This window comes from Natator depressus, chromosome 7, assembly GCF_965152275.1.
Source record: "Natator depressus isolate rNatDep1 chromosome 7, rNatDep2.hap1, whole genome shotgun sequence".
In the NCBI taxonomy this organism is placed as follows: Eukaryota; Metazoa; Chordata; order Testudines; family Cheloniidae; genus Natator; species Natator depressus.
In genome coordinates, this window is record NC_134240.1 from 17,235,889 (window position 1) to 17,380,067 (window position 144,179).

Here is a 144,179-nt window from a genome sequence, read left to right on the forward strand (position 1 = left end):
AATCCAGATTTAGTTGCTGCAAAACATTTCCATGCTGAGCTTTATAGGAAGCTGAATTGTTCTTCTGTGGTGCTTACTGGACATTACTCATTTGGCATAACTTCTACACTACTATTTTATGCATTAAATTAAGAAAACCTTAAGAGGGCAGATTGAGACGTGTAGACAATCACAAGAGTGATTGCTTGAGTAGTGATGCTTTTTCAAACTATTTATTATCTCAAGTGCTTTCAATACCTTACAAACAGAACTAGTCTCATAAAGAAACCATTATCCTTCAGCTTCTCATCACGTGTTTCAAATGTATTATTGCCTACTGTGTTTTCATTTGGGTTCTTTATAGACATCTTCATTGGATTTTCTCTTATTTGGCTTTGAAGTTATACCACAGCAGAGTATCACAGCAGAGGTAATCAGCCCATAATGCTTGAACTTCAAGAAAGCAGTCCCAACTTGCTGAACCAGCAAAGTATTATTAGTAAAGGTATACTGAAGTGGTTGCTTCAAAGGTAAATTGGTAAATACTATCCTAGGCACATTAGCATAAGAGGTTAGTATCTGATTTGGTTGTACTTCAGAAATTTCACCCTGACAGGAAGCTCCTATTTATATTGAGTTTTACTAGCTTCACATGCCTAATTTGAGTAGGTGAAAATTTTTAAAGTAAGTGAAAACAGGACAATTTTCTTATGTTTCTTTGTTTTTTTTAAAAAGGTACTCGAAATTACAAGCTGCGTGGAGAGCCACGAGTATCCAGTGTCCATGATAACTGATAGGCAGGGCGAGCCATGCCAAGGTCAAGAAGTCAAAGGTGGGATTGTTATGAAGGAATAGCAATGAGGCAACTCTTTTTAAACAAAAGAGCAAGTAGATTTAGGGTCTCTTGTTTCTATCACCTCAGAATGTTCCCCACTTCAACACAAGGCCTTCTCATGCAATGCTTGGGTTGGGAGATAAATGGCATTCAAGGAGTCCTAGTTTCAAGTCTAATATTGTTCATCATACAGGGTTCTGAGGATATAAAGACATGTTCCATATAGTTTGTTTTCAGGGAGACAGGCAGCTAAAATTTCTGAAATTGAGAATGTAGTTCCTGAATACAGACCTGTAAATATCAGGTAGCGACAGTGATTAAACTTCAACTGTCTTTTCTTTTTTCTTTTTCTTTCTTAACGCCCCCCCCCCCCCCCGAAAAAGCCCCCACTACCTTTTGCTAACTATAGTTAATAAAGAAGTAGCTATAGCAGCATCACATGAGAGTTCACCTATCTTACTTCATACTGCAGTCCTTTTGTGCAATTATTTTGACCTCTACTATCATTAATCATCACTTAGACAGCAAGATGATAGCTACCTTACAAATACTGTACTGAAAATTAGACAGACAGTAAATGCTCAACAGTTATTACCCTTTTCAGAGTAGCAGCCGTGTTAGTCTGTATTCGCAAAAAGAAAAGGAGTATTTGTGGCACCTTAGAGTCTAACAAATTTAAGTTATTACCCTGTGACATTTACCATGGTATTTCCAGTACTAAAGATGGAGTGCTGTCTACTAAGTATGTTGAATTTACTTAGTAATGAATAAATACCAAGTAATATATTACCTGGTAAATACTATAATTACCTTCTTTTAAATAAGGCACTGGAGAGAAAAAGCAAAGTAAAATCACTGCCATTGTTTTTCTGCTCTTTGAAAGCAACAGGCACTGCAGTAGATGAAAACTGAATAATTTCTTTCTGCTGCACATAGATGAGATCACCAAATGCAACATTTCACTCCTCTGGGGGAGGATAAGACTATCTAGGTACAGATACAGAGAAAGGTATTTAACATGGAACTCAAATACATAATAGAATAACAAATGAAGTACCCAAGAAAGATCAAAGAAAATGAATATATTACCCAGACTAAATGGGCTTGTCCAAGCATTGTTTCATAATATAAATTGCAATACAAGCTGTGTTATGTCCCTCTGGAGTTTAACCTGGTTATTCTGATCACAGTGAAAGTCCCTGACTCATTGAAAATAAACAGAAAATCCAATATCCAGGTACTTATTATTTTAAAATCCTTTTGGAATGACCTTAGTAGTAAAGCTAGTTGAACCCTTCCAAGTTCAGTTCAAAATATGTTCATGGTTTCTTGTGTGTGTCAGTTTGTGTATGTTTTCAGGTGTTAATATTTTTAAATGTTCGGGTTTGATCATGCCTGTTTCTACCCTGGTCAAGCACTAAATGCAAACTTATGCTCAAGATCTCAGGCTTGACTAAATCCTATTTTACTGCTGATCAACACTTTGGGCCAGATCCTGTTTTCCCTACACCTTCCTCAAGTCTCCTGTTGGTTAGCCTTCCTCTGACATCCTCTCTTACTATCTTCTTCCTTCAGAGTTAACTTATAATATATATTGGAAATATCCTATTTAAATAACTAGGAATCTGATCCAACTTTCATTGAAATCAACAGGGGATTGCTACAGATCTCACCGTGAGCAGGAACGGATTGGAATTGTCTATGTACCAAACCACAGCTTAATGATTAACTATTTGTATTACCGTAGCACCTAGGAGCCATGGACCATGACCCCATTGTACAAGGCATTGTGCAAACAGAATAAAAAGATGATCCCTGCCCCAAAGAGCTTACAATCGAGCTTACAATCTAAGTGTGAGACAAAAGATAGTAGATGGATACATACAGATGGAGAGTCTAAGGAAAAAGTGAGTCAGCGTGATCGGCTGCAGTCTTGGCACACCAGAAGCCTAACCAACATCAAGTTTTTGGTAGGCGTCAATGTGAAGAAGAGTTTTGAGAAGGGTTTTAAAGATGGAAAATAAAGTAGCTTTGTGGATGTTTACAAGGAGCTCCTCACAAGCATGAGGGGGCAGCATGGGCAAAAGCACAAAGGTGCTTGTTGGAAAATTTACATTTGGGGCATGGAGACTAGCATCATGGGCTAATTGCAGGGAAGAGTTAACATCCCAGTAGCAAAGGAGAGGTGATAGGAAGGACAGACAATGACCATAAAGGGCATTGAAAGTAAAGACAAGTAGTTTACGTTTGAGGCATTAGAGAAGGGGGAGCCGTAGAAGGATGCAAAGAGGGGGGTGATATGGGCACAGCAATGTGCTAGGGAAATGATCTTTGCAGAAGCATTCTGAATGGACATGAGTGGGGCAAGATTGTATTTGTCAAGGCCAAAAGGAAGGATATTGCAGTATCTCCTCTCACCCTACCTTCTCTTATCCTTGGTTGTGCTATGGCTAAATTAGGCTGTGATCTCCGTTCCCACATTTTCACTCGTCTTTAAAGCATTCTGTAAATTACTGGCACAATGTTACTACTTCTACTAGCAATAATAATAATAAACAGCAGTTCCATTGAGCTCTTTTGAATCCAAGGGAGACTCCTTGCATAAATAAGTAAGTACATTTGGAAGTACATTTGGCCCAAAGAATGTGCTTTGCATGGAATAAATGGATTTAGTTCTGCTAAATCAAGCATTAGTATGGCTTGCGCAGCTCTGACTCTCGTGCAGATAGAGATTTCCAGAGCAGTTGATCAAATGACTAGGGGGAAATCTTTTGTGCTTTGCATTTTGATCTGAAGACACAGTGCAGCTCATGATTTTATTCTGTCATTTTGGATGTTGGATCAGATCCATCGAAAGGATAGCTGATAGGTGGTTACTCTCCCTGCATCCCCCTGACCTCCCCACCACCAGCCAACCTGTAAATCTCTGGTGACTGATATGGAACTTCACATTTAAAAGCAGAAACTTAGGAAATTAAGATGTTCAATAGTCTTAACCTAAAACTGATTAAAAGACTAGCACTAATAGCCCATTAAACATATCTCCCACGGGTGCAAAATATAAATATTGCCAAACATCTGTTTTTACCTTTACCTACCGGTTAAAATAACACTGCTCATAAATAGCTCTTTAGGGAATATAGGTTCAACTGCAGGACTTGAATCCTTGCTGATGTACACACATTAATTAAACCTTATTTTTATTGAATTTTAGAATATGATATTTTAAAAAATACTGGAGGTAAAACCTCTGTTAAGAAAGAGTTATAGATGCAGCTGCTAGAACATATGATTACAAAATTATGCATGCTGCTTTTTAGGCTACTTTAAACTGTACCATGGTTTTCAAAGGCAAAAGAAAAAGCTGCAAAATTCAAGGTGACAAAAGTAATATAATTTAAATGATGAACTGCAGTCTAGTCATCCTTTGTTATTGTGGTTTTTAGAATCTTCTAGCCTTCTTCCTCACTCTTGAGTTTTAGCAGTATTTCCCATTACATCCTATTTACTAGGGACCAGATTCTGATGTCAAATTACACCAAAGTAAATCCACAGTGACTCCATGGGAATTATATTGGATTAAAATCAGCATGACTGGAATCACAGAATCTGGCCCTAGATTGCTTACCTCTTTTTATTTTTTTTAACATCTTCTACCCTTGTTCTGTTGTGATTATGAACCCACCTCTATGTCCCACTGAAATTTGTGATCACTGATACCAGGCTTCACTATTGTCACATTCACAATCTGTTCTTCCCTTCCATTGAGAAATAGATCAAGGACAGCTTCTTCCCTGCCCAGCCTGTGTTCTGGACTGTAAAATTGCCTCCCAGATAACATAAGAACCCCACTGATGATGCTTGGATTTCAAGTACCAGTCACAGAAAATTTGGGCAAGAATTTCTCCTCCTGTCCTGGCACCGGATAACCCCTGTAAGAGAGAGACTGGCCCTTGTGACAGAGGCAGGTCCAGCTCTCCTGTGCCAAAATGGGTACTCCCAGTTTGGTCAGTTGAGACAGCACCTTGGTTATAAAGAATTAGGGAGAATCTGAGAGTGAAAAGCCCAGTGAGTCAGGACTGCCTAAGTCAACTGGGAAATGGGCATGTTAGAGGTAATGAATAAAGCTGTAGATGGATCCTGGGGGAAGGCCGAAGGCAGAAAAACAGCAAGAGGGATTTGCTGGCTGACAACCCCAACCCACAGAGCTATGCCAGAGGGCTGGTCATCAGAGAGCAGCAGAGGGAGTTGCCTGCTGCTGTTAAACTGGATAGCCAAAGCAGAGGCCCAAACAGGGTTGAAGGCAGAGGGGTTTACCCGCTGACATATCTACACCAGAGAGCTGGACCAAAAGGAACAGTGAGAGGGCTGGGGGAGAGAGGGATGCTCCTCTGGTGAGGATGATCTCCCAGCAGAGAGGCTCTAGGGGTTCCTGCTGGGAAGAAAGTGGCTGCACGCCAGCTGGAAGGGCTTGGGTGGTTGTCCTGGCAGAGGGATAGAAGGAGACCAACAGAGTGTCTAGGTGTAGTGGAAGACACCAGAATGTGGTATAGAAGGACTTCCAGCAGAGAGAATGAGAGAGGATGGGGACCCCACTGAGAAGAGCAGGGTTTTAAGGACTACATAGGCTGGGTATGGGAAACTGACTATGTTTGAGATTTTTATTATGAAGTATTTGGACCATGTTATTATAAACCAGCCCCAAGGAGGGGTGGAATTGAAACAAGAAAGCCTGAGTGGAGCTCCTGGGGGACTCCCAAGAAGGGAAGCTGAGGCTGATGCACTTGCTGTGTTGCAACCTGCTGCAAGAGGGTGCTCCAGGCAGGGTTGTCCTATGACATCTCCACTATAACTTATTTTGTTTTTCCATTCCTTGTATTCTCACCTGTAGAATTTGACTGCCCCATTCACAAGTGTAGCTCCCGTAAGTACAGATCCTTCCTATACAGTGGTCACACCTCCACTCCTAAGGGCTGGTTGAAAAATCTTCCATCAAAACTGTTTTTCAGTGGAAAATTGGGTTTGCAACTAAATTACATTTTTCACACAAAGTATCTGTTCTCTGCTGAAAATTTCAATTTTGCCCAGATGCCCCAAAACAGAAAAAGTGCCAGCCCAGTGCCTCATGCTCCATCCTCTTCTATGTGCCAGACTCCTCAGCTGGACTTCATCTCCCATGATACATGGCCATATGACTGCCATGATACACCACCTCCCTCAGCAAAGGGGGACCATGGTGTGTCATGGGAGATGTAGTCCAACCAGGGAGTCCAGCCTACAGAGAATGCTAACAAGAGGCACCTGTCCTATAACTGCCGTGCGGCACTGAAGGGGCACTTCTGAATCAAAGTATTTTTGTTTTCAGCCAAAATATTTGGAATTTTTGATATTTCTCTGAAAACTTGACATATTCTTCAGCAAGAAAAGTCCCTTTTTCCAACTTGTTCTACCAATTCTATTAGACATCCATAGCAGGACAGTGTCCTTTTACGATATAAAACATGTGCTATAATATATACTTGAGTTCCAGTACCTAGTGTATTGGACGAGTTAGCAGTCGGGTGCTGTAGAAGTTGAGACAGCCAAAATGAAACTTAAAACACATCCAGACTAAAGGCCAGGATGGGTGAGGATGCCACAGAGTTCATAGAAAGACTAAGGGCAAAAAAAGTGATGCAACCTTCTCTTTCTGCCTCATTTGGCACATGGAACATAAATGGGAAAGCAGGTAAAATATGGTGCAGATTCTAAGTGGACGAATAGATGAAGTAGAAACCCATAAACACCTGCACGTAAACTGGTCAGGTTTACATCTCTTTAGATAAGGGGTTCCCAAACCTTTTTTGCTGTGCCTCCCTTTCTCCATGGGAGTCATATAACAGCCCCCCTAACCAACTCCTGACCATCTGGGACAGAAAACGACTCACCAAGGGGAGTGGGCTGCAGAAGAACCCAGCTAGCTCCATCTCAGAAGGAACCCACGTCAGCACAGTGCAGAGTGGACGAGGGATCCTCACCCTCCCTTCCCAGGGCCTCTTGCTCCCACAGGCTCCAGAGGGTTTAAAATATGCAGGGCTGTATTTGGCTGGGGGTGTCTGGGCCAGGGCAGGACAGCGGCAGGCAAAGCGTGTAGGGAGTTCTCAGCTGTCTGGGAGGGGAAGAGGGATAGGATAGAGGAGCAGATGGCTGCACCTCCCCCGCAATCGCTGTGGATACCTCAGATGCTTTCCCCATTTCTGCCCTGTCCTGGATTCCCAGTCAGCTACAATCCCATGCCCAACCTCACACCTTGTCAGACAGGAGGGCGCGCCCCACAGCTTGAAACCAACACTTTAGATGACACAGAATTAATTGGTCGTTATACACATTTGGTGACCCCAGACCACTGAAGTGAAATACTAGCTGTAAAAAGAAAGGAAGCTTGAAGGGGCCCAAAAGCTGAGTGGAAATGCTGACCTGTGCAAAGAAGGGAGATGTCCTGTCCAGTGACCAAGTAGCAACATCAGTAAAACAGGGACAAAGGAGTTGGGTCTGCCACAAAGTCCAAGTCCATCCTTATTGCTAAAGCAAACATGAATCATTAAACTGTTTACAAGTTTCATTGGCCATCTATCTATATATATATGCAATATCCTCAGCGGGTGCAAATCAGCCTACCTCCATGGAATGCAACAGATCTGGGCCAACATCTCTGTACTAATTCTGACACTAATTCTTACACTGAAGTACCAGCACGTGTCTAGATGTCAGCTTTGTCAAGATATTTAGGTAGACCAGAAAGGACCATGAATATGTATCTTCTAGCCCATATCAAGTTAATATTGGCATTCAAAGTACCATTTAAACTTTCTGGGGGAAATAATGGACTGGAGAGCTGTTTTAAGTGCTTCACTTTGATTTTATCTATAGATAATCTCAGGATTAAGATCTGTGGATTACAGAATGTGCCAGAGCAAATGGGAATTTCATTGGCTGAAAAATATACAGGAAGGGCCTAAGGACACATTACCTTGCATGGATGTTCAGGAAAGAGAGTGAAGTTAGCTCTGTATTTCCCTGAACTCCTTCCCCAGAGAAGTCCTAACTGGAGGAATGGGGGGGGCAGCTAACCCTACTTAATGGACTAGAAAAGATATGCCTAAGAGGTGGGAGAGTAGAGGTTTGGCTCCATTGCCTGCCAACCTATAAGCACCACCAGGGAATACACCACAGGTTCCCCTTTCTTACAGTGTAGTCAGATCCACTGTTCTTGTGCTTTCCTTGAATGGCTTCCAAAAATTACAAGGTCTCTTCATTACTGCTGCTGCATAATATCTTATCTTTCACAGCACATAAAACCACAGTTTAGCCAAGAATCTGATGATTTTCTATTCATTGCATTAAGCCTTCTGAACAAAATAGATCAGGGTGCCCAAGCAATATTAATACTTGATTTAGCAGAACTAAATCCATTTATTCAATTTGTCAAATGCTTTAGAAAAAAATATTAATTTCCTCCCCACACTTCCCATTTAGTAAAAGAGTTTTTCTCCATCAGGGAAACCTCAGAGCAATGGGTGTTCTAAATCACCCTGATGGAAATAGCTCTAGTAGCTTGAGTGGTATGTACAGCAGCTTATTCACATGAGACCACTCTAAAAGTAGGATAGCTTACATCAGGACTATCAAAATAGAGCAAGTATGAAGTGGAGTAAGACCACAAACATTCTGTAGCTGGGCCATTAGATTTTCTTAGGGGAAGTTTTGGTTACAGATCTGTATTCAGGCTACCCAGCTCAGTCTATAAGAGACTGAACCATAACTGGACGTCACTGTGGGGAAATTTTGGATTAGGATCTTTACTTGGAGAGCCATCGCAAAAAATGCAAGCATATTCGTAAAACCTTTGAGTTATCACTCTAGGAATGGGTGAAATGGTACAGACCAAATAAAAACAATCTGAACTGCTTTCCCCTAAAGTTTAAACCAAATGAGAACCTTTTCAGATATTCTAAACACTTAAATATATTTCAGATCTGTGAATGTAGTTCTGCCAAAAGTTGGCTGATTGATAGCCCTGAAGAATGGAGTCCTCTATTTATCTATAGAACAAATCTCTTATGGCTATGCAAAATTCTTCATGCTGTGCCCCATAAGTCAGTTAGCCCTCTCAATACACTCTTTTTAAATGGACCTGTCTGCTTTTGCATTTCCTGCTGTGGGCCAGGACCAGAGGCACAAATAGAGCAAGAATGGTTTCTAGATTAATAGATTCCAAAGACACAAGAGAATGCTCTGATCATCTAGTCCAGTAGTGGGCAACCTGCAGCCTGCGGGCCACACACAGTCCATCAGGCTAATCCACTGGCAGACCACCAGACAGTTTGTTTAAATTCGCATGGCCGCTCACAGCTCCCAGTAGCTGCAGTTCGCCGTTCCCGGCCAATGGGAGCTGAGGGAAGCAGCGACCAGCACATCCCATTGGCCGGGAATGGCGAACCACAGCCACTGGGAGCTGCGGGTGGCTGTGCCTCTGGATGGTCAATGTAAACAAACTTCTCATGGCCCGGCAGCAGATTATGCTGACGGGCTGTGTGCAGCCCGCTGGCTGCAGGTTGCCCACCACTGATCTAGTCTGATCTCCTGTATAACACAGACCATAGAACTTCCCCTAAATAATTCCTAGAGCAGATCTTTTAGGAAAAAAATATCCAATTTTTATTTTAAAATTGCCAGTGATGGAGAATCCACCACAACCCTTAGTAAATTGTTCCAATCGCTAATTACTATCACTGTTAAAAATGTATCCCTTTATTTCCAGTCCGAATTTGTCTAGCTTCAACCTTCCAGCCATTGGATCATCTTATACCTTTTCTCTGCTAGAGTGAAGAGCCCATCAATAAATATTTGTTTCCCATGCAGATACTTATAGACAGTAATCACGTCACACCTTAACCTTCTTTGTTAAGCTAAATACACTGAGTTCTTGGAGTCTATCACTCTAAGTCATTTTTTCTAATCCTTTTATTCATTCTTGTGGCTCTTCTCTGGTGGGCACTAGAACTGGAGCCAGTATTCCACCAGCGGTCACACCAGTGCCAAGTAAAATAACCTCTCTGCCCTTACTGGAAATTTTCTTGCCTAGGCATCCCAGAATGGCCTCTTTTGGCCACAGCTGCTATATCTACATAGCCATTAAACATCTGCAGCTGGCCCAGATCAGCTGATTTGGACCTTCAGGACTTGTGCTGCTGGACTGAAAAATTGCATTGCAGACATTCAGGTGAGGGGGGAGGTTCCCACAGCTCCAGCCTGAGCCTGAACATCTACACAACAATTAAACAGCCCCTCAGCCCAAGTCCCGCGAGTGCAATTCAACTGACCTGGGCTAACCACAGATGTTTAGCTGCTGTGTAGACATACCCTTAGTGCCCCATCAAAGTGGAGGCTGGGAGTAAGCAAAATGCCCCCAGGGATGCTATGCAGAGCACATTCACCATTACCCCTTGTATCCACCAACACAGCCCTCCAGATGCTGCATTGTACTCAAGGTATGAAGGGACATGCCCCACCCCTTCTCAGGTTGCCACTATTTCCCATAATGTTATTCACCGTCTCCTCCCTTCCAAAGGGACTGAACGGGGCAAATTATAACTGACTTTCACAGTGGAGTGAGAGAGGTAGGAGGTTCTGTGTGCTCCAATATCCCTTGCAAACAAATTTACATTACGGTAGCCTTAATTTAATTTAACCAGAATAATTTAATAACCCAGATCAGCAACAAGATATGTCAGAGGACTTAAAGTAAATATACATTTGATATTCGCTTTGTTATCTACTTCCTGTTCTCCTTGAAGTCAGTGGGGATTTTCCCACTGACTTCAAGGGGTGCAAATTAGACAAGTATTTATTTGCCAAGTCCTGAGTTTACCATTGTGTTTCCCCCTACAGTAGCTAATGCAGACTGTCTGCAACAACTATTAAGCACCAGGCTAGGCTTCCAAGGGTGGTGGCAGAATCCTTGTCATTAAAGGTTTTTAAGAACAGGCCAAACACTTCTCAGGGATGGTCTAGACATGCTTGGTCTTGCCTCAGCAGCCACATGAAAGGACGTGCTCTTTAGTCTGCTGAGGCAGGACCAAGTACATCTAGACCATTTAGTTGTTTCTTACAATCAATTATCACTATTTGCAAGGAAAACCCAATTGGAACCTCAGGGACTGGGATGTAAATGAATCAGAATTGTTCCTGCTAGACTTTCTATAATAGAAATGCTTGTGTACTTTTTATCCTATATATCTTGACAACATTTGGTTAATGACTTGTCTTCTTAATAATTTGATTTTTTTTAAAAAAAGGTTAGTTTCCCTTTAAAAGCTGCCCCACATACACACCAAAAAGCAAAAGCGAAACCATATTTTTCTATATGAAATGGCTCTCATTCTTTCTTTTAGTGTAACATGTTAGTCGAGAGCCAAGAAGTTGTCAAGTTTTTTTAATATTTAAGATAATCTCCTACAGCATCCAATTTCTACTGCTTTTTCCCCTTCCCGCTGTCACTCACATTCTAGAATGTCACAAAAGAAAGTGTCTGAATACATTAATTACAACTTGTTAGCCTTCCATGTAGTTATAATGTTATTGAGGAAATCAAATCACTTGGAAAATAACTAAAGAGGAACAGTGCTGGTAATGCAGAATTTTTATGCACTGCACATCAAAGTCATAGCTTTGCAAGACAACAGAAAGTGATTATTATATAGAATGAGAGAGTAAAACACTACTTGATCCTTTGCCCTTTGAATCTTTTCTTAATGCAATACAATACATTTTTTTTATTCTGAAAAGAGCAGTTAAACTCTTTTCAGACATCGCCTTCTTATATGGTATAATTACAAATCAGTTCTCAAATGATAGGCTAGATAAAACCACAGTCCTGAGTCCTTACCAATGCAAATATTCCAACTGACTTTGATTGATTTGAGTAAGGAGAACTAGTGTGAGTGAGATTTTGCAAGGTAGAGTCCTGAGGCCCCATATCTAGCAAAGCACTAGGTTCATACCCAGCATTAAACATGTGAATATTCTCATTGATTTCCTGGACTAATCATGTACTTAGGGTAAAGCACACACACAACTGCTTTCCTATATAAGTGTTTCAATTTGTAATAATATGCCCTAAAAACCTAGCAACGAGTCAATAATTAGGCATGAAATCATCCATCAGCACAAGATACTTATAAAATACTGACTGCCCATCAAGGTATGCAATGTTGTTGTAGCCATGTCGATCCGAGGATATTAAAGAGACAAGGTGGGTAAGGTAATATCTTTTCTTGGACCAACTTCTGTTGGTGAGAGAGAGCCATTAACACCCCTCCATAGGGAGGAAAGGAAGGGGGCGGGGAAGCAAAGTTATGAATTTAATCCTGATGAGCCTGGGAGCTTAAATTCATAACTTTGCTAGACACTAAAAATCATAGACTAAATAGAGACACTGGATGTATGGCTTATTACAACAATCTATACCCCACTAACAATCCCCCCAGCTGCTTTTTCACCTCCTCCCCTTCCTTTCCTCCCTATGACTGGCCACTTCACCTTGAATGGTCCTTTGAAATGTGTTAACTACTTACGCTAAACAATCTGTTCCATCTTGTATTTAGCTGTGACACTCTGAGTAAGTTTCCCAGACCTGAAGAAGAGCTCCGTGTAAGCTTGAAATGTGTCCATCAATGTGTGATGTTGGTTGAAAACTGACTAGACATCAGTGATTTTGATACTTGCTTCACTTCTAAAATGGTAACTATACAAGGAAGTCCTTTGAAAACCCATGTCATTAATAAAATATGATTCACTTGAACAAAGAAAACACTGGCAAAGTTACGTAGAATTCAAGCTCTGTTATCTCTCTACCTTAAGGACATTTTCTTCATTCTGAATTATGAATGAAGTGTAACTCTTCCCACAACAAAACACAGTAATGGAAGACACGGGAATTGTTCAATTTGATGAAAACTATTTGGGAATTTTGTAAGGGAGTTGACTTGATCATCAGAGCTAAGAGAAATTTTAGGGCAGACCCAGGACCTCTTCCCTGAGGTGATTACAGTTTGGTCAGTAATGTTACAGTGGAGGATATGGTGACAGCTGCCAAGACTGCACAAGTTGACAAAGCCAGAAGGTGCTTGAATCAGGAGGTGGCTAAATTTGTATGTGAATCGGGAGGATCAGTAATTACTCTTACGGAAATATTGTATTGGGTACCTGAGTTTAGGGAGAATAGGGTGCACCCCTGGAAGTGGGGAGTTGATATATTTTTGGCTGATATTAGGGAGGAAGTTGTTTGTTATTCGGGAATCTGGCTGTGGGTCAGGAGGAGACAGAAGAGCTCATTCTGGCTCCTTCTTCTGGAAAATGTCCAGTGCAGGTCTCCATTCCATAGGGGTCCGGTTCCCTGAAAAGCTATAGTTGGAAGTGGACTTAGGGGAAGGTATCCCCTATAGAAGCTAAGGAAAGAGTCCTAATGTCTGATACAGTAAGGAGAACAACCCTCTGCCCCCTTTCCTCAGCCTCCCTTAATCCTTAGAGGAGAGGGTCAAAGCAATAGGCAGGGACAGGGAGGGTTGACAACATCCCTCCCAAATAGGTGGGAATAACTGAGCACAGAATGATGACAATCTGCACGGTATTATGTATTTCTGGGTGTTTCCCAGATGAGTTAATAAAGCTGCGGCCTAATGAAACCACACCCCTCTGCATCTTGTGTTTCTTCCTGAGTGGCTGGTATGATGGAATCTTTACAGGTATGAGAGAATTGTTTCAACAAGCTAGGTAAAAGTAGGTCTGCAATCTCAATTGCTTCACACATTTTGGTCTTGCCTAAGACAAGCCTTTGATAATCTACCCTATTGGAAAACATGAAGTTAAGAAACTAGAAAAAAATGATAGAGTTTGTCTTGCATAGTAGATGGGACCAAACTTTATTTTACTGTACTTTAACTCAGCTAGAGATGTTCAAAAATATGAAAATTTTGTTTCCTTTTTTTATTTCATAATCTAAAATTTTAAGAAAGTTCATTTGAATTCTGAAATTTTGAGACTAGCTAATCTCTACCAAATACAAAGCTTTGGCACAATCCACGATTAAGGTTAAAACATACTTTGCTTCACCTACACTGCAAGATCAAACCATGCTGGGTTTTAAGATGCACAGATGGGTCTCCCAAGGTGGTAGATCTTCAAAGTATAGATGGAACTACAGGATTAGTTGTATGAACAAGGAGAGATGGAGCATTAGGACTACAGCTGTGCAAAACTCAGTAATTTATTTTGCATGGGTTTGGTGAACCTTTCACCCATTGACTCGCACCTATTAGCAGTATTTTGAGTTTCAGATTGAAACAAACATGTTAAAAATTCAAACTTAATCTCTGCTGATGCATGGTTTCCATTCAATGGTTGTCTAAAATTCAATCCAATCTTGTCCAAGTCTTACTCTAGGTTTGCTCCCAAAATTTGGAAAGGTTGGGCAAACCTGAGCCAATTTTTGTGTTTGAAGCAAAACTTTCATACAGCTATATTCAGGAGTGGAGAATATACACAAGACAAATCAAAAAAGCTATTTTGTATTCCTGTGTAATAGTGACCCTAGGGGAAGGAGGGAGAAAGGCCATGGAAGTGAACAGGTTTAATATGAAGTTTGCACAGAAGTATTTGAAAAGTCTGACAAAGAAATTCAATAATAACTCTTTATCTTAGCTTGTTATCTCTTAAGGACAATGTGGTATCCTATTGCAAAAACAAAGAAACAGCCATCCTTAAAATAGGAATCCCCAGGACCAGTTATAAAGTGACAAAGAAGCAGATGATTCGTTTTTCACCTTTGATAAAAAAGTAAGTTAAAAAAGTAAGTTTCATAAGTGTATCTGACTAAGTACCTGAGTAGGCAGTATCATATTGTTTTGTTGGAGGCCTACATTTTTTAACATTACTAGTGATTTGGAGGGGCCTCAGTTTCTTGGTGCTTAAATTTGACACTCCTTGAAGGGGGCTGATTTGGAGGGGCCTCAGTTTCTTGGTGCTTAAATTTGACACTCCTTGAAGGGGGCTGATTTTTAGGAAACCGCCCTCTACCCATTGAGGGCCTGATGTGCAGAGGTGCTGAACATCTGCAGCTCCTGTTCACTTCAGCCAGCACCTCTGAAAAAAGTCTTTGCACTGAAATGCCCCTCAAATGGCAGCCCCCAGCAAAGCATTATCATCTTCAAGGGTGTTGAGTTTGCCCCTTCCGGCTCCCACTGGGATGTAGTAGCCCATTCCAAAAGTCAAGGAAACTAAATCAGAATAAAGTAAATGGACCTTCAGCCCTATTTATATTGACATCTACTGCCATTCCTCTAACAGCGCAGCTCTTGCAAATGAAGATCCATACAGGGCAGAATACTTTAGAATACTCATTCAAGCAGGGGAGCAGATCGCGTGCAAGATAGTATCTCTTCGTAGTTTGTGACCTCTCCAGTGGGTCTCCCTGTGTTATAATCCAACAGAGTAGTCAAGAGGTACAACATCAATCAAATGTTGACCCTGCAGGCCCTTCCCACCTGTCACCATATGTCCTTCCCCCTGAGGTATTACTTTGAGGGCAAAGAGTGACATGTGACTGGAAACAGAGGGTGGCATATAACCCCTCTAAAACTCTCCCCACCACACTCTACCAATCAGAGTGGATTTCATCCTCATAGGATGTCCCCAAGAGTGGGTTTGACCAATTAGGGCAAGTTCTGGGGTATGGAGACCTGTCCAAAAAAGGGTCATATGACCCCTGCATGAACTCCTCCATTACACTCCACCAATAACAGTGGGTTTCACCCCGGAGGCCCTCCCTGAAGGGAAATGTGCTAAACTTATTTTGATTGGTACACAAGGGTCTAGGCAGGAACTCCCAGTGTCTGGTGTTCAAGAATTTGCCATTGGCAGTACCACCCCCAGAAGCCCGACTGCTGTGTGGAAGATGGAATCTTGTTTCAAGAGCATGTTTTTCAGAAATTGTGGAAACGCTGAAAGGAAACATGGTCTCCTTCACCACCCCCAGGAGAACTACAAGATTCCTTGTAGCTCTGATGATGCTTGGTCACCTTAGAAGAAAGCGCTACATCAGTGACAGTTCTGAGAAGGAGAAGGAGGGAGAAGATGGATGCTTTGGAGAGGTGAACACTTTTTTCCAAGCAGCCAAGAAGCATATTAAAACTTTGAACAGAAGATAGTTAATAGCTTGGCTTTCAAGATATATACCTTTTACACAAACCAGCTCAAATAAGTTTTAAAAGAAACAAGACCATCCTTTCAGATGTGGATGCCTAATGGCAGGCAAATTTGGTAGATACACAGCAGTTCTCCAAACACTACCGCAGTTTAAATACATCTCAGCAGCAATACATATTTTATCTAACTATTCCTGCACCTTAGGTGGGCAAGACTAGAGAGGTTGTGAAGTATCCAAGGTATTTTCAGCAAAGGTTGTGTACTCAAAAAATTACAAACCCAACAGGGAAAAGAATTTTTAAACAAACCTTTAAGCAAACTGTTAAAGTGACATGATGTTCACTATTTTGTTACTAATAATGAAGTCACAGCCCCAGCTTTAACAGAACTTTAAAATTTAAGGTGTGGAAATATTTTACATCCCACCACACTTTTCACTACATTGACATGTTACCTGAGTTTATGAAGAGTTACAACCAATGTTTTCACACAGCTATACATACCAGACCCATTGACGTTAGCCACTCAAATTCTCTGAAGGTATGGATAATGGTTTATGGAAACAGTTTTAAAATAAAACCATTGTTGCCTCTTTTAGAAAAGGTGATCCCATGAGTGTATCTAAAACCTTTGAGCATTTGAAAAAGGTTGTGAGCAAACATTTACCATTGAGATATACACAGTGGATGATGCCTTACCTGGGTAATTTTTTAATCGATATACAAGTTAAGAGATTTACTGGATCTTTTTACCCCAAAATATTACAAAAAGTTAACCCCAAACAAGATAGGATTTACAGATCTGAAAATATTCCAGCTCAGAAAGGAAAGAGGAAAAAAAATCCGCTACTGGTGAAATGGTTGAGGTGGCTTGACAAGTTTAACAACTGGGTGGAAGCTTCTCAACTCTGACATTTAGACGTGAAAAAAAAAACAATTACTATAAAAATGAGAGATGATGGTTTTTATATCACTTTGCCCTGCAATTTCCAGCTCTGGGATTTTTCCCCAAAACACCAGCCCCAATTTTACAATACAGCTAGCTAAGTCCTGAGATCTCCCGGGGTACTGGGATTCACGGTAAGTAAAAATACAGTACCTGCACAGCTGGAACAAATTACTGAATCATATGAACAACATTGTGGTTAGTCATCCAGGACCACCTGTGGTGATCATGAAATACAACCTTGTGGATAGAAAAGCTAGATTTAAATCCTTTGATGTTGCTTATGCATTTTCTACGAAAGGCGAGCTTGCTAATATTTTGGGTTGGGGCCCCAATAGCAGTGTCAAAAAATTCTCTTCTCAGCACACATCAGTTTGTGAAGGACTTTTCTATACCCTGTTATGCTGCATCTCCATCTGAAGAAGGAACAGGTCTGTCACCATCACATACGAAAAACTGTATTAACCCCCTGTTAGTAAACACTACAATTGATACCATCACCACTGCAATAAGGACAGATCAGAACAGACACCACCTGCACTCCCAGAGAGAGCAGGGTTTTTAAAAAGCAACATGCTATGATGACCCCCCAAAAATTACGGGGACCCTCCTGTCTTCAGAAACTACTACAAAGCCTAGGCTGGATGTGCCTCTTCTGGACATCATAGAGCCTCCATGATATATGGGGCTGGCATTGACAGAATATTCCACAGCCTCTTTTGAAAAGCTATATCACTTTTGAGGAAGGGGCTAGAAATTATTAAACCCCAGATAAAAACATCTGCTTAAAACATATCCAGAGACGTGGTTGGCCATGTCTCCCAAGCTGGAGAAGGTGGGCAACCTGGCTACACATGAGGAATCAAGGCTGATATATATTAAACATAGGAAGCTTAAGAAAAAGAAATGCATCATACCTGCAATGCACATGTCCTGCCCTCCCCCCGCCCCAAATCCCTTAAAAACCAGGCCTTGACACACAGGGCCAGCCATAAGTGAAAGACCAAGAGGAAGTCTGAGACAAACAGGAGACACTCACCACCTGGTGAAAGACATTTCAATCAATATGGCTGTTATTCACTGCAGATCTGAAGAATGCACCGAGTCTAAATTAGGCTTGTTCCAAATAGCCCCTACCCAGACCAGCATCAAGAAAAGCATCTACATCGAGATAGTGCCTCAATTAGCCATTATGGAGGATGACCGCCTTGATATTTTATAGCAGGGAATGGCATAGATTATGTGGATTTAAACAACACACTGCTGTACATTTGTTGCAAGATTGTAAAAGAAGATGGAACGGCCTTCAACAGGGGGACTAGATGGGTCTGGTGAATTATCCCGTGACCTCTATTTTCAGTCATTAGGACGTCACATTGGGAGACTGCCTCATAAGCCAAAGCAACAACTGTTACCCTTACAGGGCCTTTATGGAACTGGTGCCCAGTTTCAGCAATACCACCCTTGCCACACAATTTTCCATCCGCCTGTTTTATAAAGACACTTCTGGACAACACAAAGCAATGGATCTGGATGGGCTTGTGAGGTGGGCAAACCTGATGACCCAGAGCAGGGAGATAGAGCTGTTGGGTCATCTACACAGCAACCTATTTTTTCAAGAAAATGGTGTGGATGTGAAAATTAAACTGACATGCAGTAAAGATACTTTCTGCTTAATGGGTGATGCAACCAAAGGTTTTAAGCTACCAGTTATATCAATGTTTTCTTTTTGAAAAGGAAGTATGGCTGGTATGCGGAGGCCTTAGAATCATAGAATATCAGGGTTGGAAGGGACCTCAGGAGGTCATCTACTCCAACCCCCTGCTCAAAGCAGGACCAATCCCAAACTAAATCATCCCAGCCAGGGCTTTGTCAAGCCTGACCTTAAAAACTTCTAAGGAAGGAGAGTCCACCACCTCCCTAGGTAACGCATTCCAGTGTTTCACCACCCTCCTAGTGAAAAAGTTTTTCCTAATATCCAACCTAAACCTCCCCCACTGCAACTTGAGACCATTACTCCTCGTTCTGTCACCTGCTACCACTGAGAACAGTCTAGATCCATCCTCTTTGGAACCCCCTTTCAGGTAGTTGAAAGCAGCTATCAAATCCCCCCTCATTCTTCTCTTTTGCAGACTAAACAATCCCAGTTCCCTCAGCCTTGCCTCATAAGTCATGTGTTCCAGTCCCCTAATCATTTTTGTTGCCCTCCGCTGGACATTTTCCAATTTTTCCACATCCTTCTTGTAGTGTGGGGCCCAAAACTGGACACAGTACTCCAGATGAGGCCTCACCAATGTCGAATAGAGGGGAACAATCACGTCCCTCGATCTGCTGGCAATGCCCCTACTTATACAGCCCAAAATGCCATTGGCCTTCTTGGCAACAACGGCACATTGTTGACTCATATCCAGCTTCTCGTCCATTGTAACCCCTCGGTCCTTTTCTGCAGAACTGCTGCAGAGCCATTCGGTCCCTAGTCTGTAGTGGTGCATGGGATTCTTCCGTCCTAAGTGCAGGACTCTGCACTTGTCCTTGTTGAACCACATCAGATTTCTTTTGGCCCAATCCTCTAATTTGTCTAGGTCCCTCTGTATCCTATCCCTACCCTCCAGCGTATCTACCTCTCCTCCCAATTTAGTGTCATCTGCAAACTTGCTGAGGGTGCAATCCACGCCATCCTCCAGATCATTAATGCTTACTGCTAATGCTATATACCCCTGTGAACCGTGTGGAAATGAAAGTGTTTAGCATTTCCGCAGAGAACCTATTCTTGGGGCAACTCCCCAAAATGCTTGTCCTTGAGTTTGGGGATAATATTGCCTTTAGTGGAAATTACACTGTAAACCCCTTTCACTTTAAACATTACAATATTAATTTTGTGGCCTTATATGTGGATGATGAACAGATACCAGCTAATTCTCTGCAATCAGACGTTGAGGCCAGAAACTGCATGTGAGAGTGTATGAATTTGGTGCAGATGGCTGGTAAAGGCATGAAAGATTGTTCTCCGTTGATCATTTGTGATCATTTACACCTTGTTTGCCTTTGACGTGTCTCCCGACCAGTATGCGCAGATCACTATTCCCTGATTAAAACAGGGAACCTGAGAGCAGAAATATCTTTTGCAAAGGCTTTGAAAGACACCATCAATATGTTTGTGTATGGGGTTTTTGACAATATCAGAAATAAATCACAGGGAAAATGTTCCATTTGACTACATGGGAATATGGACACTGTACAGCTAGCATGTGTTTTTATCAGTGGACCCTTTCACAAAAGAGAATTTCTTAGATGTGAACCCTTGAGATTGATTCCCAGGCGGCAGGCTGTCTCAAAGACCCCTAGGTTTGATGGTCAACATGCACCCATGGAACCAGCCAGAGGAATACTGGCTTGCCTTGTGCCTGACAAAGCATGACCACGGCATTTTCTGACTCATATGGACACCCACCAAACAGTGTGTTTTTTTCTAGAAGCATTATTAATTTTTAAAACAAAAATGCCACTGACATAGTGTTTCACACTAGACAATGATAAGACTCCCCCACTCTGTCAGCTGCAGCTATCACTGCATGTTTTTCTTACATCACCATAGCAAGGTGCTATCTTTTGACCAGATCTTAAAACTGCATTCTAACAGCTTAGTGCAAAAGGAGCAGATGGCTATGAGTTTTGTAAAAAATAAAAAACAAAATCTCAGGCACATCTAGGCTTGCTGAAAACACACACAAAAAACACATTTTGCACAGAGTACCCCCCCCCAGTGTTTTAAACACCCAAAACCAAATAGTTTGCAACAAAATAATTTTAAAAAGCACACATTTATGTACCCTCCTCATAAGACACACATACATTTTCCCATAGGAAAGAAATAGGAGACATGGCATATGCTCCTAAATCACACACACACACACAAAATTAGCATCAAAACGTGTATAGTGGGGATGCTGAGAGCCATTGAACAAAACTGTAAACACTGTATATGATGGAAACCACTTCAAGCCAGGGAGTGAGGCAGCATCCCTAGTTCCAGCACCTATGCACAGGGGTGCTGGATTATGATTATTCTTTTTTTCCCCCAACAAGTATTTGGGCCTTCTGGCTAAAGAACAAGCAAAATGTTAGTTAGTATTATTCCACAAATGCACAACACTCTCCCCCGCCCCCATACAATCTATTTAATAGCAGAGTTTTAAAAAACAGTATTAAACACAACTATAGTTAAAATGGGGTTTTATCTTGTCCTGGTGAAATACAGCTTGAAGTTCCTGTTTCCATACTAAAAAAGACCACACTTCAATAAAGACGTGTACCCCTATTAGTACAATGAGTAAAAATGTAGAACTCACTCTCCTGCTGGTAATAGCTTATCCAAAGTGACCACTCTCCCTACAATGTGCATGATAATCAAGGTGGGCCATTTCCAGCACAAATCCAGGTTTTCTCACTCCCCCACCCCCATACACACACAAACTCACTCTCCTGCTGCAGGGAGAGTGGTCACTTTGGATAAGCTATTACCAGCAGGAGAGTGAGTTTGTGTGTGTGGTTTTTGGAGGGGGGTGGAGGGGTGAGAAAACCTGGATTTGTGCTGGAAATGGCCCACCTTGATTATCATACACATTGTAAAGAGAGTGGTCACTTTGGATGGGCTATTACCAGCAGGAGAGTGAGTTTGTGTGGGGGGGGCGGAGGGTGAGAAAACCTGGATTTGTGCTGGAAATGGCCCAACTTGATGATCACTTTAGATAAGCTATTACCAGCAGGAGAGTGGGGTGGGAGGAGGTATTGTTTCATGGTCTCTGTGTATATAATGTCTTCTGCAGTTTCCACAGTATGCATCCGATGAAGTGAGCTGTAGCTCACGAAAGCTCATGCTCAAATAAATTGGTTAGTCTCTAAGGTGCCACAAGTACTCCGTTTCTTTTTGTGAATACAGACTAACACGGCTATTACTCTGAAATGAAGGTCTTAGTTGTTTTCATTTTAAACACGTTCCTTCTGTGCTTAAAGTTTTGTGTTGTTTTTAAATAAAAGTGGACTTCGTTTCACCATAGTAAACAGCTCACAAATACCCATAGCTTTTAAATGTTTGATTGTTCTTACAACATATTATTTTATAAATAAGGTGAAGGTTTGTGAACCCTTGCAATGTTTCAGTTTTGGGTTAGACCATTTTTTTATTTTTGAAAATATATTTTTAAACTTTTAATGACTGAGTTTCTAGAAAGGCTGACCCACAGCATTCTACAAACTCCTGAGGTTTCATTTAATTTATTATTAATTATAGCTCACCACCCGCCTTTCTGTTGGTGAACCATCAAACCTAATTCTTGATAATTTTTCCAACCTCAAGAAGGCCTAAAATCTCGAACTTTGATGGAACATTAAGAAAACATTGGTGTGTGATTACATGTGAAGGCAATTGTTCCACACAACACCATTTTTGAAACAGGTATGTTTAAACCAATCTAGTTCACTGGGGTTGAGTCAGCTGTATTGTACTCAAACATGTCTCAAACATCCATGGTTTATACAGAATATAGGCCTTTTTTTGCTTTATTTTAAACAATGTTTTTGTTTTATTTCCCCTGGATATTACTACAACAGTGGTGGGGCAACCTGTGGCCCACACGCGGCCCATCAGGGTAATCCGCTGGCGGGTTGCAAGACAGTTTGTTTACACTGACCGTCCGCAGGCACAGCCGCCCACAGCTATTAGTGGCCGCGGTTCGCTGCTGCCCATCACTGTATTACATGCATTCGCTTTTTGCTGTAAATAGGTCTCTTTTCTTAAAGACACAATAGCACAAAACTATTTTTATTTAAAAGTCTTACATCTCCTTGAATAAAAAAAAATTATCTTATTTAAGAGTCACATAGACTTTGTAACAGAAACAAAGATCTTTTCAACAGATATTTGGATTTACAGATACTAAGTTTTATTATATTTTATATCAAATTTGGCCCCCCTTCATTCTCTAACTTAATCCTTTTAGATTTCTTACAAATAGTTTTTTCCTAAGCAGGGTCCTGTAACTTTTGTGTGGATCAGATAGTCAATATAATGCGTTAAATGGGTATCCTTCGGTTTAGTAATTTTGTTTAAAACACTGTTAGGGTCTTTAGTGCTTTGCACAGCATTTACCAAGGTCTCCCCCCTTGTTTTAAGTTTTCTTGGGATAAGCACAGACATTGAATTGCATAGCCTATGGTAATAACAATGTTTAATAAGCTTTCCAAAGGCAGGTTAGCACACAGGGCCCACAGCTGGCAGTTTATATCTTCTGAAGTCCAATTGACAAAGTCATGATGCCAGTGGCCTGGTGCGTGTATAACATAGCCCTCACAATTTTCAAAAATCTACTCCCAAAGACAATGATTAAGGATAGGATACACAGAAATGCATGCAATAGACCACATAACTCTTTTATGCTCATGACATGGCACAGGCTTAGTTAGTTCTATGCCAAGGCCCATTCTTAAATCCATATAGCTATGACACTCTGCACACTTGGTGTCCTCTTGAACAGTTTGTCTAGGTGTTGAACAAAAACAAGTTGAGCCCAAGTCATTTTGCTCTTTGATGCGAAGTTCTAGAAGACCCAGAGGCCCTGGACAAAGGCATCCAGCTGTTGAGAGATTTTCAGATTTATTCAAAATCAGATCAGTTCCTATCCCATTACACCCATCCTTGACCACTACTTCTTCTCGTTCGTTTACTCAAGCAATGTCTTCTCTGTTCACCTTGTCCGCTGGTGACTCCGAAGAGCTGTAGTCACCTTCCTCTGTGGGGGCAAACGCCAGGTGGCCATCATGCTAATCAGTTTGCCTCACGAGTGCTTGGGTCTTGGGGTCAGGTTATGGCATATCCATTAACAGCTGGCTGAAGGGGCTCCCTTCAGCAGCTCCTTCCTCCTCCCCAAAACTGTCGCTTTCCTTGCAGGTGACCAATCAACCTTGCCGCTACAACACATTTTGTGGTTCTCAAGTGGATAGAGAAGGAGGCCATGTTTCCTCTCAGCATTTCCACAATTTCTGAAAAATACATTTGTGAAACAAGATGGCCTCTGCCACACAGTGATGAGGCTTTTGGGTGGTGGTGCTGACTGGTCAACCATTAAACTCCAGAGATCGGGATTCTGGCCTAGACTCTTGTGCTATATCTATGTTGATTGTTACACATTTTTTTTCCAGGAGGGCCTATGGTGCTGAAACCCACTCCAATTAGTATAGGGCAGTGGGGGAGGTGGGCGGGTTCTTAGAGGGGGTCACATTCCACTCCTTGCTGCTGGTCACCGGTCACTGTCAGTCCCAGAAGTAATACCCAGAGGAGGGACTTAGGGTGACAGGCCTTAGGGGTCTGGATGGGGTCAACATTTGATTGACATTGTACCTCTACACTACTCAGAAATCACCAGACTCTAACAAAGTAGTAGTGTGTGTGTGTGTGTGTGTGTGTGTGTGTGTGTGTGTATTTGGTTTCCTCATATTCTTAATGTTGTGTAAAAATCAAAGTCACAGGGTACAAGACAGCATGTTTTCATTGAACACCCTAGGAGTCAAAGCAGAGTAAGGATGGCACCGAGTGCTGAACTGACTTGCCCACGGTCACACAGCAGGTCAATGGCAGAGCCACAATAGAACCCAGGTCACTGGCAAGAACAGAAGCACTTAATAAAAATGTATCTTCTCTTAGCATTAAAGGAGTTAGTTATATCCATGTCAAATTTGATCAGAAAACACAGGAAGCAGCACGAATAAGAATGAACTAAAGTAAACTCCATTATTGTTGTCCAGGCTTCACTCAGCTGTGATCAGAAGCACTACCCTTTGTGAAGTAGAAAAAAAAAAGATTGCTGAGTAAATTGATACCAAAAAGGATTGCTCAATTTCATTGAACAGATGTCAAATAGCCATTAGCATTACAATGATTAGTACTCTGAAATTATATGCTATGGGTTTAGTGCCTTAGATTGAGTGTTAACCTGTCTTAATTGAAATGCATCTAAGTAATTGATTTCACAGCACCGAACTGTAAATAACATCACAAATATGGATTTTAATTAAACAAAATAATGTAGGTGAAGGCCTCATGTGATTTACATCCTACATAGTCTGACCTCTATTTCTTGTGGTGGGTCAGCTTGATTTCAATACTTTTACTAATTAGAGGCAAAATCTTCTCTTTCTTAACTTTTAAGAAAATTTAACTATTGGTGCTGTCTTTTATTTTATGATTTATGAAAGCCATTGAACGACTTGGTTAGTTTCAGGGGTTGCAGCGCACTATAGCTGGTCTTTGCATTTCTCCCCACCCCCACCCCACAAAGACAGAAAACATAAGCAGAAGAGTAACCATTTCCCCCACATAAGTAGGGGGTCTCACAACCTCCCCCATACACATAGGCCTTGCACGGTCAAGTAGTCTCATTGACTTCTATGTGTACATGAATTAGGGTTTTCAGGATCACCTGCTTGACATATATGTAGAATGTGTCAGCAGTATGTAACCCTGCTTCAGCTATTTCATTTGAAACCACTATTTACAGGAACTTTTGAAGAAAGGCCTGGATTTTGACCTATGGGCACACAGCAAAAGAAAATAATGCCTCACTATAAACTAAGAATTAGTGAGACATTTGGCAATCTCATTATACTGATTGTTAAGCAGCACTTTCCATGGATTTTAACGGAGAATGCTGCTTAAAAGGGGGCATGAGATAGCCCTGGAAAAGATTATGGATGTCGTTGAAGGAATCTCCAGGGTTCATTTATAGAAGTTTAATCACCTAAGAATAAAAAATTTAGCAGAGCTGAATGTCTTGAACTTATGTTGGGTGAAGCAATGTATGGTTAATGAGCCTTCTATAGTAGGAACAAGTACTGCATGAGGGCCAGATCGACAGCAAACACATAGTAGTAATGCCTCCATAGGTGAGTTCTCTCATTTGAGGATTCCTCCTGTAAGTATTTGTATGATCCTGAACAAACTAGCCTGTTTAGTTTGTTGTATACACAGGACATGCTAGAATACAAAAATCGATGTTATGACTTGTTTTGTTCTCGGTCTTTGGAAGTTATTAGGAAAGCAAAGGTTTTTTTGGCATTAGCAAGTGTCTCACACGTAATTACATACTAAAGTTTGTGAACTGTTTTTCAGTGAGATCTCAGGCTATTTACAATGGCTCTGGAACTACTTAGCACGTCAAAGGATCAGGACCTTGTTGTGTTACATAACTATAAGGTCTAATATATAAAGGTCATTGACATACTTTGAAAGAAAGGTGCTATACGCACAAATGCAATTATTTATTTTAAAGGATCTTTTTTAGACTGGGCTCTTCAAAGGAGTCAATAGGAAACCAACTCCTATTCAGTGTGAAGCAACTGACATACTTGGATGGGTGCCTAACTCCCATAGGTCCTTTGGAAATGTCTAGCCTTAAATAGGAGGGGTGAAGGTTTTTCATAGAATGAGAAATTCTAAAGGCAGAAAGGACCTTTACCTTATCTACTCCAAACTCCTGTATAACATAGACCACAGAATTTCACCCAGTTACCCCCTCATTGAGTCGAATAACTTGTATTTGACTAAAGCATATCTTCCAGCATGGCACTATTTGGCTAAACAAAGAAGAGGAGGAGATATAAACCAACTATCTGACTGTTGGTAAAAGAAGATCACTGCTCTCAAGCAGCAATTCATGTTACTTTATTTACATAGCTGTTGCTGTCATTGGGGGTGTTAATTTGCAAAAGACTATTACGAAATACTGGCCAATGCAAGATGTCAAGTAACAGTAAGTGGCATTCGCTCCTGTGTAGATTACAAGTATAATGTCTTTGCATCACTTAAATTCCACTTTAAATCTCAGAATAAGGATTAAGATCAAATGAGAAGCTGGATGGGGAGACTGGGACTAGCAAATTAAGGAGCCTTGGAGGAGAGACTGTAACTTGGGACTGTGGTGCAGGGGATGACTGGGATGATAGTGTGACAAGACGAGATCCCGGGGTGCAGCCTGGAACTGTGGGACCGCTGTGCCCCCTTAACTCTCTCCAGCCTGGGCTGTCTCTCACAATGCCTTGCTAGTGACGAGCACCAAGCCCCTCTAGGCGCTGTTATCACTCAGCACAACTGCATGTGGAGAACCCAAACCCAGCTAGATTGCATGAATGCTCCCAGATCCACTCATGAATTACACAGAGAAAGGCACCAGAGCCAAATCCCCCCAGATCCCAGCACTGTACCTCAGGAATATACCATCTTGCACTTCTCAAGGTGAGCAATGCAGATTTATTAATTGGTTCACCACTTCATCAATGGAAAGTGGATATACACCAGCCTTTGCAAAACCTGAGGAGGTTTGCCACATACTTCATACAAACTCACTGGTAAAGATAAAGAGTAAAACAAATGTATTGACTATAAAAGGCAGATTGTAAGTGACTAAAAGTGTTAGGCAAAAAGTCAGGGTTAGTTACCAAAAAAAAATATATATATATAAGCACGCAGTATAACTTATTAGACTGGGAAACATCTAGATTAAGCAGTTTTTTCTCACCCCACTGGATATTTCAGTCCTTAGTATATAGGTTTGTTCCTTAAATCTGGGCCAGTCTCCTCAGTTGGAATCTTCATTCTTCTTCTTGGTGTCTTTGTTGCTTGCAGCATAGGTGGGGGCAGGAGAAAAGGCCTCTCATGTGGCCACTGTGTCTTGGGGAGCACAAGTCCAGGCACGTCTGAGGGCATTGCTGAGTCTCCAGGCAAGGCTGAGCAATTCCCCTGGTGTGGCCTCATGCAGGTGAGTCATTGCATTGTAGCTCCCTTACTGGACAATGGTTGTTCATGGGTTGATTGATACCCCACCCGGGTGTTAGTTACTTTCCTTGCTGTTGCCTCTGGGGAGTTAATATCTGGCTGATTCCCCAACTTACAGCATGTTTTAGTGACAACCATAGAACGCCATTCTCATAATTTCATATGCATTAATGATATACATATGTGGACAGAAATGACTTACAGCAGATCGAAAAGGAGTACTTGTGGCACCTTAGAGACTTTTCTTTTTGCGAATACAGACTAACATGGCTGTTACTCTGAAACCTTTCAGCAGATCATAGCCTTTCCCCTGATACATATAAAGCATGCCTTTTAAGGTAAGATCACGATTGGATAAAAATGAGGAATATGAGGATTACAGGGTGCTCCCACAAGGTACAGAATGTCACAGATAGGTTCAGAGTGGGAAGGATAGAACTGAAAAAATAGCGTGTGATCTGTTTAAAGACTATCATAATGTGCAAGGGGACAAATTAATGGTGCATGGGCAACCTTAGTTCTGGCATTTTGTTACATGAGTGCTTGACTTTGCAACATTAAAGTAGGTTTAACTAGAAGTACGTTATACATATAATTTACTGGATCACAACTTATATTTTTGAAACCAGCATTTCACAACCTAATTTTCAGCAACATATTTCATACTGAGCTACAATATAAAAGATGAAAATCCATTAAGTAGCTTTTAATGCTTTTATTTACAGCTTTTACCCACACTATAATTGCATAGGCTTCCATGCTGAGACATCCTCTGTCAATCTTTATTTTGTCCACTACAGATATTACAACTCCAGCTAGAAGCTGTGAGAGCAAGTAGTCTTCATTCCTAATTATCATAATCTAACTATCTAGAACAGACTGGATTTAGGTTGCTCTCATGTAGTTATTAACCCTCCATAATGTACAGTGTAAATTTCTGCAAAGGGCAGTTAGAAAACTAATGAACTGTATGTTAGTCAAATATATATATATATATATATATATATATATATTAAATTTTAAATAATGTTAGAAATTATTTATTATAAGATAAAGGAATTTTTGCTTTTTGGATGCATCTCTGCTGATGCAGCATTTCAGAATTTAGCTGTAACTGCTTCAGGGTTATGTAAGCCTTTTGTGTACCTTATCTGTAAAGCTCTCAGCCTATGCAAATGGGAAGGTGAAGTACAGTATCAAGAGACAATTGTTGGCACCATCTCTCTTCCCCCCTTCCCTAACAAGGCAAGCTAACAAGCCAAAAAAAAAAAACCCAAAAACACCCCGAGGCCACAAAAACAGACCAAAAAGAAGAACAAACAACGGGAAGAAACCAGCAGGGTTGACAGAAGTAGACAGAAAAAAAGAAGAAGTTTTATCAGGACAAGCAAAAATGTATTAATTTAGGTTAGTTGTAATATATGCATGAGAAAGTTTTAATTAGGGGATTAGCTATATAGGCACACAAATGAGGTAACTGGGTATACTGAGTCTGGATTATGGAATGAGAATATAAAAACATAAGAACGGCCATACTTGGTCAGACCAAAGGTCCATCTAGCCCAGTATTCTGTCTTCCAACAATGGCCAATGCCAGGTGTCCCAGAGGGAATGAATAGAAAAGGTAATCATCACTTGATCCATCCCCTCTTGCCCATTCCCAGCTTCAAACAGAGGCTAGGGACAACATCCTTGGGCATTTTGGCTAATAGACATTGATGGATTTATCCTCCATGAATTTATCAGGTTCTTTTTGAACCTGTTATAGTCTTGGCCTTCACAACATCCTCTGGCACAGGTTGACTGCGCGTTGTGTGAAGAAATACTTCCTTTTGTTTGTTTTAAACCTGCTGCCTATTAATTTCATTTAGTGACCCCTAGTTCTTGTGTTATGAGACAGAGTAAATGACACTTCCTTATTTACTTTCTCCACACCAGTCATGAATGTATAGATCTCAATCATATCTCCACTTAGTCATCTCTTTTCCAAGCTGAAAAGTCCCAGTTTTATTAATCTCTCCTCATGTGGAAGCTGTTCCATACCCCTAATCATTTTTGTTGCCCTTTTCTGTACCGTTTCTAATTCCAATATATCTTTTTTGAGATGGGGCAACCACATTTGTATGCAGTATTCAAGATGTGGGCGTACCATGGATTTATGTAGAGGCAATATGATATTTTCTGACTTATTATCTATCCCTTTCTTAATGATTCCCAACATTCTGTTCACCTTTTTGACTGCCACTGCACACTGAGTGGATGTTTTTAGGGGACTATCCACAATGACTACAAGGTCTCTTTCTTGAGTGGTAACAGCTAATTTAGACTCCATCCTTTTATATGTATGGCTGGGATTATGTTTTCCAATGTGCATTACTTTGCATTTATCAACATTGAATTTCTTCTGCCATTTTGTTGCCCAGTCACGCAGTTTTGTGAGATCCCTTTGTAACTCTTTGCAGTCTGCTTTGGACTTACCTATCCTGAGTAGTTTTGTATCATCTGCAAATTTTGCCACCTCACTGTTTACCTCTTTTTCCAGATCATTTATGAATATGTTAAATAGTACTGGTCCTTGGGGGACACTATTATTTTCCTTTCTCCATCCTGAAAATGGACCACAAGAGAGTGAAGAAGACACATGACAAATATAGCAGAAACCAGAGATTTGAACATAATCACCCCTTCCCCAGGAGAAGAAACTTAGTCACTTATCTTTCTTGCATGTATATGTAATTTATAAGCAATAATAGCATTGTATTAAAATGTACAAAATAAAGGCTGAAAAAAACTGTTTAAATTGAGGTGGGTCTCATTTTTCACTCAACAGGGCTGAGTGGATTTCACCTGGTGATTAAACCTAGGCACACCAAGTCGAAAAAAGAAAAGGAAGACTTGTGGCACCTTAGAGACTAACAAATTTATTTGAGCATAAGCTTTCGTGAGCTACAGCTCACTTCATCAGATGTAGCTCATGAAAGCTTATGCTCAAATAAATTTGTTAGTCTCTAAGGTGCCACAAGTACTCCTTTTCTTTTTGCGGATACAGACTAACATGGCTGCTACTCTGAAACAAGTCAAAAAAGCAGACAGTGCTCACCTTTGACTGTCAGCCTCCTGCAACATATCAGTTTATTATCTTTCAATGTTTCTTACCAGGAGCTACACCAATCTTCTCTTCCCTTAATATTTGTTACTCTGGTGGTGACTACAATTATCATGTTTTCTCAAATCAAATGCAGCCTGTATGGAAGTCCTTGGCATTGAAACCAGCCTCTTTACAACTAAGGTTAGCTTTTATACACCACCAAATTAAACATTGATATCAGATGCAGAACTAACAGCCACCAAGATGCTGACCGCATGCATATGTTTATTTTATGAAGTAATGCATTTGCAATTTGAACACCTCCCTAGGGGAGGATTATGCTCAAGACTCTGTACATACCATAAATGTTGTCATTCTATTCTGATTATCTAACAAGTAATAGAATCAGTTGCTTTAGAATACAGGCTTTGTATCTACAATGGTTGGTTGGTTGATTTCTTCTCAAACAGCAAATAAAACAGGCTGCTTTCACCATGGGCTACATCAAAAGATGCTTATTTTGATTGTTTACTGCTAGAAGCAATGCAAACTTTTTTATACTGAAAAGCATCTCTCCATAAAACTGCATTATTGGTCTTTTATGGCATGTTGCATGTCAGTTTGTTTTAGAGGGTAAATTGCACGTTCCTTCACAGCCTCTCTTTATGAGTGCAGTGTGGAGTATAGGTAACTATCTCCTATGGGTTGATATTCACCGGTTCAATTTTATCCTTACTTACTTGTACTTCAGTAGCACATAGCAGCCACAGACCTATTGTGCGGTGAACTGCACAATCACAACAAACACACAGTCCCTGTCTCAGAGACCTTACAATCTAAATACAGTATGTTATTTTTTCGTAAAATTCAAAAATAAGAGTCAAACTGGTTTGTCATTGTCCAGCATGAAACTCCCTTCTGAAGGCAATCTTATCTGTGAAACCCTGAAATGATGCATTGGCCCAGAAATTAGCAAGTGGCCAAAAAGCACTCTGCACCACTCGGCTGGGGATGGGGCACAAAGGCTGCTTTAATTCACCTTCGCATTTCCCTGTCATTGGGCTGATCAGTGCTAGGCTGGGTTAGGGTGATCATATTTCCCAAAGGGAAAACAGGACGCTGCATTCCCCAAGCCGCTCGCCCAAGCCCCCTGCCCGCCCCGAGCTGGTCCGAGCCCCCCACCCCATGCAAGGCTGGGGCTGGCATCGCTGCTCACCCCCCACGCAAGGCTGGGGCTGGTGTCACTGCTCACCCAAGCCCTGCCTACCCCCTCCCGTGTGGGGTTGGCACTGCCGCTCGCCCCACACACATTCTTCCGCACCCCACTTTTTTGGCAAAAGTGGGCATTTGTCCCATTTGCTCTTGCCAGCTGATCAAGTCACCAAGAGAAAACAGGACAAAAGCCTACTTTTTCTGGGACAGGTCTTTAAAAAGGGACTGTCCTGGCCAAAACAGGATGTATGGACACCCTAGGCTGGGTACGCAGTACACCTTAGACAAGCCCAAGGGATGCTGTAAGCTGCACCAGCTGTCACACCAGCTGGGGATCACTTGAGCATATAAATGCCCTGGCCATGTACCCTCTACACCAACCATAGGGAGGTGAATGATATAGGAGCCAACGTGGCATCTCCGCACAACACAATGCTGCGATGCGTACTCCTTTACCCAGCTATGTCAGCTTCAGGGGAGCTTTGCGCTAGAGGTGCAGGTCTAAACAGCACAGCATCTGGTCCATTCGATTAAACAGAGAGAACAAAAACAAAGAAACCTCTCTGGAGCTCAGGGTGATGTGTGCTGTGTCTATGTAAACTATTAGCTCCTCAGTGTAGGGACCATGGGTAAAACCCCGACTCCTTTGAAACCAGAGGCAAAACTCCCCTTTACTTCAGTGGGGCCAGAATATCAACTCCTATGTCTTCTTCTGTGTCAGCACACTGCTGATGTTTAACAAATAGTGAATCCTATATTTATTATTAATTATTAATTATTATTGTTATTATTATTACCATTAATCTCTTTTCTGGCACCCTTTAAGTGAGCATGTGCTTGGATGCAAATCAAATAAATATGAAGAACTAGCTGCTCTGTACAATCGGTGATGCCACGCGACATTAGCAGTCTCTGATGTTCATTTCTGCAAGCCACTCCTGTTTCTGAGCAAACTGTTGTGTGCAGCTCATTGCCAGGGTACAAACCAAGCCTGCGGAACGTGTTTCTTTGCTGGAAAGCGGAGGTCATTTGGAACGTCTAGAGAGACAATTAACCTAGAGTGCTCACTTTGCCATTTTTAGATTGTCTCTTTTGGGAACACAATTGTGTGCTACATGCATGTGGCATGGAACGGTGCATTGTGGGATCGCTGTATGCGAACAGGATCGTATCATGGGAAGTGTTGGGCAAGCTTAATAAAACGTGGTGCTACTAGTCTGCTCCATGCCCCTCAATGTAATATGTGTGTGCACTGAATGAATTAATTGGAAAACAAATCACTTACTAATCGTACCTCTTGTTAGCAGTGTCTTTGGTTGTCATAAGGGTCTCAGGTTCAAAGCCAACCTAAAATTCACATGAATACAGCAAACAGAATCAAGTAAATTGGCCTGAAAACGCCTCAGCAGAAGAGACAGTGGAAGCAAAACCCATTGAGCTAGACACAGTCACAAACAAATTACCACCTTATAACAAGCTCTTACAGTGGGTTGTGGCAAATAAATGATTTTTTTCTCTTCTTTAAATGACTTATGGCTGCATTAACTCATTGTTGTCTCAGGCTGGTACTTAATTCTTGTTAAGTTTTATATTTCAACACAGTGTAGCACTAACATTAGACCATCACATAATATCAAAGTGATTCATAACCAGAGACACACAGACAATGTTAAGCTGAAGAGGGGAAGCCAGAAATGAATGAATGAATTCAACGGTACTGTATCCTACTTAGATTGCATCTAATCTCTTTCTAGATGTATTCATGACAGTATCTGAGCACCTATAATATCTACTGTACAATATATTTTCATTTTATCCTGAGAAATTGATATTACTAGAGTTGGTCAGGAATTTTTAATAAGGATGAAATTGTGATAAAAACAAAGTGATTTCCCCCCACTCTAATTACTACATAGAATACGATAGCTGCCAGGCTCCCTTTTATTACCATGAGTATCTTTCCTCCCCACTCAGCTGGGGAGGCTATGTCTTGTAAAGTACCAAGCACACAGCTGATGTTAATAAAATGAACATAGTATTAATTATTTGTTAGTTGTGATTATGAGTTTTGGTCCCTAGATATCAAAGTAAGTATATGCTTCTTTGTCACCATCTGTCAGTATGTGCCATTATGTGACTGTGGCTGTACAAGGGAGTGAGCGGACATAAGCTACTCTTTATTACTTTGCACTAACTGCACAGTTCATGGGTAGCAGCATGGGGAGGACAGAGGCCTCTGGGAGGTACAAGTGGGCAAGACGGGATGGAGATTGGGCAGAGCCTTTGTTCCACGCTCTTGTACCCCCTTCCCTCCAAAATAAGCTGACTGGCATAGCTGTGCCAGTGCACTAGAGGAAGTATGCTGCCGTAGGCATAGGCCTGGTGTAGGATACTTTCCTTGAAGAGCAGGGATAAGATGGGAGTCATACTGTGACTGAGAATCACAATCTGTCTTCTGGTCTGCTCCTTGGACAGCACAACAATCTATTCCTAGCAGCTGTCGGAACAAAAATTATTTCATTATTACCGTAAGATGTGACTGCCTCATCCAGCTTCTTTCCAGATACAGAAATATGTATTGAACACTTCAGCCTTTGCTGCATCATTGACAATTTTACCTTCCCTTTATAGTGAGAGATGTATACCATTGCTGGGATTTCTTTTGGTCCCGATATCTTTTATAAAAGGTCCTTCTTACAGGTCTTAATCCTGCTAACCACAGATTTTTCTATTGGTATATATTGCTTTCCCTATCAACTGTCTGCATTTCATAATAGCTAATGTATTGTAATGGCTGTCAACATCCCTCTTTTTCAATTTATTATATTGATTTTTCGGGTGCGGATATTGTTTTTTGCTTGTCTATCAAGTGTCATGCATGTTTATGGTGCCGAGTACATAAGTTATTTATATACAGCAATTCAAGAGCTACTCAAGCTGTTTTCACTGAAAGGGTTTCGCAAAACATGATTCTTGCTGCTTATTGCTCAAAGCTGCAAAGTGAAATTTATTCATATTAGTTTAGGATGATGCCACTGATGACACCACTTTCTCTATTTTTACTGACTATGGAACAATTAGGGCTTGTCTACATTACCTGCTGGATCGACGGGCAGCAATCGATCCAGCAGGGGTCAATTTATCACATTTAGTCTAGTCTAGTCTAGACGAGATAAATCGACCATCGAGCACTCTCCCGTTGACTCCGGTACTCCACTAGGGTGAGAGGCACAGGTGGAGTCGATGGGAGAGCGTCAGCCATTGACTTACTGCTGTGAGTAGATCTAAGTACGTCGACTTCAGTTATTCATGTAGCTGAAGTTGCATAACTTAGATCGATTCCCCCCAATACTGTAGTCTGGGTCTTAGCCCCTAAAGTCTACAACTATCTAGTGATCTAGAGCACTAAAGCACTTCTCTTGAACCATCATCCTACCTGCAGATTCAGAGTCACTCATCAGGAGTAGTAGAGGAGAATGAAGACTCTTGTCACCAGACTAATCTTCATTCCCCATGCTTTTTTTGCTCCGTACACTAACTATATTCCTCACCAATAAGAGTATATAGCCTGGCATGGGCCGAGGGATGGAATGTGCTGGCCACTGCTTCGCACAGCTCCCATTGGCCTGAAATGGCGAACCATGGCCAGTGGGAGCTGCGATCGGCTGAATCTGCAGACGCTGCAGGTAAACAAACCGGCCCGGCCCGCCAGCGGCTTTCCCTGATGGGCTGCGTGCCAAAGGTTGCTGATCCCTGCTTTAGAATAACCAAATTTAAATTAATGTGGCTCTTAATAGGACAAGAACGAAACAAATGTGGCATTATTCTCATCTGACTTCCCCAATGAGAATCTGGCATAAATGGAAGGAGACTCAGACTTATGTATATTCTAGTTATCACTTACATCCTGTAGAACTGCAGAACTATCAAATGAAATTAATGTTCTTCCATTCAGAATTTGGAAACACATTGCCAAGTATTTCACAGAATTGCAAAACCTTTCTGTTCTTAACTTTTTTCCTCCTCTCCACTTCCACCCCTCCAAAAATATATATATTACAAATCCAGGACCTTTCAAAATCTTACTCTAAACAGCAGAATGCTTCTGAAAGTGTAGGTATTCCACTTGAGATGCAGAATGCCTGGAACACAAAGCAGAGCTCAGGTATGAGAAATAAACACCTCCAGCTATGTAGAGCATCTGCAGTGCAGCAAGCTACATGGGAAGTGGGGAAAGCATTGGGCTGCACAGTTATTTAAAATTAGATTTGAGGCCAGCCCCCTCAGTTGATGTGTAGCTGAATAGCTCCACTGATGTCAGTCGAGCCAGGGCAATTTACAGGAGCAGAGGATCTGCCCCTCAAAAAAGACAAGCTTTAACATAGAAGCACTGGAACTTTTAAATATAAAAACCAATTGGTATGTAGATATGAGATATTCGCTTTTCCATTCAAAACCAAGGGCAACACCAGTTGAGACAAACAAATCTTTATTAAATTATGATTAAGTAGTTGCCAAAAGGAAAGTATATTGTAACTTTATCGAAGTATGAAGTCGAATAGGAATCAGGAGGAGTAATATTAGGATAAAAACTTTTAGTTGGGCTACAGAAACCCCCAAAATTCTTTATCAGAATTTTAAGCCAGATAGTTTTTTTTTATTTTTGTGTATGTATCAGGGTGGCTTGCCCCTTTCAGGGCTGGAGGCCTGGGGCCAACCAAACCTAGTTATAAAGCGGACACACCTGAGAAGGATCAGGTGATCCCCCTAGAAAAGAGCAGTAGGGAGCTCCAAAGGGGGAGAGAAAGACTACAGAGCTCTCTAAGCAGGGAGGCTTGAGAGAGACTGCACAAGCCTGGGGCCTTGTTCAAGAAGCTTCTGCCAGAACCCAGAGAACGTAGTTTTGCCTGGGCTCTGTGGCAAGATCCTGTAAACTGTGTATGTACTTTTCCAGAAGGCTCCATTAGAGACAGAGCTATAGGAGTGTTTATCTTCTCTTTGTGGCCTGTTAAAGGGAACTCATTGTTACCTCACTGACAATATGTCCACTTTGCAAGTGCTCTAGTGGCACAGCAGCTATGCCCCTGTAGTGAAAACACTGGCTACAGCAACAGAAAAACCCCTTCTGTCGCTGTAGCTAATCCTGGAAAGGCAGTAGCTAGGCTGATGGAAGCATTTTTCTGACTACCTAGAGATCTCTACTCTGACGCTTATGGCAGCTTAACTAAGTCTGTTGGGGTACATATTTTCCGCACTCCTGAGCAACTTAAGTTTTAGGTGTAGACCAGTCCTGAGATGGAAACAGCAGCAGGCTGATATGACTGGTGTAGTCAGCAGGGTACTCATCCCTCCTCCTGACAAGGAGGGCAGTGGAAACTGAAGAAGTAAATGAAAAAAAAACAAATGGGGGTTGTCAAGGTTCCTCCCCCACTCTGAACTCTAGGGTACAGATGTGGGGACCTGCATGAAAAACCTCCTAAGCTTATCTTTACCAGCTTAGGTCAAAACTTCCCCAAGGTACAAAATATTCCACCCTTTGTCCTTGGATTGGCCGCTACCACCACCAAACAAATACTGGTTACTGGGGAAGAGCTGTTTGGACACGTCTTTCCCCCCAAAATACTTCCCAAAACCTTGCACCCCACTTTCTGGACAAGGTTTGGTAAAAAGCCTCACCAATTTGCCTAGGTGACTACAGACCCAGACCCTTGGATCTTAAGAACAATGAAAAAAGCATTCAGTTTTCTTATAAGAAGACTTTTAATAGAAATAGAAGTAAATAGAAATAAAGAAATCCCCCCTGTAAAATCAGGATGGTAGATACCTTACAGGGTAATTAGATTCAAAACATAGAGAACCCCTCTAGGCAAAACCTTAAGTTACAAAAAAGATACACAGACAGAAATAGTTATTCTATTCAGCACAATTCTTTTCTCAGCCATTTAAAGAAATCATAATCTAACACGTACCTAGCTAGATTACTAACTAAAAGTTCTAAGACTCCATTCCTGGTCTATCCCCGGCAAAGACAGAATATAGACAGACACACAGACCCTTTGTTTCTCTCCCTCCTCCCAGCTTTTGAAAGTATCTTGTCTCCTCATTGGTCATTTTGGTCAGGTGCCAGCGAGGTTACCTTTAGCTTCTTAACCCTTTACAGGTGAGAGGAATTTTCCTCTGGCCAGGAGGGATTTTAAAGGGGTTTACCCTTTCCTTTATATTTATGACAGGGGTGATTGCTGATACACAGACAAACCAACAGCAAGAGACTGCAGCTCCTCCTGCAACTTTTGCTGTCCACAAAAAAACCAGGAGGTGCAATATGCCTTTCAGCAGCAGTGGCAGAAGCTTCCACACCAAAACCAGGAGCAGCTCCTTCAACGGCAACATTAAATTGCCCCAGAGACCTTTACAGGACATGGGCAGGCCTGGCCCAGTGTTGGCAAAGCTATGGCCTGGGGATGACGCACTCCTGAGGTAGCTGCCCCACTACAGAGTGCTTCTGCATTTTCTCACCCTAGTCTGGGCTGGAAGGAACCAGATAGTACAAAAGTGGCTTTTCTTCCAGTATCTACAGTCTGAATGGAATCAGGTGATGCATGAGAAATCTTGTCCAGATTAGTGCTCCAGCCCGGGTTTATAGATCTGGGAGGCTCAGGTCATTCTCATATGCTCACCTCTATTCATGCAAGGAAATTCTGGTGAGCGCACTGAAGAAGCAGTACCTCCACCGTATGCACCCCTTGATCATGTAGACACTAACTCCAAGGGACAGAGGTCAGGGTGAAGTATTAAAGGGAGTGCCCGTCCACAGCATCATCTCACAAACCTGTGGGCAATTCCCTGCAGAAATGCTGATCTTCACTATAGAGAGCCTCTTTAGTGCTTAACTTCCAGCCTATAACAGCCTCTCCTTATAGCCTGACTTCTGGGTGCCTGGACTGACTGTCTCTGCGGAAGTGGATGTGTGCTAGTCTGCGTGAACAAAGCCAAGCTGCCAGATTTCACATGGGAGAAGTGGCTACATTCCCACTTCTTGGAGAACAATCAGGGTGAATTTGAGGGGGGGAAACATGGGGCTAGGACTGAAGATTTATCCCCTGTACCTGCACAGGAAAAAATGCCTAAGTATTGAGTGATGGCAGGTAGCCATGTTTACCAGAGGGATGGATCTGATCATTCCCCCACCATCCCAATCTTCACACAGAGTATCACTGGAAATACAAAAGGATAGAGATTGAGGAAAGTTTGGCTGCTATGACTTCCAACTCTTTTGAGATTACATACTGATTTACTAGATCTCTGGGGGTGCTAGGTCCTATGCAGTGTCCCTCCTCCCAACCATGTGGCCTTTGGGAAAGAAACACCAAAGAGGAACCAGCTAGAGACTGAAGTTGGCACAACAGCTCTAGGAAGCAGTCCAAACAGGGACTGATTGACTTTGTCAGGGAAGGTGCCAATCCCCTGTACTTACTGGCTATTGATCCAACAATAGGGTCTCCAGCTCCCTCCCACCCCCTCCCTTTCTTTGACTTTCCAACCAGATAATCCTCTCCTAACATAACGCCAAACCAAAAACGATCACAGAACTAACATGACATTTGCCATGATCATATGGATCACTCTGCTTGTCTTATATCCCTTTCTCCTACTTTGTCTATCGACATTGCAAGCTCTTTGGGGCAGACCTGTAAGTCTATGTTTGTACAGTGCTGTTCTTGGTTGGCCTTTAAGCAAAACCATGAACATGATTATTGATAATTAATTGCCACTAAATTATGCAGATAGCAGATCATTAGTGTTAGAGCCTGATAGTAGGCTGTAGATTTTTAATTCTGAAGTCCAAGATGAGCAGCATCAACTTCAGGATACTATCTAGCACAGGGGTCGGCAACCTTTCAGAAGCAGTGTGCCGAGTCTTCATTTATTCACTCTAATTTAAGGTTTTGCGTGCCAGTAATACATTTTAACGTTTTTAGAAGGTCTCTTTCTAGAAGTCTTTAATATATAACTAAACTATTGTTGTATGTAAAGTAAATAAGGTTTTTAAAATGTTTAAGAATTTTTTAAATGTTTAAAATTAAATTAAAATGCAGAGCCCCCTGGACCGGTGGCCAGGACCCGGGCAGTGTGAGTGCCACTGAAAATCGGCTCACATGCCGCCTTTGGCAAGCGTGCCATAGGTTGCCTACCTCTGATCTAGCATGTACAAATACAACCATGGATAACTTTAATAGGACACAGCTTTTTTACCAAGGAGTAGAACAAGCCTGAAGTACTTTATGAAGTTCTGTTATGTACTTCCACTGGTAACTTGCATAGTATAAGTAGTCCTGATTCCCCAGAGTTGAAAAATGTAAAACATTTATTTGTATATTTTGCCCAATGACAGAGTCATGGACTAACAAGGATAATTCAGAGACACTTAACTGACATACAAAGTGATGTGAATTTCTGTTTTAAAAGATTTTCATTGTCTAACGGTCATGTTCATAAAATATTTAAATACTACTTAAATAATCCCTGAACAACAAGAGAAGAAATGTGCACACAAAGGACATTTGTATATCTACATCCCATTACTGCTAATCAAAAACAAACATATTATCCTTTATTCATCTTGGATCACTAAGTGACCAAAAAAAACTTCTTTGCTAATTTCAGGGAACAAAATATTCTATACAAAAAAGATTTGGATGAGCAAAGACTTCCTGAGTATGTGGATAAAGATTGTAGGTTGTAGGCCGTGTGGTTATAGTTGTGTCAACCCCAGGATATTAGAGAGACAAGGTGGGTGAGGTGATATCTTTTATTAGACCAACTTCTGTTGGCAAGAAAGAGGCAGCAAGGATGCTATGCTCACATCCTCATAGTAAATAAATTTGCTAACATAAGAAGAACATAAGAATGGTCATACTAGGTCAGACCAAAGGTCCATCTAGCACAGTATCCTGTCTTTCGACCGTGGCCAATGCCAGGTGCCCCAGAGGGAATGAACAGAACAGGTAATCATCAAGCATCAATCACCTATCATCATTCTCTTAATCATTTTACATTTTCTAGCTGAGTACACGTTGTACATGCTCTTCACACAGCTCCATTTTGTATACTCTAGTCTGCATTTTTGTGTTATACCTTGCTCACAATATACATTTGTTGCTTTTTTAATGAGTGCACAGAGAATACAGTTACTTGAACACGCAGCAGCAGATCCTTTGTTGGTGTAACTCACTACACCCATTTGCACCATCTGAGGATCTGGCACATAATACTCATTCATCTTGGGCCCAATCCACAGACCAAAGTCAAGGGGAAAAAACGCTTGAGTATTTTAAACATGAAGAACTTCTAGCTATTGTTTCAGTGAGAGACTCATGAGAAGGGAAAAGCAATCTGGTAACTGGCTTACAATAGCACAAAATTTGCTGGTGTATCTCAGATTAGCATTCATAGGATTTGTCTAACTAAGGTTATGTATATCAGAAATGTTACTTTTTTCAGAGTAGCAGCCGTGTTAGTCTGTATTCGCAAAAAGAAAAGGAGTACTTGTGGCACCTTAGAGACTAACCAATTTATTTGAGCATAAGCTTTCGTGAGCTACAGCTCACTTCATCAGATGCATTCAGTGGAAAATACAGTGAGGAGATTTATATACACAGAGAACATGAAACAATGGGTGTTACCATACACACTGTAACCAGAATGATCACTTAAGGTGAGCTATTATCAGCAGGAGAGTGGGGGGGGAAAAAACTATTTGTAGTGATAATCAAGGTGGGCCATTTCAAGCAGTTGACAAGAACGTCTGAGGAACAGTGGGGCGGGGGAGGGGGGGAATAAAAATGGGGAAATAGTTTTACTTTGTGTAATGACCCATCCACTCCCAGTCTCTATTCAAGCCTAAGTTAATTGTATCCAGTTTGCAAATTAATTCCAATTCAGCAGTCTCTCGGAGTCTGGTTTTGAAGTTTTTTTGTTGAAGAATTGCCACTTTTAGGTCTGTAATCAAGTGACCAAAGATATTGAAGTATTCTCCGACTGGTTTTTGAATGTTATCATTCTTGATGTCTGATTTGTGTCCATTTATTCTTTTACGTAGAGACTGTCCAGTTTGACCAATGTACATGGCAGAGGGGCATTGCTGGCACATGATGGCATATATCACATTGGGAGATGTGCAGGTGAACGAGCCTCTGATAGTGTGGCTGATGTGATTAGGCCCTATGATGGTGTCCCCTGAATAGATATGTGGACACAGTTGGCAACGGGCTTTGTTGCAAGGATAGGTTCCTGGGTTAGTGGTTCTGTTGTGTGGTGTGTGGCTGCTGGTGAGTATTTGCTTCAGGTTGAAATGTTACTGAGCCACACTGGCAGCAGGCACTTCATAAAAACAGGAGGGCATGCAGTAGCAGGGGCAGTGGAAGTGTGTGTAGCGGCAAACGGAAGTGAGTCGGCTTGTATTGGCTATAGCAAGTGTACTATATATCTAGGGGCAGAGCCTTAGCTGGTGTAAACTGTCATAGCTCCATTGACTTCAATGACGGTTTCAGCTGCCGATCAGCCACATGGGATTTCATTACTGTCTTTTTGGCACACCGGTATTTGTGTTTGTCAAGGTTCCTCCCCCACTCTGAACTCTAGGGTACAGATGTGGGGACCTGCATGAAAAACCTCCTAAGCTTATCTTTACCAGCTTAGGTCAAAACTTCCCCAAGGTACAAAATATTCCACCCTTTTGTCCTTGGATTGGCCGCTACCACCACCAAACAAATACTGGTTACTGGGGAAGAGCTGTTTGGACACGTCTTTCCCCCCAAAATACTTCCCAAAACCTTGCACCCCACTTCCTGGACAAGGTTTGGTAAAAAGCCTCACCAATTTGCCTAGGTGACTACAGACCCAGACCCTTGGATCTTAAGACCAATGAACAATCCTCCCAACACTTGCACCCCCCCCTTTCCAGGGAAATGTTGGATAAAAAGCCTCACCAATTTGCATAGGTGATCACAGACCCAAACCCTTGGATCTGAGAACAATGAAAAAGCATTCAGTTTTCTTACAAAAAGACTTTTAATAGAAATAGAAGTAAATAGAAATAAAAAAAAATCCCCCCTGTAAAGTCAGGATGGTAGATACCTTACAGGGTAATTAGATTCAAAACATAGAGAACTCCTCTAGGCAAAAACCTTAAGTTACAAAAAAGATACACAGACAGAAATAGTTATTCTATTCAGCACAATTCTTTTCTCAGCCATTTAAAGAAATCATAATCTAACATGTACCTAGCTAGATTACTTACTAAAAGTTCTAAGGCTTCATTCCTGGTCTATCCCCGGCAAAGACAGAATATAGACAGACCCACATACCCTTTGTTTCTCTCCCTCCTCCCAGCTTTTGAAAGTATCTTGTCTCCTCATTGGTCATTTTGGTCAGGTGCCAGCGAGGTTACCTTTAGCTTCTTAACCCTTTACAGGTGAGAGGAGATTTCCTCTGGCCAGGAGGGATTTTAAAGGGGTTTACCCTTCCCTTTATATTTATGACAGTGTTCCATCCGCACAACGCAGTTCATAGTTTTGGAACCAGGTTTGACTAACAACTTCCAGGAGCCTGAGATTCTAAAATCAAGTGCTTAGACCAGTGGTTCCCAAACTTGTTCCGCCGCTTGTACAGGGAAAGCCCCTGCCGGGCTGGGCCAGGCCAGTTTGTTTACCAGGCGCGTCCGCAGGGTCGGTCAATTGCGGCTCCCACTGGCTGTGGTTTGCTGCTCCAGGCCAATGGGGGCTGCTGGAAGCGGCAGCCAGTACATCCCTCGGCCCGCGCTGCTTCCAGCAGCTCCCATTGGCCTGGAGCGGCAAATGGCGGCCCCTGGGAGCTGCGATCGGCCGAACCTGTGGACGCGGCAGGTAAACAAACCGGCCCAGCCCGCCAGGGGCTTTCCCTGCATAAGCAGCGGAACAAGTTTGGGAACCACTGGCTTAAATACACACATTATAAAATATTAGGAGAGAGCTTGTAGCAGCTGCCCAAAGACATTTATAAACACTTGGAAAGGTCCAGCCCATCATCCTTTACTGAGCAGTTTAATGAAGTTTCTTAGTGCACAAGCATACAAAGATCATGGGCAGAAGAGAAGTGGGAAAACAGCGTCTGAAAACTTCTACTGCCCAATAGAAATAAATTTCCAAACCAAAAACTCCCAACAATCTAAAATTCAGACAAAATGCTGAAAACTGGAAGAAGATATGGTTTGGTTTTCTTTGAAAATCTGAGGAAAACAGACTCATTATGTAAAAAACCCAAATTTTCCATCAGAAAAGTTGAGGGGAAAACTTTTGACTAGCTTTATTAGCAAGAAGTGATGCACCAGGCAGGGTTGTAGAAAGGAGATCTTTATTACATGTGCTGAGTGGCCATTGTTGCATGCTGAGATGCTAGCGTGCGAACAGGCTGGGCCTGGTTTGCATTCTTGAGTCCTTGAATCAAGCTGAAATAATTCCCCTCCTGAAACCTGACCTGCTTTCTCTCCAACTCTATTGACTGGAGTGTGCTTTCTGTGTGGCTTAGGAGAAGAAGGGCCCCCTCGTCAAAGTAGTACCTAGGAGCCTATCCACAAATCGTTACACAGCTGTATATTTTGGGTAAGAACTTCAGCTAGTATAAGTCAGTGTAACTCCATGGGGCTCAGGGGTATAAACAGGTCTTCATGGGAACTGCCAGTTTACATAGGCTGAGGATCTGATCATTTTATTTTTCTTCAGTAATGCTTCCCTTTGTCAGTTCACTCCTACCATTTCTCTTGTAAAGTGCTATTACTACTGGTATTACCTATTTAAAAAACCCAATAAACATTCCTTGAAAGCATGAAGGGATGGAGTAGCTTTATATAACCTGACATATCATAAAACTTATGGTTTAAAGCATTTCAGCCTCCTCAGAGGCTTCACAAAGTGACAGTTGGAGTAATGTAGACTGATTACTCACATGGTATTGTACTGATATCATTTCAGTGTGTCTACCTTCAACTCCCCAAAACTATCTGTTGTGACCCCATCATGGTTGGCTCTCACAGTGCAATCTACTTTAGCTCTCTGATGTTCATAATTGAGGGCCTGAACTTCTTTAAGCTGAACAGAACTAGATGCAGATGTATAATCAGGGAAGTTAAAGGTTTGGTTGAGGACAGCAGCTTAGCTTTTCCCCTTGGCTTCTTATAATGTCTCCAACACACAGCAAAATATGGTAAGTATACTTAGTAAATGTAATAATGGAACAGGTCACGTAAAGCTCCATTTCCTAGTAAACTAAAGCAATTATAGTCCACTTGTGAACACGCCAATTTAATTGGAAAAAAAAATAAAGGTAAAGGCGTGCATCAAGGTTATTCTAGAAAATTGCAGCATGAGACCTGTGACATTTTTTAAAGTGATTAAAGCCATTATTGGTGGCCACAATGGTAATTACTACTTTCAGTGTAATCTTCCACAAAACGAATATTGCAAACTTGAGAAAACAATGCTACTGTTTAATTGCAACAGATTTGTTTTGCTAGAAGGAGCAATTGTTGCGGACATTGCTTTGTTGATGTTGTTGGAAATAGTTTCTCCCCCTCTGCTTTGTGCCAGATTCTGATACCTTCACGCAGAGTCCATGCATCACTGAAGTCCTATTTTGTGGGTTTCAGTAGTAATTAAATTGTGCATAGGCCATGAGACGTAGCTGTTGTAGTAATAAGCACTTACAATATGGCAGTGTCCAAAGGACTCAAATTGGGATTGGGACCCATTGTGCTGGGCACTATACAGACACAGAAGAGAGAGAATCCCTGTCAAAGGGCTTACAGCTGCTCTGCACAGCTGAATTTCACCCTCCATAAAAGATATTATGAGGGGTATGCTAGGCTCTATTCCCATAGTTTAAAATCTGAGGCTGGGGAACAAGAATATAAGGTACAGTAATTTATGGCAGAATTCAAGAGTTCAGCAGTGCCAAGCTGGGGGCTAACTCTCAGGCCTAGGACTTTATTTTCTCACTTTCATACCACTATAACCCAATTAACTTCAGTGGAGATCCTCCTGATTTACACCAGCATATGAGAAGAATCAAGCACCTGTGATTTATCTACATGACCATTCTTGTTTGCAATTTCTGTTCAGGGATAAATTAGTGTAACATCTCAAAAATATGGGAATACCAGTATTTATTATCCAGATCACCCATAAGCTGTGTCTCCCTGTGACCTTATTATAAAAAGACTTGACATTCTCTGATCCCTCCAACTGGAGAACTATTTTTTTCAGCTTTGCACCTACCCTTTTATTATTTTCCACAATGGACAGCTTTTCAGAAGGCTAAAGGGAAAAAAAATTGAATACATTCTATTCCATGACATTATCAAAAGCATATTTGATTTTTATTGAAGGTGTTCCATTTTATAATGTGAATCAATCTTCATGTGGAGATTGATAAAAAACAAAGCAACAGAGTGTAATTTCAGTGCAAATTTATTGTATTATTTATCTCCAATGTATTCACCACATAGCTAGCAAACAGTTGTGGGAACTGACAACTAAAATTTACATTCTACAATGGTATCTCTGAAATGAAAGTAACTGGAAAATATATTTTTAAAGAGTCACTCTAAAATGCATTTTAACCCTTACATATAAGTTGAATTTTTATAGCTTGAGTAATTTATTGTGGGATATCCACCTACCATTGTACATGCAAATGCTGTAAATTAAGACCACCACCATGAGACAAAGGCAGAACAAAGTAAACCACTGCATATTAAGCTTTGGTTTGCCTGTGTTTGCAGTTTGTTGGTTAATTGCAACTACTACATTGTTTGTGCATAACGTCCTGTTACTGCTACCCTGCTGTAGATTTTTCATTATTGTAATGTCTATCCATCAGAGTTATATAATGTATTAGAACGTTAGCTATATGAATATGTTAAAGCCAAATCATAAGGTTCTTATTCAGTTGTCACTTAGATATTATGGTTATGATTACAGACTGTAAAATAAATTAAAACATTCAGCTCTTACTCATGCAAACTCCCATTGAAATCAATAAATTATATTCAAAAGCATAGAGAAAAGCAATGTTAACAGTGATGATGATATCATATATCCATGTTGTGTCTTTCATCCCACTGAATTTTACAGACTATATGCCTGACTCACCACTGTTCGGCTGAACCGCATGTAGTCATTTGCGCCAGTGCAAAGTGGGTTGTAAAACAATAGCAAGTCAGAAGGCTAGTAGTTTATACTCACCGTATTGGTGTGAATGACTATGAAAGGTATAAAGGAATTTGAATAGTTTGATTTCTGTGGGAATTTGTATAAGTAGGGGCTAATGAATCAAGTCCTATACATACAGATCATTTTATCCACGGCTAAAATGTAGTCAACTAGGGGGTAGTATGTGGCCCCCATTTAACTGGGCACATCAGTACTACACAATAGCTTTAGTTTAGGGCAGGAAGTAAAGAATACCATATCACTTTTATCTGACACTGCAGCTGGAATGAAGAAATGTAAAAATACATGGGAATTAAAACTCAAAATTTCACCAGGGCAAATACTTTTTCAACAAGTGTCATGGGATCTTTAACATCTAAAAATTAAAATTTTAGTTTCACATCACAACCAAAAGGTGGGCAGGGGGCTCTAAACAGAAGACAAAACTGACCACCTACATTAAACAGGATTGGCCATTGGCTTTTTTTTAATCAAAACCACTTTAACAGAAGACTGCTTTTTAATTTAAAAAGTTCTTTGGGAAGTGTCTGCTTCCCACTGAAAACTGACTTTATCAAAAATAAAAATCCCCAAACCAAATAATTTTGGCCAAAAACTGGGATTTTTTTTTTGAGCCAAAAAGTTCTGGTTTTTTTTAAGTCAACATTTTCAGCAGAAATAAATCCAGTTTTATTCAATGCCATAATATTGTTTGTATTCTTATCTCTTCTTGAAGTACCCACTGTACTTCTCTGTAATGAAGGGATTCATTCCCTGCTATAATGATCCATACAAAAAATAAAATAAAAACACCTTTACATGATCTGCTGAGCTGAGATTTAAAGACACACACACACATGACTTTAAGTCATTGGCTGAGAAAAATACGAATATTTATATAACCTGCTTTCATTCAGACCAGGGAAGTTATAAACTTGGAATAGCTGAATCAGTTCAGATAAGAGAATAATTATCTCAAGCCTTGAACAAAAAGCAAAATGATTGAGGTCTTTCCTAGTCTCTCTGGCTTGTTGAGACACTGGACAAGTGGATATAGAATGCATGCATCTTTTAATAGCAAAAGTAATGAAAAAGCTGGTATGAAATCTTCCCCACATGGTGCCATTGTGGAAACACTTTAATTTTCTTCACACAATGTATTTTCCAAGATGAAAACCGTGTATTTCCTTATGTAACAAGTCCTGAGTTACTGAAGTTCGCATGCCAACCCTGCTTTCAACAGAGTCACATATCACCCTTTCAGTATGGATTTCTGTTTCAATTCGTGGGCTCTTTTGATGAGTTTTACTGGTTACAGAAGAGACTAATAATGCTCACTAAATTTAGGTAAAGTGAGGACAAAAGCTGTTTGAACTTCCTCATGCAGCTTTGACAAAGCATATTAGTCTGCAACTTCCCTGCTATTCTATCTTTGGTCCTCTCCTGAGAGGAGACTGCCAAGTTGTGCTAAATTTGTCATTTGATTTGGGGATATGGATCAACTCTCTGGGAGCTAGATGGGGAAAACCACATTTTAGTTTGTGATGAAATCCAGATTTGAATGCAGGTGTCTCTGGGAAACATTGTAATATAAAACCAATTAGTCCAATTTATAAATTAAAGTGTACCAAATACACGAGCTGACAGGTTTCTCATAATTTGCTGCTTTCCTTTACTCTTGGGTTTTTGGTGTTTTGTTTGTTTGCCTAAAGCATCAAATGCTTTTTTGATGCTTCTTCAAAATGTCCTCTTTAGAGGATGGTACAGTAAGTTAGTGTTTCAATACCTCTGCAAACCTGACATGATTTATAGCACTCCTATGGGTAGGTAAAAGCACAAAAAAATTTAATGGAGTACTGAATGGCTTAGGGCATTAGAAGTATTACATGGCTCCTTTCATCACAGCAAACCCCTCCATTCCCAACCATTACCACTAAACTATATCCATCTTTCTGCCAGAATTTGCTTTTAATTTGTGTGTTATTAAGTATACCCATCATAATGTTTCCCCATTTTCAGCAGGAAAAAGATATGTACAAACTAAAGATTTAGAAACAGCTATAGCACTTCTATAGCCTTAAATTTTAACTAGTGCATTTTTTCTTTAACCATGGAGACAAATTTTCAATATTTTTTTCAAAACAAGGTGATGATGTTGAATTGATTTCTGAAAAAGTCAACCAGTCAGGAAAATTAAAGTTGTAATGACATGACCTGGCTCTCTTTAAATAGGTCCAGTTCTCTTTAGATCCCTTTGTTTCCTTTATAAGAAGTCTAAATCCTGAATCAGCGAGGCCAAGAGAAACTGTTACTGATTCTCCTAGACTCATTACATGCTGGATGCGCTATTGAAGGGGCTTGATTTTCTCCTATGCCAGAGCTCTGCTCAATGTACGGGGGTGGTGTGGGATTACTCTGTGCCAGGCTAGCCCTGATTGGAGCTAGATGTGCTGCTTAGCAACTAACATATGTCACCGAGGCATGGTTCTTAATAGACCTGCACAAGCAAAGGATAGGCATAGTGTAAGGGAATTCTGCCATCACCCACTGTTCACCCCCAACGTACCCTCTACCCACCTCCTTCTGCTCCTACACTGACTGGGGTCAGAGAATAAGCAGCCACAGAACCCAGAGGCAAAACCCCTGGCCAGAAGGGAGTTCCCCTCTGACCGGGAAATTCTCTGCTGGTCGATTGCAGCTGGTTTCTGGCCGCTTTGTATCTATTCAGTGGTGCAAAAGAGCCAAACCTGAGTAGAGAATTCTGTCCTATGTCTACAATAGTACTCTCTTGCTTTTTATATTTATTTTCCTCTGTCTTCCCTGTTACTTACAAGCACATTTGTGCTACTTGCTATGGCTTAAGTTAAAATCTAGCTCCCACAGGAAAAGCCACATTGGATAAGACAAGTGGCCCATCTGGTCCAGTCTCCTGTTCCCAGCAATGGCCAATACCTGATGCGCGAAAGGAAGGTACAAGAATCTCTGTAGAAGAAAATTATGGGGAAACTGGCCAACAGGGGAAATTTCTTCCCACTAAGAAGTGGTTGAATGTCTGACTAGTCAGAATGTTAAGCTGGTGCAGAGTTGAATGACGCACCATTTGTAAATCAAGGGTCAGCACAATCTAAGAGGCTGTTTCATGCAAAGGCATCATCTCTTTTTAAATGCCTGTTGTGAAAAGTAATCCCCTACACAGTTGATTTTGACACCAGCTCGTCATTCCATCATACCTTTCATCTTTTGGAATATTGGGCATTTTTAATTAGCTCTCATCTTTCTAAGGATGAATTCCATCACAGGTAAAAAAGTCTTTTAACAATGGTGAATTAAAGTAAAAAGCCACCCTCCCCTCCCAATCAGTTAAGTCACTACAATGATAGAGAGCATAAAGGAGAAAAGAATCTGACAGATTAAACAGTCTTCTTGAGGAGGTGTGTAAGCTTCAATAATTTGAAAGCATTAGATCTGTCAAGCTTTCAAAACAGGAAAGATTATATCTTTAGAAAACAAGGTTCTATTAATTGGCATGCCTGAAAATCTAATTTGAGACTAAAAGGAAGTGATTAAAGGCTCTCTTATTATAAAGGTTTGAAAACTATTCCATCGTTAAAACTGAATCTCCCTTTCCAATATAAAGCCAATTTTGACTATTCCCCTAATTTTGTGGGAACTTAATCAGACCACCTGAAAACTGGTATATAGTCTAGACTTTTTCTGTCCCTGAAAAGAGATTTTTTTTTGCTCTATGATGATTAAAGATTAATTTAAAGCATCTATTAATGATTTATTGTCTCAGAATTATTGGTAGGGAATCCTGCAAAACAAGAACTATGTTAGCAGTTTGCTAGGAGATTGAAGATCAAATCTTGAAGGATAGCATGATCACTTGCCATTGAAACTTAGTTCTCATGGTTCTACCCCCCTTTTGCATATAAGGCAAATATATTTACCAAATCAAAAATGCATGCATGTAACCACAATACTTTGCAGTGCCCTCACTAGGGATCTAATCCCGTGTCTATTGAAGTTGATGGACAAGCTCCCATTGACATCAATTGTGAAGAATCAGGGACTAGATTATTAGAAAATGCTCACTGAACTGGGTTCACAGGAGATAAAAAGGTACATTTGAGCTGGTCTATCTTCATCTGCAACACGATGGCAGTTGATGGGGGGGGGGAAAGGAATGCATTTCAGGACTTTTCAAGCTACATTTGATCATCAGATACTGTAGTTACCCTTACAACAGTTCCAATTATAGGGACAGATTCAGAAAGGTGCTGAACTCTCAGCAAGCACCTGCTATGTTAGTGTAAAGTGCACCCAAGGATTAAGAGTAGGTGCACTTGAATTTTGCCCCTCAGTTTTCACAGAAGTAGTAAATACAAGAAAAAAAAATCTTAAAAAACAACTTTCCAGACATAATGTAATTTCTGAAAGTTATGCGCTCCTTCGTCCTAAAAAAACAGGTGTGCCCCATCACCAATTGGTTTATGGTTCATGCCAACTCAAACCCAAAAAATTCTAGCTCTAAAAAAAAATATTCTCCAAACTTGTAAAAACTAACTTCTGGAGTGCTGAACGTCATGGTTTTGTAGGGGAGAGGAAGTGGAGATATTGTGCCAAAAACCACAAGGGCATTCCTATATGGTGTACATGATCTGGCCCAATATTTCTATCTTGGTGAAAGCCAAGCACAGGAAAATACTGGAAAGTTCATGAGAATCTGTAATCAGTAAAATTCCTGTTACATAGCAAGTGGGAAACTTCAGTCATATGAATAGTCCCATTGGATTCATGTACGTTCCAGACACAATACAATGAAGCAGACAGTTGAATTATCTACTTTATTGGGACGATTTACCCAAATAAATTTACACAGCCGCCTGTGCATGTGAGATCAGGTCTTAAGAAGTTTTGGCTATGCCGCTAACACCCAAACGTTTAGATGGTTATATGAACTAATCCAGATTTGAACCTTTTGAGAAACTGTAAATTAATTCTCCTCTATATAGTATTCATTCGTTGGAATTGAAAAGGTGACTTTTCCTTGCTGTAACATCCCAGAAGTCAACAGAATTTCATATGGGATGAACTGGATCCATTGTGTATGCTGGGGCACTTCTCTATCAATAGTTTAAATAAAGAGAATATAAGGAAAGGGGCAACAAGTGTCCCCAGTCTAATCTCCATGTTATCTACAAACCATTAATGATGAAGCCTGCCAAACAAAAAACAAACAAACAAACAAACAAACACCCCCCACACAGCCATCTTTATGTGGGTGTAGAACTCAAAGGCTCAATAGAATGCTACGTGGTGCACTGTGCAGCTTGAGGATACACAAACACATAGCTGGTAGGTGTTCATGACAGAGGCCAAACAGTGCCCAATGACCAAATTCTGCTCTCATTTATACCACCAGAAATCAGGAACCCCTCCCTTGATTTCCACGGAGTTATTCCTTATTTACAACAGGATAACCAAAGGCCTGATACAAAGCACACTGGCTTTGGCTTCAGTAGCCTTTGGATCAGGCCTGGAGACCATAATTTAGTCCCAAATCTGTAATACAGTTTTCCTTATCAGGCCTGATTCACCATTCTGCACACTAGTTTTATGCTAGTTGAAATCAGGCTTGTTAGCTGGAGAGTACCTTAGATCGCAAGACATACAGAAAGTTAACACAAATGACATGATGGAGCCAGCTACAAAGGAGGAGGCAAGAGCTTGGTAATAAGCATTTCTTAGGGATACTTTATTCCAGGGTTACATTATCAGGTTAAGTGACTAGTAAAAGAATTTCATTTGCCACTTCCAAGCCTGCTATTCATGGAAGTGCATTTTACAATGCATGTCAGGCCTTATTAATCTGACCTTCCTGTTCCTCTCTAGGGAGATTTAATGCTTTAGCAATGATCAATACACTTGCTCTGATGATAAACAAAGACAAATGAGTCTGTGCAGTTTGGATGGTATTTGTAATTACCACCTCTCTAGGCATTCAATTACATCTGATGAAAGGGTGACAAAGTTGCCTACTCTCCCTGACAGAGATGCATTTATACTCGATACTTGGCATGCAGCTGTCAATGGACTAATTTCCTCCACCAGATTCAGTTCACTATGGCCAGAACAGTTCACTGAGTGTATATTAAATATAAATGCTGTGACATCTCTCCTAATGGAATTCTGGAGTAGAGAGTTCACAGTGGCATCACAGTGCCATCTTGTCTAGCCACTCACTAAAACTGCATTTAGCTGTCCTGTATCTTCCCAAGACTCTCACTGATTCTTTGGCAGTCTGAAACATGGTAGGGATGAGCAAAAACAAAAAAAGTCAGATGATCTAAGATTAGCAGCACTAGTTGTTAGCTTTACTCTGAAAGCTTTTCCGTTTGTCTAGACAGAATGCAGATAGTTTTGGGTAAGATCATTCCCCCTGTACTCTCTATTTGCAGAAACACATGAACCTAGATGGGGCAGGTACAGAAGGTGGGAAGGGTGAGAGCTCACCATTATCCCCAGCCCTACAGAAGCCCCTAAGTTATGATCCGGGCAAGGACAGGACCGGGGCGGGGGGGGCACGGGGGAAGGGAAGCTGAAGGAGAATTCTACCTTTCTGAGAAAGCAAAAGAGCTAGAACTCTGTGAATGCTATTTGAATGGCAGTCAAGTTAACCACCCATGAGACCCTCCTTTTTCCTTCCTTCAGAAATGGCCTGTTGCTGCTCCCCATTGAAGTCACTAGGATTTTTGCAATTGAGATCAATAGGCATTTTATTTTAAATAACTGCTGTCAAATTATTTACTCATTTAGAGATGTTAGTGACAATTAGTCACCAAAGAGCTCCAGACTTAAATAATGCAAAATCTCCTCTCATTTCAGTTCTTATCCAAGATAGCTGTACAGCAGCAGCAGATAAACACGGCTATGATGTAGCAGTACTGGTGTGTAGAATGGACTTCCATCTTGAATGGTCTTGCAAGTCTCTTGCAAGTCTTCTTTGGCAAGTCACTATGGGAGGATTTAGGGTTCCTAAATCTCTCAGGATTGCATCTTCCAACCTCATTCATGGTCAGCATCTTGCTCTGCTTCCTTAGCCTCAATTCAGCTCTATAAACCTCTGTAGCAGAGTACCGTCTTCTGCATGTTGGACAGGATTCCAAAATTGCAGTTATCATGCAAGAATAGCTGTGCAAATTTTGTTATTCACTATTTGCCATCAGTTAAGGGAAGTACAAAGAGGCTCCTCAGCAGAAAAAATAAAGCACAAAGCAATGTTCCTAGGATCTTGAACTTGAATCTTCATTCATTCATTCATGTCTCATGGTTGAACTCAGAAGACAGTTCAAGATGTGATGGACCCCGGTAAGCAAAGAGTGATATCTAAAAGGGCTGTTATAAAACCAAATAATTATGCTGAGTTTTAAGCAATTATCATGGTGCTGGTCAAGTTCCCATTAGTAAAACTACTGCACAGGTCTTCTGGGCATTTAAAAAACTTAACTAACAGCTCAAAATTAACCGTTTAAAATGAGCTCTTCATTGGAAGCACAATCCTGCCAGTATACCGGAAAATGTGGTAAAGTTAATAGCTCTTAAAAAATCAAATGACATTTTTTCAAGGTGTCTATGTTCTTGCAACTTTGACCTTTACACTTCATTCTTTCAGTTATTCATGTACAATATGAATGTTTGTGATACATTCAAAGCCATTTATCCTTTAGAGTGACCACAAATGGGATGTTACAAGAATACAAAGTCCTACCATACTAACTGAAATCTCAGAATGGAGAATTAGATCACCTGGATTCTTCTTTCTTCCTTATGGTCCCTGCAGCAACACGTGTTCCTGTTAGCTTCTAAGGTTGAGAGGAGCTCTGCTGAACCCTTTGTCTGGTATTGCTTTGTCTGCTTCCATTTGCCACAGTATGTTTGACTCCTAGAACCCTCACTTCTATCCAAATGGGCAGTTCACACATACCTCAAATTTCCCTCCACTCCTTCAATGACCACTTGAAACCTGTGGGAACTGAGGGAACTCAGCAACTCACGGAAGATGCTCAGCAACTCACAGCTTGGGCCCTTTTGTCCTTTGAATCCTTAGACCTGTGATGCAAGCTACATCCTACAGCAGATCCATTCAACAGCCCAGTAGTCTGATTTTCAGAGGATAGAACACACCTACAACTCATTGGCTTCAAGCAGAGTTGGAAACTACAACTCAGTACTTTTGAAGATAATGTTTCCCTGGAATAAGATAATTGACATTCCATTCTAGAGTGTTGTTCTCCACTCCTGGGATTTGGGCACTAGCTTAGGACCTCGGAGACTTGGGTTCAATACCAGCTCTGCCACAAACTTCCTGTGTAACCTTGCACAAGTCACTTAACCTGTGTGCTTCAGCCCCCCTCTGTATTATGGCACTGCCTTACCCCAGTGATGAGGAGGATAAATGCATTAGAGATTGTGAGGTCCTCAGATGGTGATGAGGGCTGTGTAAGGCCTGTACAGATTCACCAGGTGCGTAACTTCTCTTTTGGATAGGACTGTCTTGAAAGACAAAAAAGTCATGTCTTGTAGTAGTTCTCTGCGTAATTCTCAAACAAGCATAATTTTCTTGTTTGGATCTATTGAACCTTGTCTTACCAGTTTCTTTGCTTTTTTGTTAAAAAAATTCTGTATTTACGGAAGCGCCAGCTGAGCAGCACTGGAAAGCAACAAGATAGACAGCAGCAGCAAAAGCTTCTCCAGAATGACTCAATATGGCTACTGCCAAGAAAAGTCTCAGTTACAGTCTTTGTATTACAGTATGGACATAGCTCCATTAGGAATGGGAATGAAGATGTCAACTAAACCACAAACAGTTATCAGCTGGTAACAGTTTGCAGTCACCTTGTTCCTGATTTTTTAGATATTGCCACCCCCATACCTCCACCTGTCTTTCACCCAGATTTAGTTGACAACTTTTTCAAAGCCTTTTATGAAATTCTACAGGCCTGATTTACTGCATGGCCTCCGCCTGCCCTTTTCCTTGTATGGTTCTTCACCCACACAGAACTGTACGGATAGTTTTGCACCTTTAGTTTGGTGTGTAAATGCTAGCATATGCACCTAATCTGATGTGCAATAAGGCAGCTGGAGGTACTCTTTTCAGCAATATTAATGAAATTATTTCCAGTGACTTCAAAATGGATTGGCTAGGGCCCTAAGTCCTGGCATTTGTCTCCACATTTAATTTCAGGCACAGTTATGTGCAGATGCAAAATTACACCCTTTTTAAAAGTCAGGTCTTCAGAGACTAGCATAGTGGGTCATTTAAATAAAAGAAAGTACTCAATGCCCCTGATTCACTGTGTCTTTTTTTAAAGACACAAACCTAACCCTGCATAAGTGATCAAAATAGAGAAGTGTTAGAGCCCTCAAACCTGTGGAAGAAGCTTTTTTTTTTTTTTAAGCCAGTAGCTTACCATGTACACAGAGTAGTAATATACATATCTTGGAAAGACGGATTCAAACTGAAATGCATTTGGTCAGATCCCTCAAGGTATTTGCATAATGGTAATTCTCTATATTCCTTCTCTAAACAGAAAGATATGGTCCATAATAAGTAATAACCATACAATGTTAGTTAAAACAACAACAAAAATGCACAATTTACATTCTACTTTCCAGTTCTATATTCTAGCTGATCGCGGTCCTCTGGGTACAACTTTCATTCTGCGTTACTCACATCCATTAATGAAAACCTGTGAATTGTACAAAATTTTTACAATCTTGGTTGATGAGTTTCTTAAATATGACTAGGGTGACCAGACAGCAAGTGTGAAAAAATCGGGACAGAGGGTGGGGGGGGGGGGTATAATACGAGCCCATATAAGAAAAAGGCCCAAATATCGGGACTGTCCCTATAAAATCGGGACATCTGGTCACCCTAAATATGACTTCTTTCCCTGCTGCCAGCCGTCTTTAAAATGCAATGCACAAAATAAAACTGGGGAGACTTTTCCAGAGAGTTTTTTTGATTTTATTAGAAAATGGCTGGAAAAGCCAAAACGTTAAAGAGTGGGCAGCTGCAATTTTGCTCTGTAGATCTATATGTGGAATCCAAGCCTTCCCCTTTAAAATTCCTTCTGGCCAACTGACTGAGTTCCATTGAACAACATTATTAAGTATCTAAAATATTTAGAAATATGCATTTATATGCATTCCCTTCCTGCAGCACAGGACAAATTTAAAGAGCGAGGATGTATGCTATTTGGTTTGGTAGCAGTGTTCATTCTATGCTGTGATTTCCAATTGGAGATGGACAAACAACAAATGGTACAGAAATTTGTCCAAAACTCATTAGACAAGAGGCATATCTTACCATATAAGACACATTATGCATCTTCAGTTACAACCACAGACTGACTCTGCAGACGTTCCCTAACTCAACCCACCTTCAAAGCAGGTTGAGTTTTAAGACATTTAATTGATCAACCACCTTCTCAAAACAAATGCCACCCATTAAATTGGTGAATTAGGTGAGTATAGCTAGGGTCCTTTAATGGTTGCAGTCTCTGTGCTTCTATCAAAGAGAAAAGCCCAAGGAAAGGAAAAGTACACCTATAGCACCACAAAGCCTCCCCCCCACACACACAAGAGGGGATGCTACAGCCTGCTCCGAGGAGGTGGTATAGGGGACATGGGGACCCCGCCTATTGAGCCTGAGACTATTCTACACAAATAAGTTTGTTTGCATCGATCAGGAAAGGCAGCCTCTCCATGCTGCTTGATGGACTCCTTCTCCCTCCAGTACTGATAAGCCAAACTACAACTGCTCCCACCTGCAAAGCTCAGAGCGGACACCAATACTACTCTGAGCACCAGTCATTTGTGCATAGCCATCTTTCCACTAGTAAAAGTTGTTGAGTTCAGAGGTGAGCATGCTCTCAAGGAGCCTGTTCCCCAACTCCTCCCCCACCTCTGGTAAGCCACCTCCTCCTCCCTTCCAAAGAAAGATATTCTGTGGATGCCACACAGTGAAGCAGGGGCTCCGGGTGGATGAGGGGAGCAGTATCTGGAGACACCACTCTTCAGATCTGAATTTACTTTCCTCTGTGCCATGTGGGCTCTGTACACCATTCACATTATTTCCATCAAAGAATTTCCTCTGCCTCTCTCTACTACCCATTAAAGATGGGCACATAGCTCTTATTTGCCATTTCTGTAAGATGGGGAGTTAGAGACAAAATTGTGTGTTGGCTGTTTACTTTGGCTTACAGCAAGGCAGTGCCCATTGACTATTTGAATCATTGCGAAACAATTACCAAGTTTAATTGTGTACACCAGTGACTCCTTTGCCCTTCAGCAATATGCATACAAGGAAGAGCTGGGTTGCTATGATCTGATCATATTTTCTAAATTCAGACAGTTGGAGGTTCTCAGCTTTCACTTCAGCAGTAAAAAAAAAACTTCTAGTAGTTAGAGTGTATTTGTGCTTCATTTCCATTAGAAAAAACAAAGATCAAGACCTGTTTCTTTTGATGTTATTGCCTGCAAGGGGGGTGGGGGAGGAAGCAAACCAGCTACCAATTGATTCAGTAAATTATAGGTTAAAGTTCCTTGAACTTGAATGTTGGCCAAATTTAGGAGTTACACCAGCTGAGAATCTGGCCCCATATTTTTCTTTATGTTGTACAATCAATAGGCCAGACAGTAGAGGCTTTGCTCACCTTGGGAGCACTGACTTTAATGTGATTGCTTGCCTGAGTAAATGAGATCAATCACAAACAAATGCTCACGGATATGAATAAGGGCTCCACAATCTGGCACAACAACATTAAATTGATGTCATTCTTCAGAATCAAACAGAAAAGTGAGTTAAAGCAGTGGTTCTCAACCAGGAGTACGTGTACCCTGGGGGTACTCAGAGGTTTTCCAGGGGGTACATCAACTCAACTAGATATTTGCCTAGTTTTACAGCAGGCTACATAAAAACCACTATTGAAGTCAGTACAAACTAAAACATTTTGTAAATTTATCTTAAAAAGCGACTCCTCCCCTTTCCCTTGAAAATGTGTCCATTTCCAAGCCAAGATATGTTTGACCAAAAGGTTTTTTTGAAATTTCAAAGTACAACATCAATAGTTTCTTCAGACACTTGATAAAACAATGAATTTTAGACTTTATATTTATGTGCCTGATACTAGGTTGCCATTTTGTAGTTCTGTGAGATTTGACAATTTATAAAAGGTGCACAATTTCCCAAAGTTGCAACCAAACTGCCACAGAAATTAACTAAAGATGCTACAGACTGCTAAGGGAATCAATGAGAGTTCCTAACTAGAGATGGAACAAAGATTCAGATGTGAAGTCTGAAGAGTTGTCCTCATGAGATACTGGTCCCCAAAAGGTGCAATCAGATGTTCTCATGAGATGTGTTATCTTGAGCTGTAATCCAAACTGAATCAGGAAAATGGGCCTCAGATTTTATGATCTGATCCAGAATTAAATAATTAGATCCCAGGATCCATATACTCTCCTAACAGAAGTTTAGGAAGTAGTGTTAAGGGGGAGATTTTATTACATTTGAGATGCTAGTCATGTAATAAAATGCACGTGCATTACTGCAAGCAGGTTATTTTGTACAGTGAGTTGTTGGAAAGGAGTAATACCAGATAAAATCTTAGCCATCCACAACTGGGCTATATGCAAGGACTACAGTTAGGACTGCCAATTTTCTAATCGCACAAAACCGAACACCCTTCCCTGTCCCCTCCCTGAGGCCATGCCCCCACTCACTCCATCCCCTGTCCCTCCATCAGTCGCTCTCCCCCACCCTCACTCACTTTCACTGCGCTGGAGCAGGGGGTTGGAGCTCAGGAGGGGGTGAGGGCTCCAGGATGGGGCCAGAAATGAGGGGTTCAGGGTGTAGGAAGGAGCTCAGGGCTGGGGCAGGGTGAATGAGGGGGTGTGGGCTCCAGCTGGGGGTGTGTGCTCTGGGGTGGGGCTAGGGCCAAGGAGTTTGGAGTGCGAGACAGGGTTTCGACCTGCAGCAGAGGTTTGTGCAGGCTCCAGCTTGGCGTCGCTTACCGCAGGTGGCTCCCGGAAGCAGCTGGTATGTCCAACTCCTAGGCGGAAGGACCAGGGGCCTCTGTGCACTGCCCGCGCCCTCAGGCACCACCCCCACAGCTCCTATTGGCTGCAGGTCCTGGCCAATGGGAGCTGTGGAGACGGCACTGGGAGCGGGGGCAGTGCACAGAGCCCCAGTGGCTGCCCCTGTGCCTAGGAGCCAGACACACCAGCTGCTTCCAGGAGCCATGCGGGGCCAAGGCAAGAAGGGAGACTGCCTTAGCCCTACTATGCCACTGACTGGACATTTAGCAGCCCGGTCAGCCATGCTGACTGGGGCTGCCAGGGTCCCTTTTGGACCAAGCGTTCTAAAACCAGATGCTTGGTAACCTTAACTACAGTGGAAATGGAACCTTATGTTTCAGCCATTTCATATTGGAACACAGGGCCCAAATCTCATATCCCACCAATTTTGGACCGGTGAGACTCAGTTTTATTCAGTACAGTGTCTACCTTGAGGGCATGGAGATTTTCATCTGATCCCCATGCCCTGAAGGTAGACTTTTCCAGGAAACATGCTTTGTATTAGAGAGAAGTAGTCTTAGGGCAATGTTATTACTGTTGCATTGCACTAATACCTAAAGTTCTCAAATGGGAGCTGGGCCCCACTGTGCTAGATATAAACAAAGGGCATGATGTAAATCCTATTGAAGTCAATGGGAGTCTTCCCAGTGACTTCAGTCATTCCAGGATGAAGCCCGTATATAAAGTTATTTTAACTTTGCAAGCCTTTGTCTAGATTTTCAAATATTTAGAAATCATGATACTGATTTGACAACTATTTACCCAACTTTATTTACCTTTAGAGATTCATAGCTTCCTTACTCATGTTATCACATTCTATTCTCTAGCCCTGCTAAGCCTCAACTCAGCCATAAACTCTTGGAAGTTTTTGCATACCTGGTAACATTCTATATTAAAACTTGAACTTTGTTAAATTAAAATATGCTGCAAAATTCAGTGCTTCCAAGTAAATTTAACATGTCTCCCCAAAGAAAAATTTGAAACAAAGTTTAGGTATTCAATTAACCACTGTTATGTATACAAGAGAATCGGATTTATGGGAAGATGTTTACACAGGCAATAGTTTTAATTTGACATGGAGCTTCTAGCTTCTCCCCAGACTCTTGTTTAATTAAAGTTAAACAGTGTAATACCCATTGACTCCACCAGCATACGAAGAATTTAAAACTGAAGAGGGAGGAGAACGTTATACATGTTTTATTGTACTGCAGTATCAGCAGTTCAGTGAACTGCAAAACTACTGGATGAACTAGAAAGAACCCTAAATGTCACACCTGAGATTTGGGCAAAGCAGTATTGCCAATCCAAAACATTCAGAAATCTGAGTGAGGCCCACAGAAATCATGAGGTTGGCATAAATGTCATTAGATTTTATTAAGTGTAAATTGAGTTCTCGCTCTACCTTCTGGCTTTTTAGCCATTAGGATGCACTCACCTCACACATTCAATCTTTCCTCAGCAGCTAGAAGGGCTAGAAACTTACTTTTTAAAAAATTGATAGCTGAAAGTTTCATGTAATATCATGATTTCAGCAGATGGAGCTTTATGAAAATACTAAAAATAGAGAGAATTGCATTCCAATCATGCCAGCTGGCAGCAAAACAGAATAGCATTTTGTCTCTGAGACTATCTGGGTTCTCTCCTTATACTGTATCTTTATATTAAGAATAAAAGAGGTGCCTAGAGTGAAGTCAATGTCCTACCGTGCTAGATGCTGTACAAAGTACAGTCTTGCTCAAGGTGCTAACAATATCAGTAGACAGGGCAAAGAAAATATCTCCTTATTACAGATGGGGAACTGAGGCGGAGCTTGAAGTTAATCAGGCTACTTAAAGTTAGACTTGTGTTTAAGCCCTTTGCTGAATCATGACCTACCGTGACTTCTTTAGGGTCACACAGGTAGTCTGCAGCAGATTCAGAGAACCAAACCTCTAATTGCACTGTTAGCACACATCATAAATGGAAGAAGTGGCCTAAACTCTGTAGTTATAACCCCAACCCACATCATTGTCCTGCACGGCGCTGTCCATGAAGAGGGCAGAAAACTATGTTTTTCTGCCTTTTCCCATTGGGGGGGGGCATGGTTTGCTCCCTGGAAAAGAAAGTGAGGATCCAGACCCAAAATTCTGGAGAAAATGGGGCTTTGAATGGTGGCCTTGTGCACCCATAACAACTCTAGGATCCCAGGCAGCTCTATGGCCACCATCTACTGTAGCTGTGTAGTCAGATTGTCCTGGCTGCAGCTGTCCAAAGTGTTTCCCCCATTGCAGAGGGAGCACTGCTGAAGAGTTAGTGAAGTGTACTTGCATCTGGGGGAAGCCCTCCTCATTTCCTGCCGTGCCTTCTTGTGTGTGGGGAGGGCATAGATCTAAAGAGCATGGTCAGATCCTCGCTGAGGCAAAACTCCCATTGGCAGTCCCATTATTAATTCAATGAAATCTAGGGCTGATAAGAGAGATTTTCAGTTAAATGATTCTCAGTGGGCAAGTGTGAAGAATGAAAGAACCATCTAGCCAATTCTCCCCACACAGGAAGGTTAGTCTGCATAACTACTAATAAGCAATTAAGCTGTGGCTGGCCAGGCTACTACTTTATCAACAGAAGAAGGCATCCCAGTGTCTCAAAGCAATGCTTGGATGATGACTGCACTGCTGTATCCAAGTACTAGGAAGATTTTATAACATAACAGATATATTTACCAATTGGAGGTAATTTCAACTGGAATTGGAAGCTAACAACTATTATGTAAATAATGATTTGGAAAATTCTTGATACTGAGCCAGTTTCAACTCCCAGAAAAATAAAAAAGGTTAGTGGTCATGAAAATGAGGCTGATTGCTTGCACTGGTGCCAAAATCTGGTGTCAGCAGGCACTGGGTAAGTATTTTCATGCAGGTCTGCCAATGCACCTCGGAGCATCATCCACACAGCTTTACCAATGCATCTCAGTCCAGATCTGCACCTAGCATTATCATTCCAGTCTCTGTCCTTGTTATATCAAAATGGAAAGTGATTTTGTTGTGGAAGAGATTCTCTAGTGTAGAGTTTAGGACTTCCCATGTTTAGGACTTTCCAGATGTTAAAATCAGAGCAATGGTCCATCTAGTCCAGTAAGCTGTCAGATACTCGCCAGAACCAGATGCATTGTGGCCAACTCTTGCAACATTTGGTTCTTTTCATAGAGCCCCACTTCCTGGAGGCAAATGATTAAGTAAAAAATAATTTAGCTCTCTCTTTTTTAAAAGAGAAAGTTTCTAGTCCTGAAGGTTGTGGAAAAAAGCCCCAAAGTGTTATCCAAGTGCACCCTAAGATAGAACAGGTTGTAATGTTGTTTCCTCTGATCCTCCATGCACAATTTGTTTTCATAAAAATCAAGACCAAAAAACCCCCCCAAAAATCCCCAGAAACGTCCATTTAGTCAAAAACCCTATTTTCTGTTGTTTTTTTTTTTTTTAAAAAAAAAGGGCAGGTGGGGAAGGTTTGATGGAAAAAAATGTTGATCAGCCTTAAAGCTCAAAAACTAAAGGGCAAATGTATTTTTAATTTTAAAAAAGTTTAATTTAATCCAATCTCAAGATTTTTTGCCCGAGGCAGGGGACTGATTCATGACATTCAAATGCTTAGGACTGGCAAGAATGCAGATGTGTTAGAAGGTACATGAAGTTCTGCATCAGGTAGATGTGAAATAACCTGCCTCTGGGAAGTTTCACCCTAACCCCCAGTTAGATGTTGATTTATAATTTTAATCAAACTGATTTTCACTTCTGAGCTTTGCTACTTTTGACCCAAAAGTTTAGCAGTAAAATATTTACCTATCTAGTTGCCCTGAACAGAGAGAAGTGAAAGGACTTGCACTGTTGAAAACAATCACAATGGGTATCTTAGAAATAAAGATTATATACACATTTTGGTGTAAATTGTGAAAAATGTTATCTAACATAATCCACACAATTTAGGTCCTGAATGCTCAAATAACCCCTATTCCCATGACACATTCCCATGAATAGTCCCCTTGATATGCAGACAGACATGCAAGACTGAGTAGAAATATCCCTTGAAATAGCACCCTTTGTCCAAATGTCTCACAGGACTTTGTTAATAGCAGTTAAGACTCAACTTCCCTTTATTATACAGATTGTTAATTTGTGGTACAAAGGAGTTAACGGACTTTCCCAAGTTCATGTAATTAGAGCTTGATCCTACAGATCTTACTTTGAAAAGGAGACAGTTGGTACTTGGAGAAAGTCCAACGTAGAGAAAATCATGAAAGAAATCAAGCCATGAATAAGATAAGGGTAATATTGAGCAGAACAACTTTGGAGGAGGATAGTGGGGAACATGGAAGAGATTCTCTCATGTGAATGGAGGAGGGTGTGTTGCCTCTGGTGAACCATCCCGGTTTCCTAGAATTGTTAGTGATGGGGCCTTCCATGGGCCCAGAATCTTTGGAAGGGATCATGGTTAGGAATGGGTAGAACTCTCATTGAATGGGGTGGGGATCCAGCAACATAGGATTCTTCCTTTCAGCCCCATAGACTTGCTTAGCAAGAGATGATAGATTGGGGATGAATTGTCTTTCTTGCACCTGCAAATGGTATTTGGGAAGCCTTAACTAGGGGAATTCCTGTTAGTATGCTCTAATGTTGCTGTACTTCCAAGAACCAAAGACATACTGGGGCCTAGAGATGCAGTGGAGGACTTTTGTGCAGATGGCCCAGACTGCTTGTGGATCCCAGGATAAGCCTAACAGTGCCGAGATTGAATAGGCACAAACGCCTCACTGGAATCCTCATGGAGATTTGCTCTAGTGTTCAGATAGCACCTAACACCTTTGCATCTAAAGCCCTTGCTACACTGGGGATTTCAGCCACTAGTCTAATAACCTCTTATTATTTGTATGAATCCCTGGAAAATAAAGATTTGAAGAGAACAGGAAGAATTACTCATTTGGCTTGGCAGCGCAGAAGTGCTCTAATATATATTTTTTTAATTAACTGAACAACTATTTGATCAACCCCCTTGGCCCAGGAATAGCTTTGAGCAGGTGTCATTTGACAAACCTAATATTTCTTTTCTAGTGGGAAGAAATACTGGGCCTGATTCTCTCTGCTCTGGCCTTTTTGTGCTGCAAAAGGGCATGTTGCTTACCTGAGAATTTCCCCAAGGTAGAAAAGTTCACAGCTGATGTAAAGCTGAAACAGCCAGCTCCTTGTCATGTAATGCAAGCTAGGTAACATGAAAAGACTCCGTGTTTCAAAAATTAAACCAACTCTCTCAAGAGAATTATTTACAGTGATACTGCAGCTAGCATTCATGCCATGTCCACACATTATGACTTCCTGGTGCCCTCTCCAAGCTCTCCCTTCCTGCAATCTGTACTCCTCCCTCTAAGTTCCATGCAGCTTGCTACAGCTTTTGTTTCAAATGCCTCCCTCATCTCAATGTAGAAAGCATGAGAAGGGTGGGGTGGAGCATACATCCCACTTTGTCAGTTCTCAACTGGTATCTGGTTTCTTAGGGACTGGAGCCAGAGGATGTAAGTTAGAGGATGTAGGGACTCCTCTAATTTAGACTAGGGACAGAAGCAACCCACTGCAGCTTGAGAATCATGGAGTGCTGATCGGCTCCATAATGACCCTTCAACCTCCCCGTTGAACCTGGCTCAAGAACTTCATTAAAGTTTTTTTTTTTAAAAAAAAAGCTATTTTGCCTGGATGGCATTTGTAAACTAAATATCCCTTTAGACTTAAAATATTCTGCTAAACTCCTGGTTCAGTTTAGCATAGAGAAAAAAGTAACTAGTAAACTAACAGTTTCTAATGTTCCAGTCATTTGAATCAAACTAAGTGACATTTGATGGTGTCACAAACCTATGTCTGGCTAAGTTTTTCTGCTTTATCCCTTATTCATCCTGCTTTATCCCTTGTTCAGCAAGTTATGACTACTGCTATCAAAGCTGACAGCTGACCCATCAAGCAGCAGCATTTTTCTCATTCCCAGTGATCACTTTATTTAGCAATAGGACAGATTTTGACATCAGTCCCATTCTAGTAGAAGAGAAAAAGGCCCACTTGCTAACGTGTTGGTGGGAGATATCTTTTCCTTTAGAACACTAAACAAGATCACATGTAGAACATGGTTGACAGAAAACATTCCACCTGTTTTTTGTCGTTTTTTCTAAAACCACAGGGATAATAAAAATAAAAATCTGTATCTTTTAAAGTAAGTTATGAAGAAAAATGTCTGGGGGCTTACCTCTTCCTGCCATTTGATCTGCCACATGGAATTGCATTAGTTTTGTGTCAGGACCAACACAGAATTGGTATGATGACATGTTCAACAGGAAGCTTATAGAGGTGCTTTGGAGTTTGAATAATGGTATTAGAGTATCTGAATTAATATTTCAGAAGTTCCGTCTAAAATTGTGGCTATATAGATTTTCGTGTCTAAGGTTGCGTGTTTGGAAGCATTCACTGGAGGAGATGAGTAAACAGGGTTTACTCAGATCAAATGCGTAGGGGGCCTCACTATATGCAACCACATTTTCCACTCAGTGTTTCTTAATCTGTAGGAAGTTGGGTACACAAAGCTAGGTCTTCTTGTTCAAACAAATGGTCCACCGTGTTTGTTTTAATTAATATACTCAGACCAGAAAGATAACAGTAGTTACCCATCACCATGCACCACACCCATATCTATGGTAATGTGTGTTTGGTTTTATTCTCATGATGTAAAGAGAAGGAGTTGGCAGAAACAGGGAAGAGACTAGAGTGGGCAACCTTTTCTCTCTTCCTGCTGAAACTCTCCTGAGCATTCCTCCTGGATACTTCATCCCTTTCCCCACTCAAGACTGAAGCCTGATAGTACTCAGTACTGTACATACATATACTACTCAATAGAGTTCCCGCCCTGATGAACTTACAATCCAAAGACACCCAACAGGCCAAGGGTGGAGAGAAAGGAAATATCCCATTTTACAGATGTTGAAGAGTCAGATCAAATGACCGCCCAAGGTGACACAGGAAGTCGCTATGGCACAGCCAAGGTTTGAATGCAGATTTTCTTCAATGTCAGCCCAGTGCCTTAACCACAAGACCAACACTTTGTCTAATTCTGCTACCTTCTGACAGTGGCAAGAGAAGCATACAGTTATATTGTATGGATTATTAGAATTTTTTTTTTAATAATAGCTACCTCTGACATAGCATTTTACAAAGCAAGTAAGTATCATTAGGTCTATTACAGATTGAGAAACTGAAGTAAGAGACTAGCTTAATATTGCCTGCAACTGCCGGAGCAAAGAATATAAGCCAAGTTTCTTGCCTTCCAACTTAGTGCCTGATTAATTATAGCACTTTCAAACCTACATTTTGTCAGAAATACAAAGCTTATGGGGCCACCTTTGAAAATCCAGCAAAAAAAATGCTGTTTGACCAGAGGATAAAAGCTTCAAAGTTACTTATTTTTGAAGAGGGTTTTGTGATAAGTGCTTAGTGTCAAATTGATATCATCTGAACCAATATGCTTAGTAAAAGCAAATTAAATGTGGCACCTAAGGAAGTGGAAGTATATATTCTAAACATCAAGAATGAAGTTGTGCTGTCTTGGAGATCAGTTAGTAAATTTATGTCCAGTATGATTACCTTTCATGGGATTTATTCACTTTAAATGATGTGTAATAGATATTTATTATTCATAAGGGTTTCTTTGCCAACGAACAGTAGACTTCTTGGGTATACAGTTGAGATGTCCAGGCTAAAAAGGCAGAGCAAAGACCGGGTAATAAAATATTAAAAGTTAGCAGATATTAGTATAAATGTTCTGAACTGGTAATCTGCACAAATAGCATTAAAGGAAGGAAGGCCTTGTATTTAAGGCATTTGACTAGGATTTAGGAAATCTGATTATTTCCTAGCTCTGCCAAATATCCTGCGTAACCATGGGTATTTACTTAATCTCTCGGTACTTTAGTTCCCCATCTGTACATTGGGGATAAAGATACTTACTATTTACACCTTCTGTTATCTGTTTAGATTACCAGCTTTTCAAGGTAGGGACCATCTCTGACTGTGTTTGTACAGTGCCCAGCACAATGGAGTCTTGATCTCCGCTGGATCATCTCGGTGCGACTGTATTACAAATGTTCTATCTGATGATTGTAAAGTGGTATATTTGAAATAAACCAATGATCAGAATTTTGTTTCTAATGGACAAGAGGCAGCGACAACAAACCACCATCTGGGACATCATCTTCCCATGAGTTTGTATTGCACTTTGCAGAAGGGGCCCTTCAGTGCTACTATAATACAAACAACCTTTAAACAAAGGAAGAGCCAGAAAACTTATGTACAATGTAAACTTATGTGTATACCCAAGAAGTCTACTGAAGAACTAATATAGCTCCATTAAAGCCATTGGAGCTATATGAGTTACACCATTTTAGAATGTGGCACACAGATTTAAGCTCAACTGTGATTTTGGCTAATCAGATTATATATAAAGCTGTCATTGCTGAGAGTAAGCTAGCTTTCTTGACTGGTGTCAAGTGCATCAGAACAAACAAGGTAAATCTATTGACACATCTTTGCAGTTAGAAAAGGAGTACTAGTGGCACCTTCGAGACTAACCAATTTATTTGAGCATAAGCTTTTGTGAGCTACATCTGATGAAGTCAGCTGTAGCTCACAAAAACTTATGCTCAAATAAATTGGTTAGTCTCTAAGGTGCAACAAGTACTCCTTTTCTTTTTTGCGAATACAGACTAACATGGCTGCTACTCTGAAACCTGTCATCTTTGCAGCTGTTTGTTTAAGCACTAATAGGAGAAATCTCCAGCTGTGTAGTTCAAATGGGCAAAAGTGCCAAAGCTGAGTGTTAATGTGGTGGAGAGAAATCAAAGGTTTGTTCTTCCAATATACAATAAAATCAGCCATTAGGAGTCTCTCAGCCCTTTCATGTGCAACCACATAATAAGGACAGAAAACTGGATTACAGAGGAAATTTAAGATTTTTCCTCTCACAAACACTTACTTCAAAAGATGTTTATACAGGTTCACAGAATCATTCTCATGTCTGAGTGAAAATGGACCTGATGCTATTTCTGCCCTTGAGTTGATTCCACATCATCCGCTAGTCATCTAATTCTCCTGTTTTAGGTTATACTTGGCATATTTTCTCACTTGTTCTTGAATCTGAAGTTATTTCAGAGAGCCATATTCTAAACAGAAGACCCGCTTTGGTCCTTTCAGAATTAGGTTTACACTGAATGTGTCTGCTGCATTCTCTGTTAAAAGGAAGCACTCACCTAGGACCAGATCCTGATGAACCTGGCCACCAGTTTCTCCAGTCTTTCTGAATATGGAACAATAAAATTTTAAATGTGGCTTATACTTTATGGTGATAGGTGCTATAGGGAAACCTAAGACAGCTAAATAGAGATCATTCTCCAGCTCAGTGTTTGGGCACGTGTCATGTCTCCTAGTGGTTGCCCCTACAAACATAAGAGTATGGCACATGAGTGCTGATTTTTTTTTCCCCCCAGAGGTGCTGAGCACATGGGAATCTTACAGATTTCAACTGGGGAGTTGTGGGTGTGCTACCCCTCTAAAAACGACATTCTTATGGCCTGATTATAGTCAATGGGAGTTTTGTCATGAACTTCAAAGGGAATAGTATCGGGCCTTACTGACTTCTGTGAGACTGCTCCCTTACATAAGGGTTTGCAAGACTGAGTCCTAAGGCTGCAAAACTGTTCTGCCACAGCATTAATTTTGTTTCCTAGTCTCCCTCTTGCTTAGCTTTGCAAGCTTAGTACTTGAAACTACAGGGTACTGAGGGCCTTCTTTGCCCATTGACATCATCAGGCCACTGCAAAAGTTGCTCAATACCTTAAAAAAAAAAAAAACCAACAGCCAATTATTGTAAGTGTTTTGTGTCAGGAGAGCTTTACGCTCTTTAACTGGCTGATTTGCAGAAACAGGTGCCAATAAAAATTGACCCATAACATGTAAACTTTACTTTTTAGTACTTTGTTCTTTCTAGGGGAAGAACGAACCTTGTCATTTCCATGAAAAGTTTGACATATACTTTTTTCCTCTGCAACTAATATGTAGAAATTCATATTGTATCTTGAGTTATTCAGAAGGAAGATTATAATGCCAAATTTGACATTTAAATTCCACTAAACTTTATATTTCCTGCACTGTGCTGCAAAGCCAGCTCTGTTAAGACAAAGACATGCAGCACCACTAAAGATAATGTAAGTAGCAACAACACATCCTAGATGTGTTCAGTGGGTGAAAAAAAAATCACTTTCTTCATGGGCAGAATAGCCATAATCTATAATTCATTTGAAGGTGCATGCAATAATTGAATTGTATCCAAAATACAGCTTTCATTGAATGTAAGTGGAACGGAATGTCAAACATCAACATAAGACTCATTCTGCCACATTAGTATATCTACAGTGACAGATCCTAAATTTTGTTTCTGAGGCAACAAAAGTAACTATGTAATAAAAGTAATGTATGTATTTGAAGACCTGGGAATTGAAATCCCATTAATGGAGTTATGTTTAGAAGAAACCATCTTCCCCGGCATTGATCGCTGTCAACACATTTTAATTTTGTTTTGAAGGAGAATTTTGGTATTCAAATGAGAGTTTCATCTCTATGGCCCATTTATAACTTGGCCTGTCTTCTTAGAATGTAATTTTTATTGACTGTTTTCGTTAGCCCGATACTACAGCATTTGTTATAGTAACAAGCTGGAAGAACAAGAAATACTTTTACCGTATTTTTGATAAATTCACAAAATAAACTGTTCATAGTATTTTAATTTAAGAAGAGAGCTCTTTAATATCTGCTACTAAGGTCAATTTGTTTCCCATAGGCTTTTTCAGTTGACTAATTTTCAGATTCAAGCTACAGGTACAATGTACTTAGCTTTGGCTTCAAGCTTGCTCCTATTTCTTATTTACTAGGTTGTACTACATGACCACACAGAACAGTCCTTACCCCTTTATGGCCCTGCGCAGGCTTCTTAGAGCAGGTAGGTGGGGAGGGCTGAGGAACAGGTGAGCAGGGAGTCTACCACACCAGCTAAAACTGCTCACCTCATGGTGATATAGGCTAGCAACAAATCCCTATCCTTGTCAGAGAGGACTTGTACCCCAGAGAAGTATCCGAGTCACAATGCCTAACAGGGCTACTCCTAGATGGTGCCACATACTCATCAACCTTTGCCTGTCAGCAAAATCTAGCCCTGAATTTTTTACATACTATTAAAAGAATTGCTTCCTTCCCTGCTATGTACACTGTTGCATCAATTAATTTAACTTTTTTACTAGATGTAGCCATCTTGATTTAACTACGAGCAAGGAACAGCCAGGTCATTTGTCTATTATCAGTTCACTTCCACTCTGCATTGCTTTTTTTATTGCACAATTTCTTGTTTCCAGACATTGTGGATGTCTGTTTGGACCACTTTCACCTATTTCCCAACAGTTGCATCATCATCTCATGTCTTGTATACTAGCAATTTTATTTTTTCCCCATGAAATGCAGACAGACATGTCTACTAATGACATGCATATTAACCTGCCAGTTGGGATAAACTGCATCATTTATGACAATGCACAAATCCCTTCTGACACAGGATTCCCTGCATATCATTTGAGCTCAACTTCCTTTGTTACACTATGTAGGTTCCCATTCTCAAAGCCACCACTGATATTAGTTGTTATTTTGTCATTTACTCCACATACAGTATGCTAAGACTATTCTATATAGGCTGCTGATGGACACCATCAGGTGCCTTGTCAAAGCCAATAAATGTCATCAGCACCAGAATGTGCTGTTCTCGTGTCTATGGCAGTCCCCCGGAGGGCATACAAGCAACAATTCCAGAATCTAGCCACTTGTGCCCCCGCTACTCCTCCCTCCTCTGCCTGCTTGCTCATTGCATTTTATCTCCTTAACATTATAGTTAAGGAATAGAATATTTGGAATGACACACTCATGGGGTGTCACAGTAGGAACATTCCTTTGTGGTGCTGTTTGTATCCTCGATTACTTTTATGGTATTACATGCTTTTATTCTAGAGACAGTAGTAAACTAGTTTTCAGCTCTGCAGTCCCCTTTATCTAAGGTCACAGTGGTCAAATGCTAATTGCCTAATCTGCGGTGGCATTCAGAAAAAAATCAAATAATGTATCTCTTTCGCAGGTGGGTAAACTGAGACACAGATTTAGGGCAACAAAGAATAGGGCTTCTACTTCTCATTTTGGGCTAGGCTGTCATTGCCTTCATTTGGTTTTGCCTTGGGTAGAAGGCCCTTCTCAGATTGTGACTCCAGCATTAAGGGAAGATCAAGCCTCTTCGCTTGATATCTGCCCAAGGTAAGTGGGAGAGGAGGGGATAGAAAGAAGTAGGGAGGGGAGGAGCCATGGTTCTATCACTGCTACTTGTTTATCAGAGTAGGGAGGCTGGTGCACAGTAGGGAGAAAGCTGTTCCACAAAGGCATTCCCTGGTGAATCAAGGTCTCCTAGAGGAGTCATCTTCCTCTCTGGGTCTCTCACAGGATCCTTCTTGCTCTCTGCCAGTCATATCAACCTTCTCCCTCATCTACCCCAGAGCCCGAGTGGATCATATGACCCACCAGTCATATAACCTTCATTGTCCCACACCTGGAGGGGAGTTGGCTGTAACACAGATGGGGCTGAGACCCATCTTCCTGTAAAGGGCAAGCCACCTTGTGGTAGGGGAAATACAGAAGAATTGTACAAGGTCTGCACTGACTTGCTGGCCTTTTTTTTTTACTCTTTATGTAAGCGGGGTAATAGTCCCGCTCTTGTGGGGAACTTTCCTGGCTTCTGCACTGTGAAGTGGGCTAGCGAAAGGATCCGAGTCCTCGCTCCCACTTCCTTTACCCAGTGGCCTCCCTGCCCTTGAGAACTCCCTTCCACTCTCCTGTCTGGCAGAGTCCTCGTAACCCCAACAAGGCTGGGCCCAGGATTCCTGGGGGGCTTGACCCCCCAACCCTGCTGTGGTCACCTAGGACAGGGGCTAGGGTGTCCCCACTCTGGGGTACTCTCTCTGCACTGGGCACTTCTCTGACCCACTGACCATTACATACAAGTTAAAGCAAATGCAAGTTATTTAATCAACAATTAATTTTAAAAAAAGAATAAGGAAAAATGGGAAAGGTTAAAGAAAAATTCACCCCGCTCTGTGGGAGGGAACATCACAAATGGTGTCTCTGGAATGTCAGGGCAGTTCACAGTCTGTTCCTTGTAAGTCCCAGGCCTTCCTCTCAGGCCCTGACTGTGCTGCACCGATGCTGTGGGTTGGACACTTGCTCTGGTGGTGGCCACACACTCTCAGGCTCTAAGTGGTAGGACCCTTCTTCCCAGTGTCACCCCCGCCCTGTTGGGGTTACGATCCAAGCCTGGCCTACAGAGCCTCTAGGCTGAGGTATCTCCCTGTGCTGGGCCCGCTGCCCAGGGTCCCCCTCGGTCTCCCCAGCTGCTCACCGCACCCAGCAGCACCACTCTGTCTCTGCACTGCTGCTGCTATGCCTCCAGCTCCCTGGGCTGCTTTTCTGGCCCCTCTGGCTCTGGGTGCTGCAGCTCTCCTCCCAGTACAGATCTGCTCTCTCTGGGCTGTTTTTCTGGTCCCTCTGGATCTGATACAGCTCTGCTCCCCAGCTCAGCTCAGGCCCCTGCTTTCTCCTTAGCTCGGTCCCACTGTGTCTGACCCAGGCAAAATCCAGCTCACACGGAGGACGGGACCTCCCTGTCCTCCTGACTCCCTGATTAGCCTGCCCACACTGTCATTCAGGCTGACCTGGAGCATTGGCCTCTCCCCATTGTTCCTGGGGGCTGTCAGTCCCAGGGTCCTGATTCCCCATTGACCCTTCCCTCTTTTTAGTACTGGGAGGTAGCAACTAAAACACCCCCACTGAATGTTAGTAAGGGGGCAACAGTCCCCTTACATTTAGACCAAGTTTAAACTAGTTCTTCAATAAAATATGCCAAAAATCTGGGTCTGATTGTGCCTCATGAGTACCATTGACCTCCACAGGATTACTTGAGCAATTAACTGCTCAATGCAGGGGAAGGCATAAACAGTCTAGTGCTGGGTGTGCAGAAAATGCATAATTGTGCGGGCAAGTGGGTGCATGCTTGTTTGATGCAACAATTTGTTGAAGCAGCTTTGGAGATTTGGGCCTTTTATATTTAAAATGAAATGCCCAGCCAGATATTTGTCAATGCTGGTAAACTGTAATAGAAACATTAAATTGAATTAAATTAAATATGGCAGGACGGCCTGCAATGACTTTTAACCCAATCATGCAAAGAAACTTAGTTAAATCATATAGTATCTTTCAGAGGGTTATTAATAATTGAAGAGACACTGCCCTTCTCTTTATTGCCAAGGACCTTGAAATGCTTATGTCTATAACTACCAGCATTTACAGCTGTAAGATATCATAAATATTTTAAAAGTAGCAGCAGGCATTCAAATAATTACATATGTAATATTTGTCTCCACTGAAATAAACTGAAGAACAGAAAGCATGTCCTTTCTATTAGCCATCATTAACTTTAAGGGCTTTTTAAATAAGCTTTCAATCTGTGTTTACTCAATTTTCCTGGCAGAGAAGAGGAAAAAACCTATAGAAAAAAAATTGTGTTCAAAATACCTCAAAGAGCCATTTCAGAAGTAGAGTGTAATATTTGTAGGCACTTTGCATACAGCCAGATGGATGCCCTCCATATTAAAGCTAATGTAGAAATAGAAATTGCAGTGTCAACAACTCTGTTGTCCCTTTAAAAAAAATACTAAGCCCCCAATCCTGTAAGCAACTCTGAATTTGCAGTCCTTGATATGCAGAGCTGCTTGTAGAGTTAAGTCCTAAATTTGAATCAGAGACTTTGTTGCAAGTACTATGACCTATGCTACATTTATCTATAGATTTTGTACACCACAGTATGCACATAGCTCACATATCTGGAGAGTCTCAATGGAGAGCTGTCATAAATATAAATGGAAGGGTAAACACCTTTAAATCCCTCCTGGCCAGAGGAAAAACCATTTCACCTGTAAAGGGTTAAGAAGCTAGGATAACCTCACCAAAATGACCAATGAGGAAACAAGATACTTTCAATGCTGGAGGGGGGGAGAAACAAAGGTTCTCTCGGTCTGTGTGCTGCGTTTGCTGGGACCAGAGCAGGAATGCAGGTCAGAACTCCTGTAAAGGGCTAATAAGCAATCTAGTTAGATATGCGTTAGATTCGGTTTTGTTTAAGTGGCTGATAAAATAAGTTGTGCTGAATGGAATGGATATTCCTGTCTTTGTGTAACTTAAGGTTTTGCCTAGAGGGATTCTCTATGTTTTGAATCTGATTACCCTGTAAAGTATTTACCATCCTGATTTTACAGAGGTGATTCTTTTATCTTTTCTTCAGTTAAAATTCTTCTTTTAAGAACCTGATTGCTTTTTCATTGTTCTTAAGATCCAAGGGTTTGGCTCTGTGTTCACTTATGCAAATTGGTGAGGATTTTTATCAAGCCTTCCCTAGGAAAGGGGGTGTAGGGCTTGGGAGGATTTGGGGGGGGGGGGAAGACATTTCCAAGTGGGCTCTTTCCCTGTTATATATTTGTTAGATGCTTGGTGGTGCCAGCAATAAAGTCCAGGGGCAAAAGGTAAAATAGTTTGTACCCTGGGGAAGTTTTAACCTAAGCTTGTAAAAATAAGCTTAGGGGGTTTTCATGCAGGTCCCCACATCTGTACCCTAGAGTTCAGAGTGGGGAAGGAACCTTGAGAAGAGCTAACTACAGAAATAAGAGTTCTGAGAAGCATCATGTAATTACAATGTAAGAAAATGCTTTGTTACTCTGAGAGCCATGATTTTGCTCAATAGAAATGGACTAGAACTTTATAAAATCCTTGTGCCATGGTATTTAATAGGACAGATCATAAATAAGCACAACACAGGGGCTAGCCCCGGCAGCGTTCAGCAAAATATTTAGCTCTGTGTACAACTGTGGGAGTTGGTAGGTTGTGTCTTATTAATCAACTCTGGAATTTTCAAAGGAGCCCAAGGAAGTTACCCAAATCCCAAGGAAATGCAAAAGGGTTTTGATCACCTCAGTCCTTAGATTTCTTTGAAAGGCCAAGCCTAAATATATTCAAATATTTTCCCCTTTCTTCCTACACCAGTGTCATATTTAGGGTTACCAGACCGCAACTGTGAAAAAATGGGTCAGGGGGTGGGGGTGGAGGGGGTAACAGGCGCCATATAAGTCAAAAAATCCCCAAAAATGGGACTGTCCCTTTAAAAAAAAAAAAAAAAAAAGAGGGACATCTGGTCATCCTCATCGTATTCTAGCAGCTGGGGCCTTGCTAGGTGGTTTTTAGGGAGGAGAAATCAGTGACATTAAGTCTGGGTATACTTTAAGTTTTATTCACATAAATATGCCAGTCCTGAAACAAGATGGTTAATCAGCATTCAGGATGATTTCCACCCAACAGCAGTGCCTGGTTACCAGGGAACAATTCTGTCTCAACAGTTAACTCTAATCAGAGACCAAAACAGAGAGCTGGTCCTCTAACAGATCCTCTCCAGAGCCTTGCTTAACCCAAGCAGCCTCTCCCCAATAGACTAAAAGTGTGCTTGCACTGTAAGGAAGCATGTGTTCAACAGCACCACCTGGTAATACCAGCCTTTAAGCCCTGTTTCCTCATTGTTATACTCCATAGCAAGACACCAGCATGTTATATTTGCTACTATGATAGCGAGATCTTTTTACCATTGGTTTGAATGTTGGTGAATCTTCCTTGTACGTGTATATGTTGCTAGGAATGATATCTGAGCGCTCGCTGGAAGGTAGCTCAGATGCTATGAAAACAGCAAATTCTCTGCCTATAATGATTATGGCTTAATCCTGCAAGTCACTGACTCTCACTAACATGTAGAGTAATAATATTGTAAGAACTTCTTGGAAGCCTGAAAGATTGTTTCTGCATCATTTGTAATGAAGGAAGTAGAGGGTATACCGTCACTGTAGAGCTGCTCATGACTACTCTTGGGATTGCTGTCATTGAGCCAATTCTGCCTTCAAATACAAGTGGAAAGCTCTCATCTGGCTAAATGAAAGCTGGTTATAAGCATCAAAGGGCCAAGCTTATCTTACTGAGTTTATTTGATGGAGAAGAAAGTGCTTTTATTTAGGGGAAAACCATATAGGGGTACATACCCATGCTCATATGGATTCTGCAACACAGACAACTCTCGCATTGACTTTCATGGGAATTGCACACAAATAAGGATTGTAGGACTAAGCCCTACAATATGAGAAAAGAAAGGCCACGTCCGGAGGCTAAGCTTAACATTATCCCTTTAAATCAAGGCAACCGAGGGGCCACAATCAGTTTTCAATGAATTTGCAAAAGCCTACTTTGCATAAAGTTGACAGTCACAAAAGCACGGAGGATTCCTTCTGTTTTAGAAATAAAGGAATCCTGTGTAACAGATGAATATTTCTTTAGTATTATACTTGATCTACTGCAGTGATTCACTAAAAGGGTACATTAGTTTCAGAAGAGATTTCTAAAACCACTAAACCTTTAAAAAGAAATACTTCCCGCTCTGTCCGGTCTAATACTTTAGATCAGGGGTCTCAAACACGCGGCTCGCGGGGTTCTTTCGTGCGGCCCGCCAAGCTCCCCACGCCCCCCCCCATCCCACGCGCCCCTCTGCCTACCCCGTGGCACAGCGAACCCTGTGCCGCTCCCGGAAGCAGCTGGAACCATGCCCCTGCGGCCCCGGGACGGGGGGGCAGATGGCTCCGTGCATTACTCTTGCTTCCAGGCACCGCCCCCGGCAGCTCCCATTGGCCAGGAACAGGGAACCATGGCCTATGGGAGCTTTGGGGAAGGTATCTGGAGGAGCAGCAAGAGCAGCACATGGAGCCGTGTGTCGTGTCCCGTCCCCCCCCGGTATGTGGTTCCGACTGCTTCCTGGAGCAGAGCAGAGCAGTGCATGGCCAGGGCAGGCAGGCAGCGAGCCTGCCCTGGCCCCGGTGCGCACCGCTGCCATCCCGAAGCCACTCTAGGTAAGCGGTGCTGGGCTGGAGCCCGTACCCCAACTCCCTGCCCTGAGCCCCCTGCCACACCCTGCACCCCAACCTCCTGCTCAGAGCCCCCTGCACCCCACCTCCCTGCCTGCCCTGAGCCTCCTGCTGCACCCTGCATACCTCCTGCACTCCCTGCCCTGAGCCCCCTGCTGCACCCTGCATACCTCCTGCACTCCCTGCCCTGAGCCCCCTGCTGCACCCCGACACCCCTCACCCCTCCTGCACTCCACACCCCAACTCCCTGCCCTGAGCCCCCTGCCATACCCTGCACCTCAACTCCCTGCCCTGAGCCCCTGCCACATCCTGCACCCCTCCTGCTCCCCCTGGGGGCAAAGAGGGGGGTGGGGTTGGGGCAGCAAGGGTGGAGTGTCAGTGATGTGGCCCTCGGGCCAATGCACTAGTACTCCTGTGGCCCTCGTGGTCATTTGAGTTTGAGACCCCTGCTTGAGATCATCTTGTTGCTTTTACAGCTTGGTATTGTCAGCCTATAAGCCACGCTATAGATTTAGTTTCTAGCATGAGTAAGTCACCACTTTCTTATGTATGTGTGCTATATGTTGGAAACAAAAGGATTCACTAAGACAGAGAGAGGCCATTTTGATGTCTTTGAACATTACAAATGGTGCCAATGGGAGGTTTTATGCAAGTTGGACAAATAAGAGGCTAGTCAAGCAATGAAACCCCTAAGATGTTTGGATCTCAGGTGCTGCTGAAGGTAATGATGGTACTGAGACTTGTCAGTTACAATCTCTATACTGAAATGTAAAGATTCAAATGGAAAAATAAAGTCATGGTTAAAGTTAGTTTGCTGTTCCTCAGGTGAAGTAAAGGATACAAATGGTACTAAGAAATCTTTGAACTTTTCTACTGATGTCCATGACTGGGACCCAGGAGAATGATCATGCATTTTTAATGAAGCTTGAGGATCTCTCTTGTTAAACTGAAATGGGTTTTCATTGTAGAACAGGGAAAGAAATGAAGTATTCCCATAGGCCAGAGACAAAATGAGTGCCTGAGCGTTAAAGTGTGACAGAGGGATTTTTAGTACCAGTTATCTGAGAACTGCACTTTATGTCCTTCTTGGTATCCCTAATTTCTGCTTGATCTGAGGAGGCATCCTATTTGGTTTTTTCCTCCCCATAACAATAGTTTTTCTTAAAGCATTTGGACTTGCAATTGTCCTTTTAATGAACTACCGTAATCTTGGTGCTACAGGATAACAGGGATTATGTCAGTTGAAATTCATAAAATGTTAGGAGTAGTTTGAATTGCATTGCATGACCGTTCTTTGTTTACCACTTTTTAAAAGAGAAGCCTTTCAAAACGCTTATAGTGGGTGTTCTATTTAACTAAATTCCAAAAACAATGAATCACTGTTCAGTGAGCTCCTCTCTTTCCACTAAAAGCCATGTTGCCATCTAGGGGAATATCCAGGTTCCCTTATTTACACACAATCTCCAGAGGGGCTGTCAGGAATTATGCCAAATTACAACAGTTAAGAATCTGGCCCAGTAGTTCTAGCTGATCCTGATCTTTAAGATATATAGAAACTAGAAGTAATCTGTTCATTCATTTATGGTTCACACAGTAGGAGTATCCCACCATTCCTCCCTGGTCATAGGGGTATCTCAGATGCAGCAGTTCCTCTGCAAAGGGTAGACAGCAGAATTCGGGTACCTACAGAGAGGATCCACTCCCCTTGTGCATTGCAGAGCTCAGGCCTGGGGTTACAGGGGCTCCTGTGCATCTGTATACAGAAGGGTTGGGAAAAAGGCAGGCCAAGGGTGGTATAGGAAACAAAGCCTGAAGTCTAAGGGTAAAATCCTGCCCATATTGAAATCAACGGACATTTTACTATTGACTTAAATGGGATCAGGTTTTCACCCTCATCGTACAGCACTGGCATTCTAGCAGATCTGAGCCTCATTAATGGGGACATGGAACTAAAGTTGGAACATAAGCACTAGTCCCCAGTGGGGGGAGAAAAAGCATCTTTTAGAGGCAGTAATGTAAGAACATTTTACTAACGTTCCTGTAGTGTGGACAAACATTCATCTTTCTTATGCAACTGCTGTTAACATAAGGTCTTGTTTTATGTAATCTGTCAAGAATCAGTGATTCAAAGCGACAAGTTCTTTTCACAAAAGGAAAGCGTATTGAGGAGAATGAATAGTATTACTGGAACAGTGTGTAAGCCACAAAAGAAAATGCATCTGTCCAATATCACAGGAATCTGAGTCCTTATGGAAGATTCTCCTGATTTTTCACTGTTTAACTATATAAAGAAAGTTTCCTCCATCCCTCACTGATATCTGCACCCTTGATACAGGCCTATTTATGAGAGGCCCTTAGTCAAATATCGGCAGGATAACACTACATTGATGGGCAAAATAGTAGAAGGATTTCCTATGTAAGATCCAATCCATGATGTACATTGTGGAGGAAGGATTGTGCTAGGGGAAGAAACTTGAGATGCCAGAAGGAGAAAGACAAAGCCATGGGATCCCAGAGGAATGCCATCTGTCTGAAGTAAATTTAGTTCAAAAGAATGCCCATGCTACACTCACTGAGCGGAACATATTTGCTGAAATCCTGTAGTCCAGGAACTAGCTTCCATGATACACAGACAGTAACAGGGGAATCACAAAGGCATACACTAGTGAAAAAGGGAGACTGTGTAGAGGATACAAGAACAAATACTGATAGGTCTGATACACGCAATTTCTTCCCTCCTTACCACACCCTGCACCATCACAGCACTAATTTCAGTCAGTCATTGTGGTTGAGCTCCATGCATATTCCCTCGTTTATCTCTTTCATTGCACTGTACAAGACAGGGTACCCCTCCCCCCATGTATCTTGTTTAATTTTAAAAAGATAACCCATGTGATAATCCACGTTCTCACTGGAAAGACCTTAGCAGGAAATGAGCCAGGGTGTAAAGGAGCAGACTTACCCCTGCGGTGCCTCCTGCTGGTCATTGGGAATTAGCTCTTTTCCAGCCTGGAGCGCCCTCTGCAGGCCGGTGATCCTCACAGCTCTGGCCCCCACATCCCTCACAGACCCCAGTGCCCCTTTCTCTGGGGTTCTGCCCCCTGGGAGTACCCCCTCTCTCTGCCTCTGGGTCTCCCCTTCCTGGGGAACCCCCAACCCACTATTCCCACCTTGCCTCAATCTGGGCTACTGCCAGTCATCACCAAGCCCCCACTCCCTGGGGCAGACTGCAGTGTAAAGGCCACTCATCATAGGCAAGGGGGTTAGGACCTGTTGCCTTCCTCTGCCTCCCAGTACCTCTGTGGGCCTTGGACCAGGCCTTACAGCCTGGGGAGTTGCCAGCCTGGAGTGCCCCCGCGCAGCCTGCTCCTTCCCCAGCACTGCACCACCCTCAGTACCCTGTCAGGCAGGCAGCCAGGCCCTACTCTCCCCCAGCCTGGAGAGAGACTTCTTAGGCCTCTGGCTCACAGCCTTTCTATACAAGCCAGCTGGGGCCTGATTGGGGTGTGGCCCAACTGTGGCTGCTTCCCCAATCAGCCAGCCACAGACCTCTCCAGGGCTGCTTTTAACCCCTTCTATTTTAGGAGCGGGGTAGCCACCCTGCTACACAGGGCCAGATTGTGCGATGTGAGGGGAGTGCCCAAGGTGTGTTTCCCCTCCCCACTTCAAAGAGCTTGGACAATCCCAAGAGAATGCTGGAAAATGGCCCTCCTGCTAATAGTGGTTGTGCAAGCCATCCCAAAGGGGGTAGGGACGAGGTGTAGCTGTGGCCCTCCAACCTCCATGCCAACTAGCATATGTGGCAGCTGGCACAGGGGAAGCATGCTACCATGGATTCCTCCTAAAACTCCTTCTTTGGTGGAGTGGCTTCACATCTCCCATAAGAATGGGGTGACACCAGCAGTCCTTGGAAGAATATGAACTTTGGTTCCTGGTACTGGTCACACAGCCCACAGCACAGGATGATTTCATGGATGTTTTCCATCCAACTTCTCTCATACAGTACATACCTAATTATACAACTGTGACTTATATGACCATTTATCATTGTCTACACTTATCTACTGGCACTAGATCAACTAAGTCAAGTCAGCATGCTCTTTATTCCCAGAATGAGGAGAGCCATGCTTTACACTAGTGTAGAATAATGGAGGCTGCATACAGAAGTATGAAGTTGTCTTTGAACTTGTTTCAGAGTAGCAGCCATGTTACTCTGTATCCACAAAAAGAAAAAGGAGTACCTGTGGCACCTTAGAAACTAACAAATTTATTTGAGCATAAGCTTTTGTGAGCTACAGCTCACTTCATCGGATGCATTCACCGCTCAAATAAATTTGTTAGTCTCTAAGGTGCCACAAGTACTCCTTTTCTTTGAACTTGTAGGCTTGGGTATCCTACCATCACATTTCATACACTGTTTCACACAACTGGTAACAGCATGTACCCCACAGTGCACTACCATGCAGGAGACTAGAGTCTGGAATGGACTTGAGACGATAGTCCCTAAATAAGGCCATATATGAATATAGTGAAATATAATAAGGAAGGCCCTATATAAGGGGTCAGAGGTTGACCATCTATTGTATTGTGAGAAGGAGGATTTCATCACCCCCAGAAGTGCTCCCCTCTGATTGTGGAGCTATAATCCACTGCTACTGCCATCCATTTCAAACCCCTCTCTCCAAAGGAAAAGAAATGCATGTAATGATCTGAAATAGGGAAAAAGAATTCCATCTAGTGTGAGGGAAGAAAAAGGGGTCAAAAGCTCTCAAGTTCAGGCCAATATCATGCCTCAAAAGCCTAAAAACACAACCCTATATTGACAACACTAAGGATACCCAGGCTGCAAGTTCAAAGACAAATTCATACTTCTGTATGCAGCCTCCATTATTCTATACTAGCATAAAGCATGGCTCTCCTCATTCTGGGAATAAAGAGCATGCTGACTTGACTTAGTTTAAGCCACCTAGGAGATTAGGACACTCAGGAGCTTATCCTAAGTTTGTGTAAATTGTCATAGCCCTATTGCCTTCAATGGAGCTATATTTTACACCAGCAGAAGATTCTCTCAGTTCCCATTAAAATTAAGGAATCCAAATATTCAAGCAGCTTTCCACATTTCAGCCTAAAATGACTTTATTTGTCGGGATTGGATCAACTGGGGAAATTGAATGTAAGCCTTTAAAGACTGAAAACTCCTACAACGATCATTGTGTTCTTTGCTGTAATACAAATATCCATATAATTGTCTATTAAAAAGTTCACATCATCGCCTCCTACCTTGGTTTCCTTTGGTGTTGCAGTCTTATTTCGTCTTATATCATTTGTTTGTATCTGTGAGTGGTTTCATAAACAAGCTCAGCTTTTTAGAAGAGAAAAGGCTGTTTTCTAAGGTCTCCTGGAGTAAGTTTCATGTAAAAAGAAATTAGAGGGTAGAATACTATCCTATAGAACTAAACACAAGCTTGTTTTATAGCCACTCATTCCAGAATTCCATTGCAACGGAGAGGACCAAGATCAATATTCCATCAGTGAAGATCATTTGAACACTCTGTGAATGTGTTGGCATTGTTATAACAACACACCTCTATTGACTCAGGAGCACTGTCTCAGATATTGCTATGTTCCTCTCCAGTAATCTGGGCTTGCCTGATTTAAAAAAAAAAAAAACAACAAAAAACAAAAAAACCAAAACCACTATAACTGTCAAAAGGATCTCCAATCAGTCCCTTAGGATAGGTTTCAGAGTAGGTTTCACACTGTATCCGCAAAAAGAAAAGGAGTACTTGTGGCATCCTAGAGACTAACAAATTTATTTTGAGCATAAGCTTTCATGAGCTACAGCTCACTTCATCGGATGCATTCAGTGGAAAATACAGTGGGGAGATTTATATACACAGAGAACATGAAACAGTGGGTAAATTAATTCCAATTCAGCAGTCTCTCATTGGAGTCTCATCAAGGATCTACAACCTATCCTGAAGGACAACCCATCACTCTCACAGATCTTGGGAGACAGGCCAGTCCTTGCTTACAGACAGCCCCCCAATCTGAAGCAAATACTCACCAGCAACCACACACCACACAACAGAACCACTAACTCAGGAACCTATCCTTGCAACAAAGCCCATTGCCAACTGTGTCCACATATCTATTCAGGGGACACCATCATAGTGTGGCTGATGTGATTAGCCCCTATCAGAGGCTCGTTCACCTGCACATCTACCAATGTGATATATGCCATCATGTGCCAGCAATGCCCCTCTGCCATGTACATTGGTCAAACTGGACAGTCTCTACGTAAAAGAATAAATGGACACAAATCAGACATCAAGAATTATAACATTCAAAGACCAGTCGGAGAATACTTCAATATCTTTGGTCACTCGATTACAGACCTAAAAGTGGCAATTCTTCAATAAAAAAAAAACTTCAAAACCAGACTCCAACGAGAGACTGCTGAATTGGAATTAATTTGCAAACTGGATACAATTAATTTAGGCTTGAATAAAGACTGGGAGTGGATGGGTCATTACACAAAGTAAAACTATTTCCCCATGTTTATTCTGTGTCCCCCACCACCACCCAACTGTTCCTCAGACGTCCTGTCAACTGCTGGAAATGGCCCACCTTGATTATCACTACAAAAGGTCCATTTCCTCCCCACCCCGCTGTCCTGCTGGTAATAGCTCACCTTACCTGATCACTCTCCTTACAGTGTGTATGGTAACACCCATTGTTTTATGTTCTCCGTGTATATAAATCTCCCCACTCTATTTTCCACTGAATGCATCCGATGAAGTGAGCTGTAGCTCACGAAAGCTTATGTTCAAATAAATTTGTTAGTCTCTAAGGTGCCACAAGTACTCCTTTCCCTTATGGTAGGATTCTTTACATAGTGAGATAACTTGTAAAGTACTTAATGTGCACAAAGTAATTCAAAACAAGCTCCACAATCTTTTACTACAACAAAGCTTCTCAGCTGGTTCTTTTTCAGCAAAGTGTTTATTTCCATTTGCAGCTAGCCTGTTGAGAAATTGAATATTTGGCTTCTTAACTTACAAGATTCATCTCAAGTTTAAATGTTTCATTCTTCTTCCTATTACAGTGGTTATATATGAGTCCTGCAAGAAGGCCTCAGTGGAGAGGTGTGCCCCACTGTGCTAAACGCTGAACCAACCCATAGTAAGACAGTCCCTGACCCAGAGAATTTACAGTCTAAATAGTCAAAGGGGTGAAGAACAGAAGGTTTAGGTATATTTAATCCAACCTCAGCATGGGGGAAAAGGACTCAATGACCACTTGAGGTCCCTTCCAGTCCTATATTTCTAGGATTGTCCCCACTTTGCAGATATGGAACAGAATTGCAGAGGTGAGACATCTATTCTCTCTCACCCATCACTCATATGCGATGACTTGTTTACCATGGTGCACACAGTGACATGAGTGGGGTACCCAATGGTACAGATGAAACTTTGAAGATGAGTTTCCCTTTTTATTTTTCTTCCTGTTTGTTTTCAGTGTGAAATACTTTATAAAGTGCTCCAATCTGTTCACTAACCGTCAGCTACAGATCACTTCAGACTGAATAAGAGGGTTTGCAAACTCAGTTGTGTCAGATTTGGAAAAAGCAGGCGAGTATAGCTGGGGACAAGTGAACCAAAAAAATCCACAGGTCTTCAATAGAAGAGAAACCTGGAAACAGCCATCTTGAAAGAGGGCTAATGGGTGATACTGGACTGCAAACTAATGTCTAGTTTGCTATGTGGTGTGGACAGCAGAAAAGGCAAATGAACTGTTGTAGTTTCTATGCAGAGAAACCTGGTCACAGAAAAGAGAGATACTGGTCCCTCTGTACTAGTCTGGTGCAACTACACCTCATATTCCACCAATTCCGAGAATCCTATTACTAGATAGATAGTAGCAATATAAATTCTTTGAACTTCTAATTTGCCATTAGGATACCAGTGGGATTGACTTGGCTGAGAAATAACTAAAAGGGGACATAATAACTATTTACATATATTTGATGGGGGTAAATAGCAAGAATTGAAGATAATTATGTAAAATGGTACAAAGGAATATAACTAAGCAAACATGAAATTAATGGAATATTTAGGCTGAATATCAGGAAGTGTTCTAAGAAGCCAAAAAAAAAAAAAAAAGAGAGACCTATCACTTGGAACATTTAAACATTAACCAGACAAAACATTAGAAAAATGTACCATAGAGAATAATTCTGCACTGAAAGGGAGATAAACATGAAATACCTATTAGGTCATCCAGTCTAACACCTGTGATTCCAAGGGCCAGATTCATCCTAGATGTTTCCTTTCAATTGAGTTATACTGGAAATGAAGTGGTCTCTGATTCCATATGTATGTTAGAGAGTATGCCCTCTGAAGGAAAAAGAAGAAAGGTGTTGGCAATAATTTGAGACATATTAGGAAAACAGCATTACACTTGTATCAAAGCAATTCAGCATGTTAAGTATCATGGATGAAACTGCTTCATGGATATTAGGATGTGGCCAGAGCTATTAGAACCCACATTTCTAAAGTGGCCTCTAATTTGGGGTACCTCGGAGTGGCCACCGTTAAAAGTCTAGGTCCTGAAGTTACTCCTTGAAACTTTCCAAAAAAGTCCCAGTGTGACAATTAACCATCTCCTCTAGTGACATGTACACAGAAGGCTGAATCATTTCTTGCCTGCAGCATCAGTATTGAAGAAGGCACCACGATCTCACATCTGTCACAACATTCTAAATAGGGGCTCCATTGTTGCCTGCTCTTATGCAGCTGCACAGAAGAATAGGAGGGAGGGGATCTCCACCTCCTTTGTATAGTCCACAAAAGGGCAGATCATCATTGCAGACAATTGTTTATAGGGAACAGAGGCTTCACTTCAGATCATAGAATCATAGAATATCAGGGTTGGAAGGGACCCCAGAAGGTCATCTAGTCCAACCCCCTGCTTGAAGCAGGACCAATTCCCAGTTAAATCATCCCAGCCAGGGCTTTGTCAAGCCTGACCTTAAAAACCTCTAAGGAAGGAGATTCTACCACCTCCCTAGGTAACGCATTCCAGTGTTTCACCACCCTCTTAGTGAAAAAGTTTTTCCTAATATCCAATCTAAACCTCCCCCATTGCAACTTGAGACCATTACTCCTCGTTCCGTCATCTGCTACCATTGAGAACAGTCTAGAGCCATCCTCTTTGGAACCCCCTTTCAGGTAGTTGAAAGCAGCTATCAAATCCCCCCTCATTCCTCTCTTCTGCAGACTAAACAATCCCAGCTCCCTCAGCCGCTCTTCATAAGTCATGTGCTCTAGACCCCTAATCATTTTTGTTGCCCTTCGCTGGACTCTCTCCAATTTATCCACATCCTTCTTGTAGTGTGGGGCCCAAAACTGGACAAAGTACTCCAGATGAGGTCTCACCAGTGTCGAATAGAGGGGAACGATCACGTCCCTCGATCTGCTCGCTATGCCCCTACTTATACATCCCAAAATGCCATTGGCCTTCTTGGCAACAAGGGCACACTGCTGACTCATATCCAGCTTCTCATCCACTGTCACCCCTAGGTCCTTTTCCGCAGAACTGCTGCCTAGCCATTCGGTCCCTAGTCTGTAGCGGTGCATTGGATTCTTCCATCCTAAGTGCAGGACCCTGCACTTATCCTTATTGAACCTCATCAGATTTCTTTTGGCCCAATCCTCCAATTTGTCTAGGTCCTTCTGTATCCTATCCCTCCCCTCCAGCGTATCTACCACTCCTCCCAGTTTAGTATCATCTGCAAATTTGCTGAGAGTGCAATCCACACCATCCTCCAGATCATTTATGAAGATATTGAACAAAACCGGCCCCAGGACCGACCCCTGGGGCACTCCACTTGACACTGGCTGCCAACTAGACATGGAGCCATTGATCACTACCTGTTGAGCCCGACAATCTAGCCAGCTTTCTACCCACCTTATAGTGCATTCATCCAGCCCATACTTCCTTAACTTGCTGACAAGAATACTGTGGGAGACCGTGTCAAAAGCTTTGCTAAAGTCAAGAAACAATACATCCAGTGCTTTCCCTTCATCCACAGAACCAGTAATCTCATCATAAAAGGCGATTAGATTAGTCAGGCATGACCTTCCCTTGGTGAATCCATGCTGACTGTTCCTGATCACTTTCCTCTCATGTAAGTGCTTCAGGATTGATTCTTTGAGGACCTGCTCCATGGTTTTTCCAGGGACTGAGGTGAGGCTGACTGGCCTGTAGTTCCCAGGATCCTCCTTCTTCCCTTTTTTAAAGATTGGCACTACATTAGCCTTTTTCCAGTCATCCGGGACTTCCCCCGTTCGCCACAAGTTTTCAAAGATAATGGCCAAGGGCTCTGCAATCACAGCCGCCAATTCCTTCAGCACTCTCGGATGTAACTCGTCCGGCCCCATGGACTTGTGCACGTCCAGCTTTTCTAAATAGTCCCTAACCACCTCTATCTCCACAGAGGGCTGGCCATCTCTTCCCCATTCTGTGATGCCCAGCGCAGCAGTCTGGGAGCTGACCTTGTTAGTGAAAACAGAGGCAAAAAAAGCATTGAGTACATTAGCTTTTTCCACATCCTCTGTCACTAGGTTGCCTCCCTCATTCAGTAAGGGGCCCACACTTTCCTTGGCTTTCTTCTTGTTGCCAACATACCTGAAGAAACCTTTCTTGTTACTCTTGACATCTCTTGCTAGCTGCAGCTCCAGGTGCGATTTGGCCCTCCTGATATCTTTCCTACATGCCCGAGCAATATTTTTATACTCTTCCCTGGTCATATGTCCAACCTTCCACTTCTTGTAAGCTTTTTTATGTTTAAGATCCGCTAGGATTTCACCATTAAGCCAAGCTGGTCGCCTGCCATATTTACTATTCTTTCGACTCATCGGGATGGTTTGTCCCTGTAACCTCAACAGGGATTCCTTGAAATACAGCCAGCTCTCCTGGACTCCCTTCCCCTTCATGTTAGTCCCCCAGGGGATCCTGGCCATCTGTTCCCTGAGGGAGTCGAAGTCTGCTTTCCTGAAGTCCAGGGTCCGTATCCTGCTGCTTACCTTTCTTCCCTGCGTCAGGATCCTGAACTCAACCAACTCATGGTCACTGCCTCCCAGATTCCCATCCACTTTTGCTTCCCCCACTAATTCTACCCAGTTTGTGAGCAGCAGGTCAAGAAAAGCGCCCCCCCTAGTTGGCTCCCCTAGCACTTGCGCCAGGAAATTGTCCCCTACGCTTTCCAAAAACTTCCTGGATTGTCTATGCACCGCTGTATTGCTCTCCCAGCAGATATCAGGAAAATTAAAGTCACCCATGAGAATCAGGGCATGCGATCTAGTAGCTTCCGTGAGTTGCCGGAAGAAAGCCTCATCCACCTCATCCCCCTGGTCCGGTGGTCTATAGCAGACTCCCACCACTACATCACTCTTGTTGCACACACTTCTAAACTTAATCCAGAGACACTCAGGTTTTTCCACAGTTTCGTACCGGAGCTCTGAGCAGTCATACTGCTCCCTTACATACAGTGCTACTCCCCCACCTTTTCTGCCCTGCCTGTCCTTCCTGAACAGTTTATAACCATCCATGACTGTACTCCAGTCATGTGAGTTATCCCACCAAGTCTCTGTTATTCCAATCACGTCATAGTTCCTTGACATCACCAGGACCTCCAGTTCTCCCTGCTTGTTTCCAAGGCTTTGTGCATTTGTATATAAGCACTTGAGATAACCTGTTGATCGCCCCTCATTCCCAGTATGAGGCAGGAGCCCTCCCCTCGCAGACATTCCTGCCTGTGCTTCCTCCCGGTATCCCGCTTTCCCACTTACCTCAGGGCTTTGGTCTCCTTCCCCCGGTGAACCTAGTTTAAAGCCCTCCTCACTAGGTTAGCCAGCCTGCTGGCAAAGATGCTCTTCCCTCTCTTCGTTTAGTCATGGAGTTGCCAGGCCAGGGAAGGGTAGGTGGATCAAGGATACCACCAAAGTAGCTGGCTGGCTGTATGAGGGAACTGAGCTACACTCTTTAAATGGGGATAGAGAATTACGCCCATCACCATGCAATTGGGGAGTACTGTTAAACAGTGAATAACTGAGGCACAATGACTCCTAGTGCTATCCTGGGGTCAGTGCATCTCCCCACCACCCTAACTGTACACTACAAAAGAACAACCTAACAATAGGGAACAACCAACAGCAGTTGTTACATCTAAACGTTTATTAAATTACTCAATACAGAGCTTAAATAGAGCATCATGCAACACACAAGTAGAGACAAGCAACCAGAAAGCTATAGCACTAATGTATTTGACAAGTACTAGAGACTGGCTTTACCAGGGAGAGATTCTTTTGAAGCTAGATAGCTCCCTCTATTGAACATGAAACTTCTGCTTTGGAACTGTTTGCTGGTGCTACTGAAATTATATTAACGATCTTTAGAAAAGGGATGCACTGGTAATTTTTGATTAATTGTGCCTAGTTACACACTGCAGAGCAGTGGCTCTAAAGCAGAGGTGTGCAAACTACGGCCCACGTGCCATATCCGGCCTGCGGGATTCTCCTACCCGGCTCCTGAGCTCCTGGCCCGGCAGACTAGTCCCTGGCCCATCCCCTGCTGTTTCCCCGCCCCCGCAGCCTCAAGGGGGGGTAGTCAGGAGTGGGGGGGGGTTGGATGGGGCAGCAGGGGGCAGTCAGGGGTGGTCAGGGGACAGGGGGGTGGTGAATGGGGCAGGAGTCCTGGGGGAGCTGTCAGGGGGTGAGAAGCAGGGGGGGGGGTCAGATAGGAGGCGGGGGAATGGGCCACACCTGGCTGTTTGGGGAGATACAGCCTCCCCTAACTGGCCCTCCATACAATTTTGGAAACCCAATGTGGCCCTCAGACCAAAAAGTTTGCCCGCCCCTGCTCTAAAATCTGTAGACCTCTCTTGTAATATGTGGATCTCTTCCAGATAGTAGGCAGAGCTGTTCAGATCACAATAGTGAGATGGGACTGAGGCTTTAGAACACTGATTTGGTCTGTCACTTTCATACCAGAAAGTGACAGACCAATTCAAGGCTTGTATAGGGAGTTCTGGACAGCTTTTTAAATTGTCTAAATTAAAAAGCATGGTCAGTGAGAAATTTTGTTGATGCTTTAGAAAACTGGGGTTTTGACAAAATGAAAGTTTTCCCACAGAGAGTGTACACTTTCCTAGAAAGCGTTTAAAATCGTATTGGGGAAAAAAAAAAAAAGACATGAAAACCAAAAATTCAGACAGTCCCCTGTACCCCCTCCTCCCCAACAGTTTTCAGATAAGAGTGTTCTGGTTTACAGCAGTTGAATTAATTTTTGGTTTTCAGTTGCCAAAAAAAAAAAATCATGGAGTTTGAATGGGAATTTTTCACTGAAATCTTTATCAACATTTTCCATACCATAGGTTGACCGGCTATATAAACAAGCTCTTCTCTGCACCCTGAGTGGCTCCTTCATGACAGGTGTTAAAGGATGGCCAAGTTGTTAATGACACCAGAACTGGAGAGTTGTAGTAAATACACATGCAGCCACAATCATATTGCAAACAGATTGGAGATTAGATTAAAGAGGTGGGGGGGAGGGCTGCAGGCCATGATGGGAAATTTGGTTTTAATAAATAGTTAGCCCTATTTCCATGAGGGGAAACAAACAGCAGAGATACAGAAAATGGGGAGAGGTTAGCAGTAAACAAGGGGCAGCATCCATCACATTTAAGCACTGACACCTAGAGAGTTTTGACTGAAGTAGCACTTGCCTGTAAATGTTATTATTTCTCATGACAGGAGTGTGGCTGTTCTATCCCATTGCAAAGACAGACTGTAAGTTTGGCATTCTCCATTAGAACTGCATGTGGTCAAGCCACGGACTGATCACATAAACCCAATTCTGGCATCCTTACTTTCAGAAATACCTTATTCTGGGGCTGACCCAAAAGCCATTGAAGTCAATCCAAAAATTCCCACTGACTTCACTGCACTTGTAGATATTAAGGTCAGAAGGGACTGCTGGGATCATCTAGTCTGACCTCCTAAACACAGGCAATAGAGCTGCATGGATTTGGGTATCTAGGTTCTTAATTGGGAACTGTTTATCACTCACATTTGTGAATAAATTCTTTACCCCAGATAATTTTTCATCTTTGCAAAGTAATACTTGGTGCTTTACAAGGGCCACGTACTACGGGTTGAGACTTTTGGCAGGTAACAAAAGTAAACAACTCATGATCACTCGCACCTAAGCAGCCACATTAGCTTTTAGTTCTGTGATCAATTCCTCTTTATCGGGATGAGGGCTAACAGAATTCAGCTCTACTATGGATCTCTGATATAGAGTAACCAGCCTTCAATGAGTACTATAGCAAACTGAAAGGCACTGCTCCATATGAGTAAGGTAACAGAGTCAGTTCCCTATATACTGCAGTTCGGGTGTTCTTTGTATAATTATCACCATAGTATCTAAGCACTGCTGGTTGTTGGCACAGAAGTCACTTTTTGTGCCTTTTAAAGTTGTCCAACACTTTCCCTGTTGCAGTACACAACACTGATTCTCCCCCCACCTCCACCATTGTTAAGAAATCCTGCCAGGCTGTCTTCAATCTCTTGGTTCTGATGAGGTATGGAGTTAACTTGCAAGAGATGCCCGAAGCCACTAATCATATCAGAGGAGCAGACAATATGTGTCATGCATAAGCATTTACAAAACTGTCTTAATAGTTTTAAGTGACCTTTGAAGTCCGTCAAGGTGTGTCACTTAGTGATACTATTATTGTTTTTCTGAGAGACATGGGGCCAAGTTCTAGTATTCTATTAGTTTAATTTCAAAATAAATTATAATAAGAGTGAGAAGTCCAATTTTAGCCACCTACACTTGGAGCTTTTTACCTTATCCTTGTTATTTCCTAATGACTAAACATTAGGAAATTATAATATAAATTTGTTTACAACCTCTCGCATTTGGATACAATTCTGGATGGTGTCAGTGAGGATGGAGGATTCTCCAAGATTTTTGGCTCCAAAGTGTGCTCAGAAAGAGGTAGGGTAATGTAAGAAAATAGATGATCAGCAGTATTGCAAATCCTGAACATTCAGAAGTCATGAGTTAGTCTCCAAAAAAAAAGTCATAACATTTTGGGGGGGGGGGTTATTTTTAACCTGGTTTGAGCATTTAGAGTACACTTGAGTCAGGCTTTCAAGCTATTCTCTGCAGTCATGAGGAGCAGAAGCATTTTTATATAAAAAAAGCTGAAGTTCCCATGTAATTACTGAAGTTCAAGAACTGGGGTATAAGCAAAGCAGCAAATATTGGGTTTGTTTTTATGACTGTCATAAGAATTGGCAATTCAGAGTTCACTACATAGGTCCTGATTCTGTTACTGTATTCCCATCCTAGACACAGGAACTTTGCTTCTCTCCTTACTTCCATCATTTCTAACCCAAATCCCATGGGATAATGCTTTGAGTCTAACTTTCAGATTTACAATATTTGGATTGACTAGATATGAGATAAAAATTAGTTCCTTCATTTTTAACCATATATGAGCAAAACAGGCAAGTTTTGGGTCCTGGAATTACCCATGAAGTCCAGCAAACATGAAGGCCTCCCTCTGCCCTGAAGACAGTGCAGAGGTCTCCTGGGTAGCTGTAGGGAAGATGGATAGCACTCAGGGCACTACACATAACTTGTATTGCTGTGATGTGCACATTTGAGTATCCCGAAAACAGAACCCCTTTGATCAGCTCTCTGCAAGACAATGACTGAATAAGCACCTGGCCAAATCTCCACTCCTCTTTCCTCCGTTGGGAAGGCCAGAGTTATGTGGGCACTCCTTCATGTATTCTTCACTCCGAGTCCCCTCCCCACCAAAATAATGCCTGGCCCCTGTATGGAAGCAGAAAGGGATGGAGACTACTTGCACAAAACAGACCTTATTAATTGTTTTCCAGTGCTATAAAACATTAGGGGAGTCAGAAGGTTATAAAATCCTTCTACAAAAGATGCTGCAGTAGTCTAACCTGGACTATCATGGGATAAGTTCTGAGGCTGTCTTTTCAAGTTAAGAGAAAGATTTCATTCTTACAAATCTATTTGTAAACAAACAAACAACTTTTTTTAATCCAAAAAGCCAACACTCTGCCACAAGATGTAATAAGGCACACACAGGCCAAAACAGACTCACAATGATCCTATTTACAGGCTTAAAAACAGCCAGTTCTGAAACTCCTACTACTGCTTTCTCCAAACCTGCTTTTTCCCAGCCCACAAACAGTATCACCTCTTTGCAGGGTATTCACCATCAGCAGAGGACTTAGAAATACTTATCTGCAGAAGAAGGAAACAAAGCAATCTATTTGGCAGAGTGCAGCAGAAAGCTTGCCACAGCACACACAACTCAGTTGAGAGAAGTTTTTAAAGATAGCTAAAATAAAAACAACACATACTTTCATAATATAACTCCCACAGATTCCTCCAAGTACCCCTTCCTCCTACAACTGTGACTCCTACTTGGGCCCCTGGGAGTTTTATAGAGGGCTTCCTTACCCAGAACCCTTTGCACATAAGGGAAGTTCTTCCCCTTTCTCTCTGGGTGACTGACAGTCCATCCAGCCAATTAGCTCTCTTTCTCTTACTCCTGGCTCTGTAACAGCTTCATCCCATCACACTTTATATTTTGAAATGCAATTTGCAGTGTGTGTGTGTATGATGATACAACCTTTCCTCAGGCTACATCAAACATTATTTCTTTTAAAGTGTGAATGCTTAAATATTGTTCTTTTAATGTTCTTCCACCATTCTCTTGACAGGCAGACTCATTTATTGTATTCTATGTAGGTTTTTATGCCACAGTCATCACTGCAGTATCTGAGCGCCTCCCAGTAGTGTATTAAGCAATTAATGTGACTATGCATCTGTCATTTGTTTATTCTCTTATCCGCTACCAAGGAGGAATAAGTGTATGCAGTGTTTATTTTGGACATGTAGGTACATGTTTATGTTAGAGAAAGAGATCAAAGAAATGCGCTTTGCATTTGGAGCAGAAGGTTTGTGATGGTTCTTAGGTCCTGAAGGAGTTCATTCCTCAGTCTCAGGCCAGCCCTTGAGAAAGCTCTGTCTCATACAAAGGTTTAACAGTTCTGTTAATTATCCCAAAGTTAAAATATGTATCTGAACATTTTGGGCTTGAAAATCTTGTGAGTGTAGGCTTTCCCAAGAGGCCTTTCAAGGCTTTCTCATTCATTTTGTGCTGAGACAACTCTGAAAACAGCTTTTTTGGGGCTTAATTTATCCTTATCTATTTCCACTCCTGCCACATTAATTTATTATTTTTATTATTTATTGATATTATGCTAGCACCTAGAGGCCTTGGTCTTGGGTCAGGGCCCAATTATTCCAGGCACTGTACACATAAAGAGCTCACAATCTACCATAAGATGGAAGCAACAAGTGGCTTGAACAAACAGGGTGAAAGAAAAGGTAATAGTGATTCATGCAAGAAACACAGAAATTCAGAGACATTGAAAAGTTGGGGAAAACCACTGAGCTACCTTTTCGGAACTTTAAAAAAGATTTGATTCCACTTTGCTTCTGGTTTCTATTTTATCCTTGTCATAAGTATACAGCTAAGGGTAGCATAAAATCCCTCCTTTACCTGTAAAGGGTTAAGAAGCTCAGATAACCTAGCTGGCACCTGACCAAAAGGACCAATAAGGGGAGAAGATACTTTCAAATCTGTGGGGGAAGGTTTTTGTGGGTTCTCTCCGGAGACAAAAAGAGAGACCAAGCAAGTAATCTAGCTCCTACTGAATGATACAGCTAAAATTACAGAAATAGTAAGTAATAGCAAGGAAAGGTGTTAGAGTATCTTTTGTTTTAGCTTGTGACTTTTCCCTAAGCTAAGAGGGAGGTTTATTCCTGGTTTTTTTTTTTTGTTTTTTTTTGTAAATTTAAGTTTTTGCTTAGAGGGGAATCCTCTGTGTATTGAATCTGATTACCCTGTAAAATTACCTTCCATCCTGATTTTACAGAGGTGCTTCTTTTATTTTTTCTTCATAATAAAGTTCTGCTTTTAAGAACCTGATTGGTTTTTAGTGTCCTAAAAACCCAAGGGGCTGGTCTGTGCTCACCTTGTTTAATCTCAAGCCTCCCCAGGAAAGGGGGTGAAGGGGCTTGGGCAGAGGTGAAAGTAAGTTAAAGGACTTACCAATACGCCAGAGTCCTGAGCAGGGGGCGTGGCCTCAACCAGAATGGGCAGGGCCTTTAGTCCCCGAGCCCTTTAAATCTTGATTTAAAGGGCCCAGGGCTCCAGCTGTGGTAATGGTGACTGGGAGCCCCAGGCCCTTTAAATCACCCCCGAGCTACCAGCATGGAGTCAGGAGACTGGTATGCAGATATAACATGCTAGCTAAGTCCCCCTTTCGTGGCTAACCCACACAGAGCATAACAGCCAATGCCAGCCAATTGTAATGTTCTTGTAGCTCACATGGTAAAAGACTCTGCTTCTGCTGTTGCAGGTTTTGTCCAAGCTGATGGCCCATTGATGGAAGTTATTATGTAGATATGTCAAAAAACATTTGCAGTCAGCATTTAGTGTATCTCATAGTATGAGCAGTGTCCATTCTGGGGTCAAGGGAGATATAGACTTTATTAAGTCTGACATTGATGCAGAAGTGAGGAGTGGGAAGGAAAGAGGAGAATGGAATGAAGAGTTGCACCTGCTTACACCAAGCCTGAAATTGACCCATAGTTTATAAAACTAAGGAGATAATAGATAAACTGACCAGGGATCAGAGTAACAGCCGTGTTAGTCTGTATTCGCAAAAAGAAAAGGAGTACTTGTGGCGCCTTAGAGACTAACCAATTTATTTGAGCATAAGCTTTCGTGAGCTACAGCTCGCTTCATCGGATGCATACTGTGGAAAATACAGAAGATGTTCTTATACATACAAACCATGAAAAAATGGGTGTTTACCACTACAAAAGGTTTTCTCTCCCCCCACCCCACTCTCCTGCTGGTAATAGCTTATCTAAAGTGATCACTCTCCTTATAATGTCTATGATAATCAAGTTGGGCCATTTCCAGCACAAATCCAGGTTTTCTTCCCCCCCCCCCCCCCCCACAAACCCACTCTCCTGTTGGTACAGGTTTCAGAGTAACACCCGTGTTAGTCTATATTCGCAAAAAGAAAAGGAGTACTTGTGGCACCTTAGAGACTAACCAATTTATTTATCATAGACATTGTAAGGAGAGTGATCACTTTAGATAAGCTATTACCAGCAGGAGAGTGGGGTGGGGGGAGAGAAAACCTTTTGTAGTGGTAAACACCCATTTTTTCATGGTTTGTATGTATAAGAACATCTTCTGTATTTTCCACAGTATGTATCCGATGAAGTGAGCTGTAGCTCACGAAAGCTTACGCTCAAATAAATTGGTTAGTCTCTAAGGTGCCACAAGTACTCCTTTTCTTTTGACCAGGAATGTATTGCAGTGGTGGAAGGAACCAAAACTGGCTCCTGGACAACTGTGGCCTGAGGAGACCCCAGGGCCAGGACTGCATTGGAGCTGCACTGCCAGGAAGTGTCAGTGCCTGGGTTTCAGAGCAAGGCCTCAGGAGGCTCTTGAAGACCCACTGTATTTAGGGCAGAATTCTGTGGGAGGAAGCCCTTTTCCTAGAGGACAATGTGGAGGAAACTCACAGAACTTTCTTCCACATTAGCCCCCTCCTGGATTTTTTTCCCCTTCTTCTTCTATAGTGCATAGTGGATTCAATACAGATTGGTATCTGACTGCTGGATTTGAATTCCCTTGAAGCTCAAATGCTCAAGCCATGCTTTGTCTAAGGGTTAGTCTTCACTGCTATGTTGACTCAAGGTACAGCTTGACTCTTGCCCCTAACCCAACTCCCATACACACACAAAACTCTCTAGCACAGGTTGCGTGGTCCTTTAAACTCGAGCTAGCTGGCCTGTCCAGGGCCATGGGATGCAGCTCAAGTGCTGCCGATGCTCAAGCTAGTAATGTAACAGGGATACAGCTATAGGCTACAAGCTTGCATTAGCACAACCGACCAACTGCTAATCCAGTAACTCAATGCTGCTCATCTAATCACTGTAATTTTAGGGTTGTTTTGCAGTGTGACCATTCTCAATCAAACCAAGCTAGTTACTCCAGTCAAACTAAGCTAGTCTGAGAGGAGTAACTCGAGCTAACTGTTGCATTGAAGACAAGCGCTGAGTATGTATGTGGTGTGCTATCTGTGTGGATATGTGAGAGAGTAAGAGCTTATCTATACAGAGACAACATCAAAGCTCACTACAGAACTTTTTAAAAAAGGAGGACTTGTGGCACCTTAGAGACTAACAAATTTATTTGAGCATAAGCTTTCGTGAGCTACAGCTCACTTCATCACTACTGTAGCTCATGAAAGCTTATGCTCAAATAAATTTGTTAGTCTCTAAGGTGCCACAAGTCCTTCTTTTCTTTTTGTGGATACAGACTAACATGGTTGCTACTCTGAAACCTACAGAACTTTTAGTCTGCCACATGCCCAGTTAGTGTGTAGCAAATTGGCGCACTGTACCTTCCTGGTTTGCCACACATTAACTTTCTGTGTAGACAAGCCCTTAGAGAAATGCAGACCTACAGTGAGGTTAAAGGCCTTACTAACTACTGCTGGCAGGAAAGGATACTGTCTTTTAGCTGATGTGGCAGATATCTGTGTTCCTGAGGCTGAAAGTCAAGATTGTGGTCCCAGTTGGGCAGGTGTTTGAGCATGCTATTTATCTCATAATTGTACCTGCTGTCTGAATAACATAGGTTCATTGTAGTAAGATATAATTGGTTGTAAAATGAAACAACATTTTCACAAAAATTAGTGAGGGGGTTCTTTTTTCCAACATGTGGTCAAAATTCCACAACTGGACATTTTTCAATCAGCTTTATGATAAGAAGGTTTGCCTTCTCACCTTGTCTGGCTTTGCCCATACTTAATGAGCAGCAGGACCAAACTGCTTGTTTGGCTGTTCTGGACCAGAGCACCATACAGATAATTCTGGTGATTTTCCATTTACACATTGCACAAATAGCTCTCATGGGAGGAGACCCGATAACTGTAATGATCCTGAGACAAGTAGTCTGATGGATCTCACCTTTGAAATCATTTGTCAGCACAAGATGCTTTCATCCTCTTTCAGTCACCTCTTAAGTTAATAATATTTTCAAAAAGTGCTAGAAGTGGATTGTCTGCTGCTTTCCCTTTTCTAACTAAACATGAGGGTGGGACAGATATTTTATCTCATCTAGAAGGGAATAAGCCTCCTAGGTAAATGTACAACAGTGCTGTGACATCTTTCTAAATATTGATAAAGGTTTATTCAGTGCAAAATTTATTTTCCTTGTAACAGAGACACCCATCTGAAGATACATTTAGAACATCAAATAAACCACCAATAGTAGAGAACGAAGACAAATCACCTCTTGAAGTAACAAAATAATTTCATTCTATATACTGTACCTAACCTTCTGACAGCAGTAAGTGATGGACAGAGGCATTCTGCTTTAATTTAGTCCCCAATAGATTTAGTGGTTATAGCTGAAAGAAACTCAAAGGATACTACACGTACTAATTGGATTTAGCAACTTTTCTTGCCAAGCACCCTAAAAAAAAAACTTCCAATTTTTTTTATCAAGAACAATTAGAGATTGCCTGCAATTTAAAGACATAAGAACATAAGAAAGCCATACTGCGTCAGACCAATGGTCTATCTTGCCGAGGATTCTGTCTTCTGACAATAGTTGGTGCCAGGTGCTTCAGAGGGAATAAGCAGAACAGAGCATTTATTGAATGATCCATTCCCTGTTGTCCATTGGGTTGCGTCCCTGATCATATTGGCTAATAGCCATTGATGGACCTATCCTCCATGAACTTATCTTTTTTTAACCCAGTTATATTTTTGGCCTTCCCAACATCCCCTGGCAACTAGTTTCACAGACTGACTGTGCACTGTGCAAAGAAGTACTTCCTTATATTTGTTTTAAACCTGCTGCCTATTAGTTTCATTGGGAGACCCCAGGTTCTTGACTTATGTGAAAAGGTAAATAACACTTTCTTATTCACTTTCTCCACACCATTCATGATTTTATCATAGAGGTCTATATTTAGGGTATATCACTGAATTAAATATAGGTCATTGGCAGTTTTGTCAGGTTTCTATCTCTGAATTTCAAGCTGGATTCTCCATTGTCCAAATTAATTGTGGTTACTGGAAGTGAAATAAATGCCTAAAACATTCTGCCATATCATATTAACTTACTTGGAGTTGTACAATGTCATTTCATTGCATCATATCTTAAGCTGATTTGATACTGTGTAACACAACATGAAGAATTTGTAAACAAAGCATAAAAACTGTGTCTACCTGACGTCAAGTTTGATAGCAAACAAATGCATGGCTTTATACATAAAAAGAAACACCTTCAATGTTTACCGGATATTCAGGTGTATCCCTTTATATTTATCTGTCTTAGGTGTTTCTATGGCCCACATTACTCTAATATTTGAGCACCCCACAACATTTAATGTGTTTATCCTCAGTGCCTCTGGTAGGAGCAGCACAATGCCATTGCAGCCCTGACATCAGGGTCTCAGCTAACCATAGCTGTCCTGGAAGGGAGTTTTGTTCATTCCTATCTCAGCAATACATGCATACTCATTTTATCCAGTGTTCCTTTAACCTTATGAAATAGGGGCCAATTTCAGGGCTGCTGTAACTGTGTACAGCTCCATTGTACTGGACCCATGTATGATACAGATGGTGGAACAGAGGCTAAGAGAGACTAAGTGATTTGCCCAAGGTCAAACAGGAAGCTTGTGGTAGTGCAGAGTTGAACTCAGGTCTCCCACAGCCTAGGCTACTACCCAGACCACTGAACCAGCCATGTAAATGTTGGGAGTGTGAAACCAAAGCACAGAGAGTCTGGTGTTCTAAAGCTATGATCCCTTGCAATAGCCCTGAGACAAGAAATAGTGCCAACATCAGATGTTCATAAGTTTAAAGATAGGTAATAATCCATTAGGAGGGGTAAGAGACAACTGTTTGCTGATACTAAAGCTGTGTTTTGATGGGATACACAATTTTTAAAAAGAAAAGAAAAAAAGAACCAAAATGTTGGTTAAAAAAACAAAAACAGGTTACCCACACTTACTCAGTGTGGCCCTCTGTCCCATGCTAGTGGCCACATTTAAATTAAGATGACCCTGCCTTGGATGGTTAAACTGATGTCAGGACCAGATTCTGCTAGCAGCACCGTGCAAAGCAATCAGACCACACAGGGCAACCGGGCTCTTCACATTCACATGTAGAAAGAGATTGGGATTCTCTACATCCCAACAGAACTGAGCTTTCGGGCATCACATACAAACAAAGAAAGCTTTGACAGGTCTAGAAAAGTCACATGGTTGGTGCAATTAGGATTTGCATGGTAGTTAATTCAGCGCTAAGCTGCACTTTGTTGCAATTTCAAAACATTCTCCCCTTCCCCTCAGGTCTGTTGTGAAAATACAGCAGGAGAAGGGAGGCCAATTCTTGTAAATCAACTTACAATTCTCACTTTAATTGAAATTGACAGGCATGATTGTGCAAAATATTTTCTGTGGCCCAGGCAAATGGTTGGTGACTCCTCTCAGTGGGGTCTAAAGGTACAAACCATGACCTACTGTGACCTTGCACGTGTGCAGATCTGCAGATTGAATCTGATGAATAAAAAGCCCTCCATTAGGAAGGACACTGCATGCTTCAAAGCCAAAGAAAAGTAGAATTACAGGCTTCTTATTTAATTTCCATCAAGCTGAAGCTTTGGTCTGGCCTCTTTCAGTGAATCATGATGAGGATCTTTAAAATTCAATCAGAAACTAAGATAACACTGTGAGATAACTATAGACATACTCAAAGCTGCAGTCTTTTTATTTCCTTTCTTGTTTAGCGAATATGATTTGCTAGCTATGCCGTCAGATTACTTAAGCGGGTATTAAATCTTGCAGGCCTTTGAAGACTTTCGGTCAACTGAAGAAGGAATTGCACTGCATATTTCCTAGATTTAAAGCCCCGGGTTTATTATCTATGGGGGTTTCTTTTGCATTTTGAGTAATTAGTACATATTTTTTTCACCTATTAACAGAATTGATATTGTGGGCCCAACCTTGCAAGCTGCTGAACATCTTCAGTTGACACTGAAAACAAGAACAGCTGGAGGCACTCTGTATCTCACAGCAGCAGCTAAGCCCCATTCTGTTAGACTTTTGTGGACTCTCGGATTTATTTCAGTGGGCACTCTGGCTCCAATCCTACCAAGCACTGAGGCACGTGCTTTACTTTAAGCACATGACCAATTCTATTGAAGTCAATGGGACTAATTACTTGAATAATCGCATGATGAAGTGCTTTGTTGTTATGAACTTGGTAACTGGGCAGCAAATACCAAATATAATGTGGTGCCAGATGTTTTTCTTTTTTGTCATTTGTACAACAAACGTTGATGAGCAAAATTGAGACATTGGTCCAATGGAAACCAGATTCAAAACAACTGCAAGCTTTGGGAACGTTTGAGTCCAAATCCAGATATGAAGTTCACAGCAATGGGAGTTCTTCTCTTGAGCTCAGTAGTGCCTATTCCTAAAACTGTCTGAACAAGGGTGTGACTGGGCAGAGGAGCCACACACCCTCAGTGAGGGGGCTAAGGAGGCTGGTAAGCTTTCTACTGGCAATGAAAGGGTTAGGGAAAGCCTGTGGATCCAGGTGATCACACCCTGCTACGTTGGCAGCCAATATCTGGCCTGGAGAGGAGAGCTGAAAGGATGAGAGTTTGGGGATGATCAGGAAGGAAGACAGAGCTCTGCTTCTCTTAATGGTGAATAAGATTGGTTGCAGCCCTGCAATTCCAATTGTTTGCCAGCTAGATCAGCTGTCCTAGAAGGCATGACCAGACAGTGGCAGGAGGCAATCAACAGAAGCATAGACTATTTGGGGGACTAGCCCGGAATAAAGAGCAGGACCCTACTGAAGTTCCATGGGAAGACACTGTTTTTGAGTTGTGTGTATTTTGTTCCTGATTACCTTTGAACCTCAATGCCCCCAAAGGAGTAGGACTGAAGGATACTTTAGCTGGAGGGCCAAAGCACCAAGACACAGGCCATAATTTGGGAATGCTGGACAAACTAAAAGTTTGCAACATTAAACCTGTGTAATTGGGAGCAATCAGATCTGAACTGTACAGCTCTGACCCATTTTTATTATAAATTGTTATTACTGTTATTATATCGTGGAGGTGATCACAGGCTCCAATCAGCCCCCATGTGCTAGGTGTTGCACCCTGCCACAAAAGGCTTGAAGCATAGAAGCAAAAGACTATCATGGTAGCTGGCAAACGACATGTTAGTTCCATGTTTTGTTTTGTTTTGTTTTCATATATTCCATGGTGAGGTGAAGGCATGAGAGGATGAGTTAGTGGAATCACAGAACTATGAGAGGAAGAAAGGGAACAGAGACATTGAGCAGGGGAGAGGAGAGAATTAGAGAGAGGAATTGTTGAATAGGAGGGAGAGAAGGATGGAGAGGAGATTGCAGAACAGGAAAAATAAATCCAGCAAGGGAGGGTCTGTGAAGGAAAGGATGGTTGTAGAGAACTGTGAGGACTCCTTGTTCTAGAGGGATCCTGAGAACTCCCTCCCTGGCTTGGCTGATAATGACTGGGTAGGTGAGAGATGCAGCAAAGCCAACCATTAGGGGTCTTGTGTGTTATCCCACAGTTTGCTGAATTTGGGTGTAAGGATATGTCTTTATGTTCCCATGCACACACTGTAAGTAGATGTGCCCCAAGGTGGGCTTGGAGTGGGTATCACAGATTCCCTCACAAGACTCATCTTGAGCCCATGAGGTCCCCAACCAACCAGGAGAGGGCAAAACCATTCAGAGTGTAAAGTAAGAAAATCATTGGTCTCTGCATATTTGCCAGGAGGATTCATATGGGTTGGATGTGTCCATTAAAAGCCATACTTTTTATCTCCCTTAATCATACTACTGGGAACTTGGAGATGACTGGGACTTGGTGCACCCAGGAGGGAGCTCCTTCCAGTCAGATTCAGGCCAAAGGGGAGAGGCCTGGGCCAAATAAGGAATCTCTTTGCTCCTGGTGCTGGCTAATTAGAACAGGGATGGTCTTGTAGAATTTGCTGCTCTTATTCATATGTGTCTGCCCTAGTCACTTTCTAGGAACATTCTACTGTCAGATATGTGCACAGCGCCCATTGATTTCAATGAGACCTGCACCTGAGTATCTTTCTTAGGGCAAAATCTGACCCTTCTTGTTTGTCCCAAACCAAGTTCCTCCTCTCAAGCCTGTTGCCACAAGGCTTTGCCTAAAAAAAAATAATACAAAAGCCTCTCAGCTGATAGCAGGTATGTACCACACTCAGTTGTATCAAAAGGTTCACTAAAAATACCCTCTGTGACCTTGATGCAGATTTAATCTGTCATGGTACACTCAGTGTAGCTCTAGTATTGTCTTTTGCATTCCTGTCCTATAAAGAGCCAACCAGATATCTTTTCATCCACTCGCAACATATTGAGTGACCTTGGCAATAGTCTAATCTATTTTGGCAGATTCAAGATAGAGAAAACAAGCAATAGAGACAGACCTGCTGGTTTCTGCTATTGATCAGTGGCTTGAGTGAAAGCTCATTATGAGCAGAAGGAACGTGTCAGGCACAAGCTCTCCTACAAAGCAGTTGAAAGGAGACCAAGAAACTCGAAACAGTAGCAAGACTCTGAGGAAAAATATTACTTCCTTTGACTGAGAAGATCTTACAGCAATTGTTGGTTAAACAAAGGGTAGGTTTATTCTGCTAAAGGGGTAATACAAGTTAAAAATGTGGTCAAAGTAAGGAGAACATTGTGATTGAAAATTTTAGTACAATAAAGTCTAAAATATTTACTTTCTCTTAAAGATAGGCTTTTTATTTTTATTTTATTTAGGTATTTTTGCTATTAATAGGAACTCAAGAAGGCAATGCAGCATTTGCAACTTGGATTCTGATTATTTAACTAAAGGATTTTGTGGGGAAAGTAGATTGTCATTAAAATGAAGGATGAATAACATTGTCTAGAGCCAGGCCTCTACTGTATAAGAGGAGACTACTCTACAAATGTCTGCCCAAGTGTAAACCTTCTGCCAGGTGGAGCCCCCACCCAGTAACCTGGGAAAATTACACACCACCCCTTGGTGCCTCTGAGAGGGAATACTTCCCCACCCGCAAGCACAGCGTCTGAGTGTAGAAAATAAACTTTTAATGAAAGGAGAGAAGTCACCCGACACTAATTAGGAAAAATGCCGCAATCAGGATTCATGAACCTAAAACTGTGAGCAGGACACCCACCCCAGAGTGAGTGGGGCAGTGCCTTCTGCCTCATGTTCTTGAGTTCTACAACCAAAAGTTCCTTTACTGTGTCCCCCTCTGCTCCCTCACCATACTTCACTCACAGTGGTTATCCTTGGTCAGTGAGGACCCCGTTTCAGAAGTACATCTGTGTGAGTTCACCTCCCACCCAGGGAAGAAGACCCTGGCTTGCTCTGCCATCTGAGCACTTTCTCTGGCTGGCTGCCCTGCTAGCCACTGTTCCTCGCTGCCTCCCGGCAGCCAACTGCTCACCATTTTCCTCAGTCACTCCCGCCGTCTGCCCGTCAGTCCCCTCCTGCTGCCACCAACCTCTCTTCTGTGACCTCTATGGGTCAATCTCTTAGCGATTTTTTTAGCTCTCAACAGGCTGGACAGAAACACTGCCCCACCACAAGTGATTTCAGCTCTCATTGAGTACTTAACATGACAAAAAGGGGAAGCAAGCAGCCATCTTGGTTGACCAAGTACCAGCAGGCAGAGGGAGAGAGAGAGGAAGAGAATGAGCTTTAGCCTGCACTGAGGGGCTGCTGCCAGCAGAAGGAGTCCAAGTACAGCCGAAGGCACTTGTAAGCACACACAGCCAGCAGAGGGGGATCAAGCACAAATAGTGCACAGTAAACAATAAAGGGGAAAAAAAGAATTTGCCTATGGCAGAGAAGACAGCTAGGAGGTGTGAGGTCCAACAGGAAAGCAGTGAAATGGGGATTTTCATGAGCAATGTTGGTGAGTTTGATGAAAACTGTGAATCATGAGTGGAGCCCCTTGAATGTTTTGACCAGTTTGTAGTTTGCCACTCCATTCCAGATGGACAAAGACTTTCAGCCTTGCTGACAGTGATGGGTTCCAAGGCATACAGACTGCTATCATCTCCAACTGTGCCCAGAACTGCCACGTACACTGCAATTACTTCAGCAATGCAGGAACATTTTTCTCCTGCCCTATTGTTGATAGTGGAATGACAGCAGATCCATCAGTGACATCAGGGAATTGGAGAGTCAGTAGCGCAGTTTGTTGCTACTCTAAGGAAGTTGCCAGAGCATTGTCAGTTCGGATGAACATTATGTGATGCCCTGTATGACTAATTTGTCTCTGGATAATGCAGTGACCAAATCCAGAAAAAGTTACTGACACCATCAGCACATACATTCAAGAAGGCTGTTGAAGTAAATATTGCAATGGAGATCACAGACAAGAATTCTCTGGACTTTAATGTGAACCAAGAAGTTTATCTCCTGCATCAGTGAGATAGAGGACCACAGGAATGCAAGGGATTTCTGTGTGGTCATTGTGCACAAACTATGCCCACTGAGAAGGATTGCTGAGCATGCGAGGTCATTTGCAGAAAGTGCCAGAAGAAAGGACACGTCTCTGTGACCTAATGCACAGTTCAACAACCAGCAACACAGAGTATCTGTCCATCCAAAAAGATACCTGTGAAGACCAAACCTAAGAATGGACAGAAGTCGGGAATTCATAATATTGAAAAAGACACATGCTGTAGTGATCAAGACCTACCACTTCACTTGTTATTAGAAGATAGAGTCATAGATGCCATCTGGGTCACACCCTTGATCAAGGAAGTTCCTATAAGAATGGAGCCTGATACTGGAGCTGCTGTTTCACTGATTTCTGCATCTACCTATCAGCAGACGTTTTCACAAGTTCCTCTGGAAGAAATCTCCACAGTTTTGAAAACTTATACCAGAAAAAAATTAGTGCCGATGAAATTTCAACTGGATGGACAATCAGTCATTTACCCTTGTATGTGATTGTTGAAAAGTATCCACCATCATTTGGCAGATCTTGGCTCGAGAAACCCAAGAAGAATTGAGCTGAGATCAAGGTGGTCACAAAAATACCTCAAGATTTTCAAGAAATACAGGACACTCCTAAATTTTTGAAAAAGAACTTGGAGAGACGAGCAGTGTGTCAGTGAAGCTCACTGTTAAGTCTGACAGCCAGCCAAAATATTGCAAGGCCAGAGTTGTGTCTTATGCCCTGAAGCCTCTGGTGGAAGCTGATTTGGATCATTTACTGAACACTGGAATCTTGCCACTGGTTTCACATAGTGAGTGGGCTCCTGCTATTGTACCAGTGATCAAGAAGGATGGATCCATCCAAATGTGTAAAGATTTCAAAGTGATGCTGAACCCAGACCAGTGTCCAAACCAGTGTCCACTGCCATATATTGAAGATTTGTTTGCTACTCTTAGTGGAGGACAGTGTTTCAGTAAATTGGATTTGCTCAGTGCATACCTACAAATAGAGATTGAGCCAACATCTCACAAATATCTCACAATCAACACACAAAAAGGCTTATTTTGTTATCACAGGTTGCCTTTCTGTATCACTTCAGCACTTGCCCTATTACACAAAGCCATGGATGAGATTCTGAGGGGACTGAATGGAGTTCAATACTATTTGGATAACATCCTTATTATAGGGAAAGATCAAGATCATCTTCAAAAGTTGGACACTGTCTTGCAACATTTGGAAGACCATAGACTGAGAGTACATCGAAACATTCTGAATTTTTCAAACCTTCAGCTGAATAACTTGAACATGTAATTGATGCCAGAGACTTAAGGAAATCACCAGAGAAAGTGGCTTTTCAAGAACCACCACTGGTCAGAGCCAGAGTCCACAGTCAAGAGTCAAATGTCAGCTGGGTCAGGAAACTGGGAGATCAAAAGCAGGAGACAAATCGGAGATCAGAACCACAAGTTGGAGGTCAGGACCCAAGCCAGGTCGGGATGCTGGGAAGTCAAGCTGGGGGAGCAGGAGCAGGAGGCACAAGATACACAGTCTAGAGCAGGGTGGATCTAAGTTGCTTGGACAGCTTCTCGTTCCTGGCTTAAGTAAGGCCAGTGGTCCAATGGGGCTGGGCTTCCTGGGTCAGCAGTCATCAGCAAACTGTCAAGTAGAGGGTTGAAGCGTGGCTACCCCTGTGGACCAGGATTTGAGGCCCATGGATCATGACATCCAGCACAGCAATGCTTATGGGCTGTTACTCCTGCCAGACCCAAGCTTTCGTCAACCCAAAGAAGCTTCAGATAAAGTGTTCTATCTCAATTTGAAAGATAATTTACCCATTACTAGCACAGACATTAATAAAGAAACAGCTAAGGATGACACACTTTCTCTTATGAAGGGAATGGTACCACAAGGTACAGTATTGGATCAAAAGAATCCATAGTTTACACAATTCATATCGTGTCAACATGAAATAATCTGTGTATCACGGTTGCATCTTATGGGAAATGCAAGTGATCATTCCAATATCACATTAATCTCAGGTTTTGGAAGCTCTTCATGAAGATCATTTTGGCATTGTACAGATGAAGGCCTGGAGTCACGTCTGGTGACTGGGGATCAACAAGATATTGAGAGGAAGGTGAAGCACTGCATTGTGTGTCAGCAAATTCAGCATGATCCTGGCCCAGCTCATCTAAACACTTGGTCATGGCCTCAGACACCTTGGTCATGTATTCATGTGGACTCTGCTGGACCTTTAGAAGATTATATGCTTTTGGTTGTAATTGATGCCCATTCAAAAATGGCCATAAGTTTTCAAAATGTCTTCTACTACAGCTACCAAAGCCATTGTACATCTTTGTACTTTGTTTAGCCAGTATGGTCTACCATTACAGTTGGTAAGTGACAATGGATCTCAGTTCTGTTCTAAAGTAGTTTAGAGGTTCCTAGCTTCAGACTGAATTCAGTGTGCATGTTCTGCTCCATACCATCTAGCTACAAATGGACTAGTGAAATTCATAAGCATGCCTTAAGGGCTAACAAGTCCGTTTTGAGTCATCAGTAGAAACTGGGCGAATTCTTTCCTGTCTATAGGACCACACCACATGCTACTACCTAAGGGTCACCTGCAACTCTTTTCTTGAAGAGATCTTTGTGTATCTGTTGGGACCTGTTATTTCCTGGTGGTGCCTCAAAGGGAGCCAAATCCCAAGCTATGCACATTGATTGACGACATGAGACTTGTCATCATTCTTTTCAAGTAGAAGGCTCAGTATGGACTTGCAACTATGGTTAAGGAGTGAAATGGGTACCTGGGGAACCTTTAAAATTCACAGGACATGTTCCATTTGCAGAAAAACTGTCCAATGGTATTTTATGGAAACGACATATAGACCAGTTGCAGCCCCGACAAGTACCAGAGTCTAGGGATGTTGCAATAAAACTTTCTGTTTCTCCAGTTTAGCCTCTTTCCATTACAACTCCTAATTTTGATGACTTGGTGGAAGAAATTTTGGTACCAGATCCAGTTGATTCCGTACCAGATCCAGTTGATTCCTTACCACTGACCCTGCTGTTCAGGATGCTGTTGCATGGCCATCACCACATCATCCCAAAACAGTGCAAAAGCCAGTTACGTGACTGAACATATAAGCTGGTAGAGAGCTATTATTCTGGAGCAAAATAATCGCTTGCAACTTGAGAGCCTGCGGAAGTCTGCCCACAACTTTTAGTTAGGTTATATAGTGTTTCATATTAGCCATATAAACAATCTATCTATCTACGGGAAATTTTTTAAATTAGGGTGGAGAAATGTGATGTCCTGTCCCCGAACATTCCCCCCTCCTCAGTTCAAAGCCTTACTTTCATGTTAGTTTCAGTTTTGCAGCTAGACAAAATCTCCGCAGCAGATAGCTGTGTTTCTATCAGATCTTTCTATGCCTATCTCCTTCTCTGTTGGTCCAAATATAACACATCCCTTAGCCAAAGCTCCTTCTAGGGAGATAGTAGTGTGGGCCACAAATTCTAATGTTGAACAGACATTGCACTACTGACTGTAGAGTGGCTGAGCAGCTCCAGGTTAGAGGAAGGATTCAGCTTTCATTGATCCCTTTGCAAAGCCTGTTTACTTGAGCTATGGATGGGGGACTAGAATTTGTGCGTTAGTACCTTCCAATCTTCTGGTTCTTTGCATTCCTCAAAGAGTTAGACCTAGTGCAGACCTCGGTCACAGGTACAATTTCACATTGTCAATTTTATCTAGAGCAAAAGGACAATTTCCTCCCTCCCCCGCCCAGCCCCGACCTCCGCCTCCACCAGGCTGGGATTAAGGTACACGAGAGTAAAAGAAATGCACGGTGATGCAGCTCTTGCTTTGGGGGAAAATAAAACTCATGAATACATTTAAATCTAAAGAGGGTAAACAGTGTTTGTGTGGGTGTGTGGATGTGAGAAAGAGAGAGAACAGATGATATGCTAATCGAAAACTACCATGAGAAGGATGCCATCTGATACAGCAATCCTGATTTGTTTCACATCTTTTAGGTTTAAAGTCTAACCGTGAGCATGTTCCACTGTATCCTGATGGTAGCCTGCAACACTGCAATATCCTTTAAAGGGCCCATTCAGTCTTTAAGGGGAAAAAAGACTGACTTGCTCCTTTCAGTCAGCTTGTGAAAGGAAAAAGCCATAACCTAGATAAAAATTAGGCAAAGTCAGAGAGCAGAGGGAGAGAAATCACGTAGCAGGACTCTGGGGAGAGATATCAAGCAACAGAGTGAGCAGTCATATAATGTCTGTGTAGCTGATCTATCCTGTTAAATGTCATTTCATTAAAGGTCACTGGCTATATGGATTCCTAAAAATTTTAATGTAGCAGATTCTGTACAGCATTTCCTTCCATGATGGATAAGACAGCTGAACAATTTAACATAAGGGTGAGGGGAAAGCATGTGCGGTATATGATTTGAATTGTATACAAAGAAAAATTAACTCAAACTATCTGCACATTCATTTATATAGTGGGATAAAGGGCACTATATGTGTAGGAAGCAAAGCACAAACAAATGTTTGTGAATCTTTATTTTCCTTAAAATATACATTAATTGCCCTTGTAAGGTTCATTGGTATAATCTCAATTGTTGGTAAATGCATATGTTGCAAAGCTATTTAGATATATATTGAATACTTAATGAAGGCAACACATAATAGGACATTCTCCTAAATCCCCTCTGTGCCACTGTAGTGGTTCAAATATATGCCTTAAGGCTAATGCAGCATGTGAGGATTTCCCTATGCTAGCAGAATCCTCCTCTGGTTTAGCCAGCTCCAATGATCCCTCCCCTTTCAAGTGTGGAGGCTGTTCCAGAATAGGGAAGGGTCATCTGAGGCATAGGAGGGGGAGGAGCTGTAATCTGGCAGTCCTGATTAGTAGTGTGGCTCCTTTGGGCACCATCATCTATCAATTTATGTTGCAGCAGTCCCGAGGCTGCTCTAGCTTGTGCTAGCAGCTGATTCAGGGTGTGAAATTTTTCACAGCCCAGAGCAACATAACTAGGGCAATCTAACTTTTAAATGTACACTGGGCCTAAAAGATTTTGGGGTCATCCAACCACAAGTTGTTGGGATTGATGCAGTAATTGCTGGATGACATTCTAATGCCTGAGTTTATGCAATAGGACAGACTAGAATAGCATAACAAGCCCTTGTGGCCTTCACTTTATGAATCCTGTTGCAAAAAAAGCAAATGCAATTTTGGGTTGCAATAACAGAAGTATAGCATGCAAGTCATGGGAGTTGACAGTATTCAGCACTGGTTAGGTCTCAGATGGAGTATTGTGTCCAATTTTGGATGCCTCTGTATAGAAAGGATGTAGAGAAACTGAAAAGGACCCATAGGCAAGTGACAAAAGTGATCAAAGATATGAAATACAAGCATATGATCAAAGGTCTGATGAAACTGGGTATTTTTAGTTTGGAAAATAAGAGATTAAGGGAGATACAATACAGGTCTTCAAATAATAGAAAGGCTGCCATAAGAAAGGTGGAGAAGAATTGTTCTCTCTTGCCACAGAGGGCAGGACAAGAAGCAATGGGTTCAAACTACAGCATAGTAGATTTAGTTTAAATCTCAGGATAAACTTCCTAACTGTAAGAACTGTAGGACAATGGAACAGATGGCCTAGGGAAGTCATGGAAACTCCTTCACTGCAGATTTTCAAAAAAAGGCTGGATAGCCATCTGTCTTGGATGGTTTAGACACAACAAACCCTGCATCTTGGCAGGAGGTTGGACTAGAAGACCCTTGCAGTCCCTTCTAACCCTATGGTTCTATTATTCTAATCCAAATTTAAACCCAGCTGGTCTAGCATTGGGATATTGTAAACTTTAATTCCCTAAATTGCGGCCATGCAGCAAACAGGAGCTTTTAGCTGGAGGAACTGTTCTGCACGGCAACTACGAGCAGGATACAAAGGATCAGTGACCTTCTGCCCTGTGGTACGGTGGAGTCTTTTTAATTAAAAAAATTACTTTGAAGCATAGAGATCTCATTGCTGTTCACCACAGGATTTTTTTTTTCATCTGCAGCTGGGTGAGAAGTCTTCAACTCCTTTAGTGGTCTTCATTGGCTCCCAGGTTTGTTCCTGAGGTCAAACATTTTTGCTAACCAAATAATCTTTACCTCCCCATCAATAAGAGGTGATACAATTGTAGAAGTACATTAAAGTAAAGGAGTAAAGAAAAATCATGAAGAACTCTTCTAGACCTGCTAATCTCCCCAGAGGTCAGCATTGTAATAGCTATTATCTGTGGACATTAATGCCTTCCGGGGCTAGTAGAGTTTTTAAACTTTATGGATGAAAAAAAAAAAGTGAGTGACTGAGTCAGTCTTTCCTTGTGGGTGAAATCTATAGAATTCACTTTGTCTAGAGAAAGAGCTACTGGCAAATCTAATTATTGAGCTACAGTTCCTGCAAAGAGTATTTAAGTGACTAGCCTCTTCCTTTTAGGTGCCTACTTCACCGCTTAGAAGTTTGGACATGCAGAGCTGAGCTGGATCTTGGATTTGATAATATGTCCCTTACAAAATCCATTCATTACTTGTTTCTTCACTGCTAGGTATTTTGGCCCTTCAATATTCAAGTATATCTACACTGCAATAAGAAACCTGCTGCAGCAAGTCTCAGAGCCAAGGTCAACTGACTCAGGCTCATGCTACGGGGCTATAAATAGCAGTGTAGACGTTAACACTTGGGCTGAAGCCTGGGCTCTGAGATTCACCCCTGCCATCCTCAGGTTTCAGAGCCCAGCCTCCAGTCCAGTAGGAACGTCAACAGTATTTTTAGCCTCATAGCTCAAGCCCTACAAGCCCGAGTCAGTTGACCCAGGCTCCGAGACTTAGCTGACACAGCACTGTCCACAGCGGCTCTTATGTTGGTGTAATTTATGCGGCTCAGGGGTTTATTCACACCCCTGAGCAACATAAATTATACCAACATAACTGGTAGTGTGGAAATAGCCTGAGATAAATGAGGTAGTTCACACATCTCCAGTCTAGCCTTAGTTAGGAGGAGTGTTAGGTGGATGTTCACACCTTTCCAAGTGGGACCATAGGTGGAGCAATTCACACCTCTCCCAGTTAATCCTTCATTGAGATTAATGGGGGCAGTTCACACCTCTCTGAACTTCCAGGATCTCTGAAGACTCATTTCTGCATCTTGGTTCAGTTACACTTAGTATCTGTGTATGTACACACACAAACACACACACAACACTTGTTTGCTAAAATATTAATAGAGGCAAATGTAAGAAATATTCAGCACAAATCTGTTTAAATAAGAGTTTATTTGTTGGATTGTATATTGCTCTATTTGCCCATCTCTAGTTTTCACACAGACAATAGAATACAGCAAATTTCCATTTTTTTTTTTTTTTTTTTTTAGTTTTGCAGCTGCACCAATCAAATTCAGAAGGAGTTTTTTACATACTGAGCAGAAGCAGGATTATATCCAAACTATCCAGGATATATCTCTCCTGGCTAAGAGTTTATATGATGTGATTTGGTATCAAGCCAGTAATAACATTCTAAAAAAGCAAAAACAAAAAAATCAAGTGAGCTCTTTGAGAAGGCCATGTTTAAAGAGATCACCCACAGTACTGTCATTGCCATTGGGTCACATAACTCTTAGGATGAATTATTTTATGGTTCATGTTAAAAAAAAAACCTCTGCTCCCATACTCTGTCACTATGCTTTCTACCTACAAGAGGATGCATAAATGAGAACAAAGAAATATTTCTACATTACAAAATTAATGTCATGATGGAAGGTATTGATGGCTGCCATCTAGTAGGTCTTTGATGTAGAGATCAGTCGCTAACCTGGTAAAAGTCAATAGATATTTTAACCATCTTTCATTATAGCTAAATGGAAGAAGCAATTAAATGCCTCTTTGTGTGGTGATAGTTGAAATAATATAAAGCTACCACCCAAGGTAAGGTGAGCAAGACCAGACCGATCAGAAGATAAGCCATGCAGATGCCGGGGTTTCCCTGAGGACCGACTGCAAACACAGGAGCTGGAAGATTGATTGTGTGCAGCTGAGTGTGTGTGTGAGGCAGAAAGCCAAGAGAAAGAGCAAAAAAGGGAGAGAAGCAGTGATGAGTATGGCCTTCGGAGGAAGCCAAGAAACCATGCTTATCTGAGCCATTATACTCACTGGTAATGCAGACTTGGATTTCTGTTTGTTCATACTGTGTTCAAGAACTTTGAGTATGTTCCTTGCAAATAAACAGGGCTTCACCAAAGTAATACCTGACCCATTATCAATTTCTCCTCCAACTAGAAACAACCAATAAAATCCCAATATTAGCTAATTGCTTGAGTCAAAAAGGGCCAATAGTAAGAATAAACCAATATTTAACAGTTTAAATATATCATTGTTAATCTTTTCTTCCCACCTCTTTTGTTAATTCTGGGCCTGTTCCTATTCCCATTGCAATCACTAATGATCCATCTATTTATTGTGTTTATACAGTGCTGATTACATTGTAGCATACGCACCTGTACCTTTGACTCCCATTGATGTCAATGGGAGAAGGAGCAGGCTCTTTTTTATTAACCTCATGCTCTCAAACTATGAAGAAATAACCAGTTAATTCAAAAAAACATTTAGCTGTGAAGTGTAACCTGGCAACTGCTACTGGATAAGAGTTAATAAATGTGATGTGACAAAGCAGCTGTAGTAAAATGGCACATGAGCTTTTGATTGTAATCCATTTACAATTAATTGCTAACTAGTTAATGATAATGGAGTTTAATATTGCAGCAGTTAGTGGTAATACAATGGAATTAGGAAGTAAATGCTGGATATGTATATTTACATTTATATTGAATTGGCAAGTATTACACTAATTAGTTAATACAGCACATTCAGTAAAGATCCTTATCCAAAAGGGAAAGAGTAAATAGCCACAGAGACCTAGGAACTAGGAATTTGTTTTCTGTTGTCTTTTGCATTTAAACTATCCAGAATATAGTCTGGAGAACCATAACAGATAAAGTGCTGACAAATAAGTCTGAGTGAATGGTTTGGTTAATAAAAGACCACATCCATTTGAGGACACAGGATAAGGTAGTGGCTTTAATGCTGACAATGGCATCCATTCTGACTTATTGGTTAACTTATAACATCTCTCATTTCTAGACATTTTTATCAACTCAGAGCAGCTGACTAATATGATAGGCAGAGTTGCTTCTATCTCTAAAGCTGTCTGGCTATTAATGCCTTAGTTTAATCAATTTTAGGGTCTCCATGACGGAAAACAGTCTAAAGGTTTGTTCATGTCTTTCTAGAGTCTCATGCTTTTATGCACTTCATGTCTTTCTAAGTATAATGTCCTACATAAGCAGCAAAGAAAAACTGTTTCCGGACCTGTTAGTGGATATAGCAATGGAATGAATTCAAGGATAGTTGGCGGTGAAACACTGTTGCAAAAGACTCATAGACTCAAGTAACACACACAACTGGGTTTGAGAGACTACAGATATTGAATTTGCAGTAAGGCAAACTTGGTAATGTTTGCTGTTTTCTAGACTAAAGGTCATTGAACATTACAGTGCTGGTGATATCAACATGAGTCTGGTACCCTTAGGGCTGGTTGGCCAAAATGGGATAAAATAATTATAAATGTGAATTGACTCAACTATTGAGGACAAAACTGTTCAGGGATGCACATCCTCTCCTAAAGGATGAGCAATGGCTCATTCCATAGCATTCAACTTTTTCTAGTCCAAACCATGCTTAATATAAGTAAGTCTGTGCTTCTTTTAGTCTACAGCTCCTGCTGTAGAAGAGAAGAATGGTTTGGTAGTTAAGGCAGTGCAGTGACACTCAAGCGCTCTGGGTCCAAGTCCCAGCTCTACCACATCTTCCCGGGCTGAACTTGGGCAAGTCACTCGATTTCTTTCTGCCTTAGTTCTCCATCTTCATATTGGAGGTAAATAATATTTCTCATCTCCCTTGTCTATTTAGCTTGGGATCTGTCACGGAACTTTTTATATTCTCTCTCATTTTAGTTGGTTGGTTGGTTGGTTTGTTTTCCCATAAACTAAAATAAGAATCATTTAGACTGGAATTACATGGTTGCTCTTTTTCCATGGAAAACAACATTTCCTTCCCTCCCTAAAGAGCTTCATGTCTCTCAGCTACATTTTTAATAGCTCATTAATTGGTAGATAATCATACTGTTCCCAAATAAATAACACCTTAGTAATATATCTGAATAGCCCATTCAGCACTGATTCAACATGGCACATCCTAACTTTGAGATTCAGTCCAATGGGACTATTTAAGTGGTTAAATTTAGGCACTTCCCTAAGTACCCTGTTGAATTGGGAGCTTAGATATATCATCATGAATAGATTACTGGGAAAATCTCAACCATGCAATTTAATAGAAAATCCAATCCTCTCTCTGGGGGTATTTAGAATTATTCTGTAGAATACTATAGCAGTTATAGATTTTTCTATTAAATTCTATAGTATGGTTTTATAAAACTTCCAGAATGGTTATAATTTTGTATTAAATTGTATTGACCCTTTCCAAAAGGAAAAGTAATAAAGCTCTATCCTTAGGAACATAGCAAGCTCAATCTATTTAGGTTAACAAACAAAAGATTAAGGGGTGACTTGGTTACAGTCTATAAGTATCTAGATGGGGAACAAATATTTAATAATGGACTTCTTCAGTCTAGTAGAGAAATTTATAACACGATGCAATGGCTGGAAGACCTGTGGTTCCCAAACTTGTTCCGCCGCTTGTGCATGGAAAGCCCCTGGCGGGCCGGGCCAGATTGTTTACCTGCTGCGTCTGCAGGTTCGGCTCCCAGTGGCGGCGGTTCGCTGCTCCAGGCCAGTGGGGGATGCTGGAAGCGGCGGCCAGTACGTTCCTCGGCCCGCACCACTTCCAGCAGCCCCCATTGGCCTGGAGCAGCAAACCGCGGCCACTGGGAGCCGCGATTGGCCGAACGTGCGGACGCGGCAGGTAAACAAACCGGCCCGGCCCTGCAGGGGCTTTCCCTGCCCAAGTGGCGGAACAAGTTTGGGAAACACTGCACTAGACAAATTCAGACTGGAAATAAAGTGTAATTTTTTAATTGTGAAATTAACCATTGAACCGATTTACCAATGGTCACACTGGAGTCTCCATTATGGACCATTTTTAAGTCAAGATTGGATGATTTTTTCTAAAAAACTGTTCTAGGAATTATTTTGAGGAAGTTCTATGGCCTATGTTATACAAGAGATCAGACTGGGTGATCACAGTGTTCCCTTCTGTCACTGAAATCTACGAATACTAAGAAAATGATTATAAGAAAATGATATGAAACAAAGCTCCAGTTGAACAATGTAATGTCAAACTATTGTTTAAGACATAAGTTCTATAAAATCCCAGAGACCTAGTGTAACAAAAAAAAAAAAGAGCGGTGAATGGAGAAATCTACTATTCAGCTTCCTATTGCATAATAAACCTTTTAAAAATTAAATTAATTGATTTTAACAACAAAAGCTAAACGTGTGTGTGTGTGTACACTGTAGCCCTTCTGCTTATGTCCCTTGTCCACAGAAGTAACATTCTCATTGTAATGTAATATGAGGAAACATATTGTACCTGTGCAACTGAACCACTTTAATGAATGTTCTGGCTTTACAGAATAATTGTGGAAGAAGTCTCAGGCCAGATGGTGGTCCCAGCTATAAGTGAAAGAGGCGGCTACTGATGGTTGCAATTAAACATAAAAATAGTACTGAATGCTTGAGTTTGGACTTTAATTGCTAGTGGTGAAGTTCAGCCAGAAGCATAGGTGCTTTGAAAGGCCCATCCCACCTATGCAGCAGAACGAATGCAATTCTCTTGCATGAATGTCCTGCTGAAGAGATAGAGTGTATGATGAGGACATTGTACCATACCTGCTGTGGGCTCCAGAACTACCTTCTTTGTGGCCTGTCTGGGTAGCCCCTAATCCTCCCTTACTCTGTTCACTGTCACTTTCACAGTGCAGTACCTATGGCCTTTGCACCAATAACTGCTACACAGCCAAAGGTTCCTGATGTTCTGGAAGCCAAAGAAATTCCACATACATCTGAGGTTTGGCAAGTCTGCACTATACCCCTATGCACCAGAGCTGGGTTCTGAACTCCATGTAAGTCTTTGCCAATACAGGATGCAGGAGTGGGAAAAGGGTCAGTGATGACACAGATAAGCTTTCAACAACCCCTTCAAGGGGTCACGAGGGCCAAGGCGCCTATTCCAGCCCAGGGCGGGAATTGCTGCAGACCTGCCACACGCCCTGCTCACGGTTTATGGGTTGGATTCTGTCATCTCACACACTTTCCCCGCCCAAGAATATTTGCGAGGCAGGGAAGTACATTTCCTCCCCAGGGTTCAGTGCTTTATCATTATATATTAGCAAGAGGAATACCGGAAGACTGATCTTTTCCCCCTAGTCAGGTGATACTGTTCATGTGGTATGTCAAATACAATACTTGGACATTTCCCTTCTGATTAAACGACTGGAACAGAAACACGTCAGATGTTTCAGAAGCAACATTCTATATGAGTTTTTACTGACATGATTATAGATCAGTCAAAAATGTCAATACTGTTATTGGATTATCACAGCAAAAGTGTCACTGTACCCAAATCGCCCATTCTGGCAGATCTAATGTACTCTCCAGTGAATAGTCTTTTTCATTTGGAATCCAGGGGATTTTAACTGAATTACAGCAAAGGTCAGCCTTAAAATTAAAGCCATAATTTTATGGGGTAACTCCTTTCCAGTGGACATAAGCATATTTGTTCACTGTATCGGTATGATTGCATTTCTAAATCACATTTCATTGGTTTAAGAACATACACACACATGAGAAATGATCAAATGCCAGCAACAATGCAGACAGTATAATGTAACCACATAAAATGTGTTGACACCAATGGCACAGAGCACTGCATTTTACAGTAGTCATGGGAGAGGCGCTAGTAGGCAGACGAATTTCCTGTCATAATCATACAATGGTTAGAAACTAAAGCCAAGAGAATAAAAAGTCAACTTGCATAGAAATTTGATACATATGAAACAGTGAGCACCAGATTTTATCTGATAATTTATTTTATTCAGTAAAAGTTTTAAAATACAAAGGGCCAGACTGTGCTAGCATTACACTCACAATGACTTCTAGCTTGCACCCCAGAGTCAGTGGATCTTCTTTTGTAGTAAGTTACATAGTGCGAGTAAGGATGTGACAATCTAGCCCAGGGATCAGCAACCTTTGGCATGCGGCCCATCAGGGAAATCCGCTGGCGAGCCAGGACAGTTTGTTTACCTGCCGCGTCCGCAGGTTCCGCTGATCGCGCTCCCATTGGCCGCGGTTTGCCGTTCCAGGCCAGTGAGGGCTGTGGGAAGCAGCGTGGGCCAGCGGATTTCCCTGACGGGCTGCGTGCCAAAGCTTGGCGATCCCTGATCTAGCCCAAAATCAAACACAACTGTAGTTTGGGCCAGAGCTTGGTAATTCAAGCAGCACCCAAGTTGATTTGTTAAAGCAGCAGTGCTCAGATTGCAACAGTTTGCCAGCATGGCCCTCAACGAAAAGACTGAGAGAATTGATAATGAAAAATGAATGCACACAAGTTTAATTAGAGAGACAAAGATGGGTGAGGTAATATCTTTTATTGGACCTGAAAGAGACAAGCTTTCAAGCTGATACAGAGCTCAAAAGCTTCTCTTTTTCATCAACAGAAGTTGGTCCAATAAAAGATATTACATCACCCACCTATTCTTTCCAGTATCCTGGGACCAACAGGACTACAACAGGACTGCGAACACTTGCTTTATGTTAGACTATAACGGAGAAACCAGACATTTCTTTCTGCTGGATTCTGAGTTTAAACTCTACCCTAAGGAAGGAGCTCTGCAAGGAGTAGGAGTAACCCTGGAAAACACTGTCACTCAAAAAAACAATTTCACCCTTACTTCCTCTTTGCTTCACAGGCATATACTGGTCTGTACGAGAAGAAAATTACTATCCTTTTTCTCCCCCTCGATGGCTCAGCTGTGCTTGCCAATGAGTAGGGGGAGCAGGGTCAAGGCTCTGCTCATTCTCTGCCTACCCATCCTGCAAAGTCAATAATAGCCATGTAGCCCTTCTTGCTATTTTGTGCTTGGATCCAAACGCTGAGTAGCCCATGCATAGGTAGGGCCCTACCAAATTCATGGCCATGAAAAATACGTCACAGACCATGAAATCTGGTCTCCCTCTGTGAAATCTGGTCTTTTATGTGCTTTTAGCCTTTTAGCTTTCAGATTTCATGGGGGAGACCAGCATTTCTCAAATTGGGGGTCCTGACCCAAAAGGGAGTTGCAGGGGGGTTGCTCGGTTATTTCAGGGGAGTCACAGTATTGCTATCCTTGCTTCTGAACTGCTTTCAGAGCTGGGTGGCTGGAGAGCGGCAGCTGTTGGTGGGGTGCCCAGCTCTGAAGGCAGCACCCCACCAGCTCGGGTGCAGAAGTATGGGTGGCAAAATCATTCCAAGCCACCCTTACTTCTGCACTGCTGCCTTTAGAGATGGGCGGCCGGAGAGTGGCAGCTGCTGACTGAGGGCCCAGCTCTGAAGGCAGCAGTGCAGAAGTAGGGGTGGCAATACCATACCATGCCATCCTTACTTCTATGCTGCTGCTGGAAGTGGTGCTGCCTTCAGAGCTGGGCTCCCAGCCAGCAGCTGCCACTCTTTGGCCATCCAGCTCTGAAGGCACCATCGCCTACAGCAACAACGCAGAAGTAAAGGTAGCAGTTCCACTACCCTGTCTACAATAAACTTGTGACCCCCCTCCCCCCACACACACAACTCCTTTTTGGGTCAGGACCCCTACAATTACAGCACTGTGAAATTTCAGATTTAAATAGCTGAAATCATGAAATTCATGATTTTTTAAAATCCTATGACCTTGAACGTGACCAAAATGGACCATGAATTTGGTAGGGTCCTATGCATAGCAGAGAAAGCATTTTTTTTAAACCCTCTTACTTCTTTGCTTGGATATGAATTTCAAGTCTCAATCCAACCTCACTGGCAATAAAAGCCTGCAGCTGATCCATTTTCTCCACATTTTGCAGTTACAGGAAGAGGACAGCCATGGATCATACGTTAGAACTACTTTGCCTACCTCTGAATGATAAACGATTGCCCTATATAAAGTTTGCATTGAACTCTGTAGGTGAGTGCTCTTAGAACTACACCGGAAACACTCCAACACCTGACAGGATGAGGCTCGATATTTTGCTTCTGATAGCTTGCTGAAAGCAGAATGGCAAAAACATGATTCTTTTTCTTTTGAATTACGTTGGTGGCATATAACATTTTAATTTAGCTCCTCAGGTAGTATTCTGACAGCCTCAAAAGCATTTCCCTAGATACATAATGTTATTAATGGCATATTCTGTACTGGTGTCTCATCTATATCCACTAAATGTTATAATTTCATCAGAGCAGTTGCAATCAATGAGATGCTATCTCCAAAATAATGCACAGAGAACTTGCCAGAGGGGAAGCAGGTTTTTCAGAGAAAAGTTAAATTAGAATGAGGGGATTGAAGAGAGAAAAAGACAGAGTAGGAAGAGACTGAAACCCAGAAGGAGGACAAAAATGAGAAGGGGACAAATCCAGGGACAGGTAGATGTGTAGAGTAAGGGAACCATGAAAGGGTGAGAGGCAGAGTACAGGGGACAATGCAATGAGATGTCCAGGACAGGAGTCAAATGGGTATAATTCACTGTTCAGTGCATATTATGTGTTCCCCTCTGTGTCAGCTCCACAGACCACCCGAGTTGGCTACAGCTACTACATGGAAGATTTAGTCTTTTAGTTCAAGATGCAGAGGCTCATGCTCTTAACTCTGGAGGTTCCTAGTTCAATCCCAAATGATAGTGGTTACATAGGCATTGTGGGAGAAGAGATTACAAGATATTTCATTCTCTGGCAGGGCCAGACAATCCTTCCCTTTTTGGAAGTTATTTCAGTTTTCCAATTTCTTTCTTTTTGAAGCATGGCTGTCACGTGGCTTTAACATCCTTTCCTCATTGCAATGACTCATGAAACCTGTTCTTGCCTTGTCACTTCACTATTTATTACTTTTTTCTTAACATTTCTTTTTTCAGTTTTCCAACAACCCTTGTGTCTCTCTACAACTTGGTCCCAGTGCAGACATTTTTAGTCATTCCTGGACAGCCCCAATAAATTCCCTAAAGGCCACACTCTGGAAATCAGGGCACAGCCCTGATAGACAGGGATCCTAACAAGAATGCTCTTCCCCAGGTAGTGGGGTATTGTGAGCCATTCTGTTGAAATCACTGCCGTCCTGAGGTTACAGCAGGTCTTTCAACTTCTGCAGCCTTATTGTACTGGAGCTAATGGCTGATAGAGGCATACAATGTCAGATCTACATGACCTTTTTTGCTCCTCCCTCTAGCTACCCTGACTCATTCTCCTTTTCCATGCTGCTGTGGAACTTTTTGTTCTTAGATAGCTTTTGCATCTAAAGAACCCAAAGCATTTTGCAAAACGGAAGGTAAGTATCAGTATCCCCATTTTACAGATGTGGAAACTGAGGCACAGAGACTGAATTTATTGCCCAAAAATCACAAAGCTGATCAGTGGTACAGCCAAGACTAAAACTGACTCCCACTCCAATATCCTATTCACTAGGTAATGCTGCCTATTGAAAGTTTCTCTCAACCTCTTATTGGAGTATTTCTGTATGCTGCTCAGGGGCCAAGCAAGAGGTCATCATAGCAGCCACATTTAAAATAAAACTGCATAACAAACAATAAAAAGCAGACTAAATTGGAGAGTGCAAGATATATAGATTTAAAGACCCAAATATGTAGATCTGCAAATGTCTTATTGAGGAACACGTGACTGTATCGTTGTCATTCTTTTTGTTTATGAATCTTACTTCTCATGTTATACAGAATTTAGATTGCAAGATTTTGGGGGCAAGACGTGTGTATAATTGGTTCTGGGAGGTACCTAGAATTCTACTGACACTATTATTATGGTAATACCTAATCTAATTACCAGAGTGCCATTGTACTAGACACTTGTTAAAAAGACAGTCCTTGACCCAAAGAGCTTATTGTCTAGTTTACCAGAGGTAGAGCAAATAAACTAACCTTGGGAAGGCAAAGGACAAGGTAACAGTAATCACACATAATTTAACACAATAAGCATTGATCACGGCTCATTACCCAGCTGCCAGTGTCTCGTATGTAGCCACGCAGCTGGGTAAGAAGGAGAGAGGTAATAGGGCCTAATAATCATCATAATAATGTAAAATCATAATGCCTTTTGAAAAGCTGTATAACATTAATGACTTAAACATATTATTTTATTTCTTTAAAACAAACTGTTTGAAAATCAGTTCTTCCTTCACTGTCCTGTCAGACCCTAAATTCAGGCTAATTTGTTCCCTCTGCAGACTCTCAATGGCACCACAAACACTGAAGCCAAGCAGGAAAACACAAAGAAGGAGAAATACAGAAATCTGACTAACAAAGACATACATAAAAATTGCTCAATAGAAGGCCAGGAGGTGGCAAGCATTTCTGGAAGTGAATGGTGTTTAAGAGTGTGCCTTTCGGGCTATTCAGTATGAGCGTGCTACAATGGACAAAACCATACATGTTATTGTACAGAGATTTAAATTTCTACTTACCCTTTGTGGGTACATCTCCGACAAAGGTATGTTCTCACTTTAAGACCAGGAGATGGTTGAAGAAAAATGACACTGTGTTCTTTGCCTTTGAGAAAAGTACTATCTTCAAAGGATTGTTGTCACATTCTGAGACATCTCTGACTAGCTGAGAATTGCTGTGCTGTTTTGACAAGCATATTGAGAGCTGTTGAAATATCATTAAATTGTAACAAAACAGGTTGACTTAAGCAATAATAAACACATTTTGTCTTGTACCTTGGCAAACCAAGACTTGTGATGAATGGCAAATCTAGAAAAATGCTAAAGCATGTTTCAAAGCTAATGACAGGCTTCAAAAAGGTCACACCAGAAAAATGACTAAGAGTTTCTTGTGGAGACAATCAAAGTAACCCATTGGAATGAATCTACCACATTAATACAACAGAAATACCATTTGACTCTTGTGTTCGGCTCTGTGAAATAAAGGTTAATGATTATAGACCAGCAGAAAAGGACAAAACAATACAGGGAAATGGGCATGTGAAATTTCAGACAAGCACCAACCCTTCTCTGAAATAGATTTGACTAATCTATCCAAGACCGTTGCCTTCAGTGACAGCAATATTATGAAAAAGAATTGGATTGAGAACTTCCACATGTAATTAATATATATGTTTTCATTTATTTGGCAAATGCAAATTGTAGGAATGTTCAGTCTATAATAGTCAAAGTAATTATTTATATTGAGGTAATGCTTAGAAACCCCTGCAGAGACAGGAATCCGCTGTGTTAGTCACTGTACATACCACAGTAAGGGTACGTCTACAGTATGAAATTATTTCAAAATTATTCTATTCGAATTTTCAGAAGCTATTTTATACATTCGGTCTTCTGTGTCCCCACTAAAGCGCATGAATTCAGCGGAGTGCGTCCACAGTACCAAGGCTAGCATTGAATGTCAGAGCGGTGCACTGTGGGTAGCTATCCCATGGTTCCCGCAGTCCCTGCCATCCATTGGAATTCTGGGTTAAGCTCCTAGTGCATGATGGGGCAAAAACATTGCGGGTGTTTCTGGGTGTGTGTCGTCAGTCGCTCCTCCCTTCATGAAAGCTATGGCAGACAATCATTTCTCACCTTTTTGGAGTGCAGATGCCATATTACTTTCAGTACCGCTGCTCTCCTGCTACTATGAATCCACCTCTCATTTCCTCTCATCTTCCTATGTAATCTCTACTATCTACTCTTTCTCTTCCCCATCGAATGCTTCCACTGCCAACTCTGCTCGGCCATCATGAACAGAGCAGCACAGGTTCCGCCGCCAACTCTGCTCTCCCGCTATTGCTGTGCTTCCGAGCTTCTCCATGCTGTCTGTCCTGGGCTCCCACCTCTGTGAAAGCTACAGAAGACAACCATTTCCTGCCTTTTTTCAGCTACTGTGAACCTAACAGCACCTCTTCCACTGCCACTCTGCTCTCCTACGTTTCGCACCCTTTTTCCAGGATTACCCATGCAGGCGCCATAGCCATGGAGCCCGCTCAGATCTCCGCTGCAGTTTTGACCATTGTAAATACCTCGCGCATTATCCAGCAGTATGTGCAGTACCTGCAAAACTGAGCGAGGAAGCGACAACAGCACGATTACTATAGTGATGACGACATGGACACAGACATTCCTAGAAGCACGGCATGTGGCGATTGGGAGATCGTGGTGGTGTTGGGCCAGGTTCCTGCTGTGGAACGCCGATTCTGGGCCCGGCAAACAAGCACAGACTGGTGGGACCGCATAGTGTTGCAAGTATGGGATGATTCCCAGTGGCTGAGAAACTTTCGTATGCGTAGGACCACTTTCATGGAACTTTGTGACTTGCTGTCCCCTGCCCTGAAGCGCAAAGACACCAAAATGAGAGCAGCCCTCACAGTTGAGAAGCGAGTGGCCATAGCCCTGTGGAAGCTTGCAAAGCCTGACAGCTACCGGTCAGTCGGGAATCAGTTTGGAGTGGGGAAATCTACTGTGGGATCTGCTGTGCTGCAAGTAGCCAATGCAATCACTGACCAGCTGCTATCAAGGGTAGTGACTTTGGGAAATGTGCAGACCATTGTGGATGGCTTTAATGCGCTGGGGTTCCCTAACTGCAGTGGGGAGATAGACGGAACGCTTATCCCTATCTTGGCCCCGGAACACCGGGGCGGCCAGAACATACACCGCAAGGGGTTCTTTTCCATGGTGCTGCAAGCACTGGTGGATTACAAGGGACGTTTCACCGACATCAACGTGGGATGGCCGGGAAAGGTGCATGACGCTCGCATCTTCAGGAACTCAGGTCTGTTTGAACAGCTGCAGGAAGGAACTTACTTCCCAGACCAGAAAATTACCGTTGGGGATGTTGAAATGCCTATAGTTATCCTTGGGGACCCAGCCTACCCCTTAATGCCACGGCTCATGAAGCCGTACACAGGCACCCTGGACAGTAGTAAGGAGCAGTTCAACTCTAGGCTGAGCAAGTGCAGAATGGTGGTAGAATGTGCGTTTGGACGTTTGAAAGCTCACTGGCGCAGTTTACTGACTCTGTTAGATCTCAGCACAACCAGTATTCCAATTGTAATTGCTGCTTGTTGTGTGCTCCACAATATCTGTGAGAGTAAGGGGGAGAGGTTTATGGTGGGGTGGGAGGTTGAGGCAACTCACCTGGCGGCCAGTTTCACACAGCCAGACAACAGGGCAATTAGAAGAGTGCAGCAGAACGTGCTGCACATCAGAGAAGCTTTGAAAGCCAGTTTCATGACTGGCCAGGGTACAGTGTGACAGTTGTGTTTGTTTCTCTTAAAGTTACCGGCCCCCTATATATATGAAAGGAAATAAAGTCACAATTGTTTAAAAAACATTCTTTATTATTTGTTGCACAAAACATTGAGAGAAATCAGAAGCTAGGTGGGGAATGGGGGGGGGCGGGGTAATTGGGTTAGAATCATAGAATATCAGGGTTGGAAGAGACCTCAGGAGGTCATCTAGTCCAACCCCCTGCTTAAAGCAGGACCAATCCCAACTAAATCATCCCAGCCACAGCTTTGTCAAGCCTGACCTTAAAAATATCTAAGGAAGGAGATTCCACCACTTCCCTAGGTAATGCATTCCAGTGTTTCACCACCCTCCTAGTGAAAAAGTTTTTCCTAATATCCAACCTAAACCTCCCCCACTGCAACTTGAGACCACTACTCCTTGTTCTGTCATCTGCTACCACTGAGAAGAGTCTAGATCCATCCTCTTTGGAACCCTCTTTCAGGTAGTTGAAAGCAGCTATCAAATCCCCCCTCATTCTTCTCTTCTGCAGACTAAACAATCCCAGTTCCCTCAGCCTATCCTCGTAAGTCATGTGTTCCAGTCCCCTAATCATTTTTGTTGCCCTCCGCTGGACGTTTTCCAATTTTTCTGCATCCTTCTTGTAGTGTGGGGCCCAAAACTGGACACCGTACTCCAGATGAGGCCTCACCAATGTTGAATAGAGAGGAACGATCACGTCCCTCGATCTGCTGGCAATGCCCCTACGTATACATCCCAAAATGCCATTGGCCTTCTTGGCAACAAGGGGACACTGTTGACTCATATCCAGCTTCTTGTCCACTGTAACCCCTAGGTCCTTTTCGGCAGAACTTCTGCCGAGCCATTCGGTCCCTAGTCTATAGCGGTGCATGGGGTTCTTCCATCCTAAGTGCAGGACTCTGCACTTGTCCTTGTTGAACCTCATCAGATTTCTTTTGGCCCAATCCTCCAATTTGTCTAGGTCCCTCTGTATCCTATCCCTACCCTCCAGCGTATCCACCTCTCCTCCCAGTTTAGTGTCATCTGCAAACTTGCTGAGGGTGCAATCCACACCATCCTCTAGATCATTTATGAAGATATTGAACAAAACCGGCCCCAGGACCGACCCTTGGGGCACTCCACTTGATACCGGCTGCCAACTAGACATGGAGCCATTGATCACTACCCGTTGAGCCCGACAATCTAGCCAACTTTCTATCCACCTTATAGTCCATTCATCCAGCCCATACTTCTTTAACTTGCTGGCAAGAATACTGTGGGAGACCGTGTCAAAAGCTTTGCTAAAGTCAAGGAACAACACGTCCACCACTTTCCCCTCATCCACAGAGCCAGTTATCTCATCATAGAAGGCAATTAGATTAGTCAGGCATTTCTTGCCCTTGGTGAATCCCTGCTGACTGTTCCTGATCACTTTCCTCTCCTCTGAGTGCTTCAGAATTGATTCCTTGAGGACCTGCTCCATGATTTTTCCAGGAACTGAGGTGAGGCTGACTGTCCTGTAGTTCCCAGGATCCTCCTTCTTCCCTTTTTTAAAGATGGGCACTACATTAGCCTTTTTCCAGTCATCTGGGACTTCCCCGGATTGCCATGAGTTTTCAAAGATAATGGCCAATGGCTCTGCAATCACATCCGCCAACTTCTTTAGCACTGACCTTGTTCGTGAAGACAGAGGCAAAAAAAGCATTGAGTACATTAGCTTTTTCCACATCCTCTGTCACTAGGTTGCCTCCCTCATTCAGTAAGGGGCCCACACTTTCCTTGACTTTCTTCTTGTTGCTAACATACCTGAAGAAACCCTTCTTGTTACTCTTAACATCTCTTGCTAGCTGCAACTCCAGGTGTGATTTGGCCTTCCTGATTTCACTCCTGCATCCCCGAGCAATATTTTTATTTTTTTCCCTGGTCATTTGTCCAGTCTTCTGCTTCTTGTAAGCTTCTTTTTTGTGTTCAAGATCAGCAAGGATTTCACTGTTAAGTCAAGCTGGTCGCCTGCCATATTTACTATTCTTTCTACACATCGGGATGGTTTGTCCCTGTCACCTCAATAAAGATTCTTTAAAATACAGCCAGCTCTCCTGGACTCCTTTCCCCCTCATGTTATTCTCCCAGGGGATCCTGCCCATCAGTTCCCTGAGGGAGTCAAGTCTGTTTTTCTGAAGTCCAGGGTCCGTATTCTGCTGCTCTCCTTTCTTCCCTGTGTCAGGATCCTGAACTCAACCATCTCATGGTCACTGCCTCCCAGGTTCCCATCCACTTTAGCTTCCCCTACTAATTCTTCCTGGTTTGTGAGCAGCAGGTCAAGAAGAGCTCTGCCCCTAGTTGGTTCCTCCAGCACTTGCACCAGGAAATTGTCCCCTACCCTTTCCAAAAACTTCTTGGATTGTTTGTGCACCGCTGTATTGCTCTCCGAGCAGATATCAGGGTGATTGAAGTCTCCCATGAGAACCAGGGCCCACAATCTAGTAACTTCCGTGAGTTGCCGGAAGAAAGCCTCGTCCACTTCATCCCCCTGGTCTGGTGGTCTATAGCAGACTCCCACCACGACATCACCCTTGTTGCTCACACTTCTAAACTTAATCCAGAGACACTCAGGTTTTTCTGCAGTTTCATACTTGAGCTCTGAACAGTCATACTGCTCCCTTACATACAGTGCAACTCCCCCACCTTTTCTGCCCTGCCTGTCCTTCCTGAACAGTTTATATCCATCCATGACAGCACTCCAGTCATGTGAGTTATCCCACCAAGTCTCTGTTATTCCAATCACATCATAATTCCTTGACTGTGCCAGGACTTCCAGTTCTCCCTGCTTGTTTCCCAGGCTTCTTGCATTTGTGTATAGGCACTTGAGATAACTCGCTGATCGTCCCTCTTTCTCAGTATGAGGCAGGAGCCCTGCCCTCTTGCACGCTCCTGCTTCCTCCTGGTATCCCACTTCTCCACTTACCTGAGGGCTTTGGTCTCCTTCCCCCAGTGAACCTAGTTTAAAGCCCTCCTCACTAGGTTAGCCAGCCTGCTTGCGAAGATGTTCTTCCCTCTCTTTGTTAGGTGGAGCCCGTCTCTGCCTAGCACTCCCCCTTCTTGGAACACCATCCCATGGTCAAAGAATCCAAAGCCTTCTCTCCGACACCACCTGCGTAGCCATTCGTTGACTTCCACGATTCGACGGTCTCTACCCAGGCCTTTTCCTTCCACGGGGAGGATGGACGAGAAGGCCACTTGCGCCTCAAACTCCTTTATCCTTCTTCCCAGAGCCACGTAGTCCACAGTGATCTGCTCAAGGTCATTCTTGGCAGTATCATTGGTGCCCACATGGAGAAGCAGGAAGGGGTAGCGATCCGAGGGCTTGATGAGTCTCGGCAGTCTCTCCGTCACATCGTGAATCCTAGGTCCTGGCAAGCAGCAGACTTCTCGGTTTTCCCAGTCGGGGCGGCAGATAGATGACTGAGTCCCCCTGAGGAGAGAATCCCCGACCACCACCACCCACCTCCTTCTCTTGGGAGCGGTGGTCGTGGAACCCCCAACCCTAGGACAATGCATCTCATGCCTTCCAATCGGCGGAGTCTCCTTCTGTTCCCTTCCCTCAGGTGTATCATCTAGTCCACTCTCTGCATTAGTACCTGTGGAGAGAACATGAAAACGGTTACTTACCTGTATCTGCGTTGCTGGTACATGGACGCTCCCCTTTCTTAGGGGGATGGAGGAGGAGGGAAGGACAAGTCCAGAAACCAAATAAAAATTGAGGATATGCCAGCTTTCTGCTGCTTGTGCAATCCTCTGGGGTTAACTGAGTGGGTCCCCGTAGCCTCCCCCCCGTGTTCTTGAGCATCTGGGTGAGGAGGCTATGGAACTTGGGGGGAGGGGAGGGTGGTTATACAGGGGCTGTAGCATCAGTCTGTGGTCTTGCGGCCTTTCCCGCATTAGATCCACCATACAGTGGAGCATGTCAGTTTGCTCCCCCATGAGCTTGACCATAGCATCCTGCCTGCTCTCATCGCGCATGTCCCTCCTCTCTTCGTATTCATGTAATGCTTTACACGACTCCACAATTGTTTGCCTCCACGCATTCAGCTGGGCCCTATCAGTGCGGGAGAACTGCATGAGCTCGGCAAACATGTCGTCCCAAGTTCCTTTTTTCCACCTTCTAATCTGGACCAGCCTCTGGGACGGAGTAGATAGGGGCCACGTTGAAACATTTGCACCTGCTGCAGGAGGAGAAAAAGGGAGGGTAGTATTTTAAAAGATACATTTTAGAGAACAAAGGGGACACTCTTTCTCAGTGAAACAGGCAATTCATAGTACACAGCACATGTTCTTTCTGTACAAGGTCGCATTTTGCCTCTTATACTGAAGTGCCTGCCACTTTGGTGTGAGTAAGCCATCACATGCGGCCGGGCAACAGAATTCAGCTTGCAGGCAGCCATGGTAAGCTCTAGGGGCACGCGGGGTTCTGCTTCTTCGCATTCATTTCAATGCTTTCAAATTGCTGGGCCCCCTTTACCATAGCAAGCAATGCCTGGTGGGTTTGCCATATAAAAGGAGGGCCTGTGGGCTCTCTGGGATGATCGCTTCACACAACACCCTCTCCCCCCCCCACCACCCACCGCATGGCTCCAATGAGGCTCTGAGCAGGGATGAGCCCTTTAAACTAAACGCGAACAGCCCAGCGCGGCTGGGTTTCCCCCCACCCCCCACCGCATGGCTCCGATCAAGCTCTCACTCACCAGAAGTGCCTTCTCCAGGGTCATGGTCCGGGAGCATGCCTTGGGAGTGGGGGGAGGCTATTGGCTCCAGCGTTAAGAATAGTTCCTGGCTAGGGGGGAAAACGGATTCCCCACTTGCCGCCTGTGCACTGTCCTCCTTCTCTTCGTCCTCCAAAAACTCATCCTCCTCGCTCCATGCTACTCCCCCCTTGCAGGTGTCCACGGAGAGTGGTGGGGTAGTGGTGGCGTCACCCCCCATAATTGCATGCAGCTCACGGTAGAAGCGGCATGTATGGGGCTGTGACCCAGAGTGCCCGTTTGCCTCCCTGGTTTTTTGGTACGCTTACCTGAGCTCCTTGATTTTTGTACGACACTGTTCTGTGTCCCTGGAGTAGCCTCTTTCCGTCATGGCCCTGGAGACTTTAGCGTACTTATTTGTGTTTCTTTTTTTGGAACGTAGTTCTGCCATAACAGATTCGTCTCCCCAACATGTGATGAGATCCTGTACCTCCCATTCGGACCATGCTGGAGCTCGTCTGCGAATCCGGGACTGCGTGGTCTCTTGTGATGGTGAACTCTCCATGGTTGCCTGTGATAGTGGACTGTGCTAATGGTCACCTGTGCTGATGGTGACCAAACAGGAAATTCAAAAGTTCCCGGGGCTTTTACTGCCTACCTGGCTAGTGCATCGGAGTTCAGAGTGTTGTCCAGAGCGATCACTAGGGAGCATTCTGGGATAGCTCCTGGAGGCCAATATCGTCAAATTGCATCCACAGTATCTGTAACCCGGAACTGCGATCTCAATTTTAGTGCTACTCCACTTGTCGAGGTGGAGTACAGAAATCAGATTAAAGAGCCCTTTAAATCGAAAAAACTGGTTTGGTCGTGTGGAGGGAATCAGTTTTATTTCAAAGTAACTCAGCTAATTCTGAAATAACCGCATACTGTAGACCAGGCCTAAGAGTCTTTCCCCTGAAGATCTTAAAATCTAAATAGACAAGACAGAAAGTACTTTATACATGTTCCTAAATCCATCCCTATTCTGTAAGTGCTTAAGGACATGCTTAATTTTAAACATGCACTTTAGTCACATTGATGCTTTTAGGATCTAAGCATATATGTAACTTTAGTTGCAGGCTGCCCTGAATCAGAGCTTCTGAGAGTTGCCTCTAGTCCCAAAGGAAGCTTGTGATAGAACTTGGAACTGAACCCAGATCTTTTGAGTCCAGGGTCTAAACCACAACAATATTCTTCCTCTCAGGAAAGGAAAAAAGTCCACAATCTTATGAACTATTTTTCCTGTCCAAAAGTATATTTAAAAATACCTGATTCAGCAGGATATTGCGGTAGAGTACAATAGCCTGCAAAGGTTGCATAGATTCATAAATTAAGATAAGACTATCCAATTTGACTCAGACTTAGTTAATATGCAGAAAATAGATGAGATTTTCTCTATTTACTACAGATTCTATGGGGGAAAGAGAACTTTCAGCCATATCTGTGTGTCTTTAGTACTTCACAGAAGTCTTTAGGAGCTATCATTTGTGCACTGATCCTAGCACAGAAGATAGGATTAAATTCTCTAAGACCTTCTAAAAACTAGACAAAATCTTTCCCATTCCTGTTGTGTTCTTCTCATTAGAGATTGCGTATACATTACAAAGTACCTTGTATATCATTTGCATATCCTAACTTTGACATAAGTAAGGACTACTTGCATAGTAAAGCTTCTAGGATCTGCTCTTGAACAATAATCAGGTAACCTGCACACTTTACTACATTGTGAGTAAAATCCTTCCCTGTGATAGCACTATGTCACAAAAGACTATTTTATTCAAGTTCTAAAATTACACCCATCATGGTGATATCAGATCTATGGGCCTTATCCTACAACCCTTCTGCATATTAGAAACCCTGTTGCACATAAATCAAGGAGACTATGCCTGTGTGCAAACATTTCACGTGCCTATCAAAGTGAGTTGTTGAACTCCCATTGACTTCAATGGCGTAAGACTGAGTCCATCATGTAGTACCTCTGTAATATATGAGCTGTAATGGGGCACAAGAATTCAGCTATGTAGTAGCATATGAAGTCCCATCTTTCTGAGTTCACATCCTGTAACATAAATTGCTGGATATAGATATTCAGGCCTGTCTGTAAAGGCCTATACTCTAAGAGGTATAAAAGAAAGAATCAAAATCACTGTCTGCTGGTGTAAGAGCCTTCTCTTACTGTGACAGTCTGAGGCCCTGTTCTTAGGCTAAGGCCTTTGGCTAAGCAGCAGAGGCAGCCATAAGCTGGGAAGCCAATGGTCACATCCTCACATTCCAAACTAGTCACATCGAAAGAAGGTGCTGTTGGGCTGTTAGGAATACAATCCTGTCCTGATAGTGCCTATCGCCTCCGGAGAAAGGGAATTGCCTAGAAGATGTAAAAGAAAACTTAGTCTGATATCATCCAGTCTGGCAAGAACTCACTTATCAATAGTTGGGATGTGAAATCCTCATGTCTGTGTTGTTCTATCATTGTAGTCCCTATTTCCCTATTGTTTGTCTGTATAATCTCTGTCTGGTTCTGTTATTGTTTCTGTCTGCTGTGTAATTAATTTTGCTGGGTGTAAACTAATTAAGGTGCTGGGATATAATTGGTTAAATAATCATGTTACCATATGTTAGGATTGGTTAGTTAAATTTCAGGAAAATGATTGGTTAAGGTATAGCTAAGCAGAACTCAAGTTTTACTATATAGTCTGCAGTCAATCAGGAAGTGGCGGGGGGGGGGAATGGGAATCATGTTTTGCTAAGGGGGGAAATGGGAACAGGGAATGGGGGTGGGGAAATTGGAATCAGGTTTTGCTAAGGGGGGGAATGGGAACAGGGACACAGGTAAGGCTCTGTGGTGTCAGAGCTGGGAAGGGGGACACTAAGGAAGGAAACTGGAATCATGCTTGCTGGAAGTTCACCCCAATAAACATCGAATTGTTTGCACCTTTGGACTTCAGGTATTGTTGCTCTCTGTTCATGCAAGAAGGACAAGGGAAGTAAGCGGATGAAGGAATAAGCCCCCTAACATAAATAAATGAAATGATACTACTAAATTAAACAAACACCTCTGGATAAAAGTTTACTGTTTTTCTTTTAAATATATTAAGTTTCCATTCTGTACGGAATGAAAAAATATTCAGCAAAAATCTCTGTTGCTGTAAAGCAACGCAGTTCCATTGAAGACAATGAATCAATACCAATTTACACCAACTGAGGATTTGACCATTGCATTGTAAATTAAGTTTAGCATGGCTTAGCTTTTAATCAAACCGTTTCTAGATCAATATTGTGTGCAACCTTCTGGTAAATGGCTAATTTTAAAAGGCTTTGAACAGCTATAACATTACACTTCAGGTTGCAATTTGAAATATTTTCTAGTGTTCATCCTAGAGGTGAATTTTTGAAATGCAGCTTTGTGATGTTAAATTTATGTGAATGCAGAGAAAAATTATATACTTACATTTTTATTTTATTTCTTTTACTACTCTCTTAACTCAATTGAAAAGACAACCGCTAGTCCAAGCTATGAACTTTTCCCTAAAAATAATTAAACCAAGCAGGAGGATCTTGTCTAACAAAGTTTGCCTCTCTATGGCATTCTATAACATTTCTTTTTAATAGCTTAAAGTCCTGGGCATAGTTTGAGGGGAGATGGGAAGGTTTGTCCCCCCTCAAAATTGCAAACCTTGGGCAGGCATGGAATTTGCTACCTCATTGGCCTGGCTGGCGCTGCCTTCCCCGCCCCAGATATAGAAGTCAAATTATGCCTGTGCTTAAAGTATCATGACATAAGGATGCTTTGAGATGGCAAATATGTGAGACACTCTTTGGCTACACCAATGTACTTCTTATTCCTTGACATGTCATTGAGGCTTCACCTGGGCTTGCCATTACGGTTTAAAACAAACTGACCAAGCAGTTTATTTTAAGATGTTCTGCAAAGCTGGAATCCAAATACAGTTATCGTAGAATTAACCCAGGTGTCTCCTAATCTAAATTCGGGGGGAAATGTCATAGTCACAAATACCATTATTGTATATAGGAACTACTTGAAAATGCTAACCTTAGAATGTTGTCCACAGTTTGTAGTACAGCTTTAAAAGTACTACGCCTTATTCCCCACTCTGCTACACTTGCGGGAAGTTACTGATGTCAATGGAATAATGTGATTGTAAAACTAGTGTTTCCGAGTGGAAAGTATGGTTTCAGTGGGGTTGCACTGAGAGTAAATGAGGACAGAATTTGTAGCTGATGAATTGTTGGTTTCATGTTTCTCTCATTGACCTGTTCACTTCAAAAGTGGCTAAAGGCTCAGGTACATCAATTACATTAACCAAACACATCATAAAACATCCCTAATCCTGCCAACATACCAACTCAAAGGAGCAAGTCAAGGGAAAAAAATCTGCCAAGGGAACACAAGAAACTTGACCCTTCTCAAATAAGCCCTCTTAGGCAAAAAGCCCGAATAAATAATAAGCTTTGCTCTGAGGATCTGGCTACTCTAGCCCCAAGTCAGGAAAGCATTTGAGCATGTGCTTAAGTCCCATTGACGTCAAGTGCTTAAGTGCTGCCCTAACAGACCAACTGATAGAAGCAAGTTTGAGAGTCAACAGCTCTCAACTGAGAATGACCTGTCTCCATTTCACCCATATTCCAACCTAGGAAACATTAGTGAGAGCATCCAAACTGGTCTCACTTACTAGGACAAAGCAGACTCTGTGGCATGAATAGCTTAATATATGAAAATCCACTCCTTGAATTGTACCTAAAAACAAAAGGAAAGCCAGAACAGTCAGTGGAGTGCCATTGTGGTAAACTACATGTGAGAAACACTGCTAAGTAGCAACAATCTGCCCTACCTCAAGCTGTCAAGTCGTATACAATAGCAGACCAATATAGCATGCATCCTCCCTTATCTTGCGCTCCTTGCTTATGGGACAAAAAACAAAAGTGGTTTCTAAAGTCAAAAGATCATGGGGAGTGCTCCCTCTACACAGTCTCCAGGGTGCAAATCACTGGAAAGCAGCTGAGGAAAATGAAGGTTCATGGCTTTTATCCCCTCCCATTTCACTTCAGTAGAACTGACTGGGGCAGCAGGCTGCACCATCCTTTGGGATGCAGTGTGTGCACTCCCCCTGTGTGGAGGGGAGCTGAAGGAGAGTTATACTTGATGGGCTGGGTGGTGGCACAACACTCCCCCTGAAATGGCCCACTCTCCATTACATTTACTAGCATCAGAATCATAAACAAGCTCTAGTGAATCAGCTGCAACCCTCTGACCTATCTGGCGTATAAGTCTTCCCACTACCAGAGCTTCCCTCACTGAGTCATTCCCTCACCGACTCAGACATCTCTGGCTGATTGATATGTCCTCAACAGCTTCCAGAGTCATTACATTGTTCTCATTTATGTGCATTGGGAAATGACTATAATTGAGCTAAAATTCATATTGGGGAGCGTGGGGGGAAACAACTAAATGTTATCATCTCCGCAGAAAAGACATTCTCTTGCTGGTTATGACAGAATTATAAAATATTTGAGCATTCATAAGTATTACAGAATGCATCATTGTGTATGAAAACACCAAACAAAGAGAAATGCTACATGCATTCTTCCTTTGAACAGGACTAAGCAAGGAGAGGATGATTGCAAAGATTTCTCTTAGCATTTCTTGATGTTTAAATGTCTAGTCTACTAATACAGCTGAAAAATTCAGGATTTTTATCTGTTCTGTAAGGATGCCCTTATGGTTAAGGGACTGGACTGCACTCAGGAAATCCAGGTTTACTTCTCAGCTCTGCCACAGAGGTCCTTGATCAACTGACTTACTCTCTCTGTGCCTTGATTCCCCATCTGGAAATGGTAGGGGTAAGAATCATCAAGGAACAATGTGGGGTAATAATATTCCTATTCTCCCAGCCTTTGTCTGTCTTGTCTATTTAGACTGTAAGGTCTTCAGGGCAGGGACTCTCTTACTATGTGTTTGCACAGTGCCTAGCACAATGGGGCCTACTGCTGCTATTGCAATACAAATAATAATAATAAAAAAACCCACCACCATGAAATTACCATATTGGGTTGCTGGCTTCAGTGCATGTAGGCTCAGGGCCCAAAGGATCAGAAATGGTCTTAGTTTCAGAGTAGCTTTATAATGGAATATCACCATAAGAGCAGGTCACTGTGCTCCATGTCCCACAAGATCAGAGAGTTTTTTTATGCCTATATGGATCACTGTCCACCATCTCTGGCACCTCTTAGGTCAGCCCCATTCTGAGCCTCTTTAACGGCCTTGATACCTGAGGGCAGAGATCTCCTGGACAAACCAGTTTGTGTTTGTCCTCCAGATTATCCAAATTATAGGTCCTGTTACATGAATACTATCAGTAACCACAAAAGGACTGCTGAGGCCCACTGTTCTCTGATCTCTTCCTGCCCAAATCTCAGGCCCTCTGCTCCTTCCCCATCCTCTTTGGCCTTTCTAATGCCATGGATACCACTGATCACTCTCTACTGCTCAACATCTTGTCTTCCCTTGGCTTTCACATATGATCTTATCTTGGTTTCTTGTGCATTACATTGGCATTTCTTTTAATGGGCCCTTTTCTTCTGCCAGCCCATTTTCCCTGGGAGTCATTAGACTTACCATACGTACCAACCTATTAGCTCAGGAAGAAGGCCCCAGAGCAATTTACCATGTTGCTAAACATTATGCACGTGGTTCCCATCTCACACTAGTTTTACACCACACCTGTTAATTAAATTAGAGTAACTCCGGATTTACAGGAGTGTTAGTGAGATCAGAGTCTGGCCCTATAACTGCACTTTGAAGGACTGGCTACCAAAATCATTAATGAACTGAATACTGTTTTGTGTGTGCTAACCTTTCAAACGCTTCTAATAATGGAAAGAATTTGCAGTGTAAGGTAATGATACCAAGAATGCAGAGAATTATCTTCTGCAGTAGCTTATTATAACAGTGCCTCTCTGCAGTACTGTTTTTCAGACAGTGTTTCATGGATCTAGAACTTAGTGTCAAAAATTTGATCAGAGCTGAAGTGTGGCCGAAAGTCTCACAGGGGGAATTGTTTTTTCCCTCTATTTCCCTCCCTGTTATTTACTTAATCTATGGCACCATTTCTTTGCAATCAGGAGTCTGAAGCCAAAATTAGCATATTTGAGATATATTTTTTATACTCTTCCTCAAAACCATTGGTTGCTTGTTTGTTTGAACCCAGTTTGCAGGCACCTAATAATATGGATTAAAAGCTTGTTTTGCTCTTTTCCCTAGTGCCGTGGAAGCCATCTGCTGGGAACTGGTCTTTCAAATTGTCTGCTGTGCATGTGTGTTTCATTTTATTCATTAGGTTTAATAAGGAAAATTATATAATATCATTAAATAGTGCAATTAACTGTCCTAATGACATGATTACACATTTACTCTAATTATATGAAGTGCATGAAAATTGGCTACAAATTAGTTTAAATTAATCAAGGAAATTAAATACAAAACCAGAACAAAGATTATTGTGGGAAAGTAATGGTATGGATCCAAAACAAGCTCATTAAAAGCAAGTTCAGTTATTGACTAAGAACTTAATCCAAAGTCCACTAACATTCCAATGTCTTCTGTGTGCTTTGGATCAGCCTAAGCATGCAACAAGTCAGTCAATGAGGTGCACCGATATGACAGGGAACAAAATTTTGCCCAGTGTCTCTAACACTGCACTGAAAATATAGCAAAATATATAACCTAGGATAATTATTTTAAAGCTTCAGCAAGTTCATTTCTTCCTACAGGGATAAATTCTGGCTTGTCTTACACAACAGCAGTTGGGAAGGGGGTGCAGGGAATGTTTTTGCACCCAGTGAACTCACGTAGACAGACAAAATGCTGACCTAGAACCACTAACAGGAGGTTTGGCTAACACGTCTAGCAGAGCTCTGCAGCCAAGAGGGAGTAATATAGATAGAGGGTGGGGCCAGTGACCCTTATTGCTCACCTGCCTCGTGCCTGAAAGCAGGCTGTTTTCTGTAGCATCAGTAAGCAGTGCTTTAGGGCATTCCACCTCTTCTCACTGCTGAGATATTCTGGGCTGTGCAGGCAGAATATCTGCGGAATCCATCTCCTAACCACTAGAGCTCCATCCTCCCCACCAGGTCCAGAATGGCTCAGAAGAGGAAACCCAGAATTTGATCCTTTGTGTATTTCAATAACTTGTGAACTCCAATACACTTTACACATCTATTCTGTTCCCAATATATATATTTACCTTACCAGCGGGTTGATTATATTTTTTCCCTGGGCAGTGGCAATGAAAAAAATCCCTCTGATTAGTGTATAGAACCTTTTCAAATATTGGATGATAGAGATCAAATTCTAAAGCCATTAGCCTATGATCCATTCAGTAAATATTTTAGTTCCTCTGAAAAGACAATCACATATATCACTCTGTCTTTTTGGAACAGAAAAATAAATACTAACTCTATTTCTACAATAAGTTAATTGTCTTATTTTCCCTCCTTTACCTGAGGACTGAGATCTCCTGAGGAGTACATGACTGCTGTATAAAGTGAAATTGTGTTACTATAAACTTATAGTAACTATAAGAGCTCCATATCGATTTGAAAGTGAAAACACAATTCTTCATTGTTGCCAGTGACTCACTCCAAAGAGATCCCAGGAGAATACTCTTCCCATTGTGCATCAATTCAAAAGTCCCTAGGAAAACAACAGATCACCCCACTGTTGCTTTTCAATAGACTCTTCAGCAAAATAAATAACTCACTCTGAGAGTCAACACTGCTATAGATGGTAAATATTGTTTGCTCAGTGTGTTTTTCTTAAAGGCGAGTGAAACTCAATTCTCTTTGCTCCCAAAATTTTATTAATGTTATTGAAGTGAAGTAGCCTTTTTATCACTGTATGAACACATCATTCCCCTGCCCCCCCACCCGCAGTGGTTATTGTTATTCATTGGTTGTTTCATTCAGTCAAGTGGGAACTCACCTAATATTTCACAAAAATGTAAATGTAATATGAGTTAATGTTTTATGACTAACAGTAATATATGAATATTTCTGAGATCTTTCTGATTAATCCTCTTTCCTTTCCTGGTCTGCATTAGATGTTAATTTAAGTTCAGAAGAAATCCATACCTTTGTTTTAACTGTCAAGCAGTATATTTCTATGACTTGAAGAAATGTTATTATAGCTTAGTGAAAGTATTCACATACTGTACAATTGCTGGTCATTCTTCCTTGTGCTGTTACCGAAATAAAGTATTATGCAACTGGAAATGGATTTTGATTTTGTTTTCATGCTCAAGATGGATACAATAGGTTCAAGAAGTCCTTTAGAAAGAATAAGTACAAGGCAGAAAATTACACACAAGTCAAGAATCTTGTAACATTCTAGCAACATGCTAATTAAAATGAAGGTAAACCCAAAAGGAAAACAACAAGTTGTGTCCTAGCATCAGTTGATATATTCATTATAAGTGGTTTATGTGGTCAATTTTGGCCTTTTTTCTTCTGCACATTGTTCACAAATGGACTTTGATTTTTCAGACGTGTTTGATATTTGTAATTATTTAGTGATCACTTGATGTGAACCAGGATTCCGGGTTCCATTGTGCTACATGCTGTACAGTTAGACAACAAGACACAATCCATGCCACAGCAAGTATATAGTCAAAGACTTGAGTCCTGCAACTGGATATGCACAGATGGATCTTTACGCCAAACCCTAATAAAATCGGATTTGACTTAACTGGGACTACTTGTGGAATAGGTAGTACATCACGGTGAATAAGGGTGGCAGAAGCCAGTCCTCCGTGCCTCAGTTCCCATCTGTACAATTGGGATAATACTACTTTCTTTCTCCCACCCTTCGTCTTCTTGTCCATTTAGACTGTAGACTTCCTCTTATTAATGTATATGTCCAGCACCTAATGCAAGGGGGGCCTAATCTTGGTTGGCACCTCAAAGTACCAAAGTACTAACTAACTTATCTTACAAGTAATTTACAGCGTATGGTGGCATACTTTTTTTTTGAGGGTTTCAGTGAAGATGACTATTCTAACTCTGAAAAATAATACAACCCTATTTCTGTATTATTAATTGGCATCAAATGTGGAATCCCAAACTACATTTTTGAAAAATAAGATGGATCCTAAACTAGTGATGCTTTTAAAATAATAATTCATTACTTCAGAAAATGTCTTGTGTTAATCTTACATAAATACAAATTCAATCATTAATAAGACAAAGTAATTAGCCTTTGAGGTGACATTTGTCCAAATGAATAAATATCTTGACATTTATAGAAAGAAGGGCTGTCAATTCATTGCAGTTAACGCATGCGATTAACTCAAAGCAAATTAATGCCTTTTTTTGACGACCGTTAATCTTATGCCATCTGGAGATGGGACACCGTGGCGGCCTGGTTGGGAGGGAGGTACAGGCTGTGGCAGTGAGCAGGAGGGGGCTGGGGACAAGAGACTGTGGGCAATTTGGAAGAGCTAGTTAAACACCTTCCGAGTGGGAAAGAGGAGCCCGGCCCCTGCCGCCTGCACCATCCCCTCCCCGCTGGACAGGGATGACCTTAGGGGTTGGTGAGGGGGGCCACTGCCCCGGTACAGGGGGACAGGGCAGCTGATGTCTGGGTGTCCTCTTTTCCCACCTGTGTATCCGGTTGCCACTGAGCTGAGGTCAGGGAAGAGGGGGAGCCTGTCTGCTGGTGCTTCTGGCTCAGGAGTGAGTGCTGCTGACAGCAGCTGCTGCTGGCTGAGAAAGCATTCAGGCTCCTGTGTACTCTGCTTAAAAAGACAGTGCTCCCTCAACACACACACTCCCCCAAACACATACACACACATTTCCCCCAACACACAAATGAAAATATTTGTAATAAAAAATAATATAAGTGAGCACTGTCCACTTTGTATTCTGCATTCTAATAGAAATCAATTTATTTGAAAATGTAGAAGATATCCACAAATATTTAAATAAATGGTATTCTATTATTGTTAAACAGTGTGATTAAACCTGTGATTAATCATGACTATTTTTTAATCTCACGATTAATCACAATTAATTTTTTTAATCATTTGATAGCCCTCACAGAAAGTGTAAAGCTGATAAGGCTACAAACTTGAGCTCACCATGATTTTTTTATATATAAAATAGAGTCTGAGCATAAAATTGCATTTATTTAGCCAGAGAATGTCAAGTCTCGTTGTTAAATTTACCGTAGTAATTAGGCAAGAAAAAAAAGCATTGCATTCTTAGCTCTTAGCACCTTGGAATCTTCTGACAAGCCCCCATGCAATATTTGAGGAACCTCAGTACGCTATTATTATTCAGGACACATTTTGTCTGTCCCACTATACTTCTGACTTCCAGCAGGGATTGGCGACAAAAGTACCACCATATTATTAAAGACTGTTCCTGGGGAATTTCTGTCCCAAGATGTTTTGAAACATCTCA